This window comes from Schistosoma haematobium, chromosome 7, assembly GCF_000699445.3.
Source record: "Schistosoma haematobium chromosome 7, whole genome shotgun sequence".
NCBI classification, from domain to species: domain Eukaryota; kingdom Metazoa; phylum Platyhelminthes; class Trematoda; order Strigeidida; family Schistosomatidae; genus Schistosoma; species Schistosoma haematobium.
In genome coordinates this window covers 10,596,951-10,732,399 of record NC_067202.1, presented here as the reverse complement: position 1 = coordinate 10,732,399, position 135,449 = coordinate 10,596,951, and the positions used below count along the sequence as shown (strand labels likewise).

Here is a 135,449-nt window from a genome sequence, read left to right as displayed (position 1 = left end):
TGAGTGATGAGATCAATGCACGTATAGTGAAAGCCAGAGCGGCTTATGCCAATCTGGGCCACCTTTGGCGCCTTCGTGATGTTAGTCTGGCTGTAAAAGGCCGGATCTACAACGCGTCGGTGAGAGCAGTTTTGCTCTATGCTTGTGAAACCTGGTCTCTCCGAGTTGAGGACGTTGGACGACTCTCTGTGTTCGATCATCGCTGTCTCCGAAGGATTGCTGACATTCAGTGGCAACACCATGTCAGTAATGCAGAGGTTCGGCATCGTGTGTTCGGGCACAGAGATGATAATTCAATTGGTGTCACCATCTTGAAACACCGACTTCGGTGGCTTGGACATGTTCTCCGAATGTCGTCCCAGAGAATTCCACGTCGTGCATTATTTGCCGACTCTGGGACTGGTTGGGAAAAGCGGAGAGGTGGTCAGTGCATGACATGGTGTCGTGGCATGAAAGAAAGCTACAAAGGACTGGCTTCTGTTGGTCCTTCACGACTCCCTGGTTGGGGTCTGAGAGATGGTGCTACACAGTGGCTAGAGACGTTATCAGATATGGCTCAGAATAGAAGCTAGTGGCTATCCTGCTGTAACCTTCTTTTACTTTCTTCATAAGAAGTGGTTGTGTCTCCCTTACCTGAAAGATTTCTTCTGATTACACCTTTCCGTTCCCTCATTTCTACCATACTACCTTACACCAATCTCTTCGTTATTGTTCTCTTTTTTTTGCGCTCCTTAGCTTTCTTTTTTCTATTTCTCTTCGAATTCTCATTGTTTTGTGTGGCGCATATATATTGGCGCTCTCTTGTACCAATATTCATGTGTTCAAATAAATAATAAATAAATAAAACACGAATCAGGCGATGCTTACCTGATTTTTTCTTCTTTTCTTTTGTTTTTGTTTTAACAATAAACGATTCCATAAAAGATGATGTGTCAATGATTGGTTTTGAATCAGATCACCTCTTAATCTGTGATAGGACAGAGTAAATTGGTTTTGTTTTTGAAGCCGTTCTTTCTATGGTAAACCCTGAAGTTTTTTGCATTACACATTTAGCTGCCCTTGTACTTTTTCCAGGATATCTGAATCACCTTTTAAACAGGGACTTGCTGCCTGCACGTAGTAATCAAGCTTAGTTGTCACTGACGTTGTGTATACTGTAGTGAACATGGCAGTATTTAACTAGGAGAATATCCGTCTTGAAGCCCGGAGGGTTCTAAGCCCATTAGCTGCAATTTCCTAGCAGTGGACCGTGGTTTTAAGGTTATGACTCACTGTCATCCTAAAATCCTTGTGAGACCGATTCACGGGCACAGGCACTTCCCTGTGCTGTATCTATTTACCTTCGTATCTAAAAATGCATGTAGACACACTTGCCCGTGATGATAGACATAAGCCGCCTTTTACATTAGTTAATCAGAATATTTAAGTCTGCTGAGGTGCGTATGCATCTGTGTCTCCCGATATTTCTCGCCAGATTTCTTACACCATCAATGTATAGTAGAACTGGGGACTCAACGATGCCTGGAAGTTCATTTACATACAGTACAAAAAGTAAAGAACCTAGGACAAAGCCTTTCCATATCCCAAGTGAAGCATTTGGAATTTATTATTACTTTCTGTATACGACCTAGAAGGAGATTCTTAAGCCATTCTAAGTGGGGTCTGGCAATACCTAATTTTTTAACTTTAAGAGCAGTCTATTTGTTGGTACCGTGTGAAATGCTTCGCTGAAGTCTATGTAGACAACATCCATTTGTTTCCATTGTCTAGAGCCTCAATTAGTTGCTTCACTGCTATAAGGAAAGACATTAGAATCAGTATGTCAGTAGCCCCGCCAGATATCAAAATGTAATAGACTTAGTCTTTACCAGTGGCCTCAACTCCAATACTGTGTATATCGGAAAGACGTTTCCAGGTAGCGTTCATAACCTTGTCACATGCAGCCTTAATATAAAAACCATAACCGGTAGTCGTAAAAATGTAGCAATACGTAGAATCTACCACAAGGTCGATTGAAAAAAATCAAGAAGCACTGATCAGGGAACCCTCTTTACTGTAAGCAATACTTACAAACTGACTAACATATCCTATCACAACACTAAAAATATCTTCAAAAATATTGTACCTCTAGAATACACAAGACCTAGGTTTTCTAAAGATCTGTATATACCGATCTCTAGATAAAGACGTCTTTAAAGACATTGTACTCGATTCCACAACCTTAATAACTTTCCCTCTTTAGTTACAATGACAGAAATATTCGTTCAGGCAGAGGTAATACGCACAAAAACATTCGCATAGGGTAGACGTGCTATCGAACGTTATGACCCATCCGCACTCATCAAAATCCTCCAAAATAAGCGTAAACATTTTAAACTGAAAAGAGGAAACATTTATTAATGACGATCGAGTAGATGGGGATCCTAAACTTGTTATGGAGCTATTTAGTGAACACTTTTGTCTTTCATTAACCGATAAAAAATCACTAAATGAATCGAAACCAATTTTGGCACCTTCCTGTGAAATTGCCAATGTAGACTTCAATTAACAGAATATTTATGAAGAATTAGCACACTGAAGCACTCCTATACTGACGGACCAGATGGTATTCCGGCTAGCATGCTATAAAGTGGGGATAATGATCGGTGTGTTTCACTTCTTGAACTATTTGCGATATCACTCTCTACAGTGTGTTACCTTACTGTTTGGAAAACTACATATATCATTCCAAAATTAAGACAGTACCTGAAAACTGCCGGCCCATAATCATAACCTCAATGGTATCTAGAGTGATGGAAAAAGTGATAAAGGCGGCGGTAGTTCAACATTAACCTACTCATAACATCATCTCGGCCTCCTCGTATGGGTTTCTTAGGTCCAGATCGTGTGATACATGCCTAGTAGACTATCTGAATAATATAACTCTGAAATGAAACAACGGACTCCTTGTATCAGTCTTATTCTTAGACTTCAAGAAAGCTTCTGATAAGGTCCAACACAAAAGGCGTCTCATCAAATTAAAGTCATTTGGAACCAACAACAGATTATATTGATGGTTTGCTTCATTCTTAACAGGGCGTAAACAAATGTTAAGGTGCAATAACTCACTCTCTCATCACCTAGACCAATAACTAGTGGAGTCATCCAGGTAATTGTTTCGGGTCCACTCTTGTTTCGTATGTACATAAACGATATATGTAACACCATAAAATTTGGGAGACCATACTTATACGCCGATTATCTCAAAATAGTATACAGTTTTAAGCCTGAAGCTCCAAGTGAAAATGTATCACAGATTCAAAGTGACCTCAACAACCCGAATATTTGGAGCGAAAAATGGTAATTACCATTTAACCACAATAAGTGTGGGATCATGCATTCTGGAATACATCCCTATGAACCACAACTTTACTTGAATGAAACTAGACTTCATACACTCAAATCAGTGCACGACCTATGTATTAATCACACAGGAAGCCTAAAATTAGAAGAACGTTCCTCCTTTATTGTTTCTAATTCTAGACGGCTAATTCGTTTCATAATGAAAAGGTTCATTACAACAGAGGCTACGCATATCCTTTACAGGATATGTGTACAACCCACCCTTGAATATTGCATTTTTATCTTCCTAAACATAAATACCTCAGACAAGATAAGAGTAAATGTTCGAATTCGCCTCACACGCCAACTGCTAGAGTGTGACTACACTCTCGATTACACGGATAGATTTGTAGTGGTATTGGTCCTAACCACAATCCTCAAAACTGAGCATGAGATAACTGAGAAAATTGACTTTCAATATATAACAGTAGGAGATCAATAATGGTGAACACGAGAACACTGACTCAATTCAATTCATCGAATGGCATGGCTCGGCCTTACAGGCCTTGTCATAATTGTGCAGCCACAAACTCTTAAATATACTCAGATCTAGTGAGTTGTTCAGGGTTTTTGTTAGAATTAAGGCTCCGTTTCCAGCCCCCATCGAGTTATGCCACCAAAAACACATACGGAACGAGTGACTTTGAACCGCCCCATCGTTAATGCCTCAGTTGTTCCAGAGGAATATAACGTTGCGGTTTACAGAAGCTCTCAAATTTACGCGAATTTATTCTCTACCATTAGTTGCACATCCCAACGCAACCTCCATGAAACGCGACAATACGAATTTAACTAATATGAAATACATTCATATGTGAGAAGTGTTATTCACCATATTACCAATGTACCGTATAAAATATCAACCTAACTGAGTAACTTACTATAGTGGAGACTGTATCTTCTGTAGCAATTTCATACTGATTGTAAGCTAACATGACTCATACGATAGACTGTTATTTGAGAATAAGTTATGAATATTTTTATACGCTGTGCGAGACAAACCTTTTCGGAAACCGTATTGTTCATTGTTTAACAAGCTTTTGACTTCCATGGGTGTCATTGTAGTCTTTTTGACTATCATTTCCAGTACTTTAACTACGTTAATGGTGAGGCTGACAGATCTGTGGTTTGATAGAAGTTTTCTCGGTTCTATTTTGCGTATTGGAGTGACAACTGCGTTCTTCAAGTCAGTAGGTAACTCACCTTGGTCAAATGACATATTGAATATTACAATCAGTGGTGCAGCAATATATTGTGGAATTTATCGCAAGGTTTTAGGATTTAGCACCTCCGTTCTGTTGATGTTTCCGTGTCTAAAATGCTAAGGGCGTTAAGTACACCGTCTTGATTGAGTTTCACAGTGAGCAGACGGTTTTCTGACCTTTTTGGGTCTATTTATTGATCAAGAAGTTCCTGGATAGAAACCGTCCCGAAATACTTTTTCATGGCCTCCGCTTTTTCCAGATCATCCTCAATCACTTCAGATCTATTCCCTTCTGTAATTACGTTAGGAATCCAATACTGCGATCTTATTCTGTAATTTATTTACCAGAATGGTCTGTTAGGGCTGTTTGATTACAGACTGGGCTGACTGTAACGTCCAAGGTTTTTCTCGTTCCCGTTATTGAAGTACGGCATATCGATCTATTTGCAATTTACGATCTCAAATTAACAATAGAACCAAACTCCAATCTAGCTATCAAAGTTTATTCGCAATTTACAAATAGTCGACCTAAATGTAGTCCTTCAATTTTGCAGGTTCCCGGAGAGACAACTTACAAATATCAGACCGCAGACAAAGAGAAACCGAGATGTCCAAAAATAATGATATAAACAAACAAGTTCAGAAGTTTAGTAGAACAAATAAATCCAAGAACACGGTGAAATTAAGACAAATAGATGGTGTAGCTATGGGCGGCCCTCTAGGACCATTGCTAGCTGATGTGTTCATGGGATATGTGGAAAATGTAATTGGAGACTCAATTCGAAAGATGGGTCTGTATAAACGATATGTAGACGACATAATAATCATAGGTGATAAAATTGAAGACATAAGCCGCTTGTTAGAAGAATTCAATAGTAGTCAAAACCACATTTCTCTTACATGTGATAAAGAGAAGAACAACCAACTTCCTTTTCTTGACATCCTGATTACTAGGAGAGATGATGGTTCCATCAAACGTGCTATATATAGAAAACTAACATGGACAGGACAATATCTTCATTTTCATAGTCACTGCCCTATTCATTATAAACGTGGTTTAATAAAGAGCTTATTCAATAGAATCAATCGTATTTGCACTAGTGATACTATTGAAGTAGAGATGAAGCTCTTGACTGATGCGTTATTCAATAATGGTTACCCTTTGAAGTTCATAAACCGCTGGAAGGGTTGCAATATGACTAGACCTATGACGCTTCTGGCACCCAAAAAGCGAGTTTATATTACGCTACCATTCAAAGGTGACACAAATAGTCTCATGTTGAAACAGAGACTTAAATTAGCTATCAACCGGACATTTTATGCAGCCCAACTTGTCATTATCGAAAAGACAAGGTCTATGTTTCACCAAAAGCCCAAACAGCATGAAAACGATTGTGTCACATCCCATTGTGTCTATAAATTTACATGTATGTGTGGAAACACGTACGTAGGGAGGAGCAATCGTGATTTGCAATTAAGGGTGGGTGAACATATACCAAAATGGTTGCAAAATCAGATGAATTCTAATGGTGAAATAAGACCACAGGATAGACAGACATCATCGTCCATTGGGAAACATTTGATTGAGACGGGTCATAAGGTTGATATCAAATCAGCATTTGTTGTGTTGTACAAAAGCCTTCAAGGACGTATACTAAGGTTTATTGAAGCCTAGGCTATACGAAAAATGAAATCCCCTTTATGTGTTCAAAAACAATTTGTACTTACACTTAACCTACCCTGGTAGTACTGATTTACTGTCCAGAGTGGTAATCACATTTGTTTTTGTGTACTTTAATATTTTTCCTTTGTTATGACTTACCCTTAACCTGTCTAGTTGACCTTTTAATTTTTCATATATAAATGTTCTTAACAAGTATATGTGTGGTCAGATTGTTCGAAATGTATTGCGCAAATATATTACATAATTCTGATAAACTACGTCTCCTCATTGCATTATCGAAATTTATCAAAGGGACTAATTGTTTGAAATTAAGAATATTTATTATAAAGGTTTTAATCAGCCAAATGTCTTCAGTTCTCCCGTAACACTAATTGCTTCTCATATTTTCGCTAGGCTTCTGGAATTGTAATTATACACCTAATTCGTACCGACTTGTAGTGTTTTATCATACTTGCAGTGCTAAGACTGATGGCAATGTTCCAACACTTTTTGTCTTATTAAACGTCGAATATCGCGGTCTATCCAGGGATCTTCGTACTTCTTCTCTTGGACTGTCCAGGGCATAAATGGTTGATTTGACTGATTGTATAACTGTCGTAAATGAGTCCATGCCTCTTCTGCTGGTGACCCTGAGTCATTCATCCAGTGTTCAGCCGATTCTGCAGAGTTTATCACCTTGGTGTCTGCCTTCTATATGGTAGGCTACTCTGGTGCAACTGTTTGATAGGCCGTCTCAGTCATGAACTTGAATAAAATGACTACATGACCACCTTTCCTTAGAGGTGGGAGGAAAGTTATTTCACTGGCATCACTGTGTGCGAAGATTGGGTCCAAGTGAGTTGAGGACTTATGTAGGTTATATCTACTATGATCTTTAATGTGTTGGAATAAAGTCAGGGAGTTTATGGTTTCTAACAATTTACAATCAAACGATGTTGTTGATGTTCCTACTTCTAAGTTTCCCCAACTTATAAACGGTACGTTAAAGTTGCCTACTATAGAACTCTTACACTTATTACACCAGGACTTAAGTTTGCTTTGGAAGAATCATCTTTTTATCGTAACAAAAACATTTAATCGGAGGTGAAATTTGAAATTATGTTGTCTTTCACTAAGTTCGATTGCCAGGACTGGGCTTCAAAACGTCGTAGCGCTTGTTTGAATTTCGAGCCAGTCAGATTTCTGCAGGATGGGGTCGCTAACCTCATGTCTATTCATCCTCCTTTATCCAGGCTTGCGACCGACATTAGGCCCAGAGGTACTCCAGGGGGAGTCGTCTCCAATGCTGTTTGACTGCATATTGTGTCAAATGCATTTCATATTTTCTCCGTTCTTCCCGGATTTTAATTATACGCTTACTTCTTTCCGACCTGTAGAGTTCCATGGTATTTGTCTTCACAAGTTCTGATTGAAAATTTATCACCTCTAACTGGTAAATTAAGACACTTAGGAATAGGAAGTTTACGACCAGTAATACTCAAAATAAAAACTTTGGTAGGCTTTATTATAGCACTGGAATTTCATGGCTTCAATTTCCCAACCTGACGAACAACTTTATGTATGCTTGCTCTTTCACGGCATTCGAAATGAGTACACTTTACATGATTTAGTGGTGGTTCTTTGAGAGTTGCATAGGAAAGTGAAATAGGCTTATCTAGAATTGCCAAAGTTTTTAATAAGCAGTAGGTATTCTTTCCAATGAATATGAGGAAACGAACCACAATTTTATCATTCTTAACATCGTTCCTGAACATACTCCAGATTTCGAACCTTTACATGTAATCCTTGAAAACTTTAGAATTTGAATGTATATCCAAATATTCAAACACAGGCACCATCGCGACGCCAATATGATGATTAGAAGTATTCAAGTTATTGCACTAACTAGGAATTTCCGGAACAGTGCAATTCAAGTCAGGTAGAACTAGGTGAACACAAATTAACTTATTGTATTTAAAATTGGTAATCAGCGGGCAATCAAATGCCAAAGGATTATCAGTTCGTACAAATACCATATACTATTCATTCAAAGACCGTGGATGGTAAATCATATAGGGAAAACATGTAGACAGTATCTGTTTGCACGCCAAACGATAACAGAAATATCAGTCAGTCGGCAATTGAAGTCTCTTTGCAAGTGGTGCGAATAGACAAACAATACTAAACATAAATGGGACCATATATAGGAAGTCACAAAAAAGAGATGTGGAATTTTATTGTAGTTATAAAAGTAACTAAAATTGTATTAATGACCCATATTGAAACTTTGCACACCTAGCTAGTTGTTTAAAACTAAGGGTTCATATGATAAATATCACTGGTTCTGTAAACTCTTTTCTACACGTTTGTGTGTATGAATGCAAATCCCTCCACATACACATTTTATGTAACTATAGTTGGTAATTTCTCCCCCTAAGTAATATCTATTATCCAGTCTTATTTGAAAGATTAATAGTGTCGAAAAAAGATCTTGAATCAATTCTTTATTGCTGTTTGGATTATTACTGACAGGGTTAATTTGTTCCACCTAATTTTATATTGTTAAAGCTACCATGTTGGGAGGAAATAGGCTTGACTATTCTTGTTTGGACTAATTTATTTGATCTGTCCCTTGGGGATAAAAAGTACACTTTTTATTCTTTAGGACAGCCCATTTTGATTGACAAGTGATTTGTCGTATGGTTTCTATTATCAATTCTACTTGATTTATTGGTTTGATTGCATCAAATTTTTGGAATCAATCAGTGAACGGAAATCCATTAAGATTGAAAGTGAATAAATGAAATTCACTTTACATTAATATGTAAATTTAAATACTGATTACTTCCAAATGTTGTTTCTGGTGTTTTAGTATTACTAGCGAGACAATTATATAAAAAGGCTACATAAATCGTAAAATCGGCAATCCGTATGTCATTATTTTTATTGTCTTGATTCAAACGAAGTGTAAATCAAAAACAAATAAACAATAAAGTACAAAGATTATTATGATTTTATTCCCTGACTAAACGTAGCTACTTATGAGTAGTTTAAATTAATGTTTAAAAATATGAAACAAGTCAACGGATTTCGTTGGTTTTCAATCAGTTTGTGGTGTCTAGTGCTACGGGTTATTCTAGCTTTCAGATGGATCAATTTATTTATCCTTCTTGAGTAATATTTTGACCTCGTCAGTTAATCTCTTATTAACTTGGACTGCTTTTATATACGAGTGTGTGTGTATATATCACTTGCTCTTTTTATTATTTCATTGACCTATTTTTGTCTACCTATAAACATAGTCATGCTTTATCAAAACGGGAGTTGGCACAATTACCACATTACTGACCGAAAATACGTTTTATTGAGAATAGGAAAGGAAGAAATCGTGAAAAATTTCCTCACTTTAACCATAACATAAACCAATTATTTATCAGTTAATCAAACGAATTCATTTCGTATTGTTTGTTTGAATCTTCCCATTGATGTTTAGAAGTGCAATTGACCAGTCTTTTATTGGCATATATGCATCCTGTGCAGATTGCCTCGAGACTGCCATAAGTCACAAGCATTATCAGTAAAGATGGATGGTGGCTAATAGTGGAATGCAAGACGCATGTTTCGTCCTATTTTGGACTCGTCAGCTGTGTAGAACTGCATGCTATTATTGATTTCCATACAGGAAGTAAAGACAAATACCTTTAGCTTTAAATGACGACGCAATACCCACACGGCAACTAAATACAGAAAGCCAACGCCTTCTTAATATAAAATGAAGGTATTAATGATTGTTATTGATATATTAACTTCGAAACTCACGAGTGTTGCCACATGCTTTTCAGGAGCAGACTGGCTCATAACAATCTTTATCACAAGTTTTAACAATGATGTGCGCGTTTTATGGAGATCCGTGATCTTCATTTCATCCTAGTTTGGACACATCAACAATTCCGAACATCGACATCTTGAAATTCTAGACCACTACTAGCAATAAACTAATATTTACAATCAGCATAGGGTTGCGGATATTGTTGAGTTTTTATTGAAGTCATGAACCGATCGATGTTAGATCACCATCGGAAATATGGAAGCATTGGACCGCCGTTTCGTTCTAGTGAAGGACTCTTCAGCAGTGCGTACCTACGACCCCTCACATAGGACTCGGACCCAGGAACCTCAATCATGCGCGGATATCTAGCTTCTAGAGAAACAAGCCGGAATCCAACAGTGTTAATGTCTAACTGCAATCAACCCGCAATATTGTGTACCCATCTTTCATTGTCTTCTGTGGGTAACCGCCTAACATCAAACATGGTCGTAATCCACTGGTCATGGTTTGTCACTAGAACTCTGAGAACCCTCTTTCAAAGCTAATCCCGCACGCAGGATCCCGATGTGCACTGTTGAAGAGTCCCATACTAAGGCGAAACGGCCGTCTGACTCTTCCTGTTTTTCAGTGGTGGCCTAAAATTGATCGACTTATGATGTTCACAATGCCCGTAAGTCATACGACCACTAAATAGTGTAACCAATTGATATTTCTCTCCTCCAGTTATGACATATTTAATATGATTTCTGGATATGAATTATCTTTACTTCATGAAATAGTTTTAGCTAGACAGGAATTGGAAACCATTTCTTCCTAAGCGATGTCAATTCACGTAAATCCCATGAATCGTAGGCAGAGATTTTGATCACTGACAAATTTATTAGTTCTCATTGATGATCAGTCTGAAAACAGAAATAAAGTACTGCCAACCAGTCCCAAATTTTCAATGACTGTATAATTAACCTTAACAATTAACTCATAAAAATATTCTGTATCAAAACTGTAGATAAATTTCTTTTCTTTAAATCAACTTTCTATTTGTTTAGACAGTACAAAACCATAGGTAACTCAGTAATTTTCAAAACAAAATTCTTTCTTCTTCTATAGCCTTATTATGATTTCATTTGTTTACCAGCTATTTCTCCCCTTTTATTTTTTTTTTTGGTTAAATGTCGTCTGGTCAATACCTTTAAAGTACACAAAACTGTTACATTTATGTATCCGTGTGAGATTCTGTGTGTATGTGTGTATATTTATGTGACATAGACAGAAAAAAACAAACAAGATTTTGACGAAAAGTTAATGTAACAGCAGAAAATGTGATTGATTTATTTTTCCCAATTTTGTTATTCGTTCAATTTTTATAAAAATAGGGAAATTAATTTTTCAAGGTCATATAAGAAAATTTCATTAATTATAGTAAACAAATGAATAGAGATTATATGCTACAATGTAAACGATCAATCAAAATGGATGAATAGAAGATGGAAGAAAAATTTATGTAAAACTGAACAGATTTAGATAATTGTTGTATTTTGATCGATAAAATTGATTTATAGATAGTCACAGATATCAGATCGCATATTTTATTGAAACCCAATAGCTGTCACCATTGAACATAACATCTATACCATTTAAAGCATCAAGTCAACTAATTTCAAGGCTTATGAGATCATTATTCTAGTGAGAAGTTGTGACCAGTGGAGTTCAACAGGGTCTGTTGTCAGATAGTGACTCACTAATGACAATGGTGGACGGTGGAGCAATTTCATGGATTGGTTGGAGTTAGACACTAACACCGTTGGATGCCGGCTCATTGGTCTAAAGGTTAAGCGTTCACGTGGGAGATCGATAGGTCCTGGGTTTGAATCTCGCGGGTAGGGATCGTGGATATGCACTGCTGAGGAGTTCCATACTAAGATGAAACGGCCGTTCGGTGTTTCCAGGTTTTCCATGGTGGTCTAGCTTCAAGTGACTCATGAATTCAATTATTAGGTTATTATTCAGTATTTTATGATACATTTGATTTATAAAATGCTTATACTCACTGATGAAGAGAAAGTCAGAACTCTGAAAATCAAACCAACAACGTATAGTCTAATGTTTCATCAGATGTAACAATAAGAACTGATTAATAGTTTTTCTTTCAGGCATTTATTCAAAGAGGATATTTTTCTCCATTGGGTTTCAATAAGTATTCCAACATATTAAAATACTTTACTAAGTATTAAACAATTTAGGAATTCCTAGCACTTTCTGATACCTGAGAGTTCTTAAGCTGATATTAGTTCACAATGAAAGATAGCTAGAAGAAAAAAATTTCTAAAGGCCTATATATATATATGTATATATATACAGAGAGAGAGAGAGAGAAACTCCGCCTGTAGCTGTTCTAGAGTTACTGCCAGTCCCAAGCCTGGGTAAAGAAGGAAGGTAGGACATAGATTTGGCGACCCAATCCCGTAGAAAACTAACTCGCTAAAAAACGCTAACTAGAGAGACATAACATTTACAGTAATTTAAAAAGTGTTTCTCCATAAGGTACTCAAAGAATGATTATCTTGATTACACTTGTCTAAGTTGAAAAACTATAAGACAGAACTGTTTGTATATTAGAAAAAAAAGGAGTTGGAAATTCAAAAACGAAAAACCAAAAAATTAAAAATATATTACAGAGAAATAATGACAAATATTGATTATTTCATCAATAAAAATAATGTAGTTCAAAAAATTTTATTGATTTTTTGAAAGAAAAATTCACATTTCCCAGACTACTGTTAGTTAGTTAGTTGGCAAGTTAGAATTTTTCAGGTTTTTTTTGTTTGTTTCAAATAATTTCATAATCCATAATTTAAATAAAAGAAAACTATCTGTTTGAATAGTTTTAATTCATTTCAATTTAATATAAATTTATCTTAAAATTTAAAACTAATTCATCAATTGATGTAACAGTTGGCAACTAGCCAGAAGTACTTGATGTACTAGAGTAGAATGCAGATTGATATGAACGTGAAGAGATAGGAAAGAGAGAAACAAAAGAAAAAGGTAAACCAATGACCTTAGGAAGGTTACAAAATGAATTTACATTTGTTTAGGAAGATAATAAACAACAATCAGTAATAATACAAGTCTCGAATTGAGACGAAAAGCAATTAGGCACATATCACTTACAATGGATACAAAAATTTAAAATTAAAAGCTGGTAGAAATAAGGCACTCTAGATTTCAATCAAATAGAATATACAATTCATATGTAGAACTGTTAATTAAACAGATAAATAAATATGATCATTGATCTAGACATATTTGGTATTAACTTGTGAATAATATAAACATTAGGGCATGTTAGATTTTGACAGTCAAATAACAATATTTATGTGTTATTCATATGCATAGTAGTCGGTTCAACTATATGTGTGATCTGTATTCGAACAATTTATGAGAATATATACATATATTTGTATATACAAAATCATCCTGAAATTTCATACACATAGTTCCCTTTATTATCTTAAATAGAGCAAGAACAAAGATTGGTGCAGAATAATATGAATTCATTTTATTTCGTTAGGTTCTCATCAGCTGCTTACAACCTAAATTATTTGAAATTCAACATTATTACAGATATTGACATACTTATACATAAGAGAGTGATTAAGGATGAATACATGTGTATGATGATGTAGCAAAGATTCAGATAGAGTTAATGAGCTCATAAAATGTTTGATTCGAATAAATAAATAAAGTTAGAGAGGGAGAGTTCTGGAACATTGAAATAGTGATTAGAACTCATGAAAATAGAATAATGGTAATAAAGAAAATATGAATTGAAATCAATCATTTATGTATGATGTAATTTATACTTCAGAAAGAGTTGCAATAATGACGTAATAAATAAATAAATAGGAGCAAATTAATAGAAAGAGTGGGGGTTATTGTTACCAGGGTAAAGAAAGATTTATTACTGTCTCTTTTTGTATACATAGATCTGGTTTTAAACGTTTGATTGCTAACGCTTCAGCGAATTTCAAAAGGTTCGAGTTTGATTGTTTGTTAATCACCTTGAAGGACTTCAGTATATCAGCTTTATGTCCTGTATCAAGGAGATGTCTTGCGATAGCACTGTTGAATGCGTTCAATCCATTTAACCTTAAACTTTTCGGAATATGTTCTTTGAATCCTGAAATTTCATGCGATATTCACCATTAAACGTAAACTATTCTCAAAATTATAGATTCATGTTCTTCATACCTGTAATATGATTACTGTTGGAAGTAGGAGATTTTGTGAATTCATTATTTTGTGAAATGCAAATGTCATAAAAGTTAGATTAAACTACGATGGTCGAGATAACGACTTTAACATCACATCACACTAAAAAAAATGGTGTTAACTACAGACTATTTTATGACAAATAATGCAAACATCCTAATTCAGTATTTGCTACCGAATGCCCTGTTACGGCCAAGAGTGAGGAGAGTCAACTCTCCTTCCTGAAATGCTCTTAAATGTCCACGTGCATACAATCACTGTCAGGGAAGTCCAACTCACTTCCTTCTCACGGCATTACTGTTCTTTACGAAATTCGGAGGACGAAAAGCGAATGTCCGGTGCTTTAACCGGGTAGGTGGACACAGAGAGTTGGAAAACCCTCATTCCAAACCAACGGTCACATGGGCTCCAGGATCCCCAGGGAACAAATGGCGTATGAACCAATCGTTGGTCACCGACTACCATGGGATTGCATCTCCTCACGTTGCTCTACTGCCTTGTGGATCAGACTCCAGGTGTGGCCCCATAAGAAAACCACCTGCTACGGTTTAGGCACCCGGACAGTATCCCAGCCCTCACACAAATCTAATTACTTATGTGGCTCATAACCTTCTTGTACCCATATTTATGTGTTTAAATAAATAAATAATAAATAAATTCAGTATTTAGAGGATATTCGAATGCTTGGGAAGATTATATAATACAATTTTGCGACAGAATAATGGTAAATTAGAGTAGCAAACCATTCAGTTAATTCATAGCTCTGTGCAATTTTATGTAGAAAAGACTATTTCGAAAAACTGAATAACAAAAACTTTCATTTCAATAATTATTTTGTGGAGATTGTAGTAATTTCAGTAGTTGTGATCATGAGTCAATTGAAGCTGGACCACCATGGAAAACCTGGAAGTACTGGACGGCTGTTTCGTCCTAGTATGAGACCCCTCAGCCAGTGTTAATATCTAACTTCGACTAATCCACGAAATTGAGCCACCGTCCAGCATTGTCTTCAGTGAATTACTATCTCACAACAGACCCGGTTGAACTCCACTGGTAAGTCGTGGGTCCGAATCCCACTAGGCAGGCTCGTGGATACGCACTGCTGAGGAGTCTCACAATAGAACGAAACAGCTGTCCATTGCTTTCAGATTTTCTATGATGATCTTGCTTCAATTGTCTCATGATCTTAACTATTGAAATTACTTAATAACTTTATCTTAGTTGTAGTAAGAAGAAATCTACAAATCCTAGTTGAGGTGAGGAAAGAACCGAACAGATTTATAGAAAATGAAAAGTTCTAATATAAATTAATTTTTCACTTAATTAGGTCAAATATTTTTATTTTCTTATTATTATTTGTGAACGTTCACTTTTGTTTTCTTTTTTTTTGTTTTTTTTTCTTATAAAATATCAAATGAATTCTGGCAACCAACCATAAGAAACATCAATATTATGAACTTTTTTTCACGTGGTATTTTATTTACAAACATTCAAAAAGGAAAAACGTAATGGTGGAGAAAAAAACTAAAAAAAAAACAACCAGCAACAACAACAACAACAGAGTAATCCAATTTTACGGGAAATATTTACTAGAAAATCAATAAGATTTCGTTTTTGTAATCAGGTATAGATTTAATTAACATACAAATAGAAACCCTATTAGGAATTTTTTTCAAAAGTTGAATATAAACTAGAGAGATTTATGAAAATTCTTAATAAATTTATTCATTATTAAGTCATGAAAGTATTTAGTCCCTATTTCCTTGTGTATTGTTATTAGGGAAAGCAAAATAATAAAAAAAGACTGGGATATTATAGTTATTGATCGATTTATTGTAATAATGTAACAGTTGACTGATATCTAGTCAGATCATTTAAAGAACAAAATAAATAACCATGACCTTAGAATTCATTTGGTGTATTCATAATGAACATACACTTACACATTTTACCATATGAAGAGTAGGAGCTAACTAAAACGATAAGAATGACGACAGAGATCATGAACCATTAATAAGGTTTGGTTATTAAACATCAGGATGCTTGTTATAAACCATTAAAATGTTTATATTTTGGTAAGATAATCAGAAATGGGAACTAACTGGATTTCAAAATATTCATTTTTATGAATGAGACGTTAAAAAGAAGTATATTATCTGTCTAAAATCAATATCAGTTGGCCAAAACACTTTTTTACATCTTTGTACCAGTCAAGGTGTAAAGGAAATCTAAGTGAAGCGTTTAGTGCATCATGAGAAACTTATTTACTCTGGCGTTACCATTGAAGAAGAGTTAAATACTACCTGAAACTTACTCAGCATGAACTTTTACCCATTAAAATTTATTAATAAGCATAGAACCCATGCTAGAACAAAGTAAGAGAAAACTACAGGTACTTAGGAATTGATATTTCAGAAGCTGAAATTCTAAATGGATAATCTCAGTGAGTTAACAATACGAGTATGAAAGTTTTTGTAGAAAAAAATGTGCACTCACTTTAACAAACGATAAAATAGTAAGTCCGAAAATGAAGACAGATTTCCGGAATTCACATTGTCTGAGTACACTAACCATTTTAACTGCTGTTGTGGAGACAGTTACTTTGGGTACATGATTGCACATGTCCATAACCGTTTTTCCGAACATCATTTTGCCTAGTTAAATAATGGAAACGTATAACCAATTAACGCCTCTATAGTGTAGTCAGTTGATACACGACATCACCCGTTGGTTTCCACATCGGTGGTCCATAATCACTACAATACCACATACTGTTAATTGCATTAGTACCATTTCTTCAACTACATAGTCTAATTCACTGTTACGTGACTACTACTATTATTGGACTTCGTATGAAATATTTTATCAGTAGGATTATTATCAACTCTAATCCATATAATCGAATTCCTTCATTTATTAATTACTATCTTTAAATATTGAAAAGGAATATTTTTATGTGTTCAGTTATTTATCATTTAATTAATAACCGATAATCATGATATATTGGCTAAATATTTCGATTAAGACCTGCTCATTTAGTAACCCTATGATTATGGTATATTGACAATACGAATTTATCATCATGGGTCATGTCTTAGTAAAAGACGATAAAACGAACTAAATCGACTGATACACATATACTGTCTACCAGTGAATCTTTCAACCTTTGATAAAGTTACATCCAGTCTGAAGGTATTTTATATGATAAGGAATTATCAAGAGGGGCGCACATGTAAGGACTTAGAAGAGATAAAAACAACAGGAAGGTGAACTTGAGACTCTGTAAGTCTATAAGGTACAATAATACTGTTACTACTTCTACTACTCTGGGATTCAGCCTGACAATTTTGTCTCACTGTGCTAATGGGTGCAGTGACTTCATACGATATATGCATTTACCACGTTCTATGTTGCGTATGACAGACAAACAGTAATAAAACGGAGTGATAATAATCAGCACTGACAAGCGTAAGATAGAAACGACCAGGTGATGTAACAGAGTTTCGTATACTTTTGCAGACGAAAGGTCACGGTATTACCTTGATCATATTACAGTAAATCAGAATACTGTAAAAAGGTGATGGTAACTGCTTTAGTTTGAGACTAGAGTTGCCTGTTGTAATTAGGTTTCGTAACTTTTGATCCTCTTCCTGGTTGTATTTCAACTTCTGGAAACTTACTGTATACTGTTGTGTTACGTCCATTTCTAGTCGAAATAATGAATCTGCCACCTAGTTATCCTGACTTTTGACATGTCAGGTATCACCTGTGATATGTAGTCAAGGTATTGGACTTCTCGAGGTGAGTATTTATCGGCTCTCGATTTTAGTGCATTGGTTCGTGATCCGTAAAAACTATGAAATCCCTGCCTTCCAACATGAGTCAGAAATGCTTAAAGGTTAGAGAGATTGCAAGAAGTTCTCGTCCGAAGGTATCATACCTTGTCTCTCCTGAAGCGAGTCTTTTTGAGAAGAAAGCAATTGGTTTCCAGGCTTTTTCAACCATTTGGTCAAGGGTACCGCCTACTGCTTTGTCCGATGTATCCACCATCAAAGCAAATGGGGAAACCGAATACTTGTACAACAACGTAGATGCTTGGGCTAGTTTATCCTTTGGCTGTTTAATGGCCTCAGAAGTCAGCTTGAATACTTTTGGTTTTCTTTTAAGGGAACCTGTCAAAGGTTGCGTTAATTGTGCACAACCGGGTATGAATCTTCGGTAAAAGTTAACTAGACCTAGAAAACTTCTAAGTTGTGTTATATAACTAGGTATGGGGTATTGTCTGATGGTATCCACCTCTTCTTTGATCAGTGCAACCTCTTCTGAGCTTATTGTGTGTCCGAGAAATTCTAGAGTTCGGACACCGAAAACACACTTTGATGTATGTTCATTCCATTTCCATCCAGCCGTTTTAACACTGCTCTCACATGCTGATTGTGTGATTGTAAATCGGGACTGGCAATTAACAAATCGTCCTATATACCCCTATGCAAATGGCATATCCCGAATCAGGTTATCCATAAATCTTTGGAATGGTTGTGCAGCATTCCTCAGGCCGAATGGCATGTGCACAAACTCGAACAGTCCAAAAATTGTAGCAATAGTTGTCCTAGGAATATCTTCCTCAGCTACTGGGATATTGTTATACGCTTTAGCCAAGTCAATTTTGGTAAATATGATCATACCCTGTAAGCCATTTGTAAAATCTTGGATATGAGGTATTTGGTACCTATCTGGTACGGTTTGATGGTTGAGGGATCCGCAATCCCCGAACGGTCGCTAATTGCCTTCATTTTTCTTTGGGATCATATGCAAAGACGACGCCCATCGACTGTCAGAGGGAAAGATAATACCCAGCTGTAGCATGTAGTCGAATTCAGCTGTAGCGATTTTTAGCTTATCTGGTGCTAGTCTCCTGGGTCTAGTAAACACAGGTGTACCTTCAGTTTAGATTGTATGACTTACTTTTAGTTTACTTCCAGAAAACTGAGGGGTTGGTTTGGAAATTCAGCTAGCATATCCTGGAATCTTGCCGCTGTTACTGACGGAGTTTGTATCAAATTTAGAGATGTGATGCGACTTTCGTTGCCTTTTGTGTAATTTGAAGTTTCTTTCGGTGTCAAACGTCGTTTCTTAGTGTCGACTAGAAGTTCATATCTCCCTAAAACGTTCATTAATATTATTGCCAAATCTAAATCGGTTACAGTGAAAACCCAGGGAAATTGCGTCCGGAACCCCAAATCTAGCATCAAACTTTTCAGCTCAAACGTCGCGATTTTGGTTTTGTTGACAGCTTGGAGAGTAACCGGAGAAGTTTCTCGACCCAGCTCAGTTTTGTTCCTGGAATGATATCAAGAGCAGCATCAGTATCCACCACAAAGTTCAAGCCTGAATCTTTGTCTCTGGCATAAAACGAGAGACTGTTTAGGCACCCCTCCTCAGTCATCGCGATCTGGGGGGGATTATTCGTTTCTCATATTCTTGGGAGGCCAGGTACATGGCTGACTGCACTTGGTTGATTTGGCACCAAACCTCCAGTGATGCCTACAGAACTGTTCAGATTGTCTGAACATTTATGACCAGTTCTGTGATTCGGATCTAGATCGCTGTGGTGACCTGCTCACCACTTTTGTGGGTGTAGGTATCCCTCGTCCTATTGATAGAAGAAACCAGACTAGTAGCGGATAGGTCTTTATCTTAGCTCGTGGGTGGTACACAGTGGGACGGGAGACTACCTGTACAAACACACAAAGCTTTTCAACATTCAATATAAGATACCAGGAAATATAATGCCTATACAAAATAAGGAAATGAATGAACACTTGAACTCAATTGTTTTGACATATACTTAGTTGTTTGAGGTCAACTATCAACTAATTAATCACTTTAAGAAAAAAAATTCATTCGATAGGAATACTGATATTATCTCACTGATGAATTGATTAAATCTACCTAGTATATATCGTCTCTGAATGGAACTTCCAAGTCATTACCTATAAGTAGACTTTTTATTGAAATCACAGTTGTGAATTAATATCAACAAACAGCTTTAACGACCGAAAACCACCAACTTATGTCAATTAATTTCAATAGTTAACATCATGAGTCAATTGAAGCTAGACCACCATGGAAAACCTGGACGCACTGGACGGCTGTTTCGTCCTAGTATGGGACTCCTCAGCAGTGCACATTCATGACCCTGCCTCATGATATTCAAACCCAGGACTTATGTACACAGTAACGTCTACTTATAATAGTAGTAAATGATAAATTTATCAGGTAAATACAAGAACAAATACCCGTTAGAAGTTATAAACAATATACAACATTTATTTGCTACTATTTTACAATATCAGAATAATTTATTTTTTCCCATCTTCCAAAATATTAATCATAAACGCTTAGGCAATATTGATCAGTTAAATTGATTAAGTAAAGTATTTGTATCTCAAATTAATCACTTTATCTCATGGTAATTAAATAGGAAACACGTAGGCGTTAGCATCATTAAGTAAAATATTTTGTAGATGACAAATAGTGGGCTTATTGTTCAATAATAAAGATTCAACCGTTATAGACGAAAGATCCTGATATGTCACCAGATAGAATTTACTTTAGTTGAGACTGTCTTTTTCTTTCTCTTTCCCATGTTTAGTTAATACTGATTATTCGGCTAGATGAGATGTAGGATGTTGATTCAATTAAAATGACCTTATTATGAATTAATATCAATCGGATGTGATATACTATATAAGGTTGTTTCTGTTTAATTTAGAATCTTCTTCACAATTCACACCATCGCACTTCTAATATAAATGAAAATTATATTTAAATTGAATGGAGCTGTACCGATCATATAAATGACCTATTATACAGTGTCAACATTATTGTTTAGGTTCAACACTTGGACCCTGTGTGCTTGCTTCCTGTACGCTTGCGGATTTTACCAATCTTTAACAATGAACTATCTTTATAACTGGTGTTCAGGCTTTTGAATAATCTCGAATAAATCCATAATTCTACTGGGATTTAGCCTACATTAAATACTCAGTTAACGGGATACCATTAATTGGAGTCAGATATAGGGGAAATTAGCCTCTACAGGATCAATCACGTAAGGATCAAGATTTTTCGCCTATTAAATGGATTTAAGAATAAAACTTTATTCATTCCTCCTTAGTTTTCAGTTACTTCTAAGTTATCCATCATTCAATATAACACCTTTTCAGATAAAAGTTAGACACATAATAAATATGCATTTTCCAATGACGTTTAGTTATCTTAGAGATAACTACTTATTATTGATTTGGAGAAATATTCAGTGTTAATCCCATTTCAAGATCATTCTCTGTTCTTCATTCATAAGAATTTAATAATACAAATTTACACTAGAATGAATGTTATTGAGGAGAAATATTGTATTCATTAGTGAGTGTATTTATTATCTAAATCGATGTAATGTGGTAGTGTGATATTTAAATAACGAAAACGATGCAGAACGATGTAGATAATAAGTATCTAGAATAAAATCTAAATCAATTCATATAATGTTTTAGCTGGTGAGCTATTCAAGGTATCTAATCAGAAATCTTGAGAAAATGAGTTATTAGTTATTGCCAGAAACTTTAGTTATCCCATAACTTATTCTCGACGTGACCTTATAAAATCTTCAGCGCAAGACTGAGAATAACTCGTGTTTACAAAGTGATTAAAAGTTTCATAGCCAAAATAAACAGATGTTCAATGCCTACTCGAATGTAAACCGCTATCAGTTTTTAATGTGATGAACATAAAAACAGTCTTATTTTGTCGCGTGACATTTATTTTCTCTGTTGATTAATTAATAATTACACTACCTTGGGTGAACATCTAGAACATAAGAAACAGCTTTAATCTAGATTGACTAACAGTAAAATCCAAGGCACATGTTTCATCATTTTTAAAACTTTCCAACTGTGTTGATCTGGTACTTGCTTTCTTCATACTAGTACTTAAACGCAGTAACTATCGTTTCGAACACCGTAATATTCAGTAAGTTACTGAGTCTACAAAGTGAGTAACCTGTTCGATGTATGTAAGGGTTTGTATTTCTGCGTTGTTTACAATAAGAATTGAATTTTAAGCAGCCATTATTGACAGAATAATGTAGATTTTAAACAACTTGCTTTCCCTTTTCAGTTATAAGCTGTCAGAAACTTTAGATTGTAGAATCCAAAATATTCGTTTTTGCCTTTCAGTTACAAGTTTTAGTATATCTTGAAGATTCTACTGAAGATGAGCAAATAATGACTGAGATCGATTAAATGCAGTCCTTTATAACACCAACAAGAACATCTAAACATTTACGAATAACACCTTTAATCGACTATAACTAATATATTCGATTAATCGGTCAGCAGTTTATCTGTTCATTACTATTCACCAAGAAGTTCATGCATCAGTCTGATAAGTAAAACAAAACAATTTGATCATTTCAGTACCTTTTTTCATTAAATCAATTGCTTCACCGTATCTATTTCCTAAACAATCTATTCACTCATCAGAAATCCAATTTACTTGATTGATTTATGCTTTCTAGATGAGCCCGATATAGTTTCTTGATAATAGAAATATTTCAAAATAAATTTACTGCTTAAGGGTAAATTGTTTATTATAAAGCAAATAAATATATGCAAATTGTAGGCAATACGAAACATACATATACATACATATACGTTTATATGCACGTACGTGAGTAAAATTAATTACTGAATTTGTGAGTAAATTATTCTATGCAAATTACTGTTAAATAATGAAATAATCAACAAAATAATGTATAAAAATAGGAATAATAATAAGTAGTATTAGTTTCGTCAACGTTCTCTGATCGAAATAATTGAATTCATATCATCCAATCAAGTAGTAGAGAGGCAGATTACTCATTTTGATACCGTTGGTGTAGACCACAGTACTAACTAACTTCGATAATATTACTCATGTAAAGCGATTTATATATAAAATAGACGAATCAACATAATATGATCCCGTAATTAATGTCTGATAGTGGTCAATGACAAGTGGGTGATATCATGATCACTACACAAACTAAATTTCATCACATCTGAAGTCAAAGATATATATCTTTAATGACTTTTGACAATCCTCCAAATGAAATCAATTTTTAATGAAAATTAGTTTTCAAGTGGTTCCGTACAATGCTATATCATAAAGTTATATGCGGAAACTGTTAGTAATCGTTTAGTTGTATCACGATGAAATTAGCTGGCACGTACACGATGAATTTAGTTTGGAACAACACATGTAAGCGAACAATTGTTTTCAGTCAAATCGTCATCGGGCTTCACACTAATATACATGAATATTTATACGAAGATACCCCGACCGTTGTTGCTACCTTGACGTGGTGGTCGGGCTTGACTATCGTGATGAAGCAACCGAGCTATACTGGCTGGAACAACCGTTCCTCAAGGTCCTACCATGTCAGACAGGTCGGTTGAAGAGCGGTAAGACTAAAAGCAACAAACCCAAGGTCCGAAGGCGAAGTCGTACTGCTGACTGTACAGAGGTGTGACAGCAGTAAGGTGTTTCCTTCAGACAACCAGCATGACAGCAATACTGCCTTCCCACAAGGAGGGGTGAGGTTAGAAAAGGTCGACCCTAAAAATGCACAGCTCACCTTATCCCACGGATATCCGTCTCCGGCGGTAAGGTCTCAACAAGTACGAAGCTAACACAAAAATTACTCATAAAGAGGTCGTGTGTGACCGACCTCAAGCAGTTGTCCCTTGGGCACTGCAGTCACGCTCTCAGGTCACTAAGACCACCTCTAATCCAATTTCCTTTTCGGGCACCTCCAGAAGAACCCTTCCACGGTGTGGGCAACCGGGAAGTGATGAAAGCCCTCATACCTCTAACAGCACTCAAGACCACTGTATCCATAATCAACCTCCGTCTTCACTTCCTATTATTCCTCCTACATCGACTTTCACCTCTAAACTTCATTTTTCGGCTTCCCCCTCAAGTGTCACCATAGCCAACGATTCTAGTGCTCAAAACACTGTTCCAGGTCTACTGAAACCTCGCTCCACACTACACATCGGGGCCTTCAACGTACGCACCCTATGTCAAATCAGTCAACAGGTTTCTTTGGCTAGAACCCTAGAATCTCGTACCATTGATGTATGCTGTGTCTATGAAACACACATACAGGATCCCAGTGTGGTCATTCACTTGACCTCACCTCGGCAAAACGGAGAGCCAACGAGATACACCCTCCGTGTATCTGGTGACCCGATGGCCAGTTCTCGTGGACTGGCAGGTGTAGGCATAGCACTAAGCATGAGGGAGGAACAAGCACTGCTAGAGTGGATCCCCGTTAACAGTCGTTAATGTGCTGTTCGGCTAAACGGCTCCGTAAGAACTCGGAAGGATAGGGACACACGTCGTTGCCTTTCTGTCGTTTCTGCCTACGCTCCCACCGACTGCAGCTCAGATGAAGTGAAAGATGAATTTTACAGAAAGCTATGTGAACTTCTTCAGAAAGCTAAACGTTCAGACATAGTACTCGTAGCAGGTGACTTTAATGCCCAGATAGGTAGTTTAAACCAAACAGAAAGGCATTTAGGTGGGTATTTTAGTATTCCGGCACAACGAACAGATAATGGTGATCGTCTGCTGCAACTGTGCTCAGACAATCGTTTATTTTTAGCAAACACAAATTTTAAGCATAAGGAGAGACATCGTCTAACATGGCGACCCCCTACACCAAACCAACGATGGACTCAAATAGACCATATTGCCATCAGTCATCGTTGGAGAGGGTCGGTAGAAGATTGTCGTTCATTCTGGAGTACCTGCTTGGACTCCGACCATGCCCTAGTACGGGCACGCATCTGCTTGCGCTTCACTGGACGCAAAAAAGCTACATTAAAAAAACCCATTAGAACTGAATTGAGTAGTGAGAAAACCAAAAGTAGGTTCCAGGAACAACTGAGGTCGCACTTAGGTAGTTCTAAAAACGAGGCTGACCCAGATGTTGCTTGGAAAAATATACAAACAGCTGTGGAAACAGCAATGAAATCTATTAGTAACTTAAACCACAGAGTTACAAAGAACCAGTGGATTTCTTCAAAGTCTATCACACTGATGGATTCTCGCAAACTCGTCCCATCAGGTTCCGAACATGATGAAGAGCGACAACAAATCAGATCTAGGTTAAGAAAAAGTCTAAGAAACGACCGTGAGCAGTGGTGGGCAACGAAAGCAAAAGAGATGGAAAAGGCGGCGACTATAGGGAACACAAGACAGCTTTACAGACTAATAAAAGAAACTGGAATTAATAAGTCAAGCGTAAGTGAGATTATTTCGGAAAAAGACGATACTCTCATCTACTCGCAGTCCAGACGTTTAGAACGATGGGCGGAACACTTTAGGGAACAGTTCAACTGGCCTTCAGCGACTCTACAACTACCCTTCATCCCCAGACAATGTGAATGGAACATTGAAGTAGATCCCCCAACTCTTGCTGAAGTTGAGAAGGCTATAGTTAATCTGAAACGAGGAAAGGCAGTTGGTCCAGATGGATTGGCTCCAGAAGTCTTTAATGATAGTGGTCCAATTTTAGCGATTAGGTTGACTAATATTTTAGCAAAGGTCTGGGAGTCAGACGTTATCTCATCTGACTGGTCACAATCACTTATCGTCCCAATATATAAGAAAGGGTCAAAATCATTTTGTGACAACCACAGAGGGATTAGTTTAACTAATATAGTATCTAAAATACTAGCCTCGATAATTATCAGACGCCTAACTAAGACTCGTGAACTGCAAACACGAGAGAACCAAGCTGGCTTCAGACCTGGTCGTGGCTGTATCGACCACATATTCACCATTCGTCAGGTTCTAGAACATAGGCATACTTATCGACGTCCGACAGTGGTGGTCTTTCTTGACTTAAAAGCAGCATTTGACTCTGTAGACCGCGAGATTCTGTGGCAGTGTCTGTCATTGAAAGGCGTACCCCAGAAGTACATAAACCTTAGAAAGGCTCTCTACTCGAACACTACTAGTCGAGTCAGAGCTTATGGCGAACTGTCATCTACTTTTGCAACCTCAAGTGGTGTCCGTCAAGGCTGTCCACTTTCTCCATTTTTGTTTAACTTCATCATAGACTTATTGATGGAAATAACATTCTTGTCTACTGAATTCTCGGGTATTGATCTCCTTCCAGGAGGTTTACTTATCGACTTAGAATACGCAGATGATATAGTTCTGTTTGGTGAAGACGCTGATAACATGCAGTCTTTTGGTAGCACTAAGCAACAATGCCAGAATGTTTGGAATGCGCTTCTCTCCCTCGAAATGCAAGTTGTTGCTTCAGGACTGGTCTGCGTCAACACCTGAACTAAAGATAGGGAGTGAAGTAGTCGAACGCGTTGACAATTTCACTCATCTTGGAAGTCTGATCAGCCCTAATGGGTTGGTGTCTGACGAAAGCTCAGCACCGATTCGAAAAGCTCGTTTGGCTTTTGCCAACTTACGTCACCTATGGCGAAGGCGAGATATCCGTCTATCAATAAAAGGACGAGTATACTGCGCGGAAGTCCGTTCTGTTTTAATTTACGGCAGCGAAACATGGCCATTAAGAGTAGAAGACACTCGTAAGCTACTAGTATTTGACCACAGATGCCTTAGAAATATTGCTGGCGTCTTCTGGGATCACCGGGTAAGTAATAGTGGGGTTAGACGCAGGGTAATAGGGGATGATGATGGTAAATCAGTTGATGAGGTTATGAATCTTCATCGACTGAGATGGTTGGGCCACGTATTACGTATGCCCAAACACCGATTACCACGACGTGCAATGCTAACCGGTGTTCGGGATGGTTGGAAGAAAGTTAGGGGCAGCCAAACCAAAACCTGGCATCAGTGCCTGAAGTCACTAACTTCTAGTCTGAGCCATGTTGGGAGATGCAGACTAGTTGATTGGGGTCCGCATGACTATCGTAACCAATGGTTGGAGACTCTTGGTGACATGGCTCAGAATCAATCACAATGGTGTCGGTGTATACACTCTGTCTCCCCTTAAACTAAGAGATTAAAATTGCTTCATATCTTTCTTTCTACCAACTAATTCTTTCTTCCTGTACTATATCCTTATTGCAATCTTTCTTTTATATATTACCACCTCTGAATTAACTACTTTTATGAATCCGGTGTCCATCTTGTTGTGTTAATGAGGTATGGCAACTTGGACCGATGCATATATGTGCCTGGTCCTACGTTGTAGCTGACTGACTGATACGAAGATGCTAAACCAATCAAGGCAATTTGGGTTAATAATCACAATGATATAGAACATGGCACCGCACATAATAGGTAATAGTAAGAAGACAGGTGTACTGATAGTAGTAAGAATAATAAAATACTATAACGAAAGTCTTTTTCACGGATTGAAATCATGAGTCAGTTGAAGCTAGACCACCATTGAAAACCTGGAAGCACTGGACGGCCGTTTCGTCCTGGTATGGGACTCCTCAGCAGTGCGCATCCACGATCCCGCACCACGCGGGGCTCGAACCCAGGGCCAGCTGGCTTCGCGCGCGAGCACTTCACCACTAGACCACTGAGCCGGCATCCAACGGTGTTAATGTCTAACTTCAACCAATCCACGAAGTTGCGCCACCGTACACCATTGTCTTCAGTGAGTTCCTATCTCACAACAGACCTGGTTGAACTCCACTGGTAACGACTTCTCACTAGATCTTCGGGAGTTTCTCCTGAAGTCAGTCACTAGTGAGCAGTCTTTTTAATAGTTAAACATTGGAAATAGAAGGTCATTAGCATTATTTTCACATCCATTATTTGTTTGTAATTTTCCGCCTCTTTCCGTTTGTATTCTTCACTATCTAATTATTTTCACACTTCTTAATACGTAATGGTTCTAATGTTTTATGATGATTATTTTAAGCCTATTTACCCACGTTTGAACTTCTATTTCCAATGTTGAACTATTGATATGACTTTTGTTGTCATATTTTATTATTCTTACTACTATCAGCTTGTACTTTTACCTATGTGTGGTGACGTATTTTATTTCATTGTGATTAGTGACCCGAATTGCCTTGATTGATTTAACATTTTCGTATAAATATTCATGTATATTAAAGTAAAGCCTGATGACGATCTAATTGAAAACAGTTGTTCGCTTACATATTTTGTTCTAATTTTCACAATGGGAATTTAGTTTGTAATTTGACGTTGGTTCGTTCTTGACGCTTGCGTTGTCAATGTGGCAAAAAAGAAACAGAGTAGGAGTTAACAAATATAGTGTTATAACTTGTGGTTTTGTGCCCTATTAATATATTATGCAACGATACCGCCAATTAGAGAACAGCGACTTATCGACCGGACCAGTGACGCATAAACCCGTAAGGGCGGTCCACAGTTCTTATCGGTCTTTCTTCCTGCCTAGCCCTGCCTGTTAAGTCCAGAACACAAATCTCAGCCTCAGCGATATGAATCGTGTATTTCAAACATACTGTGTTTATGTACAAACCAAATAGACCACATTACACCATAAAATAGAAAATAACATTTACACAACATCTAGCCAGAAGTGGCTGTGATTGTGGGAGACTAATTAATGGGCTGGGAATAACTTAAGAATGGTAAAGCGTATAATAATAGTCTAGAGGTTAAATTAAAGCTTCTAGTAAGAGAAATATGAATATACATAGTTTAGTTACTTAATAATTATACAACAAAATATATGTATAGTATTAGATCATAGATAGATCCCAGCAGTTACCATTCATTATCCTCATCGGGATAAATCATATAGACTCTCGGTATGACTGTTATTTGATGATGATCGAGTTTGATCTAATTATCAATTATGGTCAGTGATTGATGTTATTGATGAGATGTAGTTTCCAATTAATTGACCGAGTTGTGTCATAAATTTGGGTGGATTATATAAGTACCAGTACTTCAATATCAATCGGTTATCTTGTCCATAAGATCAATATCCATTTCATAAGTGAAAGAAAAATTAATCAACGACCGAGTATGGAATGACTGATGCTTAAATTTTCTAAATGTTTAATGAATCCCTCAGAAATTCAAATGGTCCCATAAAAATTTAATGACAACACAAATGTTTTCATTCATAAACCGATAACAGCAACTTAGTAATAAATTATGTAATTAGTTGAGTTTCTCTTGACTAATGATAATGGTTGGTTGTCTGCTTAGTCAGACATGTAGATAGTCTGACAGGTGTCAGGTGAGTTATGTATTCCCTTATCCTTAATATTATTGGGACTCACTCATTATTGATTGTTCATTGTTGTTTGATTGTGTCGGGTTTTTGGTGTGGAAATATATTTACGTTGTGGTCAGGCTAATCACGTGTTCTTAATCTGAGTTGTGTTGAAGTCCTGTAGAATAGATACTGGGAGGGAATCTAGTGTAGATATTTATCTAAGGTAAATTAACGTCCCATACGTGTAAGCGTGGAAACCCAACCGTTTTAACAATTAGCCATACACTTTAACATACAGAACGAGATGTAAATTAATTTAACACTAGAAAAATACATTCAAAGCTCTTTCTCAATATGCTTAATTTTATGATATCGATATAATAAATGTAAATGAGAAGGCAATGAACGTAGAAGATATTAATGTAAACAAGTGAAGAATATTTATTTCATTCATACTGTGGCTATAGTTTTTATTTCATGAATCTAAAGAAGAGCTTTAACACGCACGCGAATTAATCCTGAGAATAGAAATACTAAGATCAATAAAGGGGAGAGAAAATCAACTATAGAACAGACTATTCAAATTAGTTTAATATAAAAATAATAGATTGATAACTATTTCATCTTTCTTATATCTAGGTCAAATTTTCTTTTATTTCTCATATCTTCTATCTATCTATCATTTCATTTCTTTTTCATTACTCTATTTTAATAATCAAGGTTGAATCCTCAATACATATTTCTCTTTTTTTTCTGATCTTTATGCTTTCTATCTTGTTTAATATATATGTTTTGTTCAATTTGAGATAAAAAAATTTTGTCGCCCTTCACAACCAATCCAAATGGAGAGAGATTTGATATATACAAATAAACAAGAGAAAGAAAATCGATTTCAGCTTACTTTTTCTTTTCTATTCAAGACTCAATTATAATAGGTATATATATATATATATATATATATATATATATATATATATATATATATATATATATATATATATATATATATCATTTTCGCTAGTATAACTTAGGTAATTTCCCCCTTTCATTATACAATGATTTAAATGTTAAATAGCTATTAAAACGTTAGTTAATGCTGTTAGCGATATCTACATAGGTTCATTGAGTTTACTTCATGCTGATCAATTAGAGAAATTATCTTTTCATAGTTCTCCTTCATTCTTAAATAATGAATGATATAACTACTTTAATAGCTTAAAAATAACGGATGTTATTGCATTAGATTTTTAGGTAGAAATACTCTTAGAAACAGTAGTAAGAATGAACTAGTTAGCTGTAATTAAAACAATGGCTAGTAAAATGAATATGACCTTGGACAACCAATCAGAGTGCATATGTAATGCGAGATTGACATTTTAGGTATTATAGATGTACTGTTTCGTTAAAGTGAATCTAGATATTATATAATATGTTTTTCTCATAGGAGTATATTCACTTTTTTAAAAAAAGCACAAACAAGATCAACATTCGTATACGGATTTTCTGAATTAGATTCATGTGGCATTATCCTAGATACATATATTGAATGTTATTATAACTTCGGAATAACTCCAAAATCCAGCGCTCAGCTGATAATGATAATAAGATGAGTGAATCTATTAGATCTTGTAATACATGAGTGTATTGAGACAATTAGAATTTGAATGAATAGTCAAAAGCGTTCAAATTCCAATGATCCATTGATTAAAAAAAATTGGAACACAATTTGCTGACTAACTTTCAATTTTTTTGTCATGCGAAGTACTAATAAATGAATATTGGCACAGTATTACACAAGCTAAAACGATCAAATTCTCTTGTAAGGATCTAGAATGCATTCAAAATTTCCAATAGATCAAATCTATTTTATTAATAACAAGTGAGGATAGGACTTTTTTTAAAAACTGTAAATACACGGAGCAAAACTTTTGATTTCCTATTATGTGTTTTTCCGACCTATCAGAACTATTTTCTCTGTATGAAGTTTAACATTAGGACTATACTTGAAGTATTTATCATTATTAGCGAAATTTTAAGAAGAGATTCTTAAATGAGCATCAAACGATTCCCTTCCTCTTTGTTACTAATGACAGATGTGACTCTGTAAGTTGTTTTCTCTTAGTATATAGAAAAATAATACTTTGTAATCACGTGAGATCGTCAATTGAAATCTATCTTTTACATGATAAAAAAACTGATAGAGTCTATCGATAAATGTTCGCGAAGTTCACAAAATTTTTTTAATGTCTTGATTTACTTAAAGCCTATCTCTATCTTCTAAGTATTTTCAGTAAATATAGAGGTTGTTCCTGTCATGTTATTTCTCAATCCGATTGATCAAGAACTGAATTATCGTTATATTTTCTTATTGTATCTAGAAACCAAATGTTACAAGAAACCATTCACATATGAATTGATTTCTATAAGTGAATTAAACTTGAAATTAATTTTGTGGCACGATTCAAAAATTGAACGTTTAGGGGACTTAGAAAACTGTTAAAGATATAATATTAATAGAATTTAAGATAGCACACATTAACATGAATTCAAATATCACGATCCTATCGAGGCAAAACAATTTTTTTCAAAAATACGGAGCACAGAAATTACATGTTACAAAACTTGATTACTTAAGAATTTATACCGTTAAAATGTTACAGAACAGTACAGTAACCGTAAAGAATAGAAATGATTTTTCATTAATGAGTGTGGTAAACTACTATTCAAGTTGATATTAATAGTGAGATATATATTAGGCCTACTAAAATTTCATTCAAGTAAAGATGATAGCTGCTTCAAATAGTTTCAGTTACAATTCGGTTTTACTAATAGACAACTTATAATAAGAAAAAACCAAACTTTTAGTAATATAGTATTATCCTGTGAAATTATTTCTAACATTAACCAATCAGACAATATACACAGACATAATCAGGTAACAATGAATTTGAAAATTTTCTAATCATTATTATTATTTATTGAACTGTCAATTTATAATTTTTATGCAGATTTATGCTTGTAAGTATAAGTAATTCAAAAGATCTGTGTACAAATGAAAGAAATACACAGAAAGAAAACAATTTCGAAGAGAACTCCTATGGTAATAATGATAAGAAGAAAACATTTGACAAAAACAAACTAATAGATAAACATAGGAAATAGAAAAAAGATATCATCAAAATGAATAGGAAGAAAAGGGAAATATTTAGTTTTCCTTTATTATCATTGAAGAAAACCTATCATTTTTCACAATAATTTATACGACAGCAATATGAATCAAAACAGTATCGGTAAAAGTAATAATAACAGAATAATGATTTTATTTTAACAGATCAATAGAAAGAAAGTGGAAAGAATGGTTATCAAGTTTACTGACTTATTTATGATTAGTTTATTAGAAATAGAGTATTACTGATAGCAGCAGTATGAGTAGTACTAGAAATAGTATGTATGTATGTAAAGGAACGGCAGTTGTATGCAAAATTTTAAGAAATTACGACCAAATATTAGTAGCAGTATTGGTAGTAATAATAATAATAACAAAGATGAAATATCAATAAAAGCAATAACAAACGCAAAACGTGAAATGCGAATTAATCAAAACAATATTATTATTAATAATTATGATTATCTTTTATTTCTGAAATCAGAATCGGAATTGAAAAAATTCAATAAACTCCTAACAGGTGGAACAAACTCTAAATAATAATAATAATAATAATAATAATAATATAAAACTGACTTGTCGATGTGTATCATAATGATGACAGTTGAGAGGGAGGGAGAGAAAGAGTAGGTAGAACATGGAAAACAGGAGATATTGAGAATAATCTTTAAAAATGCAGTTCAGATGAATAAAAAAATATCAGTATTTATAAGAGACAGAAGAACATAAATAGAAGAAAACGAGGAAATAGAAGAGAAAAGAACGTGTGCAATTTACGCAATAATAGACATCATAAAATCTATCAGAGTACTATGATAGTATGTGAGTATACACAAACACACACAGAGACAGGTTGAGAAAAGTAAATAGAGAATAATAACACTACGGATATATAGAAATTATCTATTTATCTATCTATATAACTAAAAGACAATCGATAATTAGTAAGCAACAACAGATGAGATAACGAATGAAACAACAACAATCACACACAAACGTATATAGCCAAAACAATAATAAAGTTTGACCAAATCACAAGGTGTATTACTACTAATTAGTCAGTAGGTGTATTATAGCAAAGCCAATATTATTGATAATATTGGTACTAATAGCAGTAGTATGTACATAGTTATGATGGATAAATAAGCAATAATAATAATCTAATTGCACTGGAAAAAAATCATAATCATAAAAGTAGCGGATAGGGACTAAAGAGAAATAATAATAATAATAAAGTACAGACTACAATGACGATACGAAAAACATTTCATATACGTTTGTATATATATGTCTAGTACAATTGGTTACACAAAGATGATAGATATAGAGACTGAACAAACGGAGAACAGTTGACCGGTTAAAGAATAAAGAAACTCGAAGTAAATATAACTTAGAGGACGGAGGTGACAGAAAGAGTAAAACGGTAATAACCATACATACATAAACGGACATACATTGGGAAGAGTTGCGAGAGAGAAAGAGGATAATAACAGTACGAACAATGAAGTGGGAAGTGTTGATCAATGTGCCGAAAAACATGATGGTATAGTTTATTAATTTATTTCCAAAGAGAATAGGGGCAACGAAGATCGAAATGAGATAGTTGGAAAAATAAGTTGATCACAATAACGCTCAAAAGCTCCGATAAAAGCAAAGTAGGAATGTAGTACATAGTATCTGACGGCATAAATAACTCTATAAATACCACTGACAAATAAACCATTAGAGAACTAAGAAGACAAAGAGAGGAAGAAACAAAAGATCATCCAAATTAAACGAAAACACGTGGTTTGTTCTGTTGCATTGCTAACAACGCTTGTGTAGCTTCATGTTGCTGTTGGAGAACCAACTGAGAAGCATGTGCTTTTGGTTGCATAAAACCAACAATTTCAGTGTAGTGCGATGATTCATCTCTATGCGTTGGATCAGCGAAAGCAGAGGAATAACCGTCACGAGGATGAATGGACGAACGATTATCGCCAAGCCCATCTCCAACAATATCTAGACCTTGTGGGACAGAAGCAACAATTGGTCGTGAGTGTGGAGCTGGCTGTGTACTAGTTCCGAATAGAGTCATTGAAGACGAAGCAACGCCATTACCACCACCAAGTGAAGTGCCAATACGCCCTTTCCTTGAGTTCACACTAGCATTGCGACCAGGACGAACATGATCGAAAGACAATTCCATATATTGTAATTCATTTACATTTGGAACTGTGCTAGACGACATTTCATTGGGAGATTGGGCGTAAACCAAATCATAAGTGTAATCAGGAACATCTTTGTAAATGTTATTCGGTAGTCCAGCCCCAGTTAATGTGGTAGTAGGATAGACACCACTAACTCCAGTTACGGAACTGTTCAGCGCATTACCTTGTCTAAGTAAAGCTCCTCCGTCTGGTTGTTTCTGAAATGATATTAGTGAAATAAACTGTCAATAAGCAAAGAAAAATTAATCAAAGATAGGAAAGAAAACAAACGAGATTTTATGACAAATTAATCATTAATTTAGCTGCAAGACAGACAACTAACTAAATAACTAAACATTTATTAACTGTTGTCAAAAACATACAGAGCATCGAACGGAAGAAAAACTCCATACAACTTAAAGTGTGTGTGTGTGTGTGTGCATGACCAGAAATAATACGACATACCATATAAAATATAAACGAAATGACTAGGAAATTTATACAAACACTTATCAGTTATTAGTTTATAAAGAAAATACAGTGTCGTTACTAAAGGGAAAGCACACGTAACAGAAAGATATAATTGATCTCTTTCAACATCAGAACGCAAAAAAAACATGCTTTTTAAAGTCTTACAGAGAATGTTTTAATTGAAATACAAATTTCAAGAAGACCCATTTGCATTTTTTTGTACATATCCTAATCTTAATCACAATTATATCACCAAATACGACATACGACTTATGTCAATAATTAATGAATAAACTTGAGATAGTCAGATTGTTTATTGTTTTTTTTCCTATACAAGATGCAATATATATAGGATTATAAAAACACACACGAAAGAATCTATGAATAAAGTATGAACAAGTAATTTCTTGTCCGAATTTACAATGTAGTGGTTAAACGCTGATTCTATGAATTATGATCGCTAACAAGAACATTTCTACTGTTGATGATCCATTGGATAAACAAAGATAAAGGTACAAGTGTTAGGAACATTTTAAGTCACTTCAAGATAAATGGATTGTCAGCTTCTAATAGCAAATCAGGGTTAATTTACCACCGAACGGCTGATTCCTTAGGGCGTTGTTACCAGTTTTATTATTTGAAACAAATTCTATAATACTTCCGGAGAAAAAAAGTAAAATTTTTGCATAATATCGTCTCCATCTTCTTTTCATATGGACAGAAGTGTGTTGATCTTTTCACTGTTCAAAAACTAAACGAGTTTACGTAGACGAATTCTATTTTTAACATCAGTAGATAAGAAACTATGGTGATTCTAACATTGGAACTCATGGTTAGATTTCTCAATTAGTGAGTAACTGTGGAATATCAAGGATGTACTTTATCGTCATCAACTTGAATGTGCGATTAAAATGCAGTCGTGATGTTCACGCTGATACACAGAGCTCTACAGTAAGCCGCGGTCGTGAAGTTTATATACGTCAACAAATATTATTGACTTTAATTGAACATAAACAAATAGAGGATACAAACATTTATAGTAAATGATAATCATTAAGACTGATTGATCATGATAAGGTAGTGCAATCTAGAAGCAGCATTTGACGCTGTAGACCGCGAGATTCTGTGGCAGTGTCTGTCATTGAAAGGCGTACCCCAGAAGTACATAAACCTTATAAAGGCTCTCTACTCGAACACTACTAGTCGAGTCAGAGCTTATGGCGAACTGTCATCTACTTTTGCAACCTCAAGTGGTGTCCGTCAAGGCTGTCCACTTTCTCCATTTTTGTTTAACTTCATCATAGACTTATTGATGGAAATAACATTCTTGTCTACTGAATTCTCGGGTATTGATCTCCTTCCAGGAGGTTTACTTATCGACTTAGAATACGCAGATGATATAGTTCTGTTTGGTGAAGACGCTGATAACATGCAGTCTTTTGGTAGCACTAAGCAACAATGCCAGAATGTTTGGAATGCGCTTCTCTCCCTCGAAATGCAAGTTGTTGCTTCAGGACTGGTCTGCGTCAACACCTGAACTAAAGATAGGGAGTGAAGTAGTCGAACGCGTTGACAATTTCACTCATCTTGGAAGTCTGATCAGCCCTAATGGGTTGGTGTCTGACGAAAGCTCAGCACCGATTCGAAAAGCTCGTTTGGCTTTTGCCAACTTACGTCACTATCTATCAATTAAGGTACGATTACACTGAGCAGCACTTCGTTCTATTCTGCTTTACAGCTATAAAGCGTGGCCATTAAGAGTAGAAGATATTCGTAAGCTACTAGTATTTGACCATGGATGTCTTAGAAATATTGATCGCATCTGCTGGGATCAACGGGTAAGTATTGGTGAGGTTAGACGCAGAGTATTAGGGAATGATGGTAACTCATCGACTGAGACGGTTGGGCCACGTATTACGTATGCCCAAACACCGATTACCACGACGTGCAATGCTAACCGGTGTAGGGGATGGTTGGAAGAAAGTTAGGGGCGGCCAAACCAAAACGTGGCATCAGTGCCTGAAGTCACTAACTTCTAGTCTGAGCCATGTTGGGAGATGCAGACTAGTTGATTGGGGTCCGCATGACTATCGTAACCAATGGTTGGAGACTCTTGGTGACATGGCTCAGAATCGATCACAATGGCGTCGGTGTATACACTCTTTGTCTTCCCTTAAACTGCAAGGTTAAAATTACTTTGTACCTTTTTTCTACGAACTAATTCTTTTTCCCTGTATCATATCCTCATATGAAATCTTTCTTTTATATATTACTACCATTAAAGTAACTGCTTCTATGAATTTAGTGTTCATCGTGTTGTGCTAATGAGGTATGGCAACTTCGACTGATGCACATATGTGCCTGGTCCTACGTTGTAGCTGACTGACCGACTGCAATCTAAACATTATGTTAAGAAAACAATGAAGAAAATAGGAAATCTATTTGTAAATCGCATTTAGGTCCACTAATTAATGTTACACAACGTAATAAGATGTATATTATCCATGGGATGAATATTAAAAGTTACTTATGCGTGTGTATGCAAGCAATACTATTATTCCCATAGGAAAACAATAATATCACTGTAAACGATTTAAATCTTTATCAAATATTATTCAGTCAGGAAGCTATGTTAGTTGGTTAGAGATAGAAGACACGAGGCTGTAGGTCAAGCTTTGTGCTAGATGACATTCGTCAGCAAGGCAAACTTGAAATCTTGAAGGTAATAACGCTCCTTGAGCGATTTGAACCCTCGTCACCCAGCTTCATATAACAAAACGTTACCACTGATGTATATGTATCACATCACAAGTGAACTCTTGTGGGAGTGAGTTATTTGTATTGATAATTCACTTAGTAAAAATATTGGATGTCACGTTTTTAAAATTTTTCTAACAGTTGAAGAGATAGAAGGAAAAATTAAAATCCAAACAAGATGATAGAACAAACAGATTTGGGAAAATACTGTAAGGAACTAAGTGTCATAGAAGAAGAAACAGAGGCAACTATCCAAGTTTAGAATAATGAAATGTACAAAAATAAATTTTCAAAAATGGAAGCATCTCAGTGTAATACGTTGTCTCACTAAACGCAAAATATTTAAAGTATTTCATTAAAATCAAGAATATAAGATAGTTAAATATATTCCAAGAAAACCGGTTATTTGATTGGTATGACAGTTGTAAGATAATGTTTCGCATCATTAAAAACTAAGCAACAGATTATTATTTAACAAAACACGCACATAAAATCTCAAAGTAGATATAATATTATCTAATGATGAAATGACTATCGTGGTCTACGATTTTTCACAGCTTGTGAATAATACTCTAAACGACTCAATAATTGAATATTAGAAATCACCTAATAATGATGATTATATTCACTGGATGCAATAATAATAATAATAATAATAATAATAATAATAATAATAATAATAATAATGCATACATATACATATATTTTTATCAGTATAGGTCGATTGTACCAATGTGGAATATCGTTAGGAAAGTGAAACAGTTCAGGACTTGACATTCAAAACAAAAATAGTGAAATGAATAAAAGCGAAAAAAAGATAACCAGCAACAGCTTGTTCAAAGTTTGGAGAATCAATAGCTTTAGGTGACCTTTATTAGAGAGAGAGAGAGAGTATTCAACAATCAATTTCTAACCGCCCTGATAATAAACGGAAAAATTATAATGGTCAATGAATTATACAGGTCGTGCATTTATTACCGCAGTCATAATAATAATAATTTTATGCATTACTATAAGTTTTGTTACAGTCAGTAATTCTCAGCATGTCGTGCAATATTGTAATAAAGTTTTCGCCAAGGTGAATTTGAATTTGAATGATACAAATAATTATACTCCATAAACATTTTTTCAACAGTCAGTATTATCAATTCAGCTTCAATGATGAAGACAGTCTATAATCGGTTCAAATGCTATTCTTTTTCATCCATCAGGTATTGAATGCTTAAATTCTGGTATATTTGTCCATAGTTTCGTTTTTTTTCAAAGAGCAGAAAACGAGAAGAATATGTCAACAAGTGATTTGAGATTTTATGTGTGACAAGTTGTATGTATTTCCTATTACTAAGTGAGTACACACAGTAAAAATTCATGGTTATTCGGTTTAAACGAATTTCAAATGTGAAGGCGTAGTGAAATGATTATACAGTTGGAAAAAAGGTAACCCAAACATTTGAGCAGGTGAAACAAATATTTTGGTAAAAGACAATGTATTTGCTAAAAGGAAGAATATTCGTCTTCAAAAGAACTATATGTAATATTTTAACATTGACTAAATAATTGTTTTATTTAAGGTTGAACAAAAGATTAAAAATTATGTAAATAATCACATAATACAAGTTTCATTAATGATTTTTTGACAACCGTACAATATAAATTCAATAAAATTTCACAATATGAACAATTCAAGGGGAGAACCTTCGTCTACCTTAAAACTTATTAACTTACCAATACAAAATATAAAGTGGTAGTGAATTAAACATTTTATAAAAAGGATAATATATTAATTACTTGTACTTCGACTGATCAAACCAGAATAAATAGGATGAGAAATTTCAACCTTCTTAAATGTACTCAGAATTTTGTATAACAATAAAACATATTGGGATTTATAAATCAATAAAATATGAACAATTTGGGTCATAGTCTACTGTGTTTACAGTTGTATTGATTAATAACAGTGGCATAAATGAACTCATGTTTTTCTTTTTAATAAAAGTTATAATTTGAAGAAAGATATCACTAAAATTAAACTAATACAAAGCAATGAAATAATTCAATAGTTCGATAAAACACTAACTTATCAACTTGACTTGAGCTCTGAGAAATAAATTTGAAAGTATATGACTACTAATAATTATAACCAGTTATCTAATATGAAGCAAATTAAACAGTGTTTGTACCTGGGACCGATTGGTTAGTTATTAAATAAAGGGAGTAGCCTTTGCGATCAATGTATATAAAAAGGTATACTAGGATTGAAAATTCCAAACTTAATTGATTATGTATCTGCAGTGATTTAAACTAATCAATTGTATGCGGATTAAATTCGTAGCACCTTAATGTCGTGAAAACACTAAACTGGATTCGTTTGTCATATATACATTTATAATAACTGACATTAGTTGATAGTAGAAGACAGTCAATAAGAAAAGATAGATGTCGGTGAAATGAAAAAACTATTAATATCCCCAAAGATTGCAGGTACGCCTTAGTGACAGGAAAAAAGTAGCATGAAACATAGGTTATACAGGGTTCATGTCATTTGTATCTAGCTACTTAACATAAATACCAAGGACTTTATATCGTATTAATTATTATAATATATATATATATGAAAATTGACAAGAGTTAATTTGCAATTTAACACAATATTCACTTCATATTATCGATGTGTTATTTGTTTTAACCTCAACATTATTATTTGTTTACTTTTCACTTAATGATGAGAATAGGATTATCAGAATTCATTTACATAATTTCATACAGATTTTTCTGTACAAATTGAACGTTACTTTAAAAGAAAATTTGTATATATTAATTTTTTCAGTAACTCCGCCTAGAGCCCCTCTGGGGCTGCTGTCGGTCCCAAGCCCGGATAAAGGAGGAGGATTGGACATGAGGTTAGCGACCCTATCTCGTAACAAACTAACTCACTAAAAAAACGCTAACCAGAACATTTTTACAGTAAATTTTACAGAATAACCAAATTAAGAGACTATTTTTCATTGCTACACACGATTCATCAAGAAAGGTACAATGATTTTAGAGCCAATGTCACTTCAGTCACAAATTTCCTGACTGAAGATGTACATTAGAGTAAATCGGGGATACGAAGTCATTTTTGTCAAGGCTGAGTCGAAATAAGATAACAAGTACTTTTCGATTTCGCCAGAAAAACACTTGGTCATAATTAATAGGTTACAAGGTTGGATTAAGACTAATAATTATAATAATGAGAAATTACAATCCAATGAAAAATTGACATAGTGACATAATACGAAACATAATGATTTAACCGTTATCCTAGAAGGAATTGGAACTGTAAGTGCTAAGAGTAGTCACAAATGTAAATTTAATAGATAATAAACACTTTCAAAATGTTCAGTTAGTTTATAATGACAATATCATACAGACTGATGATAAAATATTCTTCCATAAAATTAAAACAATACTGAATTTTAAACTCAGAATTATCAAATCAGACTTAATTATAGAAAGGATGTTTATCATTGACAGTTAAACAATAAAACCCCTAAACACCTAACTAATGAACTGGAATCATTTTCAAGTAACACACGTTTCAAACAAATGCAGTGAAGGTGGAACAGCACGAAAATACGCGTCATCTCTATAAATGAACAACAATCAAAGTGTATTGGAGGAAGATGAATTAATAAGTCTACATGACAACACAGATTTACAAGCATTGTTAAATTTCTACAATCACAACTAGTAATATTTGTGTGTGTATGTTAATCTTGTTCATTGTCATTACTACATCAAATATTGTAGGGAACTAAAGTTAATGAACTAAACAAAACAAAGGAACATGCAAAAAACTATGTAAAAAAATTATAATTGTCTGAAACAAAATGTGTACAAATAAGCAAACAAGTGAATTAAAGCAAATGACAATACTAACAACAATAACAAACAATTAGTTAACCAAGAAAAAAACATGCAACTTTTTTCATCATCCACCTACCAAATTTCAACTAAACAAAACTGGATAATCATACATTAGATATTGTGAACTACCCTCGCCCAAAATAAACCAACTAAAAACGTTATCACAATGCATATCTATGTATCCAGAAAAATACAACAGCAGAGGGGGGAATACATTATTGAGAGAGTGAGTAATTCTTTCCGAAAACACATCTTGTATTAACATTATAAATGAAACTGAAAAGATTGACAGAATGTGAAGAACAAGAAAAGGAAAAATAATGAATACAAAAATGAGAGGAAAATCTCATTGTCCACAAAAAAGAACATGGTAGCATGATTACAGGTATTTTATGTCCAACTTGTACAAATAGAAAAAGATGACGCAGAAACAAATGGAGACTTCATGTAGGCCAAAAGTACAACACTCGTCCATTTATATACTAATGTTATATAAATACGATGTGCTGAACAATGTTTTATTACCTGAGTTAACTTTAATATTTTACAATAACAAAATGTACTACTTTTAGTGAATACAAAAATTCACATTTACAATGTGATGTAATATAATGCACTGTCCTGTGCTTAAAGTATTGTAACGTCCAAGTAAACTACAATTTTATATACAAATATAATAAACGAAGTAAATTATCCTAATACTTTGCACACTTTTATATTTTATATTAGACTGAGTTTATCGTGTAAAAGAAGAAAATACTAATGTCACACAAACATTGAAATTGTCTTGAACAACTACAGTATTAAATTGCATCTTGAAAGGGTTACTACTATATATAGATAAATCAATAAATAAGTAGTAACACTACAGTTTTGCTAATGTGTTGTTTAGAGAAGAAACCTAAGGTTGAAAGTGAACACACAAAGGCCAACAATTAAGAAAGGAGAAACAAAAGTGACAAAATAATACGAGACAAATTAGGTAGGGAGAAAAATAACAAAAACAAAGTGTAAGTAAAGAGATGATGGATGGAGGAAGAAGAGGAAGAGTGTCAACGATCAATGAACATTCAACACTGAGTAATTCGTAGTACTTCCTCGTATTGTTCTTGTTGGTGACTACCATTGAGTGGTTGGACCTTTATTCATCAAAGAATTGTCATATTTTTTCGCCAGAAAACAGATTTGATGGAAATACAGAATATACACACAAGAGTCGGTGAATGAGCAATGTTAGTAGTAGTACAACACATGTTAATAGTAATAAGAAGAAGAACAAAAGAATTGACCAAAATAAAACACATCAAAAAGTAGATAGGGGAAATATATATAACCAACAACATAACCGGGTGATTAGTCATAAACATTGATATTGAGGTATCAAGGCACACATATACACATGTATATTAAATAGATAGGTAATGAAAGAGCATGCAACAAGCAAATCGTAATTACACGATGTAACATTATCAAGAGAAATGTATATTGATAGAAGGATAGAAAGAGATATAAACATATGCATACAGATGTTGGATGAGTTGTGTAGGTAGAATTGGACGGGGAAAACAGATGAAAAGACAAAACAATAATTATAAGTTCATTAAAATGAACAATGTATGATTCAACAAAAAACTATTAATGATGTGTCAAAAAAACGAAAACAACAATAATAATACTTAGTTTCTATTTATTTGCCTATTGTAAAGATTAACAATTTAATGTTTAATTATTGGATCTAAGATCTGAGTAGCAAATTAGAACTCCATCTTGATTCCGTGTGAGCGAGTGGGCAGTGTTTCTAATCGTCAGACGATAAGTATACACGAACTATGCACTTGGTAAATAATGTGACATTCTTTGTTATAATTAGGATTTAATTTTTGCAAGCTGATAGATTTGGAATATTGTCCACATTTACTGAAGGGATTTTATCAAATCGAGCGTCTTTGACAGTTGTCCACAACCGTAATCTTCATATTTATATGAGGCTTGATAATCAACTATTTCTTTCAACAAAATAAATTTTTTAACAGCTTCTAAAGTACTTAATCTCCTTGAACCCATACAAGTGATCAGTTTGTTAACTGTACCAATGAAAATTGAGTGTATACATAATTTTCCAAATATATATAAAATGGAATATACGAGCAGCGTGCGAAACCTCTGTAACGTAACTTAAAAATACTATCGAACTCCATAAATAATTTGCTTGTTAGAAGTACAACTGACACTTGATCAATAAGAAGATTAAGTTTCAATATCTATAAACTTAGAACAGTGACAAATCCAAAGGAACAATATCACAACACATAATTAAAAACAAATATACTGACACAACCGCAAAGTGGAATTGAAAGATAACTGTCAGTCAATAATATCGCCAAATCTCTCCAGTCACTGATTTTTGCTAACTCCATCTCGGTAGCCTAGGTAGATTTCACTCTCATGGCTCAAAAACAGAGTCAAATTATTTTCGTGACAATACTTGGTGACACAGTTAAATCCGATTTTACATTTACAATCCTGATTTTATGCTAACACATATTGGCACTATATAATATTCTACACTATACATAACTCGAGAATACAAACGAAACATTATCTATTTTAGGAAGAAAGAATTAAGTAGCAAGTAAAAATATCTGACTGTCAGCAGTTTACGACAACAGGTCACTAGAATATCGGTAACAGCAATTTATATTCAACTACAATGAAATAATCTTGTATGTTACGTAACAAACAAATACTATTAGAAACCACTTAAGGTTTACTTCGTCGGTAAAAAGTGGAGCTAAGTATATAAGTACATGACCTATTTAATAGATACGTGGACTAAGCTACTTAATTTTTGGAGAAACCCGGGAAGAAAATGGAAACCTTAAGGAATTTTAAAAGCTGTTTATAAAAGTAACATTTTAGAGAAAACTAGCGTTCTTCAAGTGTACCGGCTGTTTCAGCAAGAATCGTGAAGACCGCAGTGACCATGAATAACAGAGAAAGCGTCAACCTCTTGTGTTAATGGAAACATAGAACATGGATGATCTGTTGTGCCATTCAATTGCCTAATCTCAGTCTAAGTAAACTGAACCCAAGAAAACTATCTTTGAACACGAAATTAGATAAATGTGAAATCATAAAGTAGCTGAAGAGCCTAACATCTAAGGACTTAAAGAAATGTTTTGAACAATAAAAACGAAGATAAGACAAGTGTTTAGCAACAACTAGAGAATATTTTCAAAGGGATAAGATTGATTAATGAACCTTAAATTATGTACAGTAAAATTACGACCTGTTGTGAATCGACTCACTGATCTGTTCATAAAGGTCATTACCATGCGTATAACTGAGTTCAAGATGAATGCAGAAAAAAGAAAACGCAGTACTTAAATAAACGCCACTCTAGGAAAATACAAAGTGATCATCCACAGATCTACCGAAATGTAAAGCATTTCTTCTGACAAATCAGCAAGTATAGTCGATGATAATAAGTGTAACAATTAACCTAGACGTAGAGTACGGTCCGGTGACATCATATACACGCACAAACTATACATCAGAGATCAGTGCACCTCTGATTTTTTACATGTATATAGACTAAAAAACTAAACAGTTATGAAGAGCACAATCATTATAGTGCAACAAAGTGATATTTTATTTGATAACCCGGAAGATACCAGGAAAATCACAGGTTCGATAAAGGTATTATTTTAAGATTAGTTAAATTTAAAGAGGACTTTTCTTTATAGGATACTATCAACTATCAAAACCACTGATAGCTAAGAAGTACTTGACCTTTTTGATCGGGGTTTTAGAATTTGTACAAGTGAGCATCTATGACTACATACGAGACCAAACCCTTCGTTATCAGAACCCACTAGAGTAAGGGGCAGGTTACAACCAAACAAAACGTCCACTCATTAGTGTTTATCTTTGTGATAGGATTTAAGAAATTCTGGTAGAAAACCATGAACTCTGGAACTAACTTGTTGCAAGAGAGATTGACGGCACTAGAAAAAAATTGGAAGATAAGGAACGTCCAATTCAGAATAAACTGTCTTAATGAATTGTGAATGTAGAGAGACTGAACAACCTGTATCCTTTTTATATTTAGCCTGTCACTGAACATTGCTAAAGTGAAACAACTAACCAAGGGACTCTCATTCTTAACAATTCTTTAGCTGATAATTGTCGATGAAGAAACTTATCATCAAACGTAATTATTACAAAGATGTATAGTAAAAATGTATGACTAAGATAATATATGATGTGGGATCTTTTTCCTCGGACACAGGTAAACAAACAAGAACCGAACATTTATGGATTAAGTAACAGTTTAATTATCGATTTCATAAACACAAGATCTCGATGCATGTGGAGTCTATTTTGAAAAGTTTAACTGTAATAAATGGACGCAATAACATTATAAGTGGGTAAAGGATAAAAAGAACTTAAAATCAAGTACAAGAAAAACAAAAGATATGTTATAAATATATATATACTAACAGATGGTTCCGTAAGCAAACATTTCAAGTAGATTTTAAAGACCATGAATTCATCCGGAAAATAACCACAGCTATAATCAGTTACATTTTTAGATTTTTGAGAAAACCAAAAAGACGATTTGATGAGCAGGAAAGAGAATGTGATGAAGCGAACATGAATGATTGTATATACATACACACATAGGTACAGTTATACGTACCGTACTGAATAAATAACAACATTTAACTATAGCAATTAATTAATAATAGCAAATAAATTATTTTAAAGAAAATTCACTACACATAACCAAGTTTGTGTAAACTTAATGATGAAGCGTTAAATCAGGGAGCGATGTTACATCAATTACATAACACCGTTATTATACAAGCAAATAACAAAAACAAACGGCGTTCTTCTTATACAGAAACCACTCTTTACTACATTTCGTCATAGGTTAATTAAATATCAAACTTTTTTTCATATTGAACTAAACTAATCCATCCATTAATATAAATGACAGAAACGGTTATTTACTATTGAGGTCATGTTTAAGAAATATACAAGTAAGCATACTATATACATATATACTAACAATAAATATCTAAATGTATGAGCTAGAACAACAATTTACAGCATAGAATAATATGAATTCCTTTGTTCCATAGGTTCGCTCTAAGTCACATGAAGCCAAAAAATAACAATAACAGTTATGGTTGCAAATAAATTATTAGTTCCTTGAAAATATCATGATAATGTATTTAATACGGAGAACATTGACCAACTCTGTTTTTTCGTAGTATAAAACGCTATAACCGTGTGCACCACAACAATTTAAGTTAGAGAATGGATGCGTAATGCTGAAATAATGAATCTTTATTGACTGAGATGGTTAGGATATGTATTACATATGCCCATCCACTGACTATGTAGACCCACGATGATGGCAGATATAGAGAAATTGGAAGAAAAGTAGAGACAGGCGAATTAAGATAATGACATGAGTCCATGAAAAGAGCGACAGTCGGACTGATCCACGTAGGCGAGTAAGCGAGACCATCTGATTGGAATCAAAGTGGTTATCGTAATTATATGTTAGACTTTGGGCGACATGGCTCAAAATCGTTCGCAATGGCACAGATGCAGTCACCCTGTCTTTGGGTTTTAAGTTTCTAAATTTCTAATAAATTTATTTTATTCCACCAATCTACATTTTCTTGAATCGTATTTTCGATGCCTAATACTATCTGCTATCTATTACACCGTTACTACCTTCACTCCGAAATTTGAACTGATGAATACATGTGCCAGATTCTACGTTGAGTATAACCAACTAACTGACATAAATATATGAAGGTGAGTCTTTTTAAGTTTAGAGTCGAATAATTCACTAATCTCAAGTCACATACTAGAACCAAACAGTCATCTATGGATACCTTGTTTTGAATGATTTTTCGGTCCCCCAGTTAGATATCATCTGTCTATGACCATAACTAATTTATAACAATAATTGAAATATGAAATAATACCGTAGATCCGAATTAATTCACACAATGAAAAAGAAGTTAGGAATTTATCGATATTGCTAATGAAATATTTAATGATTTCATAGCATACGATACTAAAGAAGTATATATATGTCATAAAATTAAATTTTCTTATTTGTATTGTATCCCTCATTAATTAATCACGTGTTTAATCAAAATTTGTTGTATTAACTCTGTTAATTACCTCTTGGGCAGGGTCCTTTAGGTAGGTGTAGGCTACTTTCATTAGAGTCCCCCTGATTACTGTTGGGGCCATCGGGTTATATGGTTTAGAATTACATAAAATAACATATATATTCACTTTTTTTCTTAAAATAATTATACTTTTAATCGTGATGATTTATTTTTCCTTCTCAAATTATATTGCCTATACCCAATGTTTTCTATTACCACCGTTGTTATTAGTCCTGCTACTTAAGGATTTATAGTGACAATATCATCTGAGTGTGTTGATATAGTGTAGCAAATAAAACAGATGAATTTATACGTCAGGTTCTAGGTTGCTTATAAATGACATTTATTTTTCTCTAACTAACTTCCTACTGTGATAGAGATTATTTCTATTATTTCCCTCTATCCATTACCCATTAAGTTCTTTACTTTTTTTTATAGTGAGGCGCAGCAATTTGAAAAGATAAACATTCATTATCAGGCCGCATATTGTCCATGAATGATTGATGCTTCGGTCCCAAGAATCCTGAGAATTAGATTGAAATGGAACAACTATAACTTACAACCGATTATAGAGATCGATTTTTTAATGGTAAATTTCCCTTGAACAATAGTTCACAAACAGAAATAAAGGAAAGTACAGAGGCTGACTTTGAAAAATGTCTACTTACTATTGAAATAATATTTAACTGTTATAATTTAATTGATTTCATGTAAGAAATGATAAAATACAGATAGCCACTTTACAGTTATTATAAGTCAATCATGAATACATACATTACACAATAGAATAGTCTAGATGTTTTAATAAATAATATATACATGAAGAAACGAGAGATGTACAGATATGCACATATCTAACTGAACAATCAAATAACAGTCAGCAGAGAGAATGGTGATAATAATTGTTGGGATATTCAGAAAAATATCCCAATAATTATCCTGTTAAGTCTAACGGTGACCTTGGACTTTAAATGGACATTTCCTATTGGTCAATATTTATTTCACTTGTCAAATATTGTACAAATGTTGTTTTCTATTTTATGGTACGATGTGGTCTGCTTGATTGGTATATAAACAGAGTATGTCTGAAACATAATGATTCGTATAGCTGGGGCTGAGACTTGCGTTCTGGACTCAACTGGCTGGGCTAGACAGGGAGGTGGACCAATCAGGACTCTAGGCCGTTCTTACGTGTCTTACGCATCTTTGAATCGATCGATAATTCGCTAACCTCAAATTCGCAGCATTTTTACGTTATAACAATAATGTTTGACGATTAGTGAATAATTTTTCTAATCAAAATAATTTTATTGAGTATGTCATAGATTGACCCCATTTTTCATTATAATAAACTTAATTCCACTCTATTTAGAAAGTAAATGTAAGAAATAAAAATGTTTGCTTATTACGTAAGTTGAATTACTTACTACTTAATGTGCGATATATACAACCTATTCCAATCGTTTTTTCTTCTTCGAAAAACCTGGTGACACATAGATAATGATTTACATAGTATGTAACTTAAGCATATCGGACGAACATAACGTTTGGCATCATTACCATGGTTTATCATATACATACAGCATAAATTTACAGCTTGAATAAATGAAATCTGCTTCTTCATTGACAGGATTTACAATTACCTTTTATGAGAAAATAGTGGTTAAAATTATGAAAGGATTTTAAGTTCGATGCTAGTTACACAGTGTCTATTATAAAAGTTTGTATTAAAACGTGACTGAAATGGGGAAAAGTCTGTATGTAATTTCCCGAATTGTATATATATATATTAACGAATGAAGAGAAATGATGACTGAGAGACCTTGCCCAGGTTAGGGCCGAATACAATTTATCGAGTGTATGTTTAAGAAAGCACTCATTTACTTAAGTAGAATATAAGAAAGTGTTGATCACTAGTGATAAACTGAGACAACTTACAGGTAGGGTTTTAAATCAACAATGAGTTGAAAATAGACAAGACGTTTACACTTAATAATATAAGATGATGTTTCATGTGTGAGATTTAGTCATTTGAATAATACATTTAAAAATTTTGATCTTGATTTTGTGTTCTATCCAGAACGATAATGAGAGCTTAGAGAAATAAATTCTTCAACTAGGCGAACGCTACATCACCACACTAAAACTAATCCTCTTCATCTTCCCAATATCACTGAGTCGCAAGTGCAAAGACTCCACTACTTCGTCTACCTTGGTACAAAAAGCTAGTTGATAGACAGTATATTGAACTTCTCAAATACAAACGTTAGTCAATGATTTCTTGTTATTACTAATTATATTCAAATAATAAACAACCCATTAACTATTTACGGTTTTCCACATAATTAAATAATGTATATATACATAACAATACTGAAATATTAAAATTTGTTTGACCTATTAATTAACGAAGATTTTTTTATTAAAGGTCAGTTATTTACAGTTGTATCCGAACGAGCCAAACATAACAGACAACATACTTAATACTTCGTTGAAATATATATATAATTAGGACAGTATTGAATTGTATTAACGGGTCATTGAGCATACAAACACTGTAAACACAAATGACTGCGTGGGTATATATGCAGAGTAAAATAAGTATGCTGTCCTGTATATATATTAGCACAGTTACTACTACTGAAAATAATCCTTCATTTTCTTCAGTAAACGATAAGCTTATTATATTCTACAGAAAAAAATAATCTTGTTTTACAGAATACATAATCACCATAAAAACATCAAGTTGCAAAAACTGAGAAAACTTAGTAAATAGAGAAAACTAACGGATTAAACACATCTCAAATGATTGAAGTATATGGGTGAATCAAAACGATATGCTTTTGGTATTCATAATGACCGAGAGAGACAGATACACCATGTAGGCGACATATGTGTAAACGATTTTATTTCAAATGAGTGTAACTGTCTCAATGTCTTATTATCTACTTATTCATGTGTCAGTCGACATCACCAAAACTTATGTATGAATGAAGTCATAATAAGGGAAACAATAAGCTCAAGAATTTATTTTCTAAACATCACAACTTGATGATTAGTCACTCAGTAGATGATCATCAACAAAATGCTGAGCTTCTATATATTCACACTCAATCTTAGCTGGTAGTTCTCCGCACTGGATAGATCTGACCAGTAGTGTGTGATTTCAGAGATACAGCAGTTATTTGTGAATGTAAGTCTAGAGACTGGAGGAGTGAAGTCTGTTGCATGACATTCAAACATTTCAAAGTGTAGTTCAAAGAGTAACTTTGTGAGGTCAAGGATAACAATTTTGTCAGCTTCAACTTTTACCAATGATTCCAAATGTGAAGAAATTAAGCGAGATATGGGTTAACGACAGAAATACAAGAAATATGACTCATTTTAGTTCACTTTTTTCGTGAAACCTAATCGTTCTTTATTGTTATCACCGATACCACCACTACTGCTATTTTGGTATACAGTCCATTGTGTCGACGTGGTATGGCAAGTTGGACCGATGCAAATACGTATCGGCTTCTACGACGGTTTTGTTTAGGTAAATGGCAATACAATTAAACTGGACAGAAAAGCAAAACCAACCAATAAATAACAGTTTAACATAAAGGACAGAAGTGAGCGCAGTAATTCATTTTAGAAAAGAGAACAATTATCATAGAACATTAATAACAGGGCTCCATTCAGTTCGCTGAATTCATTGATCCAACGAATAAGTATGTGAGTGAACTGGAATTGCCTTTGAGAATTAGTCTCATTAGAACTACATTGGCTTGATACTAATCTTTAAAACAAGTTTCAAACAGACCTACTCGAATAGACCTTATAGCCAGAAAAAGACACGACATCAAGCCAACGAATCAGTCAGTAAGTTAAAAACAACGTTGGAAGCTGGCATAAACATGCACTGATCCAAGTGCATATAGTGAGATAGAATAAATAAGATGAATATGGAAAGAGGATGAAATGATAGTAGTGTCTATAAAAATAAGATATTAAACGCAGACAATATGATTTTAAAAGAAGGACTTAATTTGTAGAGTAAGAAGTATGAAATAACATTGCAACCCAGAAACTAAGAGGCAATAACAAATGCATACAACTGAGCTATTCTAACAGATTTTGGGCAATGCTGAAAAAGATCATCACACTGACCTAAATCATGTAGTCCGGATCATTATAGTTAATCAATTAATATCCTAGATATACGTTTTTGACCAAGAATTTTGAGATGAGGTAAAATATATTTGACCGACCTTGAACCATAATGTATTTAGATCAACACTAGCAGAACAAAAACAACTTCATCGATCAAAATACCATACACGATTGTGAAGAATTTACAAGGCTATACAAATCTGTGCTTGTTAGGGAATCATATGACGGCTCAGTGAGCCATCCTAATTCCATTGCTTACACTGAATTGATTCACATAACTAATTTTGAGATTCACTCTACGTACATTTTACACACACGTAACTGTTTATCTGTCTCTGACTATTTTATTATATTAATTCTGTAAACAATACTCATTCTGACTACTAGTAATTCGTGCAACATTAAATTATATTTCATTGGACCATTGTGAGCTTCATTATTTGGATTATATAATGCTCATTGTTCTTATTGGGTTAGTCTGTCTGCGATTATTGTTGAAGTTGAATTGAAATTAGGAGTTCAAATTTATTGATATAAACACTACACGTAGTTCACTCAGATGGTGATTGTACATAAGGCAACACACACAGCACGTATAAAAAATACACAGATTCATCATATAAACATGTTTCAGATTATGTGCAGTTTACAAAAGATTTTAATGCAAAGGTCTTTTAATGTAGAAAAACACAAAAACTAAGATGTTCTCATTAATGGAATATTGGGATATGTATGTGATGATTGATAGGCACAAAAAGCATAAGTAATTGAACAGAAACATTAGTATATGATCACCGTAATCAACGAGAATATAACTCAATTAGGTACCGACTTATATACTTGGGTTTTAGTCACATTATTTTAGTGTGAAGAGTAATCAAATACAATACCATTGTTTCTAGAGTCGAAGCAGATAAAGTAATAACATAATTTAGAACTCAGTGCTCACCACGAGTGTTTAACAACCAATTTGCTTATGGATATTAATCAGTAATCATGTACAGATTCGTTCACTTGACTTTAAGATACTATCTGTATGAGCACTAACACTATTTACCCGGGTATTATCCTAACGTAAGTGATAAGAGAAGAATTCAAACTTGAGACCCAATGACTAAAGGCTGAGTGATCTAATCACTAAACTATCAACTCCATAGTTCCTAATTTATAACTAATGTGTATGTAGGGAAAGAATTATTCTTTTATACAAAATGTGCAAGTAAAATCAACATAACAATGAATTACCGATTAGATTATAATTAGTTTTAAGGAAATCAGCACTAAAAACAATACCAGATAATAATGACAGCAAAATCTGACTCAGAGCCTCGACGTGACAATGCTGGGAAGTAAGGGCAACCTTACTAGTTAATTTGGGCGGTTGATGGAGATAGGAATAATCCATCACTCCTATGCTGAACTTGAATCACTCGGAGTCCACCCATTGCCCCCAAATGCCCTGGTATGGCCGAGAGTGGGGAGAGTCCGCTCTCTCTCGAAATGCTCTCACATGGCCACGCGTATATAGACTCTGTCAGGGAAGTCCTACTCACTGCCTTCTCGTGGCGGGGGTGTTGTTTACGAAAATGAGAGGACGAAAAGCGAATGTCCGGCGCTTTAACCGGATTCCAAACCAATGGTGCACATGGGCTCCAGTATCCTGAGGGAACAAATGGCGTATGATCCAATCGTTGGTCATCGGCTACCATGGGAATGCATCTCCTCACGATACTCCACTGATTTGTAGATCAGACCTTCAGATCGAAGGCTCCGGGTGTGGCCCCCTAAGAAAACCACCTGCTTCGGTCTGGGCACCTGGGCAGTACCACAGCCCACACACAAGTGTGGTGCATATATATTTGGTGCCCTCTTGTACCAATATTTATGTGTTCAAATAAATAAATAAGTCCACCCATTGAGGCTCTAAAAATCGTGACGGGTTGCTCAATGCATATGCTTTGGTTTATTAATTGCATGAGTCTTGGTTTGTGTAGTTGTGTCTAGGTATATCCAAAGAGTACGCACCGGGCTCTCAAAAGTAATGTAAGTTGAAATGTATTCCTTGTATCTAATAAAATCAGGGGCCCAAACCATCAGGTCGAAGAGATAATAAAAAGATGTGGTACCAAATACTAGGGAGAAGTGACCATCAACCCTTCCTGAGAGTGTTTATGCTTATTTGTATTTTATGAACTGCATGGACGAAAATCTTTGTACCAGTGGTATGCATGTAATGCTTTAGAGACAGTCAGTTGTAGTGGATACGTCCGAGGGCAGCGGTGACCATCTACCCTCCCAAGTGGATGAATATACCTATATGTACGCTATGTGATGCATGAATGAAAACTTGTTACTGGTTTGCATGTTACGTATATTTGCCCACAGAGTAAGTATACTTATGTGTATGGCAACAGATAAATGGGTGCAAACTTATGTTACCGGTGTGTATGTAGACTATACTTGGCCTTGATGCGACGCCCACGCGCCAAAACCCGGGGTTCCAACGATTTTCCCACGTAATCCCGTCCATGAGGTGGGTTCCTGAGCTTCGGAAACCGGATTCTAATACAAATAAGCCCATAGCCTTTACCGAGTGAGGCTGGAAAACCACACTATCAGTAATGAATAATGAGCATAGGTTGGACTACTATGTGTTCATTATGTTAAATTAAATTAAACAACTAATTAGGTACTCTTTATTCACATAATGATTTTTATTAATAATGGTAATAATGATAATAATCGATAGTTTTTTTATTTGATAAACTAAGTTAAATATAAAAGAAAAGCACATTTAAGAATAAGGAAACGAATGCTTTAGAAGAATACCTATGAATAATAACACTGAATGTGGATTAAGATCAAACTAGAATATACATTGAAAATACGGAACCTTTTAAATGTGTAACACTATATCATAAACATACTACGGAGGTGATAATCTTAAACAACTTTATTTGATGAGCTTAAACAAATCAATCTGAAATGGCTATGGTTTCTGGGGTAGCAGATATCAATGATTGGAGAATTTACTAGGCGATATGTACTGTTCAAGTCTACCAGAGAATAAAAATAATTCGAATAGAATCACAATGGATATTCTCCAGAAAAATACACATTAATCCAATAGAGATAGCAAAACTTAGCAATCTTCATTTGCCGTTTTCAGCACAACCTATTTGAACTACATCACAACTATTAAGCTGAGAAAATGAACTAATGAACGAAATTCTCTGAATTTCCAAATCCCCCGGTCTTCTTCTTTTTCCTCGAAAGTAGCGTCAGTTGTCAAGAAATAAAGTCAACACTATCATCAAAGACATTTGTTCTGAATGAAATCGGTAAAAATTTGATGGACGATTGCAGCCAAATAAACAAATACTTCAGTCATTTTTACAATTCCACAAATTTACCTAGGTTATTTAGACAGAAATGAGAAGAATGGTGTTTTTGGCAGGATGATGAGAATTAGTGAGGAGATGAACGAGGGGTTGAGAGTGTGGCTGGAACGCAGACCAGGGCCATACATGACTATGCACAAACTAACGCAGAGCACAAACAAATATGTAGACTAAATTACGCTAAAACAACATAATGTAGCTTACAATACATAACACTATTGATAAATAAAAGTTTAACTTACTTTAGCAATCATATCTTTGGAATAATTCTTTGGTCTAGAATTTTTGGAAGTAAAAAACAGAAGAATCGGAAAAGATTACTCTCGACAGTTTCAAATAAATGAAAAGATTGATGATAACATCAGCATACTATTTGGTGAAATAAAATTACTAAGAACTGTCAGCATTTTCTGTAAAACTACAGTAAATTGGAGTAGTTTCTTCGGTTGACCCAACATATACATTTATACCTTAAGTTAGTTTGCCGGTGAAGCCTAGTAAATGTATATGGATTATGATCCGAAGTAGAAATTATTACATTTATAGGTATGAAGTTTAACCCAGAGAGTTGAACAGATCGCAGGATTTGATGTATTTTAAAACGAAAGATATGGATTACTTGACGATTCAATTCCAACTTAAGAAAACTAATTACACACATATTATTAATCAATAAAACATAACTTTCCCTTTCAATGAATTATTTTCAAAAAATAAACATGAGAAAAACCCTCACCAGTTCGAGAGTCGAGAACAATTTAACAGTATACATGATACATATATGATTTATCACACACATTCCAAAGATGTATATTTTAGAATTAAAGTGAATACTTTCACTAATACAATGAGTCAGTCATAAGTAACGGAGAAACTGGCACGTAATTGCATTGATTCAAGCTGGCATACACCTATGCCATTGTGATCGAATCTGAGTCATGTCACCCAAAGTCTCCAACCATTGGTTACGATAATCGCGCGGACCACAACCATGTAACTTCCACCACGTGACTCATTTTGTTCTTTAACCAAACTACCCGATATGATATGACCTAAAGGAATACGCATTTCAACCAATAAAAGTCGGCTAGGTCATCACGATAAGGCATCCCAACCATCACCAAGTTAGTAGATATGGATGGGAAAACGAGTGTTTTAATCATATACTCAATACTTTGGTAGGATATATTGGAGAAATACATGATATGATTTTATCGACACTGAACCAATTGATGACAGCTCGCTTAAAAAAATATATAGAGACGTGTGTGCAGCCAGCCTATCTATTGGTTCAAAATTGAATATCGAAACTGGTAGAATTTACAGATCCTCTAGTTTTGGATACAAATGAATCTAGATACGAAGTCTGATAGAATCCACGATGGATGGATACGCTTATTTGTTATGAAATATTTTTTCATCTCCATGATCATTAGTTATCTTCAGTTTTCTATGTGTGCATACATTGTAAAAAAAATAAAACATGAAACCTTAACAAATCACTTCAGAAGATAAAAAAGCAATAACTATATTTTCTATTTGTAGAACATATGGATTATAATTTATACACTAGCAGGGAAATAATTCTGTCTTCCATAAATTCTGCTATTCACTAGGTTTATTTGTATTAAGTTGCTTATACGTCCAACTGTCAATAATGACAATATCCACATACATGCTACTTATTAAAATTTAAGCGATATAAAAAAGGATAATCTAACCAACTTTTTAAGCTGAAAGACAAGGTTTCTATTTTTATAAAATAATAAAGCTGTATTCGTTACAAGGTGATCAACCGGCCATGGAGATGGATAGCAGAAAATGTTTCTTAAAATATGATTACGATAATTAATATAGAATATTGTGATGTTTATTACTTATATCGACATAAGTAGTATGTGACGTTAGTCGTGAACAGAAGGTCTGGCAGCAGAGACAAGAGGATCGAACAGTAAAGAATGGAAACAGAATGCAATTTAAATGAAAATGCAAGAACAGTGAAGTCTGAGTCATTTTGAGACCACTGATGGACATTTTGCAAATTAAGCATTTACTGCATGATTGTTAGATTTTATTAACAAGTTCTGTAATTTTCTATCAAATACCTTCGATTGTCCCCACTGGTGTTCTTGTTCACTACAATATCAATAAAATAATAAAACACAGTTTATTCTGATGACTTTTTGAATGAATATTTCATTTAATTTAGAGGTAATTTTCCACCAAACAAACTGATGTAGGCTGGAGTACCTATCATTGAGTCTTTAACAGGGGTGAATAATATATTTTGACAATCATTTCAACAGTACATATGCCACACCGGACGCCTCACGATACGTTAAAGATCACTGGTGAGAACCTGTAAATGGAGATATTTCCAAATCTAATTCAGCTAAGTATGTATACCGCCATACTCACCTAACGTCTAACTCTTAACTTGGATGACTGACTGTATAAATCATTCGTTCTCATGACCAATCAATTTAAAAAGCCAGTTGATTACTAAGTAGATGTTAACTATTTATTTATGTGGTATGATGGTAATTTCGAACCTTTCATAGGTCTCTTCGATCGTGAACTAACCAAGATCACTATCTTCAAAGAACAGGAATGTAATTATGTACGTAGATATATACAATTAATAAAACATAGCTTGCAATCACCTAATTCTTGAATCCATTTTTAATTTATAAGACACCATAATGTAATCAATGATGCATCAGATTATTGGCGAAGACTTCTTGAATTGGATAAACACAATAATCGCAAAAATCTGGGTGACGTATCCTCACAATCGGTCATAATGATCTAGTAGATTTCGAGTCACACTATGATTTGACTATTGTTATTTCTCCATACTACCCACTGATTTTAAAACATATTCTTTATGCTCAATCTTTTTTTTTTACTAATCATTGACACTAGCTGCCATTTCGCTTTTTCACTTTATTAATTTCGTCTGGCCACGCTGATATGGTGTGTGAGGGACTTGAACTGATACACATCTATCTACAGCATATCGAAAGTTGATTATGAGTGACTGGAATTCTAGGACAAACATTATTGATTACCGAACAAACAGTGAGATTAAAGAAACCCAGAATGATATTGAATTAGTGTAATTGGATTAGACAATATTGCCTCATTTGAACTAGTTGTTACTTTCATTCATTCAAATGTGAAACTTATTTCATAGTACATAAGTTAATTTTCTTTTCAATACTCTACAGTAAATTCAACAATTTGTTTGTTATAAAAATAGTTAAGACCATGTTTTTATAACTAGCATTAAACATATACGAAGCATACGAAGTGATTGTTAACTATAGTGAAATTTAATGTAAAATTTATTAGTTATAAAAAAGTGTGTTTTATTTTAATAGACAACTGCCTGAATGTCATGCATATTAATGTTAACTGAGTGGATATAGCAATCGATTTTTAGTCTCTAGGTTGTGTACATGTAGATCATTATTAGTTTAAAAACAGACAAATACAAACCACCGTTTACTCTGCATTATTTTACAGGTAAAGATATTTGTATAGTAATTGGACGTAATGGCTGAGAATAATGAAAAAGGTAAATGTTAAGAAGAATCTACTAAATTAATGGGGAAATTTATTTTCTTCCAATACATTAAAATATGAAAGGATCAGCAAACTTTTGCAGAACAAATTAGATAAGGAACAAGTTAGTCTCCACTTATTAATCTTTTTATTTACAACAGTAATAATAAACAATCACTATTAGGTCTGATCTCTCTTTGTGTATCTTTTCAATTATTAATATTGAAGCGGAACAATTATGTGAAAATATGCGTGGAAACTTGTTTAGAATCTGTATCAGTTCAGGAACACATGTCTATGATATCATCTTACATGATGCATGATAATCATCTAGTGGAATGATACAAGATGTGTTTTGTGCTTTATCAAAACTTATTAGCTGGGTGTCAGTCAGTCAGTCAGTAACAACGTAGAACTTCGTACGTACGTACATCAGTTCGAGTTGCCACACCACATTAGCACAGAGATACAGTTGTCGATTCAAATTCCGTAATAATAGAGGTAGTAAGAGTACAAGCAGTAATCGGAAACATTAGGGTTTGGAGATGTTATTTAAAGAGTATAATACAGTGAAATAAATTTTGAAAGAGGAAAAAAGGGACATGAAGAATTCAGAAGATTAGAATTTGGGAGGACACAGAGAGTGGATGCACCTGTGCCATTGCAAACGATTTTGAGCCATGTCATTCAGGGTCTCTAACCATCAGTTGCTGGGTGTAGCAAAATTCAAGTGTTTACATTAGCTCTGAGACACGAATATCATGTCCATTTCTTCAAACGCTAGAACGCTATCCACTACACCATTGGGTGACCTAGTTAACAACATTTTATGGTATTCACCATTTACACGCAGATGAAGCTATGATTTAGTGATTAAAGCACTTAGGTTTCAACCAGGTCTGAACGTCATTCCATCTACATCTGTTTACATGGGCAGGTAGTTTCAATACGCCTTTGATATCAGGGACAAGAGTTAGGTATCAAGTTCGGGTTTCATTTCTCTCAATAACAAGTAATTAACTTATAACATTCATACTCCCTAACTGCTTAGTTGTTTTATGGAATATAATCACGTTTTGAATTTTGTTCATTGCTTTACATAAAAGCATGCTGTTTTAATAAACAAAAAACATTCTGCTGGGTATTAGCCATGTTCTTGTTATAAATACATTCAGAGTTAAAATGAATTATTGGATCTAATATCATATGATAATACATTATCTATTAATCATCTATATTTTACTGATCATTTTGATAATCCCACAACCATTTCCAGGGAAGTCCTACTCACTGCTTTCTCGTGGCGGGGGTGTTGTTTACGAAATTGAGAGGACGAAAAGCGAATGTCCAGTGCTTCAACCGGGTTGGTGGACACGTAGAGTTCACCTAGGGGATTTGGAAAACCCTGACTCCAAACCAATGGTGCACAAGAGCTCCAGTATCCTAAAGGAACAAATGGCGTATGAACCTATTGTTGGTCACCGGCTACCATGGGACTGCATCTCCTGGCGTTGCTCCACTGCCTTGTGGATCAGACTTGCAGGTCGAAGGTTCCAGGTATGGCCCTCTAAGAAAACCACCTGCTTTGGTTTGGGCATCCAGACAGTATCCCAGCCCTCACACAAATCGAATGATCTATGATTTATTTAGAATATTATAATAGTATTTGTAGAATCAGCACAGAATTTCTCGCGTTTAAAGAAAAATATCCAGTAATCCTTGCAATCAAAGTGTGACGTAACAGGAATTTGATGCAATGTTTTATAATTTGAGCGAAGAACTTATTTACTAAACTCAAACTTACCGAGTAATGAATAAAGAAATTGTCACAGTCAGTCAGCTACAATGTAGGATCAGGCACATATATGCGTCGGTCCAAGTTGCCACACCTCATTAGCACATTAAATTCATAGAAGCAGTTACTTCAATGGTAGTAATATATAAAAGAAAGATTTCATATGAGGTTAAATATTCTGTTAATTAACTCATGAACTTACTTTTTAGCTCCGTTTGATGTGCTCCTTGAATTCCTGGCTGCTTGATTTTGATGCCTCTTCTGTAATAACATGACACCGAATATAATCAATAATATAAGTAGTACACAAAAGCATATTCCAAGAGCTACTGCCCAACTAGTCGGCGATAAGACTTTAAAAAAAGAGATGAACAGATTTTAATTCAATGTAATGATGAAATATGATTTAACTGCTTAGTTGATTTTTTCAAGCATCATGAAATAACTCAAGGAATGATAACACTGTAGTGAACAGAACACGGGTGGGGACAATCGAATGTATTTAACACATAATTACAGGACTTGTTAATAAAATCTAACAATCATGCAGTAAATGCTTAATCTATAAAATGTCCATCAATTGTCTCAAAATGACTCAGACTTCATTGTTCTTGCATTTCCATGCAAATCGCATCCTGTTTCTATTCTTTACTGTTCGATCCTCTTGTCTCTGCTGCCAGACCTTCTGTTCATGACTACCATCATATACTACTAATGTCAATATAAGTAGCACACACCACAACATAACTGTGAATAGATTGTTCAAACTGTTTTGAACAATATTTAACCAGTCAATGGGTTTCAGCCTTATCAAGGGATGAAAGGCAGATGATGCGAATGTCACTGGAGAAACAAGTTACCAAAACGATGACGCATGATTTTTTTTAAAATAAGTCGATAAGTCGGCTGTAGTCGGTTTATAAAGGTACTGCAACTAGCTTCAAGTTAGATTATCGATACTGGGGTTATTTTGTGTGCAGGTACAGTTATGTGTATAAACGTATATAATCTGATTTCGAAGATGGGATATCCTGTAAGCAATTCTTATCGTATACATATTCAAAAAATATAGGTGTGAAACTCAACAGAGCATGAGCTTTTTTTACTTTGAATACATATACATGGCAACAAACTAAAAACCTGGAAAATATGAAGTCCACCATTACATGGGATAAATAAATACCAGCTAGAGCAATGAAAATAGTCACAAACAAACACTAAGAATAAAAATCCATGTCCAAAAAATAACGATAACAAGCTTAAAAAATAAACCAACTTTTGTGGGAAACCGTTAAAAGTCTTAGGTTCGAATCTCGCGAGGTGGGATCGAGGATGCGCACTGGTGAGGAGTTACACAGTAGGACGAAACGGCCGTCCAGTGATTTCAGGTTTTCCATGGTGGTCTAGCTTTAATTGACTCATGATCTTAACTATTAAAAATTGCTATAATATCCACAAAACCCTTTCTGATATCTGTTTATGTGATTTTAGTTAATAGTTTTAGCTTAAGTTTGTTGAGAATGCTTGATTTGTAGTTTATTTAACGGAATGACTTTAACCAGGTAACTAATGGAAGTCAAGGAACACTGGGCAGCTGTTTCACTAGTATGAGACTCCCTAGCTGTAAGGACCTATGACACTGCGAAGTACTGGGATCAAAATTTACATATCTTGTGGTGGGAGCTGAACCCCAACTGAAGTCGATTTGTGACGGACATCACTTACATCATAAGTAGAAAATGACCGTTGCTTTGTTGACATTTTGAACATTTGACTAAAGGTAAATAGGCAAACAAGTACAAGTTCATGAGCTCGGTTTTTAACCACGAGTTTTGTGTGTAAGATAGTGAGCCAGTCTGGCTATTCAAACCAAATTAGCTTGAGCTGAACTCTAACCTGTAACTCAGAAGTTGAAAGTCGAGCACTACAATCACCAACCAGCTTCTTATTTTTTCCTATAATCTCAATCATAAGCAACGTACGACTTGGGATAAATTAAGTCGGTTCAGACGAATGATAATTCCAACGATCCTACAGTTACACTCACAGAGACAGTTGAGTTCAACCGCTTAAAACATTATCAAACACGAATTAGAAACACAAGTCAGTGGCAATCCCGTTGTAACTCTTTTTGATGTTAATAATGACTCAGTAGAGTGCAATTGTAGTAGGAATGAAATTTTCTATCTAACATTCCTGTTTTTGTTCCTATATGATTTTTCCCGCTTTGTTTTATCTTTAACGACATTTCTCGTTGCACAATTACATCGACATTTTGAGTTACAAGCAAGTAATCAACAAACAACATGTAAACACTCCAGTTGGTTTTGTATAGTTGTCAGGGTTGATTCGTTTTTATTCATATATTAGGAAACAATAATTCAATTTTTTTCAAAATTGTTTTACGATTGAGCAGAAATGCAGGATAATTCGAATGTTTGTCGATACAAATAACGGACGCTCAAGATGGTGTTGGGAATTGATTTGAAGATTTGACTTCGAACCACAACGAATAACCCGGCTGTCTATTAACCTTTAGGCGCCTAGATCTTCAAATCATGAATTACGATCGTGACGTAGTACTGAGAACGGCAACATTATTGAGTTTGCACTATTTATAGTTTTTATATTATGAAAATGGACTGTCTTCAAATGTAAAGTCGGAAGAAAATACATAGTTCGAGGGTAAACAAAATGAGGGCATAATAGTACTAGTACAGCCTTTAAACCACGGTTGTACATGAAACTAGATTTACCATAAACTCAATCACATTAACTTACCAGCTACCACAAATCGAGTACGAGTAATTGTTCCATTCAGTCCCAAGAATGTTGTATCGCCTGGAAGGACATTGCGAGCAGTACAACTCAGAAGGAGTTCAACACCTGGAGTAGCATTTGGTGCTAAATAAAATGTAGCTCCTTGTATACTATATTCGTCAGGTCTGAGACCTAGTTGACGATGCCTCTCTACGGTGGATAAGCCAAGCCCAGGAACACGGTGAGCACGTTCATAAGGTTCTTTTCCGTTTCCATTTAGCCACTTGTTATCAGGGCCCACTGGAACTTGATGAAGTGTTCCAGAAGACGCAACAAATGAGCTATCCTTACTCTCAGTTCCAGGAGGAGAAGGTACGATTTGCTGTGGAACTATATCTAGTCCTGCATTGGTAAGTGTTAATTCTCTAGTTATAGGGTCATCTTCAATTAAAGGAGGTAGTCGACCACCCTGACGTAAAGCGTCGATTTCTTCAACAGTAAGTGGGTTAGGTGGACGTAATGGTTGTGCAAGACGGAGAGACAACATAGGAGGTGGGTGTCCATCTGCATAGCACGTTATCTCCGACCCAACATAGATAAAGCCCTCACGAGGACGTGGTAATAAATAAGATATTGTAGTTGGATCTACGAAGGCATAAATATATGAGTTATGGATGAAGCTAAAACTAAACAAAAATAATGAGTTTTAAACAAAGATGGATGGTGGCTAACATTGGAATCCAAGACGCATGTCTCGTCCTAATCGAAACTCGTCAGCTGATTGTGCCTGAATTTGAGAGTTGATGTTCCGTTTCTGTTTAAAGTGCTAGTGGCTTAGTGACAATATTGAGGCAATCCGTACAGGATGCACTTATATCGAAACAGAACGACCAACTGCAGTCCCAAACATCAATGGGAAGATTCAAACAACCAATATATATGGATTAAAAACAGCGGGTTTACTCATTTTACGTCATTTTAGAAATCTCGGAACTTATGCACAGAGTTAATCAAAATACACTACACATTCGGTAAATATAGAAACTTCAGTCCAGGTCAACAAAATGTTAAAACACGACGGAGACATCAGATTAAACTGAGCAAATGAAGCGCCCACAAATACCAATGAGCTATTAGAACCCGATTTATTTTCTATTTATGACAATAAATAAACTGCATCTCGAATTTCAAGTTACCATCAAAGTATAAAGGGAGTTTATAAGTTTTACAATTTTCTCCACACAATCTAATAGAAACGAGAGATGTAGAGTGTCAGTCAATCTAAACGTATGTACATCGGTTCAACTTGCCATACCCTATTAGCACAGAGATGAAACTGTCAAATCAAATTTCAGAATAGTAGAGGTAGTAACAGTATGAGTGGTGGTAGAAAGGATTAGGCGTTAAAGATACCATTCAAGAGTCTAAACGTTTAGCACTAAATATCTCAGTATTAAACTCTAATTTCAATCTCAAACGTCTAGTTTAATAAAACAAGAGGACATAGAGTTACATCTAATATAGTAAACTAAGATGGTACGACCCAGGAATCCTAATGACAGATGGAGCCTTACTTTATTGAGTTTTTCACAGTCCTATCATTACTTAACCATCAAATTTTAGTAGTAGTTTTTCAACCCACTTAGATATTTAACATAGATGCTTGCAATCACTCACCGATTTCATCTATAACAAGAGAGAATTAACAACCATTTGCTAAAATCAGACAACTGCAATACATCCAAGTGTAAGCTGAAATATTTATTTCCGAAACATTGCTGGAATATCGTGGAAACAGAATGATTGAGCCTGTTCTGAGGGTTTTAGGTAAAAAGAAAAAAGTAAAGAGACGGTAGGTCGATTGGTGAAACCAGTAGCAATCAGTCGAGACGGTTATTGCACGTCTAGCTATTGCTTACCAAACGTTCAATGTTTTCTGGAGTAGTATTACGCTGCAGAAAGCTAGTAAAGAGGAAGTAAAGATACACGATAGGACCGTGAAGTCAGACCATTGATCTGAGTCTTGTTGAAAGATGAAGAATCGGGACCCTGACAGTAGTTGTAGTATATGTTCGGAGGCATTACGTGACATAGTCCAAAATTCGTCCCAATGGTTGTCGGTGTCCACTTTTTGATATTCGATCATGTTTGTTCTCCTTGAAATAGAATTTTGATGTTTTGCATTTCGTTGCAGTTGACATTATTTTTTGCAATTTTCACCATGCTAATTTCCCCTCTCACTATGATGATGTGGTGTTTGACGACTTGAACCGACAAACGCTTGCGCTAGGCTTCACACTGAATAGAATAAACTGAGTGACTAATTACCATTTCCACGTGGGATGATCCATCTTTTTAACAACGTTAGGATATAATGATATGGGTTTTATGAAGTAGTTAAAAATAAACTAGTCAAGGTTATCCAAATACGAACAGATCTTGAATTATCTTGGAAACTTAATTTTGGGAATCATAATAAGACGATAATCACGTCAACAATAAAAAATGAGAACTAGAAAATCAGTAAACTATAGGGTAGATGTTTACGAACAAAACGAAACTCTAAGAAATGTGAAACTATTGTCATATCCGAATAAAGAATAAATGAACTGCAAGGATATATTTATGGACTGTTATTTTATATTCTTATTGTATAACTTAACTATATATATATATATATATATATTCTCCTTTTATCATAGGCTTTTGTCTGACCTATTGACTATTATTATGCGATTTACTATTTCTAAGTTATTCCCAACTTATTAGTCACAGTCTCTCACAATCACAGCCAATTTTTGGCTTGATCTTGTATAATTGTTATTTTTTAATTCATGGTCTGTTTTGCTTGTATATAAACCAAGTATGTGTGAAATATATGGTTCATACAGGGGAAGCTGATATTGGTGTTTTGGACTCAATAGGCAGGGTTAGGCAAGAAGGACTAACAAGGACTCTAGGCTTCTCGTACCGATCAACACGTCATTGGTTCGGTACAGTATCAAGGTCATATAAGTCGTGCTCTGACTGGCGATCATATCACATGATAATTAACAGGACAAAACACAACAATTTTCTTATGAAAAACCACATTTCTAAGCTAAGAGTAACTACGAGTCTTATGAAAAAGTCACCGAAAGTATCCACTCATAGTAACAAAAACCACCTTAAATAGAGATCAAAATAGTGTATGATCACACTTACAGTATACTGTCAATATACGACGTGTCTCTTTTCCACCTAAACGGCAAACAACATGACAATCGTGTGCCTTTTCATTAATGGTTAGACGAGCTGTCAAAGTTAAATTATCTTTACTGGATGAAACATGACCAAGACGTAGAAGTTGATCAGCATTCTTTCGTGCAACATATGGAGCTAACTCGGCTAGTGTTGGAGGTGAACGAAAACCATAAGCTGCATAGAAAACTTCATAGGCTAAATTTTGTTTAGCTTGAGTGACTCGATCGTGCTCAACAACAGCCGTTGGTGGAAGAGGGCATTCAATACTGAAACTTATTGGAGCTGGAGGTAACGACCCATCAGTCGAACAGTCAATCCGAACATTGGAGCCTGTAAGGAATATTGGGGGGTCCAAGCGAAGATTGGTTGGTACATTATGAATATAGCGAGAGGGTTCTTTTAATTCCATTGACATTTTGACAAATGTAGGTTGCTTAATCAACTAAAATAAAAACCATGTAAATCACTTTAAAATCGTGTCGGCAAGATAAAATTTTAAGGCTTTTTGATATTATTTTAGAAATAGCTTTTGTGATGAAAATAAGATACAAAGGGTTGATAAATGAAGAATAATAGAACGAGTTTGTCAACCTAGCCAGACAAAAAAATCCGTTTGCAATTATCTTTTTTTCTTTATTGACAGTTTCGTCATATCGTACGCATCTTTCTAGAATATCCCGTTGTCATCTACAGTCAACAGGAATCAACACGTCAGCTTATTTGTCGAGATGACAAACAATTAAAAAACCTTGGAATATGAAAACAAACTTTACGTTACATAATATTGATTGACTACCCAAAAAACTGTTCAAATGAAGAGGGGTTTCAAGGTTTTATGATCCTGGACTTAATCCCTGGTGAGCATCATAATACTAAAGCAAAACAGCTGTCCCAGACTTCTTTGTTTTTTGGTGTTTATTTGCCCAAAGTTGGTCAGCGATGTGAAACTTAAAATATAAAGGGTGAAACCCACCACATTTTCCACTTAATCACCATTATTAAGTGGGGCTCACTGGTAACACGAGACGAACAGCTAGAGAATTAAAACTAACCAAACACTCCATTATTAAGTATAAACAGCATACTTAGACAAATATTTGGTAGATTTTAGCATATATTTATTGTAGTTCCACAGGAGTTGAAACTGGTCAGACATAAGGAAAATTACGGCTCTGAATGACTTTTTGAGTGCGAACTATTTCTTAGTGGTGGCACACTTTGATGACACCAAAAAACCATACTAAATAGCATTAAGCCTTACCAGTTGTTTCGTTCTTTATGAATAGTGTTACTTGAATTTTCAGTTAGGGATATGATATTATCATTACTACTCACAAAATAGTGATAATCCTCGTAATGAATAAGTTTCTCAACTTCGAAATAAAATTAGACATTGAAAAGCAAATAATTAAGCATTCCTATGTACCTAACCTAATAATTCAGTTGCTAACATTAAATATAGTGAGTCGTTTTAAATAAGGGTTTAAAGAAATCCCTGGGACCATTTTGATTAGTTTGTGAAAGAGAATCATAATTTTGTTAGTTTATAGTGTTCCGTGTACGACCCCTGCATACTACTACGACAGTATAAGGAATATGCTCATCAACCTAGATTATATCTCATGTTCTGTAGGCCTATTTATTATTAACCAATTTACCAGGTAGAGATTTGTATGTACGGTTCCCAGCCACACTCAAATTGTGGAAGCTAGCGATACTACCTGAAACCCGAAACAAAAGTAGACGGAGAAAGATTTGGGCCCACAACAACGGATGCTTAAACCACCAAGATACTGTCCCACTGTAGAAAGAAATATTACAATAAATGATTTAGTAATTATACTAAGATTACCAGAGAACGCTTAATTTTCAGTTTTCCTTATGATTAACCATTTGAGACATTACTTTCGGAAGGAACATCCAGACGATGAAACAAATAAGTCTTTACGAGACCTGAAAAGCATGTGCCCGAACACTTGAAATTGCTTTCACAACTATAATACTCCAGAAATTAGTTCAAGAAAAAGACTACAAAATAGCTTCAAGTTTCATAAAGGAATCAACTTATTGCATTTTTGATTGATATGAGTAAATCTAACAACCTTATATTTAACAGATTAAGATTTGTTAACAAAATATAATGTAAGACACAAAACAGGGACTTACGAACCACAAAAAGAGTAGTATCCAAACTTGTATTGGTTAACCACCCTACCTAGTCTCATTAACAAGACAATGAATAGAATGCACAATTACAAAGTTCCAACATGTGCAGATCCTAACACGTTATGCGGTGATTTAAACTTACTCCTACTACAAGATTTCTTTCACAGGTATGATGTGAGAAAATAATCAAACAAAATGTTTAACGTTAATAACGATCCCTCGTTAAAAATGCTTTTGGATGGAACACAAGTATTGGATAGGTCAGATTAACCTAAGTTTTCAGTTATCTAACACCAAACTAGATATAGACAGATAGGCATCATTGATATAGGGCCTAGCATAAATGTGATGGCCTAATTCGCCATAACAGCATGATCAGTTGGAAATAACAAGGCAGGTCGAAAAAAATGCGGTAACAATGAAATGAAACTAAACACTGGGAATATGTTTCGAAAAGACCGAATGGAAAAGCATGCATGGAGGAACACTAGAACTCAAGGCTGAGAGAAAATGCATGTGTCATTATTATTATTATTAATGGCTTTATTCAATATTGAATGCATTTGTGTCATTGATTGTTGTCACCCAACGCCTCCAACAACTGAGCACTTGTCAACAAATGCACCCAATCAAGTAGTTTTCCACTGCCAGCCATGAACGAAACGGGTTACGAAACCCGGAGTATTAAACAGCACCTAACGCACAGAAGCTACAGATTTCGTCAACAAAATCAGATATTAAAACCGATTTCTTAAAAGTCTTGCAACCAAACATGAAACTTCAGACATCATACCGTCTTGATAAAACGCGAACCAACACAATGATATGAGTCACATCATTTATAATACTAAACAAAATGTCACACTTGGTAACACCACTAGGAGTCAACGAAAATCAGGATATTAAATATAAGGAAATACGGAGATACGTTTGTTGAAAGTCAATATTCCAAACACTCAAAAAATTATCAAGATGGCATTAGCTACATCGATATCGATATCTAAACCTTACAACTAGGCTTACAGTTCAAATTAAACTTAGTTGTACATCGATAGCGAGTCGCTATTTCATTGTGACCAGCGTCTAAGTCACAGATATCTCCTAAATTTTCTTTTGAATTACCAACTGATATTTAAATAACAATAAATGCATTGAAATGGCAAGTCCTAATTTGATAAATAATTGTACTCCGCAACATAAATGCAAACTGTACCTGAATAGTTTCAGTGAAAATTGCAGGTGTATCTGCAAGCCACAAGGAATACATATCTTTATAGTAGAAAACTTGCAGCAGCTGTCCATAATGAGATTCATCTGCTGTGAAAGTAACCGAGATTTCATTTTGCGGTTTGTAAATGCAGGAAAAATATTTCTCTAAAGGACCCCCACACTTGTCCTTTTGAACGCGGTAAGCCCTTTGACCACCAATGTCAAAACTGAGGGCCGAGTTTACATCATAATCGGCACCTCCAATTGGACTAAACACCCACGTAACAGTTTGACCTAATTCAACGGGAAATAGTGTCTTTGGCCATACAGTCACTGAGCTGATAGAGCTGGGCTTCACAGAAGGTTCTGAAAATCTCAAAGTGTGAAAAAAATATGTTACCTGTAATAACTAAGCCAAAATGCATGGCCGCGAGCAATAAAAATGCCATAACTACCTAATTTACAACCAAAACATCAATTAGAAAACTCCATCAAAACACGCGGATTTTTCTGCCGGGATTTTAAAATGTATGGCATCAAGTGAACTGGAACAAATCTCGAAATTTTCTGCACGGAAATGACCAACTATTCATTTTTCTAATCTGAAATCAGGTAGATGCAGAAAACTGTTGGTTACAGAGATATGTATCTTAACATTCTTCTTACAGACGGAGAAACTGGAACCTAATATCCAATAACTATTATAAACAACTGATTCCTTTCTTCTTACGTCTTGATAATGGGATACGATTACAGATTATTAGTGCCTTTTAATTCAGGTAGTTCGGTCACTAGTCTACAATCCTAGTGAACCTGACAGTTATCTCGAGATTGGCATGTTTTTTGTGCATTTACCAGTGAGCTAAATGATTCAAATGGCTGTGGACGGAATAAAAGAAGCTTTTGCTTAACAGGCTTCCGTGTCTAGTAGTAGTGGATCACTAATACCTTCAGGCAGGAACCTAGCTATATTAACTATAATAGAGGAAAATGAAATCGGTAGATCATAGTGAGATATTATCCTTAATTCTTAAGAATAGGCCAATTTGCATCTTAATGGACTCCTAGGAAGTCTCTTCGACTAGCTCAGCCGGCAACAAGTTCCAGCATTTGACAGCTCTTAAGGAGTAGAAGTTGTGTCTACAATCCGTTCTGTGTTTTATCTCCAATTTCTGGGTATTACCCCTTAGGTTTGTATTGGGACTAAGTTTAAGTAGGTGTTTAAGGGGATGTCCAGAAGATTTAAGGATACTTTAAGCCACTATAAGGTCACCTCTAAGACGCCTGTACTCTAATGGATAGAGGTTTCGTGACTGTAGGCGCCCTTCATAAAGCTTGAACTTGAGTCCCCGAACTGATTTCGTGGCTCGCCGTTGGGTACACTTCAGGGTGTCCTTATCCTTATGGAGTGAGGGAGGTAATACTATGTTTCCGTACTCTAAATGGGAACGAATGAAACTGTTGAAGATTATGTGGAAAGCTCCCCAGTCAAACTGACCAAAAATGGGCTTCAATGTTACTAGTGCAAGGTTTGCTCGAAAAGCACTTTAGTCACTGTTGATCTAAGGCTTCAAATCGTGGGATACCACCACTCCTAAATCTTCTTCAACTTGGGGTACTTCTAGAGAGGAGTTTCCCAAGTTGAAACTGTAGTGTGCAATATGTCTCAGATAAACTACTTTACACTTTGAAGTGCTAACGGTAAGTCTGTTGTCATCTGCCCAACTTTGAAGTGGAGTCAGATCCCCCTGAAGTGCTTGCATATCGTCTTGGTTGCATATCTCTCTCCAAAGTTTCGAACCATCAGCAGAAAGTAATAAGTCAGACGATACCTGTTATGGAAGATCATTTACATAAATCAAAAAAAGAGGTCCTGGTACTGAACCCTGGAAGACCCCAATAGGACATTCTACAGCCTAAAAGAAAGTGAAGTTAACCCTGACCTTAAGATGCCGATTTCTTAGATATTAAGTGAGCAAGTCAATTAGGCGTGATTTGATGCTCAATCTTTTGAGCTTACTGATAAGACATATGTGGTTGACCCTATCAAAAGCTTTTGAGAAGTCAGGGCAAATGAAGTCGACCTTGCGATCAAGGGTGGTTATTGATCTGTCCACCGCAGTCAGCAGGTTGGTTATACAGGAATGACCCTTCTTGAAACCATGTTGTTGGGGTGTAAAGAAGTTTAAGGACAATAAATAATCGTGTATACCGTTGCATATCAGGGACTTCATAATTTTTTGAATGTATAGAGAGAAGAGCCACCGGTCGGTAGTCTGAAGTTTCTCTGCGTCAAACTCCTCTGAAAATTGGTAGTTTGTCTCGGCTTTGCTAGTGTAAGAACATCAAGCTAAGCGGTAACTTAGGCTAGATATACTTTGACGTGTCGAGCTATAATTCAAATATTCTTTTCCATTTCGCCGTTTACGATCACTGGTCTCATTGGATTGAAAATTGACGCCTTAGAAGGTGCTGAAACATTAGTAAGGAAAAATTCTGAGTATTGACTGACTTTTTCTTAGCACAAATGGAGGTATTTTTCCCAGTAAAGTGGGCTTTCTAGAACAATCACCAATAATGTTAAGAAAAAATTTGTCAATTAGTTGTAACATGTGAGATTTCACTATATGAACAGAAAATAGATGAAGGACTTGAGTTCAAGCAAAGCAATCAACTAAATTGGTAAAGACGTTAAACGAGTAGATAAGTAAATTTCAAGAAGAAGTTCAGATTCAAATTTCAGATTTGTGTAGTAAGGACAGAAACCCTAGGATTCTTACCATGCAGAAAATCATAAGAGTAGAAACGCGACGGCTGAATGGAGATTTTGAGAGGATTGGATAGCATTAGGAATGTTGATGATAAAATAATAATTGTGGGTGAGATGCGAGAAATGATGAAACCAAGCTGATAAGCCGTAAATCGTCTTTCCCCTTTTGTTCATAAGGTTAGCCGTTATCCCATCTCAAAGAAGGTAAAACACGGGTGGGTGTATCATTATAAAGTCTCTCGAAACTTTCCTTTAAGAGAGGCCACGTTCACATAGGCTTGAATAGTCTTTTAACTGTAACTGTGGAGCTTTGGTTGGCAAATTACAAAAAGATGGTTTGCCTCCAAGTTACAGGTAGTTGTGTAAAATCGTTGCCAAAAATGTTGAGTGGATGTTCGTGAAGGTCCATTTACAGTCCCCATATTGTAATGCAACTTACTGCTCGACCTAAAAATGTGAAGTTATTCTTTTCGGTTCCCACAACTCGTTAACATTTGAAACTAGACGAGAAGGTTGCCAATGGAGTTTTTTCTACATATCAACCGAATTTATATTATTCTTACGTAAACCTAACACTTTTGTTATAACAGCTGCCGTGCTGACTCGTTTCTCCTTGCATTGTATTGCCTGAACTGACTGGAATCGCCCATATTTTAAATTTTGCGTCAAAGCATATTCCTAGAGCCAGAAACAGTCATCTTTGTAAAAAGTAACTAAGCCTACTATTCTTAATACTTTTTTCGTTGATATTTTTTTACAACAAAATATTACATTTTAAATAAACTGTGTGACCTATTCAGAAACTATGAAATAATATTCCTGCTATCATAGAAATGTTTAGTTTTAGGAAATAGTAATTATTTTGCGCCTCTTATCAATTTATCTATTTAACGTAATTAAGATTTTTTGGACTAAATTTGCTGAACAATCATTGGTCGCGTAACTGTGTGGTAATATTTAGTCATGAGATAAATTAAATTTGATACCTTATGCAGAGTCGTTTCTAGCACATTCGTCTTGTCTTGACTTTCAACTGGGTAAGAGCAAGAATGTCTGAACTAACCTGCACAGTTCTTACCAATTCCAAACCGCTTTAGTTTGGAATTAACAAAGTGTACTTTTTAAGGCTAAACTTAGAGTGGAAACAAAGGTTTTATTTCACCCTTATAATTTTGTTGGATTGGTTGAAATTATTTTCCCTAGCCAAATCATTCGTTTTTCGAGTTGTAGCGGTAAATAAACCCCCAAAATAAATAGCTCTGTAAGTTTTCGACATTGGATGCTGACCATGTTTTAGTGGACTCATCTAGCTGAAGGCGCTCGGTCAGGCATCCGCACCAGATCACGTGTGGTAACGCCGTGCTCAACATCAACCGCAATCGCTAGCCAGATTAGATCAGAGAATTCCGATATATTGGTGGTCGCCAAATACACTCTTCCGATCTCCTCGACTCTGTCTTTTGATTTCTCTGGGTGGGAACGAAATCTATTATGTGTTACTGGTAGAAGCGTTGTCAAACACTGAATACCTGTGACATCATCATTGGTGAGCCCGACGTGATACGAACACGCAGCCTTGGTGAGACCGTCGTGATCTGATACACCTAATTGCAACTGTGAGTCTGTTCCTTTTTGGGATTTTTATATATCATTGCCTTATTTTTTATTTTTTTAAACATTGTGATTTTTTTTCGTATTTTTTCTTGGATATATATATATTTTCCCCTCGTTCATTATCGTACTTCTTATTTCATCATGACTGAACAGACACCCAAAGTACTCAAGCTTAAGACCTTGTCCCCACCTGCGTTTCAACTGATGCCTTTCTGGCCCGACAACATCGAAGCCTGGTTCTGCTACGCAGAAGCCGACTTCCACGAGCACGGCGTGATCGACACACGTGCACAATTCTTCGCAGTAGTCAAGGCACTACCGCGAGAATTCAACAGGTACGTAACACCTAGTATGTTTACTAGTGATGTTTCCGATCCTTACGAAATCTTAAAACGCTCGATTCTTAGACGAGGAGACCTAACCGATCGACAAAGGTTAGATCAACTCTTCAATAACATCGACCTGCAACACGGTTCTGCGACGGACATGTTGCAACGAATGAGAGAGGTAATAGGCCCAAGAATTTTCGACGATGGTCTATTCAAACAACTCTTCTTGTCAAAACTTCCCCAACAGGTGCAAGCAGTTCTGGTCTCGTTCCAGAACAACGCTTTAGACGAGCTAGCTGCATCTGCCGACCGCATTTTAGAAATTACGAAACCTACTACCGAGGTATTTTCAGTCAAAGAAAAGCCTCACACGACTCAGAATGATATAACTGACTTATGTCACACACTCACGCGTTATCTTAGTCTTCGTACCGACCGTAAGAGATCGCGCACACCACGCAGAAGCATTTCTCGTAAGCGATCTGTCTCTAGACCACGAGAGACGGATAATCCCGACTGGTGCTGGTATCATAACCAGTATGGAAAGTTTTCCAGAGATTGCAGAAAACCCTGCAATTTTCCCAACACTAAACCGACTGATTCGAAAAACAATTCGGGAAACTTCCAAGACGGCACGCGTTAACGGCAACCGTAGCCGGCGAACATAGCCGTCTGTTATACGTCACGGATGTGACTACGAGAGTTCGCTACCTCGTCGACACTGGCGCAGAAGCTAGCGTTCTCCCAGCAAATCCTAACGACCGACTTCGCGAATCGACTCTAAACTTACAGGCAGCAGACGGAAAACCGATCTCTACGTATGGAAAAAGGTACGTTTACCTTAACGTGGGTTTACGCAAACCCATTCACTGAATTTTCGTTGTTGCAGATGTTTCTATGCCAATCATTGGTATGGACCTTCTACAACAACACAATCTGATAATCGATACGCACAAACGGAGGCTAGTAGACGGAAACACTAATTTATCCGTTTGCATAACTTCTTTTACTGGTTCCAAATTATCCCCAGTCACAATTAAACATATGATAGACCCACTCTATCAGCCACTACTCGATAAGTACCCTGGGATACAACAAACTCAACCGAGACTACCATGTGTAACCAGCAATGTTACACATCACATCACGACTACAGGACCACCTGTATTCTCTAAAGCACGACGACTAGCTCCTGAAAAGCTAAGGTTAGCGAAAAACGAGTTCGACCATATGATAGACTTAGGAATCATACGACCGTCAAGTAGCCCATATGCATCTCCGTTGCACATGGTCCCTAAAAAGAACAGCAACGATTGGCGTCCAACTGGTGACTACCGGCGATTGAACGCGAAAACCATTCCCGATCGTTACCCGTTGCCTCACACTCACGATTTGACAGCTACCTTGAAAGGTACAACTGTCTTTTCGAAAATCGACTTGGTTAAAGCGTATAACCAAATCCCTATGGCTACTGACGACATACCGAAAACAGCTATCATAACTCCCTTCGGATTCTATGAATTTTTGCGAATGCCTTTCGGTCTAAGAAATGCTGCTCAAACATTCCAAAGATTCATAGACAACGTTTTTCGAGGTCTCAACTTCGTACATGCGTATGTTGATGACTGCCTAATCGCAAGTCCGGACAGAGAAACACATCTCAAGCATCTGGATCTTGTTTTCGAACGATTACAAAAACATGGCATTACTGTAAACGTTCAGAAATGCCAAATTGGAACCGGCCCATTAGACTTTCTGGGACACACTATCGATGCTCAAGGTATCCGACCCCTTAGAACCAAAGTGGCGGCCATTCTGGATTATCCAGAACCGACCACCGTTAAGCAATTAAGCACGTTTAACGGCCTCGTACGTTTCTATAGACGTTTCATACCGAAATGCGCATTACTTATGAAACCTCTTACCGACCAACTTCGTGGAAATGCGAAATCCATTAATTTGGACGACACCGCACGAAAAGCATTCTCCACAGTTAAGGAACTGATCGCTAAAGCAACGATGCTCGCACATCAGGACACCGAAGCACCCATTAGTATCTCAGTAGACGCATCGGACTCGGCAATCGGTGGCGTCTTACAACAATGGGTTAACAACTCCTAGCAACCCTTAGCATTTTTCTCTAGAAGGTTGCTAGACACCGAATCGAGGTACAGCACATTCGGTAGGGAACTCCTAGCTATGTATTGTGCTGTACGGCATTTCCAACACTATATCGAAGGTCGTGAATTCACTCTTTTCACGGACCATAAACCGCTCACTTTCTCGTTAAGCTCTCCTTCTGACAAGTACTCTCCCCGTGAGTCTCGACAACTGGACTACATTTCCCAGTTTACTTCAGACATTCAACATATTTCTGGAGCAAACAATGTAGTTGCAAACGCCTTATCTCGCATAACTTCCTTGAACAGTTTCCAAGGAATCGACCTTCTTAAACTCACCGAGCTTCAAAAAGAAGACAGTGATCTTCAGCATGAGTTGTCGTCTAAAACCCTCAAGTTACGCATCAAACATATCAGAACAGGTAAGGAAACCTTACTTTGTGACACATCTACAGGTAGGGATCGCCCAATCGTGCCGAAACATTATCGACGCAATGTCTTCAACACATTGCACAAACTTTCGCATCCAGGTGTTCGTGCAACCATCAAGCTTATAGCAGAACGGTTTTGCTGGCCTGGAATGAATAAAGACGTGAGGGAGTGGGCACGCTCCTGTGTAAGCTGCCAAGAATCTAAGGTTATCAGACACAATAAATGTCCCTTAGGCTCGTTTAAAACTCCCGATGCCCGTTTCGACCATGTCCATCTGGATTTGGTAGGACCTTTACCAGATTCAAATGGATACTCTTATCTCTTAACCTGCGTAGACCGTTTCACTCGATGGCCAGAAGCAGTACCTATCAAGGACATCACTGCTGAAACAGTGGCTCGCGCCTTCGTCGAACGATGGGTAGCAAACTTCGGTTGCCCTTCAACCATCACTACAGACCGCGGACGTCAGTTTGAATCTGATCTTCTCCGTCGTCTGACCACACTTTTAGGAATCACTCGATTTCGAACGACCGCCTACCATCCACAAGCAAACGGGTTGGTAGAACGTTTTCACCGACAACTAAAAGCTTCACTATCAGCTGCAAACGTTTCACAGTGGACCGACGCTCTTCCACTTGTCTTACTAGGTATCCGCAATGCAGTGAAAGCTGACATTGGATACACTGCGGCTCAACTCGTTTATGGAACGACACTTCGACTTCCAGGAGAATTTGTGGATCCTTCGTCCTTTTCAATGAACATGGATCTAAACTCCTACACGAACAGGCTTACAAACGCAATGCGTTCAGTTAAACCTGCTTCCACTCGACCTCAATCAACTGATGTTTTCGTTCAACCTGACTTACGATATAGTACGCACGTTTTCGTTCGTCGAGACTCGCATCGACGACCATTCGAATCAGTATACGAAGGACCCTTCAAAGTCCTTCAACGTGAATCTAAGTACTATATAGTCGACAAGAACGGAACAAACGATAGCATCAGCATCGATCGCTTAAAAGCAGCGTATTTAGAAGGAAATCATATTCACGTCGACTTTCCTTCGGTACAATCGCACAACACGACTCCACTCATAATTCCTCAACCGACAACCAACACTAGCGATGATACTCCGAATGTATCTGAAAATATACCTAAAACGACGCGTTCTGGAAGAAGAGTAAGATTTCCAGAACATTTAAACGACTACTGCACGTAAAGCACTACTCGACATTTTATATTATCTCGATCTTTCTTTTTACGATATATAATTTTTTTTAAACAAAACAATTTTAATATGCCTATATGTTTATATTTTTATTTAAAAAAAAACAAAAAAAAAACAAAATTATTTTTTTAACGCTATTACGTGTGCTTGAGTTTATTTTCCATTTTTTTCGCCGACATTGTGCTTTTACGCACATACGAGTGTATTTCGACATGCACTTACACTTTCTTTTTTCTTTTCCAGGACGACTGGAAAAGGACGATGCAGTTTACGAGGAGTCGAAATTTTCGTTGTAAATTTTTTCTTTTTTTACTATGTTGTACCTCGGTCCCATATAGTAAGGAAAGACGACCAGACGCTGCTACACTTAGTAAGCTATCAGAAGAGTGTTTACCAACGACAAACTCGTTGGGTTTAAACTTCTGGCTGGCCACGTCTCAGGGTCGTCACTGCCCCACTAGGGGGGGGAGTGATCTGTAGCGGTAAATAAACCCCCAAAATAAATAGCTCTGTAAGTTTTCGACATTGGATGCTGACCATGTTTTAGTGGACTCATCTAGCTGAAGGCGCTCGGTCAGGCATCCGCACCAGATCACGTGTGGTAACGCCGTGCTCAACATCAACCGCAATCGCTAGCCAGATTAGATCAGAGAATTCCGATATATTGGTGGTCGCCAAATACACTCTTCCGATCTCCTCGACTCTGTCTTTTGATTTCTCTGGGTGGGAACGAAATCTATTATGTGTTACTGGTAGAAGCGTTGTCAAACACTGAATACCTGTGACATCATCAGAGTCATCGTTCTTCTTCAACCAACGCTCATCACTTTATCTCACAACATGGAGCGGCCAATACGGTGCTGGTCGCACTCGCGTCATTATACCTACTATCGCTAATATATCTCTGTAGTAACGTCGTTCGAGTTATACGATCTTCAAAGTAGCCATAGTACCTTGATGTGACGACAGGGTAATCTACGCTAGGTGCTTACCTCGACGTGCGGCATCGAAATTATCTGGTTCTTCATAACATTCCTATTTAACTTGAGTATGCCCCAGTCATTCGACACGGATCATCTAAGTCGGTGGTCTACACTGAAGAGCAAAAATTTAAATAACGCAACCTAACATTATAATCTCTATTACTGCACTCTATATTTATTCCTTTTCATTTCTATCGTCGCTTAAATCTATCAATCAATGTGAACATTGTCCGCCTAATGTCAATGTGATTTATTATCTAAATCTAACTAATTAGTTCAGTCGATAAAATCAACCAATCAACTACGATTATAATCAGCTATTGTGTCTCCAGTGTTGGCTGTTGAATGATCCCTTTGCCACCCTAACAGTTGTCAAGCTACTCTAAATGTTCCTTGTATTACCAAACAGTTAGACTTTCCGCCATCAGATCGGTCGTTTTTCACGGATTAGCACTTGTTTTTTGTGAACCAAGCGACCACTGATTCACTGTATATTCCGAGTAACATGTGAGACACCAGACAAGGTTACTCGTTTCTGATAAATATATTTTAGTCGAGCTAAAGAAATATATGAGTTCAAGTTATTGAACCTCAGAAATACACTATGCATGAAAGTTTGTTTATGAATAGGGAAACAAGCTTGATATCCCTAATAAAATGCATGTTACTTGTTTGCGATTTGTATGAGTGACAAAAAAATGCAAAGGAAACATACACTACGTCAAGAACACATAAAACTGCCTGTTGAGGGTGCTCGACTGTATGTGGTAAGACATTTGTTAAAAAATTTTGTTTTTTTACATAATAATCCATCGTATCTCATTTTAGAGTTAGTGTGGTTATTTTATATACTCAACCGATACATGAATACAGGCCTTTTAAGATAATTTGAAGGCGTTTAGCGAAAAGCCTATTGAACTTCAAATTCAGTTCTAGAACTCTAGAAAACCATTCAAGTATACATTATACTTACACAATATACGATATCATAGACGTTACCTCTTTAGGTTAACGAAGCAGTCTTGCCAAGCAAATAGTTCGTAAATTTTAAGATTCTCTCTATACATTAAGTCACAAAGCGTCAGAAAATTGAATTTTTATACTTGTCGATATGTTAAAAATATATTATTTTTATCGCTATCAATCTATCCAATTATCAGTTTATTTGAAATTTTCATGTTTTAAACCTTTTTTATCAGATTTGGCTTATTGCTGTTTTGAGTTTAGGTTCTGGGTTTTGGTCCCTGACGGATACAATTATTACTATCCCTCTAGAATAAGAAAGGTAATTGGTAATCATAAGAGAAACTGAGGAGTAATATCTAAAGTATGGTCAACGATTTACGAATGTCATTCATAGATTCGTGTTTGCTTATTTCCGTCTGTTTTCTTGTGACCTAACATGAGGTTATGCAATTTAAGCTGTAGTTCTATACTGAGACGTGTAATATATCTCTTGAAAAGGCTTCTAGGTAACATGTACAACATGATTACTCACATCCTTGATCTTCCTTATCACACAAGTTTCAAGTCCAATTTGGCCAGGTGATTTAGTTAAGACTCGATGTTAGTGCAGGTGCCTTCACTGGTTAGTATTAATATTCTTCATTTACTGAGCTGAAAATCTCCCCACAACGTTTACCAGGCTGAGAAGTAGAAATTTTTTATGGCTCACGCTTTTGTTGCATTTAATTTTTCCAAAATAGTGAGACATCTCTCTCCAGAACTTGAAGTTATCCTATAATAACTTCATTTAGGAAACAACTTAACTCTATGAACAGTAAGTGCATTCTATGAGAAGTGGCTCAGGATTAAAATATTGTGGCACTTTGCTTGGTATTACAAGATAACCTAATGTCCCAGTGAAATATGACGACTCGCAATATTACAAAATAGTTTTGTAACCACCTACTCAAGTTACCCAGTATTTACATAATTCAGTTCCTTGAAAAAGTCACAGTGACGAAACCTCTGAAGCACCCTAGCGAAATCTGGCACATTCTATATCGAGGGCAGTTATGGTCCACAAGAGCGTCCAGGTATTGCAGAGTAAACATCACTTTTGCAATACATGATCCATCTGGAAGAAATCCATAGTGTACGATGATAAAAAATGAACGTTGGGAAGACTATTTGTTTAGGACTATCTACAACTTTTCACTTGACCGTTGCAACGACAGGAAGTGATACAGCTAGATTGCAATTGGAATCCCTAATCTATATTCCACGTCCGCGTATGGTACAACTATACTTGATCTATGTTCTGTAATGAGAAACAATAAAAAAGCACTAAAGCGTAAGCGGAAGAAATTATTGTACTCATTTACGATATAATTCAGATATATCACCTCGCGACCCGGACCCTGAATCATCCTTAATAAATCTTATATTGACTCACTATGAGGATGACTTTGCGAACCTTAATTATATGCCACTCCTAGGTAAAAGTGGTCACGCAGTATTAACGTTTGACTTCCGTATGACTGCCAATCACGAGTACGCGTCAGCTCAGTCCAGACCTAACGCCTGGAAAGCAAACATACCAGATATCATGCAATCAGCAGCGTTAGTAGATTGGACAATAGATCCAGAGCCCTCAATTGAAAAGGCTTGGGACCCATTTCGAAATTCATACTTAAAAGTTACCGCACCCCACATACCTTGAACTATACCAAGGGGGCCGAGAAACTCTCCGCCATGGTTCAGTATGGAGGTTCACATCCTTCTCCATAAGAAAAGAAAAATGTGGGATAGATTTAAGTTGCTGGGGACTGATGAGACAAAATCTCAGTATCGAAAAGCTTTGAATACCTGTGCCTTGATCATCCGTAAGTCTGAAAAGTTGTATGAAGAGAAAACTGTTACGGAATCTATAGAATATCCTACACGCTTGTATTCCTATATAAACCAAGGGACAAAATGAAGAGAAAATATTCCTGCACTATGTGGAGACAGTACTGCCACATCATCAGTGGAGGACGGCTTTGGTAAGGCTTAAGTATTCTCAAACTATTTTAGCAATGTATATACCATGGAAACAACCTTCCCGTCAGTAAATACAAATCCCCACACATACACTGGTAAGCGTGACCATTAAAGAACTCGATGTATTTGGTCTGCTAAATAAGCTGGACATAGGTAAATCCACGGAGCCTGATGAATTGCATCCTAGGCTACAAGAAATATCTAACTTCGTTGTGAACCCTTTAAGTATATGCCTTAGTCTAAACGTAATCCAGGGTCGTTTACCAAAAGACTGGAAGAAGGCCGTAATAATTTTTGTCTTCAAAACAGATACGAAACATAAACCTGAGAATTACCGACCCGTTAACCTAACTAATGTGATTGTTGAAATCTTAGAAAAGATCATTCGGAAGGAGCTGTTCAAGTTTTTCGATGAAATCCGGATCCTTTCGGAGAAACAGCACGGTTTCAGAATAGGTTATTCTTGTATCACTAACTTATCAGTCGCTTGTGAAGGCTGGTGGTCTCCTCAGGACCAAAATTTACATGTAGACGTAGCCTACATTGATTTCAGCAAAGACTTTGACAAAGTTCCATAGAACCGGCTGTTATATAAGCTAAGAAATGTCGGGATTAGAGGCAATCTATTGATGTGGATAAAAGACCTCGCAGTTGGACGCCAACAAAGAGTATGGGTGAACTCAAAGTTATCTAGCTGGGAAACTGTGCTTAGTGGAGTGCCTCAGGGTACATTCTTGGGGCCAGTGTTATTCCTCTTGTATGTAAATCACCTTCCTCGCCTAATATCATCATCGGTCTTGCTATATGTCAAGATATAGAGAGCGATACGATATAAAGGTGATAGATCAGGACTCCAAAATGACCTGGAGAAATTATCTGAATGGTTTCGAAACGGGAAGTTGCCACTAAATACTCCCAAGTGTATCGCGATGCATATCGGTCATCAAGATACAGATACAAACACGATGAATAACACTGGGCTACCTGTTGTCTAGGCACACAATGACTTAGGGTTCGTCGTTAGCCAAGACTTAAAGACTACTTCACACTACCGTAAAATAGCCGCCAAAGGTTATAGAACATTGTGGTCAATACTTAGGGGCTTTTATCCTTGTCGACGCTAAAATGTTTTTGACTTTGTATACGGTGTTCGTACGTCCTAATCTTTAGTACTGCATACAAGTGGCTAACCACTGCTTTAAAAAAGACAATGAACTTTTGAAAAACGTTCAGAGAGCAGCAACCGAGCTGTTTCCCGGAATAGCGAAGCTCCCGTATGATGTGCGACTGGCCAAGCTAAACCTATTCCCGTTGTCATATCGTAGAACTGGAGGCGAGTTGATTACAGTTTTTAAATTGCTTAGTGATGAATTTGCGCCCGATATGCCATCATTTTTTGTATTCCAAAGCAGAGAACTTACGAGGACACTCCAAAAAAGTTCACAAGCCCAGGAAAAATTACTCGTCAGTTGACTATCGACTTTCCCATTGAATCACCAACGAGTGGAATTCATTACCTCAGCACGTGGTTGAGGCTCCATCCGTCAACTATTTCAAAAGAAAGTTGGATCAACTGAGAGACCACTATTGCCAGGACTAACACAGGCCATTAAGTCTCCTGTCCATTCCAAACTAAATCTGCATTGTACATTGAACCTGGTCACATGGGAAAAATCACAACCTTAGTTATCACGGTAACTGATGTCGTGATTATTCGAAAGTAACTTGACAATTAGGATGAGCTGTGCCTTGGACACCAAGTGTTTTGCTGTTCAGATGAAACTCACTTTGCTGGATGAAAATTTCCTTTACTACTCTATATCTGTTAGTTGAAACTATTCAAACCTAATTTTGTTAAATCTTAACAGGCGAAAACAAAGGCTGGGAAGATACTCAACAATGTCGTTACTCATCTTAAAATAACTCACCCTCAGTATTTCGGGATTAAAGTCCAGGATAGAATGCACAACTGGGTAGGAATATTTTTCGAACTTATTAGATGAGTGTAGTCAGCATTGGCTTCATCTTCAGAAAAATATCTTGTTTCAAATGAAATTACTTGGTGAGTTTTCAGTTTAATGAGATGCTTTACCATTTTTTTATAAGCGAATACATTTGAACTCATTTCACAGCAGTCTCTGTGGGAATAATCGAATATAAGTATGTTAGTGAACTACTAAAGTATGATGATGAGCTTTAGACATCCTGAGAAACCTATCTAGTTTACCTTTTTATGAGAAAATGTGGTTTCGTTTGAATAGTAATCCATAGATAATTTCAGGTGGAAACCAGAAACTACGCATGGTCGGTGGAGTTTCTCGTATTTCTATTGGCTATGAGTGTTCATGAAACTTTCATCATCAGTCTATTCTGTTTTTGATCACCGTTGAGTAGAAATTTCTATGAAGCTTTAAAGCTTCAGAATTTCCGCTATCTGTTGTTTTTTGTTTCCACATGAACTTTCGGTCTCTTTTAACGGGTTTTGAATAAAATTAGAGAGGTGAATAAAATGATATATATATGCATTCCGTCGGCTACAAGCGCCTAAGAACCATCTGCTCTTTATAATTGTCTCCACCATTTTTTGTTAGATTTTTCTCAGTTGCTGACGAATGTGTACAGTTGAACTTACGTGTGTGATTCCATATTTTCTATTTTTCATCTGCCATAATAACTGTTAACTACTATAAATTCACTGTAGTACTGATGATGGTTAAGTGAAACGACTCTATGTGAGCGTAGTTTGTCTACGTATATGTTTTTAAAATATATCAGATGTTAGCCACTATGAGTGCATTTGACTTGATATGCTCTTTATTTTTGTCATTATCAGTAACAACTATGACGATATTTCACCAGTTCGCTTACTGATTGTGTACTTCACTTTGTAGTGAATCACTCTGTGAATTTTCACAATTCTTTGAAATATCACTGAATAAGCCTCTTTTGATTTCTACAATTTATAAACTTAGATTAAAAAAGATCTGGCTATTACTAATATTATTTACTGTTATTATTGGTCTGTATTGAATAGATGCAATCAAATATAAAATATATAATCTTATATTTTTTCGAATTGAATGTAACATATAAACCAGGGACTAGTTTATACACGCCACTTTGGATCACAATATGTAAGGGCCTAGCTATCCAAACCAAAGTGGGTGAATTGCGTTCAAATCTAGAAATTATTAGTTGAAAGTGAGACGCTTCGATCCATTGTCACCACATCACTTCCAACCCGTAAGTTGCAGTTCTGAACGCTTCTCTCATCACTTTAGGTCTAATAGCCGAGTAGCTTCACTGGCATTCACATAGTGCGGCCCAAACCGAGTACGCAAAACCATACCTGGTAAATGATTTGTATGATATCTAATGGTGTGTGATATTTTAACCACGTCAATTTTATAACAGAATACATTCATTGTTTGATCTATCAACTGTGGATAAATTAATCAAAAATGAAAGCCTTTTGAATTTAATGTGTAAAGTCTATTTAGTGTGTTGTCAGTTTTTACCCTCATGCTATGCCAGTTAAAAGTTATTCAGATTCAAAAGGGATTTATTTATTTTTAAATTTTCAGATAGCCCACCAGTCGTAGAACAATCTGTGAAACAAGCATCAAATCGTCAAGATCCTCAGTGTATACCATCAAGAAATGTGATTCCAGTTGAATCACAGCCGATGACTAGCCTAACGGAAAAGTTCATTTCTTCGTTTCGAACATGTGGTCTAAAATCTTGTGCATCGACATCAAGACCTGGATCAACTCATGCCTATGTTAAAAATGTCTACAAACCACTTACTTTAATTTATCAAGCTTATCTTGGTATCAAATATTACCCTCCAGATCCAACAATTATTGCAGATGAACAAACAAGGTTTGGATACTCTTTTTATTACTGTAGACTAAGTAACTTCACGTACATTATTTTTGCATAAATAGTATTTTAGACTAGTGTATAACGATGACTGGTGTCTTGTTGATATAGCTACTTATAAGTTTTGCAGTACACTCACCGTTCATTTTATCATCCGTTAAATTGCTTCAAGGGGTTACCGAAAGTTTGTCGATCTTTGTCTCGTGTACTCTCGAATTATTTCCTCAACATTATTCAGTGTGACAGTCAGGATTTTTATAAGTCTGTTCTAATTTAACTAGAATATTCATTTTGAATTATGGATGGTGGGGCAAGAATTTAACTATCTACCTATATCATTCAGAGCACTGGATAGCTGCTTCGTCATATTCATGAAGTTTACAACAGCACACACTCACAAATTAAATTAAGATCGAGATAAATACAGACTGGTATCCGGGTGTGTACTATACTATTTCAGATAATGACTTAGTGAATGCCCTCTAGAATTTTATTTGAAAATGACAAACATTAAGCTGGTATAGACCATTTCAGCAATGTGCTACACAGATGGATTGATAAAATCAAAAGTAAAAAAAGGGAAGGTTCCTCAATAAGTAAGTGATCACAAATGATATTTGATAGTAGATACAGTTTAGTGAAAAAATATGGTCGAAAAGTTTTTTTTATTCCCTTAAAGAAAGGATACCTTCTATATTTTGAATACGTACTGCAGCAAAATGTAGCTGAATTGGTACTGGTCAACACTTTGCCCCATCTTAGTGCTGTATTGAGCTATTGGGCTGCATTATGTTTAGGACTCCACACAGAAAGGAAGGATGAACCAATACATGTTGGTTCTAGCCTATCTTATATACCTCAGCACCATATTATAAGATAAAAAATTGTCTACTGTAACCACCTATTCTCAATATAGACAACCAGGTTACAGTTTATAACTCAATGAAATAACATTCATACTAACACAGTTGTTGTTCATTTTCTGTTAAAATTAAACTCAAGAGATGTGTGGTAATACTCATTAAGTATCTATCCTAAAATTAAATTACGTTGACCTCCACTGTAACGACTAGGTCTTCCTAGGTTCTTTCTATGGTTCTCTAACTGATATCCATTTTCTAAAAAGTCAGAAAATACTAGGTAATTTGTGGCTTTATCCACTGGTTGCTCTCTAAGTATTATTTGATATTGTGTATGCTTAGTAATGGTGGTGACCGAATCCTATCAGGCTAGTCACAATGTAGCCACTAATTTTGGTGACTACATTACGTGAGCTATATTTCAATGTAAGTGGGTTATTTATAGTTGGTAGTAGTGTGGCTTATATCCAAACACGTGAAGAATGAGTGAATTGAGATATCTAAATCTAGAAGACTCCGAGCCGTACAGGGTGTACCTGAAACATTAGAAACAACTGTTTCTCACTGAGTGATTTGAATCCGCTTAATCTAGTTTGAGCTATTAGGGCAGCAAATGACCCACAAAACTGAGATATTTACGCTGATCGGTCACAGATTACTGCCAGGTCAAGCTTTCCTGGTGCTTACCCTTATGGATTCCACTACGCAAATTTTAAACAATTTCACTTAACATTCGCAGGAACATGCCACTAATAACCTAATTACGACACGCGTAAAATAGTTTATGATTTTAGAAGTTCTTGTAATTTTTATTCTGAAAACCTCAGGACTTCAGCTTTACTCTTATGTAAAATTCATAGCATATTCAGTCCATACTCAGTCCACATAATTTCCCCACAAATTACTTGTTAATTTAGTGAACTACTTACAATGTATTCATGTAGTCTTCATTCAGTTTGTCTTTGGCCATGGCTGAGCCGAATATATATAAAGCAGAGATGCGGTTAGTCGATGGCATGGCTCAGCAAAAACGAAGTGTCGGATTAGGTCACTTTGGTTTTTCGTTACAATTCAAATGAAGTCCTATAGATCGTGTATTTCAGTGGAGTGGAACGTTATCTGACAAACCTCAGAGCAAAAAGCAATGAGACTCATGTGTTACCTTTATATTGAATGTTTTATAAATAGCTAGATGTCTTTCCCGAATTAATTATTTCGAATACTTCGAATTCTCGTTTCGGTCATTTTCTTTCTTCATCTTCTTCTTATTGTTGCCGGTTTACATCTCCTGTTACGCTGGTATACTAAGTCTTTTTTGGTGTTAATTAAAAACAAATGTACTGTATCCACACACCAACTGCACACAATTATTTTCTACTGTAATAAAAAGGAAGAGTCGTGGACACAAATTGACTTTATAAAGCATACGACTTATGTCACCTCAAATGGGATTCATATGTGACAAATACAGCATACAAATTAAAACCAAGACCTACAAATGCCTTCCAACTAAAATAAAATAGTTAGCACACTTATGACTTACTTCTGAAGTTCCAGTGAAAACCCTTGACTAGCGGGGTTCAAACATGTTCAAAGAAGTGTTAGAAACTGATTGATGTCGAGATAGTATAAATTGACGCCGACACAATAGTTCTAATAGATAAGTTCCGGCTGAGTGACTTTAAGGACCCGAGCTCGTTCTCTGGCTGGTTCGTGAGTGTGCATCATCGAGTTTTATATTAAGAAGAAACTTTTTCAGTGCCCTCTAGTTTTCAGTGGTACTTCCATTGAGACCTGTCAGTGACGACTACAATCTATAGATTAATACCAACCTCGAAGAAACATTTTCAACTAAACCATACGATCATTTGGCTTCAACCTAAAAAACTTTTTCTAATTACATTCATCATTCCAAAAATCGTCAGATTACGTCATGATTCTTTCCTAGTCAGTTAGTGTGATTTGATCTCATCTGTTATTGATTACACATTGTATGTTGACGTCATTGTGTTTATTGTATATACCCAAATCCATACCGTGATTACAAATCATACCTTTAAAATAAATAAAAACACATTTGTCTATCAATCAAATTATGAAATTAACAAAAAATGTAGGTCTGATTATGAGTGTGTAAAATGTAATTTTTTCGTGTCAATATCTAAATGTGGAGTCCTTGATTACGTAATGCTTGTGAGAATTCCGCTAATCTAAAAAAAGTTAGGTCTTTTTCGCCCTAAACTGAAATCATACAATTGGGACGTAGGGTGTTTCCTTTTGCTTTGAGATAGTTGAGTGTTACTCACTCATAGCTTTTTATATTCAGAGCACCAGTTATCATCATAAATTCCTTATTGTTAAAAGATTAGATTAGGTGTTCTTATGTAATTTAACCATAATTTAGTATCGCGAATCGGGATATCTTTGGATTCCGCGGCTGACCACTTCCAAACATTAATTTTATGACTTTATAAGTGATCGGTACACGTATATGCTAGATTTAATGTGGCTTATGATTAACTAATAATGAACACTAGATGGTTACTGAAAAAAACCATTAATTGGGTAGAAAACAACAAATTTGCGTGATTTTCAACGGGTAGATTCGTGAATTTAAAACTAAAATTCAATGGATATTGTTTCCGTATTACAGGTTTTATTGTGTATTTAGAAAAGTTTTGAAATCGACAAAAGTGATTAGATTTTATTCTTACATGTTCTTTCAACCTATTGTTCGAATTGAGTTTGCTGTAGACAAAGGATTTTTTTATTTAAGTTTACATGATGCTACTAATATAAAATTCAGCATTTCTGTGAACTTTAGAGATTTGTCTATTTTAATTGCAGGGGTTTTATGGAGATTCGTTCAATTTGTATGTGTTGTATTCGAGACTGATAGGTAACATTTAGAGTATCACTGAAGACGGGAGAGTAATGGACATCTATTTCGTTCAACCATGATACTTTTCAGTAATGTGCAACCATAACTTCACTAGAGACGAACCACAGGACCTTTAGATTCACAACGAACAATTAACTATTAGAACCACTGGGTTACATATTTTGTTGTATAAAAACGAACACCAAATATATGTCTACGTGAACAATCAGTAGAAATTCAGTGAGACATAAAATTTTACTGAGTCATAACTCATAATATCGAATAAACTCAAAGTCTATTTCGTAACAAAACCCGTCATTCTAATGATAGTCCCTGATTTAACTTATATATAACTAAGGTTTATTTATAATTTACCATCTACAAGCCAACTATTTCGCTTTCTGGCTGACGGATTGGTTATTTTTGGGAATTTGTACCGTTCGACTCAATCCCAAACAGAATAAATTAAATTTCACTGATCCTCTGAGCCGATTTTTATTGTTTAAAATTTTTGTGTACCGTGACTGCTATTGATTTTGCCGATGATGAGAATTTACAAACAAAACTGTTGTCGAGTGTTTAAGATTTATTTCTTTCACCTTAGAAATGCAATTTTAATTTCATGACAACGACCTGAATCTGTTCAATTAGTCACACCAAGCCAATATGCCTGAGTTTCTTCACAGTTGAATCATCCCTACTGGTTATATATATATATATATATATATATATATATATATATATATATATATATATATATATATATATATATATATATATATATATATATATATATATATATTTGAGTCTTACAACTAAATATTTTATGTATGCGTATTAGCAGGGAGTAAGAAATACCCGCATGAATTATTTAAAAATATTATTTTTACAACTGGATGTGATTGCAATATATATATATATATATATATATATCAAATCGATTAACTCGGCTTTCTCAGACATTAGTACCAAATATATACGAATACTAACTGTCCTCTCTCTGTATCTCCCTCCATCCTTGAATCTGTTCATAGTTGGTCAATGTAAATAATATTCTTACGTAATTAAACTCATACGATTATTCGAAATGAGATTAGACAATGTCAAACCACAATACGTTATAATCAATATTTGATAACTGCAGATCACTGACAAAATGAGCTTTAAGGGCGCCTTTACTTTCTCGGTGACTGAAAAACATGATTCTCTGGAGTCTACCATATGGTAGAAAAATTTCGGTATCATGTTCATTTAAACGTTTCAATTGCGTCTTTATAAAATGGATAGACAAAAAATGTATAAATACTGTAAAGTTGAATTATTCAAGTTTTTATTTAATGTTTTACAATGGATGATTTTTAATTTGAACCCATGTTTAGTTATATTAATGTATACTAAAGATTTATGACAGTTTATGTGGTTCAATGCCCGAATAATTAAAGCAGTTAACTTTTAGAAACTGAAATTCAATCCAATGCTTATCCCCACGTACCTTGGTAGTAGTATCCCGTTTGCTTTGGTTAACTAGCTATTCCGTCATTATCATCATCATCGCCAAAACAATCTTCATTGATAATCTTTTAAGAAATGTCACAATTAATCTCTCAAAGTTGCAACCTCTATAAAATCTTATTTAAGAAACAGGTACACCGTCAAAATGCTAAACAGTATCCATAGTTGTCACATACAGAAATATATGGTTCAAAGCTCTGAAATCATAAGTGAGCAGCTTAATACTGAGTTGGATTACTCATTACTTTCATGGGACAATAAACGTAATGAATGACTGTATATGCTTATTATAAATGAATATATTGATCTTACTTATAAATGACGCTCATTTTCGAGTTAAACGTGCAACTTGGAAATCGCATATATAAAGTGGATTACTAACTGAATCGGCTGCATTTAAGACCTGTGACGTGTTACTGTCAGTAGTCTGTTTAAATCATTTTTATTTTAATATGTCCTTCAAAAAATTACCTTAATCCTAACAGTAATTCATAACCATGATTAATCCATTCAAAATACTTTTATTTCTCTTTTATAGATATCAAATTTTTATTCAAGTCCGAAATGATTTAATTAGTGGACGAATGCAGGTTGATGAAAATCTGTTTGTCACATTATGTGGATTAATTTTACAATGTTGGTAAACTTATTCATTGATACTGTTTATATTCTATTACGTTTTAATAGTTCTTAATTTTCCCGGTTGTATGATTTGTTTTTTGTGCATTTATTGCAACTCATCCTCCTAATAAAGTTTTATTTTCTTGGCATAGAGCTTCGAGTGGTCATTTATGACCATTCATAAAGAACCAGATCAATGCTTCTCAGAGTTCACTGCCAGTACAATATCTTTAAGTCACTGAATCTGTATCGAACAGCCGAAATATTTGACTTTTCAGTTTAACTTGTGACATAACACGATCCTCATCGAATGTCATCTCATTCCTAGCTTGGATATATTCACAGATTACAGCTTCTCATTTGAACATTTAGAAATCTGTATAGAGATTTGAATTAAGTGAATATAGTCCTCGTCATAAAATGGATAACAGCTAGAAAACTATCAGATCCAGATAGAAAGAGACGGTTGCTTCGTTTAGTGAATGTCAATTTGCTTTGAATATTTCCACAGAATCACGTGACTCTATTACTGATTTTAAAACGAATAAAAAATGTTGGGATTTGTTTCAGCACATTGTTTACACATAAATGCTGACAATCCTATATCGACATGTCTAATGTACATGATTGACGAATGTGTGATAAGACAATTGTATTTTTACTGGAAGCCTGTTAAACACAAACTGTTCAAACCGTAATTGGTTCGTTAAAGCTTGAGTCTACATATAAGCGGTTGGAATCCTTATATTGTCAGCAATAAGTCACTACTGAATCTCTTACATTGCAGTTTATGCATTGGTTAAATGATTGCGCAAATATAACTTTTATTTAATTTATTCTAGCTGACTGTGGTGACTACGGCGCAGATCGTTTAGGATCGAATTATGTAAAGCAGTTGTTAAAACTTCCTAATCTTAATGAACAACTTGAGAAGAGAATAAAAATTAAACATGAAGATTGTCGGTTAGTGTAAACTTTATATTTGTTTCTTTAAAAATAAATCTATTTCATGACTAGTCAAAATCGTATGATATCGTATTTCATTTAATCGAGTACTTTTTGTACAGATTATTTTCTCCATAGACTAGAGAAAGGGGATGAAAACCTGGTAGAACTAAACGCATTTATCTCTTCCTCGTTTTATACCACCACACAAACGGCCAACTAAACACTAGTATTGAATTTATACAAAGCCTTTCTAGAGATCAGATACGCACTTTTGAAGTGATTTCATAGTGGGACAAAATAATTATTCAATACTCAGTGAATTTCACAAGTTGTTCAGCCAAATTTCATCTTTAGTGTAAACTACATACATTTTTCTAAGTTTTTTTTATATTCTTTTCATTGAACAGATCATTTTTAATGGTGTTAATTACTGTTTCTGTTTATTAGACAAAATATCTTTTCTGACTGTTTTGTGAAAATTATTTATAACTAGAAAAAAGAGGATAAACTTTATTTGAATCCAATCAAAAATATGGAAACCAGACTAGTTGGTAATGACTAACAACAAATAGTGTTTCGAAATAGAATGAAATATAAAATAGGTCTACATTGAAGTCAGTCTGTACTCGAAGTATTTTAGAATGATAGTAAATAACAATACAGTGATTTGTATAAATGTGTGCATTTTTAATTACTTTTTTCGGATTATGTTCGGCACAAATTACATAAGAGGTAACAAATCACTGACTATGGAAATTTCACACAAGTATTCCCATTTATGTCATCAGGATAACATGACTTTATTTATTTCATGGATTCACCTAAACTGATTACCAACTGTGAAACGATAGTATTAATCATTAAAATGAAACAATTATGTAAAACGTTTATATCCGAATAGTCTTAAATAAAAATGAATATGATATGCAAATATAGAATAATAGGAGACAATCAAAGTCGGAAGATTAAAAATCGTTTAAATGTTGGTTAATTTTTAAGTTAAACACATATATACTATAGAAAAAAAAAAACTAAGAAGGGGATGGAAACGGAATTTTATCCTCTCGAAGTCTAGGATTCATTCCATATTATTTTATTATCCATTTATTTATTTTAACACATAGATATTGGTACAAGGAGGCACCAAATACATATGCGCCACACAGATTTCATTTGATATGTGTGAGGGCTGTGATACTGTACGGGCGCCCAAACCGAAGCAGGTGGTCTTCTTTGGGGACCACACCCGGAGCCTTCGACCTGAAGGTCTGATCCACAAGGCAGTGGAGCAACGCCAGGAGATGCAGTCCCATGGTAGCCGGTGACCAACATTAGGTTCATACTCCATTTGTTCCTTCAGGATACTGGAGCCCATGTTCACCATTGTTTTGGAATGAGGGTTTTCCAACTCCCCTAGATGGGCTCTCCATGTCCACCAACCCGGTTAAAGCACCGGACATTCGCTTTTCGTCCTCTCGATTTCGTAAACAACACCCCCGCCACGAGAAAGCAGTGAGTAGGAATTCCCTGGCATAGGCTATATACGCGTGGCCGTGTGAGAGCATTTGGAGAGGGAGAGCGGACTCTCCCCACTCTCGGCCATACCAGGGCATTTGGAGGCATTCATCCCATAGATCACGTAACACTTAATGAATATAGGCTATTTAGGTAAAGCTCAGCAGTAAGAAACAAAACAGTAAATATCATTATAAGTCACTAAAAAGTTTTACGTAACACTCATGATAACGAAGTCATCAAAGCAAAACATGAATAATTTTTTTACACAAATACGGTCTAGAATTTTTTATTACAATGACTTCAGCGAAGAGTAATAAATCCGAAGATCCTTGTTTGTTGATTATTTTTAAGGATTTTAACACATCAAGTGACGAGCAATTGGATTGTTGAAAACTTACTGTAAATATAAAGAAACTAGCTTAGATTGAATATATAGTCTGTAAAGTATGGTAAATGTATTGAAACAATAATGACTGGTACTTTTGGGCTATAATTTTGATAAAATTTAAAAATAAATAGCGAAGAAATATTTTACCGGATGGTGTTGTACAGATTTATTATATACATGCGTTTGTGTTCTCACTTTGGGTCGTAGGAATAGCATTGGTTTTTGTTCACAAGTATAAGTAGTAGGACCGAGGAATTGCAGAAATTATCAGTTGTCAAGTAAAGGGAGTAAGACTACAGCAACAATAGATTCAATATACACAGAAAAACGTCGACACGCAGAAATAACAAAGTTGACGCCCATATGTAACAAAAACGTTTACTTTCCAAGTTTTAGTAATACAGATACATATACATCGTGATTTTTCTTCTGTGATGGTATTGGCATACTGAGATATTTCCCTCCGTATACATCTGCTCAATTAGAGCTCTATAATTCCAACAGTCTTTCAGAAGTCACTGATAGTGTATCAAGTGCTCAGATGCTTTCCTTATATAGGTTGTTCAGTTTTGATTTAAGAGGTATACCACTTTTGTACGCCAGAAAATTTTCAATCAATCATTTTTTGAGTGTTACCACTACTACTGTTGCTAAGTTAAGCCTACATTGAATACACAGGTACTGTGATAGATGAAAATCACCTCCTGGATTTCAGTGTTACTCAACACTAAATGTTATGCCATTAATCTATGTATCCACCTTAAAATTATATATGATATCACGAATATTTTTTTCTTTTTTAAACATACCTTATTGAAATAGTAACCTATTTCACATTTAGTAGTAATTGCTATGTTGATTTGATACTGTACACTGATCGGATTCTAATGATCATTCAAACGTAGGTGTCTTATCATTATTCTTGCATTGAGATTTGTTAGAAAGAAGTGGACAATATAAACTGGTTAAATTTTATTAGCAAAGATGGAAAGTGGCTAGCAGTAGAATCCAGGACGCGCGTTTCCTCCTATTTAGAACTCGTCAGTTGGATGTATCTGCATCTCAGATTTGATGTTCAGTCTGGAACTCTAACCCAGTACCGTTCGTTTCACATGCTATCGCTTTATCCACTTAGCTACTGTGTCCTGATAGCCACTTTCTTGTGCAATGGGGTAAAGTTTATATTCACTTGGCATTGTCTACTTGAATCTTCCCATTGACTTTTAGGACCGTAATTGATCAATCTCTTTTTGGCGTATGTGCGTATTGGTTAAACTTATTTCCAACCAATAAGTAGTTATACGGATCGCCTCCATGAAACTCACTGATTTATTTATTAACTAGTAAATTTATTAGTCAGATTTATTTTTTTCTATTTTTGTTTAAAGATGTCGCCAACCTGCCTTGGTGGAATATCAGCTATTGGATAAAGTGAAACAACTGTCAACATACGGTCAAATAAAATTTCACATTAAAGTAAGTTAAACAAATAACCCCTACCATTATAGTCTATCTTGTTTGCAGTGAACTCAGTACATGAACTTTTTTATTATTTCAGCAAAGTAACCATTATTTGAGGATAATAAATTCTTGTTTCGGTGCATACATAATTTCACCATTTATATTTTGCTGTCTTGTAAGTGGTTATTATTGGAGGAATTAAAGGTTTGGGTATATTACAATCTAGAACTTATCTGGAGTAGGTGCTTTTAACAGTAATTAATTAGTTAGCAAATCACACCTTTCGTTAATTCGCCTGGGTTAATAGCCTTTTGAAACTCCCATTGAAACCGTGTCTACTTGAGTACAGAAGATAATGTGTGTCGACACTGGTAGTTTATTGATTGAAAGATTTGAATTCTAACAAGTATATCACAGGTTCATATCCTGCTCCAACCATTTCAGTATGGGCAGACCGGCCAGCCGCCCTACTGACAATGTGACTCAAATCCAAGTATTTGGCAAACAAATTGATTATCTTGCAAGTTAATATCTATTTACCGTATTTCATGAAAATGCTCCCCGGTATTCATATCTGACTGGTAAATTCTTCACTTTTTAATATACGAAAATATTATTGATAGTGTGTGAATGATTACTTAATGAAAAAATTATCAGCACTGTTGAATAATGGGAAACCAATTTGTCTGCTTGTTTTGAGGTTTGTCATATATTTTCCATAAAACATTGTTTTAGAATTAACTACTTACCAATACAAAAGTAGTCGAATTGTTTTTAAAACATTTATCGTACAAAGCCTTGTAAAATTCAAACAAGAATAATTTGTCAGCATTTCTCGGGGTTTATTATGGATATTTACCGTTTTCTTCCCAATTTTAGAGAATTAACTTTTGTAAACAAAAGAACATGGTAACAGGGAATCAGGAAATCATCCATGTATATATATATATATATGTCATTAGGAAATCCTAGCTTTTAAACTAATCAAGTTTCTCCTTAATTCACTGTCATAATATAATGTTCGAGAGTTTTAGATTGTGTAGGAAACCTTTATGATTAGCCATTTCAAGTTATTTTTCTGTATTCAAGTGGACATTAATAAACAACTTTTTTATTAACTCTTTTGTAAAATCTAAGAATGATTTTGATTCAAATGGAAAGGTGGGAATCTAACATGATTGGTTTTTGTGATGGAAATTAAGAGAGAATTAATGTAGCGTAACATGATTAAAGTAAATCTAATGAATGCCGAATTGTTATTTATTTATTAAAACATTATAATCTTAGGTATCTTGTCATCAATCCGAATATCCTCAGCTACTAACGTGAACTCTTGTCTACAAGTTTTAACAAACTATATAGTTTCAAATTAACATTTCACACAATCACACGTATATACTGCAAGAAAGTAAATCTTACACCAGTTTCCAGGAGAATCGACACTATTCAGGCTCCTACACGACATGAAAATCACAACTCAAATCTGTTGCGCGACCACACAATACCAAGAACCCTAGTGTTTCAATAGTAGTCTTGATACCTAGTTGTAATAAATATGAGAATGATTTGTTTCCCAGACCATATCTCAGTCTTAGTTATGAAGTTAACAAAGAGACTTTATTTAAAAATCAGATTTTTTAGAATCCTAAGCCAGATCATATTGTTTACACGGTGTGTTACTAGGAAACTATATCAAATACCGCATGTCAACTTTGTCTGGGACCATCTGGTGTAATTATTGAAGATTCAAGAAAAAATCTGATTCAATTTTCTTGGTCAGTTTGTTGATTTGTGAATAAATGTTCTCTTTTATCTCTTGTGAAAAAAATTTAAATGTTTGCATAATTTGAAAGATTTATTTGTCAGTTTTCATCAAGTCTATGTCCAATAAAATGGTACCTGTTATTAGAAATGTTGTTTTCTTTCCTAAATATCTTAGTACTATTTTAAACACTCTTGTAACGAGCACTAGCATTTCAGATAATATATTGTTGTTGTACTGAGATTTACATGGTTTATGTGATAAGTGAATCAGGCCACTATGGTTTATAGTACAAGTCGAAAAAAGTCCTCAAGCGATTCACGATTTGTTGGAGTTTGTCTACATAGAAATCAGCCTTACAAGTATGACGCTATAAACTACTTACCACTACCCCACAGTGAGATTTCTATAGGTGATTGTTAATAAATTAATTTCATAACATCAGTTTATCTGGTTCTAATAATTTCCTAACTCTTTTTTACTAAGCTGGTCTTATTGACCATCATGATGTTCACATCTGTATTTTTAATAAATATTTCATAGAGGTTATGGTTTAAACAATACAGATCATCACGAAAGGAGGGAGAAGGTAATTAAATTTCGGTAACAACTGACATCCAGTTTAATAAATGAACTATAAAGAAAGTTAAGAAGGTCAGGAAGTAGTGTTACGCAGTGAATAAGATTGTAGCTCCGTGTGTAGACTAGTCAGGAAAAAACATTGAAAATATGTGACAAAAAAGTCAGAGCAGACAGTCTAAATAAAAGAATAATATACTGTTAGATGATATCTATAAACGAACGTCATCAACATGGTTTACTAATCATGGATAGTAAGAGTGTGAACACTGGATGTCCATTTTACTCTTTAAATAACTAACCCCATCCCAACTGTACATGTTTACATAATCTACAACCTGTCTTGATTTTGTATTAGGAGTAGTTAGAACAAAAATAGTGGCGTATGATTAAAACTAAAGGATTAAATTTATAAGATAGGTATTTAACCTTTACTGTTATCTTTACTTTTCCCTGATATTAAATTTTTTAATCATTCACAATTCCATTCATTGAAGTTAGTAACTGTGACAAAAATTTATTAAATTGAACAAGTAGCAATCGAATCATTTCAGTCTATCCACTATTGCCAAGATGATAGTATTTATGCGTTTCCCTATATATATATAAGTTCATTTAAGGATAAGCTTTTTGTCTCGTTTATATATATATATATATCAATGATAATAATAATAGGCTATTCTTCAAACTTGTTAATATAGAATGAGAGAATATTCTTCAATTTTTTCCTATTCTTACTAAAGATAATACTTTCTTTTAAAGGAGAAAAGTCAAATAAAAACGAGTTCACAAAATTAGAAAAAAATTAAAATTGTAGTTAAGTGTCAAATGATTTCCGCTTACTTGAGAAAATAAACGAACTTCCATTATTTCTCTTCCCTCACTCCCTCCATCGCCGAAGTGATTAACATAAAGATTAATTTCAGTAAATATGTTTCTACTTATGTATATCAATTTTATAAATGACAATATATTTCTTAATTTTATCAATATTTTCATCGTTGTCTATGCATATTTTTTAAGGGAATCTAACTTGACTGTTATTAAACTAATCTGGTTTTCCCTGCATAAAGATTCAGCAGTAGTTTGTCGTTTATTTGTTCTGTATTCTTATTGAAAGTCAAGTAAAAAGCCGATGATTCCTTTTTTTCATTATATATTGATCATTGAATTACAACTAAATATTTTGCGGTAGTAGAGCTTGTTATAATAATAACAATAATAATTGCTATTATTATAACTTTGTAATCGATATTTTGTGATATATATATATATATACAAAAGTGGCATAAGTTTGCTTTAGGTTATGATTTTAGGCTTTTTGAATCGAAATTAACCTAGTCGTGGATTATGTATAAGACGTTAAGTTTTGACATGTCATTTTCAGCAATATTTGCTTGAATATGTCAGTATAAATTATAGTTAGATTTCATGCACTTAGGAATTTATTCCTTAGTAATATCGTATTTGAAATGGTGTTTTTCATTTCTTACGTTATATTCGTCGGTAATTTATTTAAAGATATCTATTACAGATGACTAACTGTAGTAAATTAATTTTAACTATTTGTCTTATTGCTTTTCAGGCCACAGATTACGGGTTTCAGTCATAAACACAAACAAATTTTAATTAAAATTTTAAACGAGGTAATTCACATCAGTTGGATAATTCATTTTGTTTCCTTCTATTATTCTACATAACAATAGTAACATTGATTATTTATATGAACTTATTTATTATTTGAATTATTCAGAGCTGATATTATAAACATTTTCAGTTTACACTTGTTTAGCTATTTCAACATATTCATTGTAAATAAGTCAATTTTAACAAATGAATTATTTATAATATGTACTTAGATACTTTTCACTTTTTGGGAAAGGTAATATGTTACATCACTAGATGAACCTATTGCTTATGACTAACTTAAGAAACATGGATACATTGGATTTGTATGTGAGGTAATAATGCTAACGATATTTAAACAGAATAAATACTATCTCGACTTATCGGATAATAATCGTAAATTGTTGACTAGTTGAAAAATCGAAGTATTTCAACAATCACAAAGTTCAGTTAATCAGATTTTATATTTTGTTCTTAATGGTCGCTTTTATGTAAATCCTCTCCATCCACTAACATGTGTAGATGAACCTGATAACGTAATCTCTTGATATTATTACTGGGAGAATGAAGAAATTTAGGATAGAAATAAGTGTTTAATGAACATGTTTTCATCGTAGGTTCTAATACATTAATGTTTGTAAATAAAATGTAATGATAAAACAGTTCGTCGATATTAAAGCGAAAACTCTGCCATTCAACCATTAGAACAAACGGTTTAATTTTTTTGATTTCCTGTAGTTCTATGATAGATGTCAGCTCTAGGTGAAAAATACTTCTACATTATTAAGGATTCTATCATTTCAAGCTTTAGTTTAGTTAAAATAAAGTATCTCTCTCTCTTACATATGAACTCTTTGTCCGAAGTTCCTGGTTTTCCTATTGATTGTAACTAAGTGTTATTTGGTAGTGGATAAGTTTTGAATTTTTCATTTGATTGTTCATGATTTATTGAATAGCCAAATATGCTTCTGTCCCACTAGTGACATAAATAAGGAAAATGTATTTTTAAAGTAAAAAACAAATATGTTACTGAAAGAGAATTTATTCAACTGGGCAAATGAACATCGATAAAATAAATAATGTTCGAATGTTTATTGTTATTGACTATTGAGAGAATATATTTCAAAATGTTCCACGAACATTGTAGCATTCAAGTAGAAAATTACTAAAAATGGGATAGCTGATTTGATAATATATTACGACAATTTAATCATCTGAACTGTTATTTTGCTCTTTGAATCGACTTTGAATAGATTCGATTACAAAAAAAAAGGAAAACTACTAATGGATGTGTTGAAAAACTACAGCTTTCAGTCATATATACGAAGTGATTCTAAACGAGATAGTGTGACTGTAGTTTATTTATCGTAATCTTGCCAGTTAACTAACTGAGGTAAGTAGAATTTCACTTACAAAACAAGAGGGAAGAAACTGATTTTATAGGAATAATGTTTTGAATAAAGTCATCATCTCGACGTCTTGTTCTATAAGTCACTCAAAAATTACTTAGTAGTAATAATATATATGTTATTTTAAGGTTCCATTACGTTTACTTTTTCTGAAAAAAAACCAACTATTCTGTTTTAAACTATTTACTCTGATATTCATGTTTTTCTAGGGTACACGATTCACATATCGTTGTTCTGTTGATAATTCTGAGACATGTAATTCCTTATTGGAAACATGCAAAAATTATTTAAACTTTTATAGGTAAGTTGAAAATAAGTTACTTATATTAATTCACTTCGAGATCGTTCCTATTACATCTTATCCGTGTCAAATTCCTGGCTAATTTCAATGCCTATAAATCTTATAATTTAACACTACAAACCTGATTGTTGGCATATTGAGTGAGGTTTTGCATTTATCAAGTTTACGAAGTATTCGATAATAATAATATATAAATAGTATTAATGTTTAAAAACTGTGTTCATGCTTGGCAGAAACCTTTTATCAAGTCACATTGTCAGTTTTAGTGAAATTGTGGATGTTTTTCATGTGACCCGATAGATATGTCCACCCTAAAATCTGTAATTGGTTAAACGAAACAGATCAACGACAACGTATCTTGCAACACATCTTGAAATAAATACCTGTCGTAGTGTTAGTACTTTCAAGATAGGCTCATAGCAATTAATTCAAACATCATCGTGAGATGTGACCAAACACAATTGTTGCACTTTATTATTCTTCCTCTGCAAAATCAGTTTTCTTAATTAATAAGATCTGTATTCATTTCTCTTGTCTTGAATTTTTTTTTCTGATTTATGAACAAGATCTGAGAATAAAATACATTCTAGCTGTTAAAGAATGGCTTCACAAAGAACTATTACCAGCTGAGGAAGCTCTGTAAATAATAGAGAATTAACTAGTGTATTTGTACCAGTATGTGACTTTTCGAAAATGTGTACTCACAGCCTCGCCGAGAATCGAACTCAGGACCTTGAAGTCTTATAACTAGTATTGTATTTAACAAAGTGACCATTTAGTTTATAATATCTGTCATTCGTTGCATAGTAAGATGAAATAATTGTCCATCGCTTCCTGATTTCGGTTTATATTAGCCTTTTATCTGATATCACCTTATAGTGAAAGGGATTAAGCTTTGTATTGTTTTATTTAGTTTCTGTGCTTAACAATTCGTTTTGTTATTCTAATTTTGTCTAATTTTTTGTTTATTTATTTCCTTGTCTTTGTGTGATTTTATTAAATGTAGAAACGAAATATCTCAAAGAATAATAAATGAACCTCATCAGTCACTGGTAAACGGGGATTTATGTTCTAATTCTACTGCTCAGCCAATCTGTTATACCAATTCTTCATTAGGTAAGTAATCCTTCTGTTTTGCTCTTATTATATATTGAGGAACGACTATAAATATAAAATGGATAATACAATAGTTAAAAGAAGTGTTTAAGTAAATGAGTTTTTGATTTCAATGTTCAGCTAAGACCAGTTCACAATTCAAACTGTGAAATTCTTACAAACTTCAGAGTTTTATCGTGAACTGGTTGAAGTTAGACATTAACATCACTGGATGTCGGCTCTGTGAGCTACCTTTTAAGCGTTCTCTCGCATAGCTGAAAATTCTGGGTTTGGGTCCCGGATACGAGGTTGTGGATGCTTATGGAGAGCCCCATACTAAGACAAAACGGCCGTTCAAAGGTGGTCCAAGGTCAGTTCGTGATTTAAACTGAAAATTCTACAATACCCTCAAACCCCCTATACCAATGATTGATTAATTAATTGTAATGAAACGTAATTGCGTATAAAATAATTTAGTATACGTTTATTTTATTATAAATTGGTTCAGTTGGTTTCGGAATAATAAATGAATATACTGTAAGGTAACGCAACTACATTCCAGATTACGTTTCTTTGCTCCATAGAAATGAAATTGGAATATATTAAAAATAATATGGCAGCGGAGTTTTTGTCAGTGAATAGGTCTACCATCATGAAAGAGTAATTAACGATTGACAAAATGTGAAGATGTTTGAAACATCATAAATCGAAATACAGGTTACGCTGTCATAGGAAACATGAAGTTAATAGAAGTACCCAACTGTAAACAACTATGTTCCAGGAAAGTCAAGCTAGATTCGGATAAAGTAATCATCAGAACATAAGATTGTCCACCTTCATTAAGACCGAAGGAGCAACTGATTGATACTAGACTAGTTATGCGGAATGGCACACAATTTCAATTTGCATAAGTAGTTATACCAAGCTGTACTACAGAAATGCGAAGATGTAAGTATCATCAACGTGACATTATATTATTGGTATTCTTGATTTATTCTATTTAGACAGCTATTATGTTAGTTACATTACTGTATTACACTAAAGCGCTCTGATTGATACTCATCCTTAGTGTTGTACTCTGTTTTTACTCACGTCCTTAATGGACGTTACTTAAGTCAAAAGTTATGATAAATTAATTCTCTTTTTTTTTTCAGATAAGACTGAATCACCGTTTATTGGAAATGAGTAAGTAAAAATTCTTTAAATATAATTTATCACAAATTTATTTGTTTTTAACTGTCATTTCAACTTTCATCTCCTTTGCATCAATTAATTTGCATGTGGACCTAGTTCAGATAAGCGCGTATTGATGTATGATATTGTAAATCGAATTAATCCATCATAGACTATTGTTTTGTTTATCCGTCAAACTTTTGAGAGGAGGTAACGACAATAGCCAGTGACGATATAAGGATTGAAGTGAGTTACAGAGTTGACTTTCAACTATTGGTTTCAAGTTTCACTCTCTTCTACTGTCTACAGTTTCGGCAAATTTCTAGTATCACAAAAACTCTCCTATACACTCAAACATTAGTTTGACGTTTAGTATATGATCTGATAAATGATTAATGTATTTTATGAACAATTGAATCAAATTTTCACTTGTATTACCATTGTAATATAAATTCGTTTAGTACTAATTATTTTTAATAGCCACATCTACACATTCAACGCAAACACGCAACTAATCTACATCCCATTAAGCAATTTTGTTATTTGGTTTGAAATGATTTTATGGAGATCAGTATATTTTGTAGATGGTATTTGTTGTTTTTCATTTTTAATGTATAATATATTTTCTAAACAATAACAGTTAGCTGCAATTATTATCATTTTAATAACTGAATAGATTAAAAATATAATTATTATGTATAAACTGAGTCAAATCCGGATCAGGTCTGCACTACATTCATCTACTTGGTTAACTTCATGCTTTACTTAGATTTTTTTATTTATATCTATCTCCGTTGCCTTCTTTTTCTGAATAATATTTTTTAAAATAGTAATTTTTCTTCATAGAATACCCTAAATGGCACGGTTTATTTCCTACAGCTTTTTAGATTTCACCCACCTTCGGGAACTTTTCACAGTAGTCTATAGTAGACCATAGTTCTTACACTTTTTCACTACTCCCTTATTAGCTGCCTAATCCAATAATGTGTTAGTTGTTCTCACCTGTCCAATGTTGATTATCAAATAAGTTTAAGTAAAATGATCCTTCAAAAACGACAGGTCGATTTATGAGGCTTCAGACTTTCATCGACTGAAATGATTGGAATATGTCTTTCACATTACCAAGCACTGTCTGTCTTGACATGCAACATAGAACGGCATATGAGTAGGTTGAAAAAAGTCATAGGTAAATAGATCAGTAGACCGTGTCGGTTAATTAGGTTATCGATTAGTAATCTGATTTATAACTGTATAGAATGGCCCAAAAATTAAGGCTTACGAGATAGTTGTAATCTGTGTTTGGGTATATTTGGTGATATGGCCCAAAATTGGTCTTAGTCGCACAGATTCCTCTCCACTCTCTTCCCGTAGATCTTGATTTGATTGCCATTCTTAATTCTCTTTCTTTGATCTCCCTTGTTTCTTTTTGAGCTGTATTCTCCGTGTCTGAACTTCCACTTTAATCGATATTATTTCTTCTGGTGTTCTAATCTCACTGATTGCGATGATGCAAAGTATAGTAACTAATATCTATGTGCACTAGTGCCACTTATTGCGATGACTGCGACTGACATCATAGAAATAATAAAGCACTTGGTTTGGTGATTTAGTGCTGAATGTGATTCTCATTAGTAAATTTTAAAGGATTACATGTATGGTGTACTCCTGATCAACATTCCGTCAGTGAACAGAGTGAATGGTGTGACACATCACGTCAGACGATTTGGGCGATTGCATTGTGAAGGCTAAACTTTTATGGCGCATGTAACATGTATTGTGTTTATTTGAATAAATTTTTCACTGACAGTGCGAAATAAAAATAACGATCTGAATGTATGGACAATAAGCTTATTGAAAACCCCACTGTAGCTCGACCTTATAAAAAACCGAAGGTGAAATGATCTGCACTCTTGTATGCAGCTAGTATACGGCCTTATGGATCACTTTGTATTACTTTATGGCTGTATATATTTAACGAATAATTGTCATGGATGTTCTTTGTTAATATGATCAACGATTCCATCAGAAAACTTGAATCATTCATATAGTGAATGCAAACACTCTACATACTTCAATTTAATTACTCCTGAACTATGTATTCTTAATTAAACTTCCATATATCCCCGGTATATAATTGCACTCTGTTTTCCAGATGATCTACAGAGATTTATTTGTTAATCACCTGATAAACCTGTAAATAGTTTAAATTACAAAAACACATACCTTCTATCACTATTTCATGATGTTTGAGTTTATTTCTGACCGATAATTGAACAACACTTCTATTATCATTAGTATTGTAATGGTTACTAATTCACTTTTTGATTTTGTTGTCAATGAAATCTGTGAATCTATGAATGCATTATTTTCTTCTCTACTTTAGAAGTAGTTTGTTACCTGAGTCTAATAATCCAATACATGTAACAGATCCTGTCCAACCTGTTGCAATTGTAGATGAAACAAATAACTGCAAGTCTAATCGGTAAGTCAATGTGCATATGTGCCTGTTTTGTAATTAATTTCTTTGAAAAACAGTATAAACTCTCTTATTTATGAAATGGCGATTCTCACTACATTTAAATCATACGTTTCATTGGTATACAAATATGTATCTGTGCAAATCGAGTTATGTGATGTAGGAATTTTTTCTGCGGTTGTCCTTTTCTTTAGAATAATTTTAATATTATCATCGTTACAAATCAACAACTCGGTTGTCGACCTCATGATTTTGTGTGTATGCGTTCGAAGTCTAATGATTCTACTTAGTTATGTGCTCACACTGTTAGAGTAGAAAGAGAAGTGATGTTCGTATGTGACTCAATGGATGAAAGTCATGTGTCTTGAACTGTTTAGCGACCTCTCAATAAATGAATGTAATAACGCTAGTGTAATGAGTTTACTTTAGTTACTTTGAAGTATTTTATTGGGTCTTTTTTTAGATATTCGTTTACCTATATTTATAAGAACTACCTCTAGTTGACTAACGTGCATTAGTCCCTATATAAAACCTCTTAATAGATGAAGCCCTTTTCATATTATTTTGTTCTCTACAAATGTTATTTAGTTGGGGGCAATCGACAAAAATTTTCGACTTCGAGTTTGGATTAGTTAGCACTTTGTATCAAGATATTTGTGCAACCGATGTTGAACTAATGAAGTGGCGGACTTATAATTGCTATAGGATTCAAATGTGTGTCACTACATATCACAGTCAGAAATATAATCACTAAGGTATTCTGGCTTTTACTGACTGAGATTTTTACATTGATTGATTGCTGAGTAGTAACTAATGTCATCCTTAACTAGTTCTTAGTGCTCATTGATTTTTGTATGTCAATACAAATAAAATAAAGTGATAAATATAGAAGATAATTATACATAATTTGTATGTTTATCAATCACGAATAAACTAGTCAACTTCACTCAAACATTTTTAGTAAATTTTCTATACTTTTTACACTGTATCAGCAACCCAAGACCATTATATTCAAGTCTTATTGAATTCAATCCCGGTTACTTAGTGAAATCACCTGTTCCCCCGAATATAAATACAATTCATGATTCCAAATGTACAACAGATTCATGTGATTTTCATCATCAACATCATCCTACTTCACACTATTATTTCGACACAAACGTAAATGATTCATACTATAATCATTATTACCATCCTACTGCTATTCCAATCAATCCATATCATGTACGTGGTACAAGTGGTGTGTTTTATCGTCCACGAGGCTGTGAAACTGTCACCGATATTGGTGATCATCCTCATATGTAAGTTACTTAGCAAACTGTTATTAGCTTTGTTTGGTAGAAAAAAATTATTTCATATTGTTTTATACGTAATTTGTTTGATGATCTTAAACAGGTTATTTTCAAATGTTTTTCAAAATTTTCCGTAACTTATTCTTACTTGAAAGAACAATGAAATTAACATTTATTGTGTCATGTCAATCAATTCTTGAATCAAGAAACTGAAAGCATTGAAATCTCGCGGGTGACATTTTATGGTTGATATTTATAAACAACTGTATAGTTTAAAATTATAAAATTATCCAAAGAATTATTCTGTACACATGATTTATACCTAATGCATATCTTTTCCCTCTCATCTGTCTCAGTTACGCCAACCGTCGTTCACATTGTCCAAAGTATAATCATGCTCGTCTGATTATGAATGATCCGAATGAAATCAAATTCAAACACCGTCGAAGATCCTTTCCTAAAACCAAACATTATTTTATTGAGGAAGATTTTAGCGAAGATCAATTTTTACAAAAGCATTCTTCATTGTGTCCAACACTACATACTGACAATTGTCAATTTTCTCAGTGTAGATCGAATTCAGTGGCCAGATCATCAGCTTATCGTGAGTTTCATCAATTGGATACAATACTACCGATTACCACTTCGTCATTTAAAGCATCGCCTCATGGTAGAGCGGCAACTAGCAGAGTCCCAAGGCGAAGCCATCGAATTCTACCGAGACCAGTAAGTCGGTTAGACAGATATCCAGAACGGTGCTCGTCACCGGTAACAACTGATGATAGTCAAGATACTATTGAAAATCATGAAAGACACGATGCTAATAATCTCCATGAAGTGGAAATTAAAAATCACAATAATATTAATAATAACCATGTCTTCCCTAAAATATCTAGTAAGCCTGTAACAAACAAAGAAGATAAGTGTAAAGTAAACCATGCCTTGGTGGCCTCTGTAGCACAGGCTTCTACTCTAAACAACTCACCGAATAGAAATAAATTGGATAAAGAAACACATGAATTGATTCAAATACGCTCAAATGAACAAGGCATGCAACATATTGCTTGTAATTCTCCTAGAGATTGTCTTATTAATTCATCGAAGTAAGTGAATCACTTTCATGATTATTGTTATTACTATTACTATTTTTCATTTATTATTTTCACTTTTTTTCTGCTGTTAACTAATTTGCTTATGAATAAATAAAGGTGTGTGTACGTATGTGGATGGATGGTGACATTTTCGATATGTTTATATTTTCATGCTGGTTAGAGCTATGTGCACAATGTACGCTTTTTCACGAAAGCTAGTTAAAAAAACCTATCCCCTTTATTTAATTTTCATGGTTGATACATGGTTATTGTTGCATACCCTTTGGCATTTAACAAGTTTAACCATGTTAAAAGTTGTCAGACGATTATCGCTGTAAAATGCTAATTGACTGAAGTTGGAAATTTGCACAGTCTGTTTCCAATCTAGTCGTCTGAGGGATGATTGCTCACTGCAAGATATAAATTTCCTGGGTTCGAACCACCAGTACTCGCGGGCACATTCTTATGTAGATTCCTATACTACACTGAGATTAATATCCACTATTTCCTACTTTCTAATAAAATCCAAAATGATGATAATCTGTGACGAAAACTGTCTACAAAGCATTGAATCATTTCTTACTCCAAAATAACAATGGATAATGTCTGTTTTTTTCCTTACTTTGAAAAAGTAGAAGGATTGCAAATACAAAGAGTCCTATCAGTTCGTCACCACGACCACCTATATCAATAACTAAATCAAATTTACATCTAAATTCTTGTAGATCGAATGGTAAACCAAGTCATCAGTTTAATTCTTCTTGGTATCCTACAAAATGTACAATTAACAAGAATGATAATGCTTTTGTTCATCATCAGCATCCCAATTTACCGAATTTTTCTTGTACACGAGGAAGAGACGATGGCAAAGAAGAAATTATTAGTAACAATGATGATGATGGTAATAATAATAATGACAGTAATGAAAATGAAGAATATTCGCAGGGTTTGACAGATTTAGAACATGGTTTATTCAATATGAATCAGTATGCTACAACAATGAATCTAGGGTCTACACCAACAGATACATCATTTTGTTCCTCATCAATGTACTGTGTCGAAGAAAGTGAAACCCCGAGTCTACTGAAAAATTGTGATATTAATTCAGAATTATGTGGATCGATTTGTACATCTTTAATGGAATTTCAGTTGCCACCGACACCAAGTTCAAGTCATAATCAGAATAGAACTATTGCTAATGAACGTGTTGAAGAAAGCAACTCTGATGTAAGTAAATAATTGAATGAGTAATTCATTTTTACTAAGTAATCAAACAAAACACAACGGAGTTATCAAGTATTACATATATTATTATTTAAGCGTTTCAAGAATGTTACAGTTTGCATTGACTGTAACTTTAAAACTGTCGAAAAGTACAAAAGACTGTAAATTTTTCTCCTCGTTATATGCCATTCCTCAATGAAATTGCACTTCCACGACCAAAGCAGAAATCGAACATAGGACATTCGAACTCCGTGCAGAATATTTATCTTACAGATTGCTAAGTTGATATCTAGTGGTTTATATATTTACCTACAGTCAATCCGCGATATGTTTTGATCATCTAATTTCCTAAAAGAGTACTCCATCACTCTTGAGATGGTACAGCTTCTTAAGTCGCTGTTTCTTACAAGGACATAAAGGACCACTTCTCGAAATCCGTTATTAATGCATAAGTTTTTATCATTAGTATACTGCGTTTTTGAAGATTACTGGGTTTGCACTTTACATTATGAACTGACTGTTTTAAGGGTTTTCATTCTAATCATTATGGCTAAGAGACTAAAACATTCGAATTTCAGTCTATAATTTTAAACAGGTGAAATTTCATAAAGTTGAAAGGTTTTTCTACATTTAGGATTAACGTTTTTTTTAAATTATGGCAAAAAAGGAATCCGGGATGCACGTATCGTTCTCATTAAGACTTACCTGCTCGACGTACTTTCATTCCAGTGTTGATGCTCACATTGATGCTTTGCACCTTCGAAATGCAAAGTACTTTTACAAGACTGGCAGGACCCTGAAGCTACAATCACTCTGAGTAGTGAGAAGATAGAAGTAGTTGAGAAGTTCGTGTATTTGGGTAGCTGCTGGTCATGGCGTGAGTGATGAGATCCATTCACATATAATTAAAGCCAGAACGGTTTATTCCAATCTGGGCCATCTTTGGGGCCTACGGGATTTTAGTTTGCTTGTTAAAGGGCAGATCTACAACACGTTGATGAGATCAGTTTTGTTCTATGTTTGTGACTATAGAGTCTGATTTCCTCTATATCTGACTCCAATAAATAATATCCCGTTAACTGAGTATTTTAGAATATTAAAGATTCCCATTGTGAAAATTAGAACAACACATATAAGCGAACAATTGTTTTCAATTAGATCGTCATCATTGACCCATATTGCCTTGATTGGTTTAAAATTTTCGTATAAATATTCATGTATATTAGAGTAAAGCCTGATGACTATCTAATTGAAAACAATTGTTCGCTTATATGTGTTGTTCTAACTGAGTATTTATCTCATGCTAAATTTCCTAGTAGTATTATGAATTATACTCGAGATTATATAAAAGCCTGAACACCAGTTGTAGAGATAGTATATTGTTAATGATTAGTAAAAATCTGCAAATGCACAGATAGCAAGCACACAGGGAAACGAATGAGTGTGCATATGTGTGTGAGTGTTACAAATTCAGATATGTTTCTGAGCGTTAATTGGTTGTCTGTGTTTACAACCAATGGGAGAATAAATAATGATTGATATGCAGATATGAGCTCAATCAGACTCACACATTATTTTACATAGTGGATTAAATATCTAAATTACAGCGAGTAGACAAATAACAAAATAGTTGAATGGGCTTACCACATAATACCTGATCTTTTAGAGTTAAGGATGTTAGACGACTCTCTGTGATTGATCATTGTTGCGTCTGAAGGATTGCTGACATCCAGTGGCAACACCATGTTAGTAACGCAGAGGTTCGGTATCGTGTTTTCGGGCACAAAGACGATAATCCAATTGGTGTCACTACCTTGAAACATCGACTTCGGTGGCTTGAACATGTTCTATGAATATTGTCCCAGGGAATTCCACATTGTGCATTATTTGCGGAAACTGGGACTGGTTGGAAAAAAACGGTGAGGTGGTTGGTTTGTGATTTGGTGTCGTAGTATGATAGAAAGATATCCAGGACTGGTTTCTGTTGATCCTTCACGACTTCCTGGTTGGAGTCCCAGAGATGGTGCAACACTATGGCTTAAGACGTTATCAGATATGGATCAAAATAGAAGCTAATGACAATACTGCTGTAACTTTCTTTTACTTTGTGCATAAAAATATGAACGTAACTTCTTTAACTAGAAGTTTTTCTGGTTGTACCTTTGATCTTTGTACTTCACATTGTGTTGTAGAGAAGTCTTAGCCTTATGTCAATCAGTCATATTCGAAGTAGAGCCTGGTATAAATGTGTTGAAATAAGTTGCCAAATTAAAACACTTATATCATGTAATAAATTTAACAGTACGCTTAAGAAATTAGTCAAAATAACAGTATCATTGATAATGATTAAAATTAAACACTGTTTGAAAAGAAGAGATGAATTCGAAGAATATAGGGCAAAAGCTAATATTGAAGTTCAGGTATTATCGAAATATAAATAATCAATACTATGTCCAATCCTGAGACATGTCACCTAACATAATTAATCGATGATTTCGAAAACCTCTACCTTGAACCTCAAGAACACATTGGCAACAAAAATATATAACAGAAAGCTGAATACATGAGTGTCAATATGGTCACTTAATGACAGTAAAATGAACAAGATTACATTTTGTTCACTAAAAAAAAATTAGATATGGAATGGAAACCAGTTAAACAAGGATAAAAAAAATATTAAAATTATTTAATTTTGAAGACATTTTTTACATTGCCATTGTCAGTGAAAATTATATTCTACTAATTAAATAAATCTTATTGTAATTATGATCCCTATTATATTTCATTTTATTTATTTAATATAACCTGTTTTACTAAATACTTGATAATAGACTCCATTTTGCATTCTATTTTAGCTGTGTGACCATTATTCAAACCAATCATAAGATAAATAGGGTCTTAATATGAGGCTTATTGAATGTGCTTTGAGCATTGTGTCTTTGATTCATATCATTACCCATTTGAAATTAAATTGCAACAATATTTTACTTAAGCTTAAGATAAATTATGAATAACTTCATATTAGAATGCCATATAGTACTGAACGTAAAACATTGGATAAAGTTATGATTGCCGACAGAATTATTCAAGTTTCAAAATGAAATAACATTGAGAATATTTGGGAAATTAACTATGGTTAATTGTCCAAGTCAAACATAAACAACATTACATCTATCAAAAATACTTATCTGTTCAAGTAGCCACGGTTTGTCTCAATAAATTGCGTGGAAAATAGTAATCGGTTTTTCCTACGTGTTATCTACCTAGGGATCATAATTGTCTTGCAGATTCATATTCGTTCTCTTTACAAAATGATAAAATGGGAATTTCCATTAATCGTATACAATTCAATATGCCACGTCATAATACATATTATATATATTCTCATCATGTTAGCTAATAAAAAATTCAACGTTTATTAATAAGTCAATGCGACAAATGGTTGTCACTTTTGCCTCTTAATTTAGATAATAGAATTGATTATTTTCATTGTTGTTTCCTTCTCTTTTACTGTATGTTTTCTTTTTATTTATAGTCTAATCTTCCTTCTCCTCCATCTAATGATTTTCTTTATCAATTAAGAAAATACAAATTAGACAATGAGAAACAGATGCTGGAAAGTAACTTTGAAAATTTAAATTGTTCATCGAATGTTGTTGAAAATACAAGTAATGATACTGGATTTTGTTCTCGAAGTGAAAATAAACGAGGTCGTAGACTACCATTATTGCCCTATGAAAGATCTATGCCAGAGCCAATTCATTCAAACAGATCAATCATGGTTTCGCCAATGGCAACAGCGACTTCAACATCCTCATCGTCACCAAAGACAAAAACTACAGAAAAAACAGAGTCAATGAAAATTAATCGACCAAATGTGACACAATTTCTGTCACCCACTCCATCACCTAGAATGTCCAAAACTATTGTAGATCATCAAGAACATTCACCATCATATACTAATCCGATGCAAGGAATCAATGAAACGGAAATTTTTCTGCATCCTGATGAGGTTTCAGAATGTGATCTTGTTTAAAAATCAATTCCCCTTTTCATTCCTGTTTTGTACACTTTCACCTTACATTTCTTCATTCAGAACTCTGCTACTACTAACAAGTAATAGTAGTATTGATGGTGTTTTATGTGATAGAAGGGAATGTTCTTGTACATGTATGCTTTATGTTTTACCACTGAGGAGAACTGTAAATCACTAATCATACATGACCTAAACATAATGACTAGTATCCTCTTACCTTTCATTATGAAATGAAATTTTCTAATTCTTACATATTTGAAGTTCCAAAATTTAGCTTTTGGTGACAGCAATGTTTTACCCTTATTTATTGTATGAGTAGTGAAAATTTGAATTTTGAATATATAAAGTCCTCATTAACATTATCTTTGACTCATTTATCTTCCAATAAATTAAAGATGGGTTCCTAAAAAAACAAGCTGAAATTATTAGTATAAAAGATTACTCAGTACGTAGTTGACGTTATTCTTTATGGCCTATAATATTTGTCTCACAGATCTGACTACTGTGGTGTTTCCCGGTGACTAGTACTTAGGTAATATGGTAGTATGAGTGTACGGTGAGAATTCATTGAAAAATTTGCATTCGTAAGATTTTCTTACTGATATTGAAGAAGAATATTAACCTTATGCTAAGGCAACTCCGCCTGTAGCTCTTCTAGAGTTACTGCCGGTCCCAAGCCTGGATAAAGGAGGAGGGTTGGGCATGGGATTAGCTACTCCATCCCGTAGAAAACTAACTCGCTAAAAAAAACGCTTACCAGAAAAAATAATTCAAACCATTTAAACTCTACCCTGGGAGTTAGAAGGTCTTCATTCAGAAGAGTTATAAGGCCTCATGGTGAAAGCCGAGCTGCTTCGGGAGCCATGAGGCCGATGCCCCTTCTAACAACCAGAGCAACAATTTTTATAGGTACATGGAACGTCCGGACAATGTGGGAGACCAGGAAGACCAGTCAAATAGCAACAGAAATGAGGAGATACAACTTGGCAGTACTGGGAATCAGCGAAACCCATTGGACCCAAGCTGGGCAGAAAAGGCTAAAAACGGTAGAGATACTGCTATACTCCGGTCACAAAGCGGAACATGCTCCACACACTGAGAGAGTTGCTCTAATGCTGTCCAAAGTAGCACGAAATGCACTTGTAGGATGGGAATCTCACGGATCCAGAATCATCAAAGCATCATTCAAGACAAAGAAGGAGGGTATCACAATGTATATTATCCAGTGTTATGCACCCATCAATGATAGCAACGACGACATTAAAGATCAATTCTACGAGCGGATGCAATCAATCATAAAGCATTGCCCAAGAAAGAACCTCACCATTCTGATGGGAGATATAAACGCCAAAGTCGGATTAGACAACACTGGATATGAAGATATCATGGGACGACATGAACTGGGAGAGAGAAGCGAAAATGGAGAACGATTTGTAAATCTGTGTGCATTGAACAAATTGGTCATAGGCGGTACAATATTTCCACGCAAACGTATACACAAAGCTACATGAATCTCATCGGACCACATCACAGGGAACCAGATAGATCATATTTGCATCAATAAAAAGTTCCGAAGGACAATGGAAGATGTGAGAACCAGGAGAGGAGCTGATATAGCTTCAGATCACCACCTAGTTGTGGCCAATTTAAAACTGAAGCTAAAAAGGAACTGGACAAACAGCACTACATAGGTTCAATACAGCCTTTCTTCAAGATACTGACAAACTCAATGAATTCAAGATAGCTGTCAACAACAGGTCCCAAGCCTTATAAGATCTACTGAAGGAAGAAGAAACTACTATGGAAGAAAACTGGAAAGGCATCAAAGAAGCATTAACTTCAACATGTCAGGAGGTTCTGAGCCTCAAGAAGCATCATCATAAGGAGTGGATCTCTATAGAAACACTGGACAAAATCAAAGAAAGGAAGAACAAGAAGGCAGCAATTAACAACAGCCGAACACGAGCAGAGAAAGTTCAAGCACAAGCTGAATACTTAGAAGCAAACAAGCAAGTGAAGAAGAGCAATAGAGCCGACAAAAAGAAGTACGTGGAAGAACTAGCAACGACGGCAGAAAAAGCTGCAAGAGAAGGAAATATGAAACGGAGTTACGATACAAAAAAGAAACTAGCAGGGAAATACAGTGAACCAGAGAAACCAGTCAAAGACAAAGAAGGCAGGCCATCACTGAAATTCAACAACAGCGGAACAGATGGGTTTAGTACTTCGAGGAACTCCTGAATAGGCCGGCTCCAATGAATCCACCAGACATGGAAGCAGCACACACAGATCTTCCTATAGATGTCAACCCACCAACAACGGAAGAAATCAGAATGGCCACCAGACAAATCAAGAGCGGGAAAGCAGTAGGACCCGACAACATACCAGTTGAAGCACTGAAGTCAGACATCGAAGTAACTACAAACATGCTTTACCTTCTATTCAAAAAGATTTGGGAGAAGGAACAAGTGCCGATGGACTGGAAAGAAGGACACCTTATCAAGATTGCAAAGAAAAGAGATCTGAGCAAATGTGAAAACTACAGAGGCATTACACTTCTGTCAGTACCAGGGAAAGTCTTTAACAGAGTGTTGCTGAACCGGATGAAAGATGCAGTAGACGCCCAACTTCGAGATCAACAAGCTGGATTCCGTAAGGATCGGTCGTGCACAGACCAAATTGCAACACTACGGATCATCGTCGAACAATCAGTTGAGTGGAACTCATCATTATACATCAACTTCATTGATTATGAAAAGGCATTCGACAGTGTAGATAGGAGGACATTATGGAAACTTCTTCGACACTACGGAGTTCCTGAGAAGATTGTCAATATTATCCGGAACTCATACGACGGACTACAGTGCAAGGTCGTGCATGGAGTACAGCTGACAGATGAATTCCAAATAAGGACCGGAGTTAGACAAGGCTGTTTACTCTCTCCCTTCCTCTTTCTTCTGGTGGTCGACTGGGTTATGAAGACCTCGACATCTGAGGGAAAACACGAAGTACAATGGACAGCTCAGAATCAATTAGACGATTTGGACTTCGCAGATGACCTAGCCCTCCTATCGCATACACACGAACAAATGCAGATAAAGACAGCCAGTGTAGCAGCAGTCTCTTCATCAGTAGTCCTCGACATACACAAGGGGAAAACCAAGGTCCTCAAATTCAAAGCGGAGAACAGCAATCAATTCACTCTTGATGGCGAAACTCTAGAAGATGTAGAATCCTTCACATACCTGAGAAGCATCATCGATGAACAAGGAGGATCAGATGCAGACGTAAAGGCGAGGATTGGCAAAGCAAGGGCTACTTTCCTTCAATTAAAGAACATATGGAATTCAAAACAAATTTCAACCAGTATCAGAGTGAGGATCTTCAATACGAACGTCAAGGCAGTTAGTTCTACTGTACGGAGCTGAAACTTGGAGTACTACAACAACCACCATCAAGAAGGTACAAGTATTTATAAATAGCTGTCTACGCAAGATACTCAACATCCGTTGGCCGGATATCATTAGCAACAGCCTCCTGTGGGAGAGAGCACACCAGCTATAAGCTGAAGATGAAATTAGGAAAAGACGATGGAAATGGATAGGAAATACATCATCAAACTGCATCACGAGACAAGTCCTAACTTGGAATCGTGAAGGGAAGCGGAAAAGAGGAAGGCCGAAGGACATATTACGTTGGGAAATAGAAGCAGATATGAAAAGGATGAATAGGAAATGGAAGAAACTGGAAAGGATTGCCCAGGACAGGGTTGGATGGTGAATGCTAGTGAGCGGCCCATGCTTTCTCTAGGAGTAACAGGCGTAAGTAAATAATGCTAAGGCGTAGAGGTGATTTATCTAGTTAGCTATAGCTTTCAACAATGAATGTTAGTAGTTTGTTTCAGGTGTAATTTAGTTAATTGTAACAAATACTGTCTAATAATTGTAATTTATTTTAAAAACCATCCAAAACATATTCAATTACTGGCAAAGATGGATAGTGGCTAGCAGTGGAATTCAGGACGCGCGTTTCGTCCTACCTGAGACTCGTCAGCTGGATGTTCCTGCATCTCACAGTTGACGTTCACTCCGGGACTCGAACCCATTGTCGTTTGCTTCGAACGCCATCGCGTTATTCATTTAGCTACTGAGTTCTGATAACCACTTGCTTGTTCAATAGGGTGATTACATTGCTAGCCACTATCCATCTTTGCTTATAATGCATGTGAATTAAGGCAATATCGAGACAATACGCACAGTATGCACATATGTCAATAAGATACTGGTCAATTGCAGTCTTAAACATCAATGGGAAGATTCAAGTAAACAATACCAAGTGAATATTCAATTATTATTTAAATATAAGTAAATTCCTATCGACAGTATAAACAATCAGATAAACTGAAGACAACTGGATAAGAATTTTAATCAACACTAATGTTAAACCAATTGAAGTTTCATCTGTCATTTTAACCGTGAAATATATTTTGAACTTTGTAGTAACAATCATTTATGGTGGAAAAAACAACCTTTAAATGGTCAGTTGCTGAAAGAAATCATGTTGAGTAACAAAAATATCTTTCAAATGTGTGAGGATTTAAATCGTGAATACATAAATTTAGTTTTCCTATTACAGTCAGTTAGTTAGTTGTAACATAGAAGCTGATACGTATGTACATCGATTAAAGTTGCCATACCCCACTAAGATAGAGGGATGAAATTGTCAAATCATATCCCAGTAGAGTACAAGTAGTATGAGTATGAGTAGTGATAGAAAAGTTTAGGCATCAAATATATCATTCGAGAAAATTTGAATTAGAAAAATAAGAGCGAAAAAAGATTTATGAATTCGGAAACCAAATTTTGAGGTAGATGAAGAACAAACGGCTAGACTATAATACATGGAAGAACCAACCATGTTTAAGATAACAGGTCTCGGATTTTGGCCCGAAATTCACTAATCCCTTTGGATAAATAGAGTTTTGGCAATATAGCTGATGTCAGTTCGTGATGAAAACCCTAAAATCTAATTCATAACCCTAACCATCAACTGTAAATCATAATTCTAATTTCTCACATAGGTTTATAACACTCAGTTAGTCCTAGATATCAAGTGGACACTCTCAAGGTAACTTTAGTGTCGCTCAAAGATCGTCCATAAACTATAGTCTCACCGAACAAATAAACCTGCTTAACTGCAAATAATCTTGAGACACGTACTTTAAAGTCTCTAGCCACTGGTTACGAAAATCATGATAACCAACTACATGAAAGTACGAAGCTCATCATCATCATCATCATCGATTCTTTTACCTCACAATCATAGATAACCATGCAGATTGAACATGTTGATTTGCATATTTTTATCGCATTAAACATTTCTGTCTATTGTTTTTTTCCAACACTGCTTTTATCATTACTATTATTACTACGAGAACAGAATATATATGTATATATATCCATCTCTTTTCGTATACACGTTTGTATAAATATGTCTTGGTGTAATTATCTCTTTCATTACATTCATTCGTTCGTGCGTTTTTATACCTTCCCCCCATTATCATGTTTATTTTTGTTGTTATTCCCTTTGGAATTTTGTTACTGTAGGAGTCACTAGTATTTGTGAATGTATATGTGTACATTATCGTTGTTAATAAAACAATGATTATCAAATATGTTAGACTATTGACTACTGTAGTGAGATATGTTTTGATTTGTTTTCATGGGGGCAGGTGGATAGATTGTGAGGTGTACAAGTAATAACATTATGGAGATAAATGAAACAGGATGTAATGAGAAAAGTATGCATGTCAACTCGTTTATGTGTTTGTTTTAAACGAGGAAATGTATAGGCGGAAGTGAACTACATCTATACAAGTAATAATAGCATAGTAGAACTGAATCATGATCTAATGATTTATTAATTTTTTCTTCATTAAATCATTTGTTAAGTTATTTATATACATACTGGGTTGTAATACAACTACACATTTTATAATTTCCGTTAATGTTCGATATTGCATGATTCCTATCCAATATCTTCGCCAAGTTACAGACTGACGATCAGCTTAGTTGATTTTATAGATCCCGTTCACCTACTGAATTGTTTCTGAGAAATTCCTACTAGTCATTAATGACCACATAATTATTATCTTTTTGTTTAAAATACTGATCAGAGTATTGAATGATTGATTAGAAGAGATGATAGATTAATAAAAAGATAGGACTTAATATTCATGACAGAGTGTATTTATTAACTTATCACATGGACTGATACAAACTGACAATTTATAACTCTCAAAGTAAATGACAATCAAATTAGTGAATATTTTCTTGTTAAGATTTTTACTGGACGACATCTTTCATACTGAATCATTCCAAAAAAATGGTGATTTACTTTTAAATAAAGATGGATAGTGGCCAGCAGTAAAATTCAGTGGGCGCACTTCGTTCTGTTTAGGACTATTTAGCTGGATGTACCTACATCTCAGAGTTGATGTTGATTCGTGATTCGAACCCAATACATTTGACTTCAGACGGCACCGTGTTGTCACTTAGCTTCTGAATCCGTGTAGTCACTGCCTTGTGCAGCTGGGTGAATTTTACTTTATATATATATATATATACATATGGTGAATTGCAAATAAAATTTCCCTCTCTACCTTTCTTTGTACACACGAATGGTCAACATCCTATTTGAATGAGTGATTATTTGCCAATAACTGTCTAGTCATTATCTGCATAGATTTTAGTTTGATTATCTTCCCATCTAATGTGTTTCCTTAGCTTACTAGTTTTACATTACTTTTCTAATTAGCTATTAAATTAAGTTTATTTAAACCGGTCCATTGATTGTTGACTAAACCGTGTGGCAAATGTCAGATGATGTAATCTCATCATAATCGTCCTCTTCTGTTTTGATTTTTTGACGTCATTTCAAAGTCATTTACCATTTTGTGACATTATTCGATTTTTCTTATTCAAACAGACAATGAAACATTCACATACTTGCCATTACATGAACGACTAATTTATAGTCAACTGAATTGATGAATCTTTGAATATTCAATGAATTGAATGTAATTTAGTTGAAAAGGTTCTCAAGAGACTGGTTTAATTTGTTTGTGGTGTTTATCGTGGATTTCAATGGTATCTCGATTGCAATAAATTTGTGACGAATGACACCCATTAGTCGAATTTATCTCCATAAAACCTCGACAAATAAGTAATGTTAGTAACTTTATTAATGAATTAATTCTAGATGTATTAAGAGCTCAAATGTCAGGTCGATGGCTGCTAGGGTTCGGAAAATAAATCAGTCATTACCAATGAACATGAATATAATGAAGTTTGAATTGTAAAACTAAACGCTAACCCAGTGTTTCTAACAATTAAATTCACCCAGAGACCTGAAGATTCTAGGCTCCATTCCTTGTTGAGTCGTGAGTTCGTCCATCTGAAGAGTACCGTACAAAGGCGAAACATCTATTCATTATTCCCTAATTTCCAATAGTACTTCAACCTATACATTAAAAGCAATCTCCATAAAAATCAACTGATAATCACACATCAATTAGTCACTTATTTTTGTTGAACTCTTCAGTGTTCTGAAAAGAAGCCTATGGAATTCACTGGACTGGCAGTAAAACAGTAACTGATTAATGAATTTACGCTTAAGATCATGCCACATATCGTTAGTTGCCTAATGGTAAAACTATTAATCAATGAAGCTCGATCCAGTGGCGACAACAATAATAGTATGAATATCTTAGGTTCGTATTTGTAGTTGGGAATTGAATGATGCACATTTGTTAAAATGTTACAAACTAGACTGAATATGTTGTCAAGTTCGATTTGAGTTTCCCACTATTGCATCGGTGACTAATCTTATCTATCAAATGATGAAGTTCCTCTTCAAAACTATTGAAGTAACCTTTTCAAATTTCCCAATCAGTGTTCTATATTATCACTTAGATCATTTGCAAAATTATATAATTATGTTTATTTAATAGTTTCATACTATGACGTGGCTAGTAAGAAATCCATTTAAAAACATGGAAGATCGTAAATCGGCTTCTTTATGATATGCGATTCCTTTGTGGCAGTGCATATCCGAGAGATCGAACCTAGCACTTTCAGATCCAAAGTAAAGTGTTTACAGTGGTTTATATACTTAAAATAAGATAGATTAGTTCAGCGAAGAAATCTGTTTTGCGGTAAATTCAGAAGAAGAGATTGCACAAGTTTCTCTTTTATAAATAATTTTGGTTTGTATGTGTATGGCAGATACTTGGTCATTGCTAAGAAGATTCAATATAACTGCCTTTAGCAGACTTCCACTTGGTTTGTAGATGACTTTGAACGTAGAGTCCACTTTGATTGAGTTACTTGTGTTCACAAGATGTTCGATTATTGAGCTTCTTATTGAATCATTTCTGTCTCTTCTCATGCAAGACGGGTAATCTCCTTGAATTCTATTGGATAAAACGTACATCAAATGTCTGGTTCCACATGAACATGTAAATTAATATACGCATATGCAGTTGGTTAAATGAGATAATCCATCCTTTAGATTACTGGTGAACATTATTCAACTGATGAACACCAATCGCAAAGTTGTTGCGAAGAGTGCCCTTTTGTGAGAAATTCTCCACTCCAGGATATCACCCTTGAAATGTACGTCTATACAAATAGTCTACTGTGGTACAGAGTCTATCTACGTTTTAGGAGGTTTGAGGTTTATGTTTTCATCAATAAATACCGTTAGATACCCGTTGTCAGTACGTATTTTCTTTAGGAAAATCAGGTCATTTCGTTTAACCTCAGGACTACAAACTTTTTATACCCGTACAGCAAGGGATGTAATATATAAGTTTGTGTTCATAGCTTCTATGTTTATAGTTCATACGTTTAGTTTCAGTCAACTTGCTACCATGATTAACTCCATTAGAGAGCAACTACCTCAATCTTGAGATGGTCTCTATTTCTTACCAGAACTGAAGGAATTACTTCTTAGAGTCAATCAATAATCTATTGACGATAATATCGCTTAAGAGTTTTGAGTTCTATCCGTGATGGGTTATGGATGCTCACTACTATGGTGAAATAGTTTTCCAGTATTCTCAATTGATTGATCCCTGGGTGGTGATCAACATCATGTGTTTCAAGTCCTTATTTAGTGCAGATCGAATACTATCGACTATGATGCAATGTGGCCACCATCACAAACATAACATTCTATTAATAACAGATATTATATTGATGATTTCGTTGTTGTTGTTTTTTTCCCCGTTTTGTATTACATCACTATTATCCTGATAATCAGTAAAAGATTACGCAATGGCTCAAATGAATATCAAAAATAAAACTGAAGTCTGATAAGGTTAGAATTATTTTTCAATGAATAGTCCTATATGACTTCAAAGATAAATAAGATGAAAGAGAGAGAGAGAGAGAGAATTAAAACATCCACTTAACCGATGTGAACACCAGGATAGACTGAACAAGTTTTGATAATAATGACGTAATAACTAAAAAGAAAAAAGAAAAAAGAGGACATATACAGAAAAAAAAGCAATACTTTCAATATACACACAATCAGTTAAATGAACTTCACACAAGTAGTCGTTATTTTGGTATTCTATCTTAACATTATTCTATTTGATAATTAACGAATAGATTTATATGTGTGTATCTATACTTTAATCATTGAATCGGTGCTGTAAATATTTAACGAGGTTTACTTTCTGAATTATCTGGAAAATCGATAATGAAAAAAGAAAAGCTTGTGACTTAAGGCTATATCGTGACAATCTACATAGGATGCACATATACCAATAAGAGACTTATCAATTACAGTCCTAAATAACAATGGAAAGATATAAGTGTAAAACAACATCAAGTGAATTAAACTTTACCCCATTGCATAAACAGGCGGCTATTTGGACTCAGTAGCTAAATGAATAACGCGATAGCGTTTGAAGCGAATGGGACTGGGTTCGAGTCCCGCAGTGAATATCAACTCTGAGATGCAGGAACATCCAGCTGACGAGTTTTAAGTAGGACAAGAGGCGCATCCTGGATTCTACTGCTAGCTACTATCCATCTTTGCTTAGAAAACTAACAGTTAACAGTTCAATAAACTTACATTACTGTTTAGTGAAACAAAGTGGATAATACAATTAGTTTAAATCAGTCATTTAATTGAAACTCCTTGTAATATTATTAGAGAATTATGTCTGTTAGCTATTCTTTAAACTGTTTTCTATTGGATTCAACTGTTGACCACGATTCAGTTACACTTTATTGACTAATAGTTATTTCACGTAAACATGATAATGCAATGAACTACTCTTTGTGTTGACCCCTAACACATTGAACAAATATAGTTGCTTATATTTTTAATACTTAATCCAAGAGAAACATTTCTATTAAATGATTTACTTAAGAAACTGAAGAAAATTGAAGTAAACGAACAGTTAATTGAATAGGAATTTGCTCACAATCCCCTTGAAAACCCATAGGAATATTACACATGCTTAAATGATAACTAAATATTGTAGCGTGATTTCATGAATTGATTGATATTAGATAATATCAACTACTAAACCTCAAACTAGTGATTTGAAACCAAATTAACAACTGAAGAATCTGAAGGTCCTAAGTTCTACTTCTCCTACAATCGTAATTGTGTACTACTTGGGAATCGGAGACTAGTATAAAATAACTGTTAAATATTCTCTAATTTTTAACGGCCTCTCAATTGAAACTGTACTTACTTTCTTACGCCTGTTACTCCTCGTGAAGGAGCATAGGCCATCCACCAGCATTCGCCATCCAACCCTGTCCTGCGCAATCCTTTCCAGCTCTTTCCAGTTCTTATTCGTCCTTTCCATATCTGCTTCTATTTCCCAACGTAATGTGTTCTTCGGCCTTCCACTTTTCCGCTTCCCTTCACGATTCCAAGTTAGGACTTGTCTCGTGATGTAGTTTAATGATCTGCGTAATCTATGTTTTATCCATATCCATCGTATTTTCGCAATTGAAGCTGTAATCTTTACAAATGATCTATAACACAGATGATTTTAATGATTTGATCACTTAGGAGGTAACTATGATGAAGGTTATCGCTAATCATATTGTTTGTTTTGTATTGATTGTTTTAGGTTAAAAGTTGATTGTCTCTAGATCAACTTGAAATAAAATAGTTCATTTAATAAATTTTCTAAGAGAAAGTGCAATATTTAAATGCATTTTTTCTCATTTTATTGTACAAATCATGATGCATTTTCATGAAGCATTTAGGAATGTAGTACATTTATTTCGAAGGTATAAATTATCACTAAACATACTGATATTTAAACGATATAATATTATACTAGGCATATTTCAAAACATAATTTTCTTCAATTATATATTATAGATGATATGTGTCAACCAATATCAATGTCACGATCTTCAATACGAACGTCAAGATAGTTGATTTTTTATTTTACGGAGCTGGAACTTGGAGAAATACCACAACCATTATCAAAATGGTACTGGTATTTCTGAACAATTGTCTACACATTATATTAAATGTCCGTTGACCGGAATCCGCCAGCAACAGCCTATTGTGGGAAAGAATAAACCAGCTTTCAGCTGATGAGGAAATTAAGAAAAGACAATGAAGGTGAATGGGACACACATTGAAGAAATCATCAAACTGCATCACAAGATAAATTCTTTGAAATTCTCAAGGCAAACGTGAAAGAGGAAGATCAAAGAACAAGTTGTGCTAGGAATTGAAAGCAGTCATTAACAGAATGAGTACCACTTAGGTGCAACTCGAACAAACAACCCAAGACAGAGTAGGTTAGAGAATGTTGGTTAGTGATCTATATTCCACGAGGGGCAACAGGCGTGAGTAAACAAGTTATATATATGTAAACTCATGATCCATAATTCAAGAATCAGTGACCTATATTTCTTGCTTCACTGAATTTGATGTGGTCAAATAAATAAAGTCTACATTTACCTGACTGACTACGCATTATCACAGCATGCTTTTTTGTTTTGTTCAAAGTTTTCTTCAAGAAATTGTACACGTCATACAATCTCTCATAGCACTACAATTTTAATCAGAGGGTAAAGTGATTGGTTTCAAATATTTAAGACTAGAAAAACTGGGCGTTATAACAAACTTTTGCATCTTGATGTGCCATTATCCACGACAAACAATTTGATTTTGACCGAGGCAAAATGCATTTTATAATGGACCCACCCCACATTTTTCAGCATATTGCTTTGGATTATCATAAAGTAACACCCTTATTATCATTGACAACTATATACTGACTGGATTTATATTTCGTACGCTGTATGTTATATCGTCAATACTTCGGTAGAAAATGATTTCACCTCTCTTCATACTTTCTACATAAATTTTATGTTTTACACTATTACAAGCTTTGTCATAAATGTTCAGTCTAAAGTAGCTAAACAGCTGGTTTTCTCTCCCTTCCACCTTCCTAATGCCACTCATTAGCAGAAGAAAAAAGATGACAGAACTTAAATTAGGACAGTGGGTACGGAAGATCCACTTAAGGGGGTTGGAAAACTCTGATTTCAAACCGACAGGATGCATAGTCTCCAAACGTTCTAAGGAATGACTAGTGTGTGTATCTGTTTTGGTCACAGGCTATTATGGAAAATTCATCTCCTGATGCCTTTTCACTACTCTACAAATTAGACGTTTAGGCTAAACATTTGGTAAGAAAACCATTTTTATCTTTTAGGATTTGCTGGAAGTATCCTAACCTATACACAAATATGGTATCATTATTAAAGAAAACGTTCTCTTCACTTTACTTAGTTATCCATACAAGTGATATTTATAGTTACCTTATAACAAGTAAATTTACTTCACGTTAATTTAACTTTTCATCCATTTGATTCTTATTTTGTGTATGATATTATTCTTATACTCACTCAATAGTTTATCTGTTTTAAAAGTTTCATCATATTTAATAGTCACAAGTTGCTGAATGGTCGATTACTATGGATGTTGTCATTGAATATACAACCTTATGATTAATGATACTGATTGGTTGTTTAAATTCTACTCTGATAGAATTCAAACTTTAAGTGTAATCATCATCAAGATATGCCTAACAATGATCTTTTAAAAACATAAATGATAGCAATTTCAAACAAGAAATACATTCACAATTATAACTGACCAAAAGTTTCAGATCAAACAACCATTTGGTAAAAGTATTGCTAAGATGTTTTTCAGAAAAACCAATCGAAATTAACTAGAGAATTGCAGTCATAACCGTCTAGTATTATAATCAAAGATGGATAGTGGCTAGTAGTGGAATCCAGGATGCACGTTTCGTGCTATTTGAAACTCGTCAGCTGGATGTTCCTGCATCTCAGAGTTGATGTTCACTCTGGGCCTCGAACACAGTACCATTCGCGTCACACAGTATCGCGTTATCCGCTTATCTATTGAGTCCTGATAGTCACTTGTGCAATGGGGTAAAGTTTAATTTGCTTGATGTTGTTTTACTTATATATTCTCATTGTTGTTTAGGACTGATTACTCTCTCACTGAAATATGCATTCTGTGAGGATTACCTCGGCGTAGTCTTAATTCACAAGCAATATAGGCGTTTTTGTCCAGCAAATCGGATACTGAGTTGGAATTTCATGAAGTTTATATTTATTCGAAGTTTCCTATTAAGAACTAACTTTGCTTAGATAACTACTGAAATCAGGAAACATCTACTGATTGTTTCATGTTAGTATGAGACTCTTTACCAATGTGCATCATTATCATCCCTAGATGAAATAGTTGTTCAATGTTTCTTGGTCTTCAGTGGTTATGTAATCTGAGTCAGTTCATGAAGTTCAACAATTTCCACAATACCCTATAATAACGCTTTGTTTTGTTTAATATAATATATAGATATATATTACCATAACCTCAGTTTATTGAAATAATCACTGAAAAATAAAAACGATCGAAAGATTGCTTTTTTGTAGCACTACATTTTTCAATAGTAGCCGCCGTGATCCCATCTAGTGTGAAACCCTAAGTGGTTTAGGTTTCACGGAAAAAACTTGCAATCTAGACCACTGAGTTCATATCGAATGCTTAGCATTTCCTAATTAAATGGGTTCATTGTATTTAGCCACCATCATCTATTGTTAGTACTGAAACTTGTGCTGTTTACTAAATTGAGAGGACTGAAAACGAATATCCGGTGCTTTAATGGGTTTGGTGAATATGGAGGATCCATCTGGGCGAGTTGGAAAACCCTCGAGCCAGTATCCTGAAGGAACAAATAGTATATGAACCAATCGTTGGTCACTGGCTACTATGGGACTGCATCTCTTGATGTTGCTCCACTGCCTTATGGATCAGACAGACATCGTCAGTACGATGTTCTTTCAATCCGCATGGGACTAATTTTCCCTTTGTGATTCGTATTAATATCACTCGGTATCATGACAAGTCACGATCCGAATACCTCAGTGGTAGCACCTCATTTTACTTATCTCATTTGAGCACATGTATATTGTAGTCAGTGATCAACGATTGGTTCATATACCACTTGTCCCTTCAGGATACTGGAGCCCATATGCACTACTGGTTTGAAATGAGGGTTTTCTAACTCCCCTAGGTTGGCATCCATATCCACCGATCCGGTTAAAGCAACGGACATTCGCTTTTTTTCTCTGAATTTCTTAGACAACAGTAATGCCGCGAGAAGGCAGTGAGTAGGACTTCCCTGGCAGTGGCTCTATACGCGTGACCATGTGAGGACATTTCGAGAGGGAGAGGTGACTGTCCCTACTCTCAGCCGTACCAGTACATTTAGGGATGTGAGATGGAACACAGATTTTAAAACTAAATATTTACCTTAATCTAGTTTTTAATGGCTTAAATTATTCCGTTGCTGATATTTTGACTGCAATTCAATAATTCTTAGTTAATATTGTCTATTCCGTTCATAATAATTCAATATAGCCATTGTGACGCAAATTTATTTACAAATGTATACCTATTCAAGTATTTATTTGTATTCCATAATAATCCCTAGTACTCAGAATACTGTCACTAGTATGATTTGCCTCATTTTACTTCATTTCTCAAACAAAAACTGTGTTATTTATACTTTATAATGAGTCCATAAACATTTTCTTATCGAATCTACACATATTCACCATTATATCAAAGTACTTTCCACAAAGTTATTACATTATAAATAGTTGACATTAACTTTTGAATTTTATACAAAAAATAAGTTACTATTTTTAATTGGTTTACTTTACCGGTATAATATCATAGTTTAAGCGGAATTTTTAATGAACATAATTCAATCAACCATTAAAACCGAGACAATGTCATGTAAACTAACCACCACTATCAACAACAACCCACTAACCTAATTATATAGATATATATACATACTAAGAGAAGGTGACAATTTTCGATTTAATCCACTCTGTTTATATTACCATGTGAGAAAACAGCATGTTATTTTTTCTGAACGAAATGTATTCAAGCGTCAATTCGGATCAATCATTTAAGATAATGATGACGATGTAGGAGGGAAGAAATGATCAACAATTTCTTCTTATTTGTTATGTTTTCAGGAGAGAAAATAAAAAAAAACAGCAACAACTTTACATTACTTATTCAGCTGAACAATCCAAATGAAAGCATATTTCAATAAAGGTTTCATTTGATTTCACACAAATGACTACACTTAAGACATTCAATAAACTACTTCACAAAATATTAGACTAACTGACATGAGTTATGTAAGTGTTGAAAATATTTATTATACATATCAGTCATGTTTTTTAAATGTTAAATGGACAGAAAAAAGAAAGAAAAAGTAAGAAATTCTATTGGATAAATTGGTTGTCAATTGTCCTAAGTTACTAAGTAAGTGTACGTCTATACGTATAACGTTAAATGTACTGCAGACCAAAAATGAAAAAAAAAACATTCTTCTAGTATGAAGTCTATTCATAATTAATAAACTAGTTCGAATCATCTGTAATAATTGCAACCGCGTGATTCTGTGGCAGTATCTGTCATTGAAAGGCGTACCTCAAAAGTGCATAAACCTTGTGAAAGATCTTTACTCGAACACCACTAGTCGGGTCAGAGCTTATGGCGAACTGTCATCTACTTTTGCAACCCCAAGTAATGTCTGTCAAGGTTGCGCACTTTCTCCATTTTTCTTTAATTTCATCATAGACCTACTGATGGAAATAACATTCTCGCCCACTGAATTTTCAGGAATCGATCCCCTAGCAGGAGGCCCACTTATCGACTTAGAATACGCAGATGATATAGTTCTATTTGGTGAAGACGCTGAAAACATACAGAGACTTTTGGTAGCACTGAGCTCCTCCCTCTCCAAATGCAAGTTGTTGCTCCAGCACTGGACTGCGTCAACACCTGAACTAAAGATAGGGAATGAAGTAGTCGAACGCGTTGACAACTTCACTTATCTTGGAAGCCTGATCAGCCCTAATGGGTTGGTGTCTGACGAAATCTCAGCACGGATTCGAAATGCCCATTTGGCTTTTGCCGACCTACGTCACCTATGGCGAAGGCGAGATATTCGTCTATCAATTAAGATACGATTATAATGCGCAGCACTACGTTCTGTTCTACTTTACGGCTGCAAAACGTGGCCATTAAGAGTAGAAGATATTCGTAGGCTACTAGTATTTGACCACAGGTATCTTGAAAATATTGCTGGCGTCTGCTGGGACCAACGGGTAAATAATAGTGAGGTTAGACGCAGAGTATGAGGGAATGATGGTAAATCATCGACTAAGATGGTTCGGCCACGTGTTACGTATGCCCGAACACCGATCACCACAACGCGCAATATGACTAGTGTAGGGGATGGTTGGAAGAAAGTTAGGGGCGGCCAAACCAAAACGTGGCATTAGTGTTTGGAGTCATTAACTTCTAGTCTGAGCCATGTTGGTAGATGCAGATTACTTGGTGGGGGTCCATGCATCTATCGTAACCAATGGTTGGAGACTCTGGGCGAATTGGATCAGAATCGATCACAATGGCGTCGGTGTATACACTCTCTGTCTTCCTTTAAACTATGAAATTGAAATCGCTTCATATCCTTCTACGTCCTAATTTTTCCTTCCTGTACTATATCTTTATATGCAATCTGTCTTTTATATATTACCACCACTGAATTAACAAGTTCTATGAATTTGGTGTTCATCTTGTTGTGTTAATGAGGTATGGCGACGTGGACCGGTGCACATATGTGCCTGGTTCTACGTTGTAGTTGACTGACTGACTGATTTATAACTATATGGGATGGCCCAAAAATTAAGGCTTACGAGATAGTTGTAATCTGTGTTTGGGTATATCTGGTGATATGGCCCAAAATTGGTCTTAGTCGCACAGATTCCTCTCCACTCTCTTCCCGTAGATCTTGATTTGATTGCCATTCTTAATTCCCTTTCTTTGATCTCCCTTGTTTCTTTTTGAGCTGTATTCTCCGTGTCTGAACTTCCACTTTAATCGATATTATTTCTTCTGGTGTTCTAATCTCACTGATTGCGATGATGCAAAGTATAGTAACTAATATCTATGTGCACTAGTGCCACTTGTTGCGATGACTGCGATTGACATCATAGAAATAATAAAGCACTTGGTTTGGTGATTTAGTGCTGAATGTGATTCTCATTAGTAAATTTTAAAGGATTACATGTATGGTGTACTCTTGATCAACATTCCGTCAGTGAACAGAGTGAATGGTGTGAGTCCTAAATAAATAGTGGAAAATTAAACTTAAAATTGTATTCTTTAGCAATTAAAATTCATGATTACAATATTAACTAGAGTATACGATTTGGAACCCACTAGCATATAAATAATTTGACAAGGGTACGTTCATGATTAAACACAATATCTCCCATAACATTAAATTATAACTATACAAGTTGCAGGCAATAAATCAATGTTGAATAATCAAAATATATCCTCACCATATGCAAGGAATATTTTGTTGATGATGTCGGCGAAAAATACCCACATAGAGATAATCCAATGAGGGACGATAAAAGTTATATATATCTTATACTTAACTAAAAATACTACGATTATTATAACATATCCAACAACCAGGGATCTACGAGCAATTGCGTACCAAGCTCTACTTCTAGTTACTTCTCAAGAAGAGCTCATGATCTTAAAGTCTGGCTCTGATTACCAACGCCATGTGTACTTTGATATACCTCTGTTAATTTTAATCGGAAGTTTCCAAGATATGGCTCACCTTCTCAATCCTATCCACTCACAATGTTTATTCATAATTTCCTCATTGACAGGCAAATGGTTTGTTCTTTACCAGAGGAAATGATTGACGCTATACTCTGACCATTTGCTCTGTAGTACCTTGCGTAGATAGTTATTTACAGTATCTGTATATTTTTAAAAATGGCTGGATTATTTAAACTTTGAAAATTACTCATCTCTGATGTCACGTACACAGCGGAAAGTACAGCTAAGGTAACAGCGGTTTTTGTGAAAGTAAGCCTCAACATTTACAAGGGCAAAGGCTAAATCTTCAAGTACAACACAGACAGCATCAAATAAATCATACTTGATGGCGAAGCTATGAATGAGGATCACACGCATCTGTCAAAGTATGAGTTGGCAGAGCGAAGATAATATTCTCGGAATTAAAGGTGTGCAATTCAAAAATATTATCACTGATGATCAAAGTCATAACTTTCAAGGTCAATTTTAAAATAAAGCTATCATACGGAACTTAGAATTTGATAAGTAATATCGTTACCACTTAAAATTTGTAAACCCTGGTGTTTAGATTTTTTTACATTTTCATATTAGTATAAAATCGTTGTTATAATGCTTCTGCAATTAAAATATGAGGACCGTTTAGTCCAAATTGATTGATACACTTGATGATCGATTGACCAGAATGAGGCTTGAAACGTCAGCTGAAAAAGGTATGTTAGAAAGCTGTCATTTTTACAGTACCTTGAGAGAATAAAGTAAGAGTTGCAAAACATGTGTACTTTGTTGAACAATAATCATTATAATAGATTTATTTATACAAGAAAGTTACCATGTAGATTTAAGAGTTAGCAACAGTAACTATACCACCTGAATTAAACTGTTAAAGATATGAGTAGTGGTAAAAATCACTCAAAAATGAAGTCTAAATCAATAATCGTTACAACGCAACAGAGAAATAGAAAACTAAGATGAGAATTCAAAATTTCCCCCAACTGATCGGTTCATGATGAATATAATCTTCAATACACGTATTTACATAAGATTCTTTTTCGAAAGTTTGTAAATACTTTCTTGAATGTGCATATTTTTGTTGAAGTGGTAATAAAACTCTTCTTTACTTCTCACTAACTCTACTTTATCGTTATTAAAATTGCATAGATATAAAGTAAGTATATTCCAGTGAATAAAATCTGGCTGTCATTTCATTCCAGTAAATTACTACTGAAAATAATAGTAATAATAATAATAATCTCAGATGATCACTAATAATAGTTACTTAGAATAATTTCATCCTAATCCACTAATCGCTTATCCATAAATAATGTAGGACTTAAGAAAAATGTATAGCTATCCAATTTGATCCATTATTATGAAAGGGGAAATTATTGTAATAAGGAGGAAAATAAGAAATGTAATAAACAACGAAAATATCTGAGCCGGTAAGCTAAATTTTGAGTAGTGCTACCCCCATAGTATATATCATCATCAGATAATTTAAATTAACAGTCTTTGACTTTATAGACTGATTTATCAGGTTTTAAATTGTACACACCTAGGTTTATCTCAATCTACTCTTATGGCATTTGGTATTGCTTGTTTGTATCTTCCCATTGTTGTTTAGGACTGCAATTGATCAGTCTCTTGTTGGCACATTTGCATCCTGTACGGACTGCCTCGATATTACCTGAAGTCACAAGCTTTATAAGCAAAGATCAATAGTGGCTAACAGTGGGATGCAGGACGCGTGTTTCTTGTTATTTGGGACTCGTCAGCTAGACGTACCTCCATCTGAGTTGATGTTCCTTCCGGAACTTGAACCCATTACCGTTTGCTTCAAGCGCCATCGCGTTGTCTATTCAGCAGGTAAATCCAGCTGACGAGTCCCAGTTAGGACAAAACGCGCATTGTGGATTCCACTGCTAGCTACTATCCATCTTTGCTACTCTTA

The 135,449-nt window shown here is 34.8% G+C and overlaps 2 protein-coding genes across 4 annotated transcripts; one reads left to right on the top strand and one right to left on the bottom strand.

Moving 5' to 3' along the window:
* Window positions 1-31,084: 31,084 nt before the first annotated feature.
* On the bottom strand, window positions 31,085-71,136 carry MS3_00009583 (uncharacterized protein; the record flags this gene model as incomplete). Of its 3 annotated transcripts, XM_035731033.2 has the most annotated exons (7): window positions 31,085-35,187; window positions 56,105-56,138; window positions 61,427-61,577; window positions 64,006-64,629; window positions 67,189-67,669; window positions 70,607-70,968; window positions 71,003-71,051. In XM_035731033.2, the coding sequence occupies 7 exons, from the start codon at window positions 71,049-71,051 to the stop codon at window positions 34,552-34,554; spliced, it is 2,337 nt and encodes a 778-aa protein (XP_035588756.1). In that variant the 3' UTR covers window positions 31,085-34,551. The 3 variants fall into 3 exon arrangements, with proteins under 3 accessions (XP_035588756.1, XP_051064400.1, XP_051064399.1); XM_051217965.1 differs by having other exon boundaries at window positions 31,085-43,245; window positions 64,006-70,968; window positions 71,003-71,136; XM_051217964.1 differs by having other exon boundaries at window positions 31,085-70,968; window positions 71,003-71,136.
* Window positions 71,137-84,839: 13,703 nt separating this feature from the next.
* Window positions 84,840-115,198, top strand: MS3_00011180 (uncharacterized protein; the record flags this gene model as incomplete). Its single annotated transcript, XM_051219585.1, has 16 exons — window positions 84,840-84,887; window positions 84,932-85,036; window positions 85,077-85,125; window positions 86,648-86,945; window positions 92,737-92,834; window positions 93,662-93,782; window positions 97,062-97,149; window positions 102,720-102,811; window positions 103,818-103,927; window positions 105,061-105,091; window positions 107,463-107,499; window positions 107,534-107,561; window positions 108,517-108,856; window positions 109,204-109,950; window positions 110,571-111,165; window positions 114,698-115,198. The coding sequence occupies 16 exons, from the start codon at window positions 84,840-84,842 to the stop codon at window positions 115,196-115,198; spliced, it is 3,288 nt and encodes a 1,095-aa protein (XP_051064398.1).
* Between the last annotated feature and the right edge of the window lie 20,251 nt (window positions 115,199-135,449).